We start from the raw sequence: 112,948 nt of genomic DNA on the forward strand, positions 1-112,948 counted from the left end.
GAGTGCACAATAAATGTAATGCACTTGAATCATCTGGAAACCATCTGCCCCTTTCCCCACCCTGGTCCATGGAAAAGTTGTCTTTCACGAAACCAGTCCCTGGTGCCAAAAAGTATGGGGACTGGTGGGTTAAGTTATTCCCTCTCTGTCATAATAGCCAACAATCTCATTCATTCATTCATTCTCTGTGTTTCTATCTATCTTTTCTTCCCTCCTTCCCTGTTGAAACATGTTCTGGTGTCCCACATCTTTAACAAAAAAAGATTCTTTTCTAGTTTCCACCCCATTTCTCTTCGCCCCTTTAACCCACTTCTCAGTAGGGTCATGTACACATGCTGTCTCTCTTTCAGTTGCTGTTAACTCTTGATCAGTCTTAACAGAGGCATGGCTCTATTACTCCCTGACACCTGGTCAATTTTCATAAATATTTCTTACTTGACTTTACCTTACTTGACCTCTTAGTAGCACTCAACGCAGTTAATCACTCCTTCCTACCTGAAACTCACTCTGATCAGCTCCGATAACATCACGTGGTCCTGGGCCTCATCCTGAATCACCAGCTACTCCACTCTCAGGCCCCACTGGTAATTTTCCTCCTCTGTATGGCCTTTGGACATTAGGGTCCCTCTGACTCCGACCTGGGTGGTCCTCTTATACTTATTGCCAGCCTTGACCCCCTCCACTGGTATGTATCGAAGGCTACCTGGACTTCAGCCATCCACACAGCCCTTGATCTGCCAACCTCCCTCACTCTGACCCATTTCAATAAATGGTACCACTCGATCCCTTAATGATCATTGCTTCCTCCCTCACGTCTAGTGCTGCAGCCACTCTTGTCGTCCTAACGCCAGAATTACCTACTCACATAACACCAGGACAGTTGTTTAAAAAAAAACAAAAAACATTCTGTGGCTATTTGTTTGTAATCTCCAGGATTATCTCACGGTGATGTTTTTAGTTGCGGCATGCCTGCAGGATCTAGTTCCCCGACTAGGGATCGAACCTGGGCCCCCTGCATTGGGAGCGTGGAGTCTTAACCCACTGGACCACCAGGAAGTCCCTCACTGTATCTATTTTTTAAGTTCACTTTAGAAGGCCTATTTAAAATAACACCTAACACATCCAACACCAAAAAATGTAATGATAGGACATTAGGAATTTACTAAGTCTGTGTTAAATGTCTCTCCTTCTCTCCAGTTCCATCAGGTGTCCTCTTGTTCAAATCCAGTAATAGTTGAGGTGATTTGTTGTTCAAAATAAAGTTAACTGAGATAAGCTGCTACATTAGAGTCTTTGTAAAGATTCTAGTTTTTAGTAACACTCTTTTCCGAGGGAAAATTGTAGGGGGAAAATGCTAATAGTTGGCTGTGTGAGCAAACATGGGACTTAATAAATGTCTTTTGAACGGATCTGAACTCAACAGTAAAGCATAAGTGGTGTATGATTGGGTCAACATAGCCTAGAATTGGCTCAAAATCCTTGAAACTCAGAATCCTTGCTTATTTCCTTGAAGAGAAGGATGATTTTTTCCATGTATTTAAACATCTGATTAAATCAGTCTGTTATGAGGTTTTGTCCTAGGACTCTTTTATTCTTTCTTTCTTTCTTTCTTTTTTCTTCCTTCCTTCCTTCCTTTTTTCCTTCTTTCCTTTCCCCCTTCCTTCCTTCCTTCCTCCCTCCCTCCCTCCCTCCCTCCCTCCCTTCCTTCCTTCCTTTTTCTTTCACCTTCACTCCAAAGTGTTTACTTGTTTATTGTCCCAGTAAAAGCCCATAAAGTCTATTAGATTAGGTTTGCTCTCTGATCAAACAGACCAGAGTTCTATAATGTGACAGTGGCTCCAAGGAGGATGCTGTGGGAGATAGTTTTCCTCCTTGGCCACACCTCCCAAAGAACACTCCCTTAGATGCCCTGAAGTGGGTCTGCTTCCAGCAGGGCTGAACACATTACCTTGTCCAAGATACCCTGCAGTACCACGGAAACCAGAAACACTGCGCAAGAAATTGTTTCAGCCTCGACTACACAACCCATTGTAGGAACCTGCTGCTCAAAACCTTTGAGGATAATCTGGAGAAGCAAACCATGGAAAGATGAGGGAAATACTTTTACGCCTGCGGCAGCCAGCAAACAACTCACTCCCTCAGTGACTACGAAGAAACTCGGGATCATGGCGAGCTGTGTCTGCTCTGTGGGTTCTGAGTACTCATGGCTACATTTTCACCACAATTCAGTACACCTAGGAGACAAGGCTATAAGATCAAGCCTGTAATTATCTCACGGTAATCAACAATGATGTTATAAATGGAAGTTACGCTTTCGTGTGGAGAAATAAGCAGCAGGAACTGATTAACCCCTCAGACGTTTCCACCTCGTCTATTCATAAAGAAGGAGGGAAGAGCCAGTGCGTGACATGGATACATAATGCATCTGAAGGGAAGCGGAGAATATCCCTGGGAAATCTGCTAGGAAGACTTCCCTGACTGCTGTGCTTCTGGTGGCCTCCTAAAATGAAGACCAGAATCTCCTGAGCAATCCTTAGGTGAAAATAAAATTAAATAAGAAGAAATGAGGTATAAGTCGCTCTTTTGGAAAAGCCACCGTGGTTATTTTTTCTCTACTAAAATAGGTCTTTCTCTCTCAGATACTTACCTTGACACGTGTCGCAGCTGCTCATTTTAGTTCAGTCAGCCAGCAACTAAATTGCAGATTTTAAACACTGTCTCTACAAATAATTGATTATCGTTTGTAAACAGGGGGCCATTTTTGTGCCTATTTTAGGATCGTCCGTGGAGAGACTACACAGGCTAGGAGTAGCAGCTCCCCCTTCATATGCCAATAAATGAGGAAGCTCTTCATTTCCCTTCACAGTTACTGGTTGTCTCCGTTCTTGAAAACAGGAATCAAAATCCACTTGTCTTACCCCTGAACAAGATTCCATAGTGTAGAATACTGGCGTTTAGAATTTTAATGAATCCTGCCCTGCCCTCCGGATATTTTATTGCAGCAATCTGAGAAGAACGGCCCGCCCTCTGGAACAAAGAAGCAGTTAGAAAATAACAATTTCATGTTTCATACACCTGGGCAACTAGCAAACCCTTGACAATCACAAGTAGTTCTCTTTGCTGAGAGCCAGGATCTTGCAACAGCTTGTAATTAGTGCTGTTTAGCATTTAATTTGCCTTTAGTTAGGTAACAAGCATTTATTGATTACCTGATAGGATTGGAGCTCTGTGCTAAGCACAGGATGGGGACAGAGTGATGAATGAGGCACAGTCTCTGCTTATGGTCTACTTGGGGCTGAAAACACACACTTTGGAAAGGAAACTTGAAAACAAGTACAAAATGTTTTCTTAACAAACGTAAACCAATACCCTATTATAGAGAATTATTACTCTTTCGGAATTCAAGGCTCTAACTCCCGGCATACTCCATTCTAGGCAGAAAGGTACTTGCTGTCACATCTTGTATCACAGCGAGAGTGGGGACACCCCAGTCACTCATTCTCTGGGCTAAGGAAGGTTCTGGCCTTCTCCTCCTCTGGAGACCCCCAAGTGTGGTAGGGACCCAGGAGAGAGGTAGCCACCAGCCCCTGAAAATCAGTCTGTCTGCCACAATTGGCAACCCTCCTGACGTCTTTGGTAAAAATGGAAACCTGGGTACCTACAGGACGGCAGCGTCAGTGAGCTAAGTTAATTCACGACGGCCTCCTGGAGACTGTTTTGAGCCCAGCTTGCGGCAGGTGGTGGACGTGAATCGGCCAACACCTAGAAATAGCAGGGAAGGCTTTCCAAGAGGGCAAAATGGTCCAGCCGAGTTGGGGAAAAGCACGTGAGGTGTGTAGGAGTGAGCTGTGTGGCCGGACCAGAGAGGGCCCACGTGGTGAGTCACAGACGATGTGCTTGCCGTTGAGATGACCAGGGAAGGCTGAATTCAACGGATGGTGGGACCATTCAGACCACCAACACGTCACTGACGGTCTCTTCTGAGCTAACTTCTCAGCACCAAGGAAAGTGAAAGAGACACGGCCGTAGCCTCAAGAAGCAGATGGTCGCAGGGCCGGGGTCTGTTATGAGAGACACAGGAGTGGGCATGGGAAGGAGACTTCAGGGGCTTCTTGGAGTAGACCTTGCCCGTGCTGAGCTTCAACCTTAAATCACCGTAATCCGGGCTGAGCTGGGGACAGCAATCCAGGCAGAGGGCAGAGCCTGAGGGCGGCACAGAGGCCCAGCCAGCCAGTGGTTCTTGAGCAGAGTTAGATGGGCTCCAAGCTACCAGCTGTATTTGAGTAAGAAGGACTTTCTGGAAATCACATGCACTATGGATTGTAAAGGGGGGAAATGAGAGACAGCAGAAATAGGTGGGGGAGATTTTAACCAATTCACTTAAGTTTTTCGAGGATGCAAAAGATTGGAGAAGAGAGAGTCTTGTTGGCCTTGGGAGTCTTTCCTTCTGCAGAGATGGCCTTGCTCGTGATATTTTAAGACTTCTCTTCCCAGCTGGTGCCCAACACCACGGATACATGTAAAGATGACAACTTTAAAGAGGGGGGAATGCATTTTCTGGTTGATTTTTTTATATTTTAAACACACTTAGCATTCTCTGGTGTTTAAAGAATGCTTTTAATAGAGCACAGATTCCTTCCATCAGCGGTGAGGGGACAGATTTAAGGACTGCAGCTCAGACATCGGGTGCCAACTGGCTTACAGGGATCCGAGTGTGAGAATCAGATTGTCATTTGATGTGTAGATCTGGCAAAGGCTCAGCATGCCTTGGCGATGGCTGTGTGGGCCCAAGCTGTGTGACAGGTGCTTCTGTAACAAATTCTCTTTGCCCTCGCTGGCAAAGTCCATCACTGGCTAAAAATTCACGGTCTCCCCCATTGGTCAGCTCCTCTCGGGTTGAATTGATAAGACAGTTTGACCACTGAAGAGCCACAGCATGTTTGAGCTGCGTGGGTTTTCAAGACACCTGATACGAGACCTCCTCATTGCGCGATGAAAAGGGACCTCCCCCTTGGTCCCACCACTGGTGGCAGAGCTGGGTTAGAACCGGTTGCCCGACTCATTTTAGTGCATCCTATTTCTTCCCACCGGGCATGCCCGTCTCTGGCCCCTGCCCTACCCACATCCCACCTGCTGCAGACTCAGCTCTCACCCTAGTTTTTACATCTAGCAGTCTTCCTGCTGTCCGTGCAGTCACCTCTCCTTGCTCGGCATCCTCTGTACCATTCCTTTTGTTCCCGATTGGTGAGGGGGCAGGGCACCAGGCTAGTTCTTGCCTGGGAGGTTACGGCCCCCAAGGGCAGGACCAAGAACAGTGCATAGAAGGGACAGGGCAGATGGTTTTCAGAAAAAACAAAACCCACTCCAAGAATGAAAGATTCCACTCACTCGTTAGGCGCTAACTATATGCCAAATTCCGACGCAGGGAAAGGCTGACACAGCACGGTCCTGCTTTCAGTGTGTCACTGTCCACGTGGGGAGACAAGCGCAGGGCAGTGAGGCGGGCAGGATGAGAGGAAGGCAGGGGACGCCTGGGAGCGGGGGGGAGCATTCACCAGGTGAAGGCAGGGCTGGGCGTCTCAGGCGAGGGAGGCCAGAGACGGGGGCAGTCCCGGGCTTGGGTGGGGGTCTGCACAAGTGGCCGGAAAGGACTGCCAGCAGTGGAATGGCTGTCCCAGGAGGTGGTGAGCTTGACGGGGACGGATGTCCAGGAATGTCAGAGGGCATCCCTCAGCTGGGTGAGGCTGGACCATCTGGCCAACGTACCATCCCAGTCTGAAAACACTCATTCTACAGTGAAGGGCGGAAGATGATGCTGCACAGGTAGGGCGGAGGGCCAAATCCTAGGGAAGGACGGCATCCGCGGCCCAGAGTCCTCGGGGACACCCAAGGACTCCCTCCACCCGCTACCAACTGCAGTCACTCTGCTCAGAAAGGTGGTAAAACTGTCCCTCACGTGGGACCTCCCGGGACAGGGACTGTGCACCTCGCCTGTATCCACAGGGCTGAGGGCCACATCCGGAGTGAGGGACCTCACCGTGGACCGAGGAGGTCGGCTGTCACCGGCGACTTGGCCACTAGGGGGTGCTCACCAGCAGTGCCAGGCACAGACCATCAATTCTGCGAATTTTATTCATGCTTTCAAAGCCACTGAGCTCATGTAACGACCATCCTGCGAGGTAAGCAGGATGAAGCTAACCTCCGTTACGTAAATTATGACACCGGATCAGAGAAATTAAGTGGCCTACATGCTTAGGTGGGAGGGCCACCAAATCTGAGCCAGGAAGGCCCTCCTGGGCCTTTCAGACAAAGAAACTGGGTGAGTGGGGGAAGGGTGACATGTCCCGAATGGCACAGTGTCAGGGCCAGGCTGGCACAGTGTCAGGGCCAGGCGGAGGGCACAGGGGTGGTCCCAGCTGGTGAGGGGCTGTGGCTGAATCCGGCTGTTAGTAAAGCCCTGTGCTGGTGCCCCAGATACTTTCTGGGATCTTTTGGGTCTGTGAAGTCAAAAGGCCAGGCCACCAGGGACTCACTGGAGGCCCCTGACGTGCAGGAACCCTGAGGGGTGTCTGTAACATCAGCCCTCTGCCCAGGCCTGTCTCCTCTCCATCTGTCCAGACGTTCCTCACCTCACGGCCCCTCAAATCCCATCCGGATGCTACCCATGGGTCATTCCACTCTCCAAACTGGCGCTACTCGTGGGCTCCACGGCACCTTCTGCCTTGAATCATTTCGCCCCTGACTTTGCTCCGTGTGCACGAGGTAGGAGCCGGTTCCCAGCACACATGGCCCGAGAACGCTTAGAGCCAGCTAAGAGTTGAAAATGCAAACCAGGTAGCATTCCTTCAGTTAAGCCCTCTTGTGCCTTCATTTCTTTGTACAAAATCCAACCCTCACGACCTGCGAGGACTTCCGTGAGCTGACTCCTGGCCTCCCTCCAAACACCGCCCAGTCTCTGGGCACTGCCCAACACACTCCCCCTGCCCTGCCCCTCCCCCAGGCGGCCCCAAGCCTGAGTCTCTCATGTCCTCCTGGTCTCTGCTCAAGCAGCATCTCTGCACTGGGCTTCCCCGGGTCCTTCAGGAGCACACTGGTCCCTTACAGCCTGCTTGAGCCTGTTCTCACCCATGGTTTCGTGACGTCATCTCCCCACGAGAGCATGAACGCCATGCAGGCCGGGGCCCTCTGCCACTTCACTGCATCCCCAGTGCCTCTAGCAGGGCCCCGTGCAGCGCAGGTGCTCAAGTGTGTACTCAGTGAGTCCATAGGATGTGGTGAAACATCAACTAGGCAGGGCCAGAGTGGACATTCACTAAATAGCACCATGACTGTACGGCACTGCCCTGCTTCTTGATCCAAGGGCTCTGCTTTATTTTAGGTGATTTGTAAGTGATCTGGGAGCAGACCCCCTGGGACATAGCAGACTGGAATATTCCTTTAACTAACCTGGGGCCCAGGGGTCTAGGGTCATCCCAGGTACCAAAATAAATTCCGGGATTTCACCTGAGACCTAAAGGAACTCGTCCATTTGAAAATAAACATGACTTTTCAGAAAGCCAAAGCTTTATTCAGTACAATGTTCTGGACTTTCCTTCCACAAGGAATCGGTTAGACGGACTCTGGAATTCACAGGGGCGAAGTGCAATCAGCCGGGTTGGTCTCTATACCACCGTCCACCTTGTTGAAAGTGGGCCCTTCCAAGACAGAGACTGAGACCCCTGGACCCCCAGGTGCACCAAAACCTCTCCCATGCTTTTCTCCTTTCTCCCCCACCCTTCCTTTCACTTCAGCTTTTAAAAGATACCAAAGGCGAAGGGACAAACAGTGAGGGAAATTCAACCCTTGGAACGTTGAGCCTTGAGTGACCCAGCCCAACACGGGCCCAAGCCCCTCTGAGCCCCAGCGACGGAGGTCAGCGGGACTCACTCTCGTTGCCCTGAAGCGCTGAGGGGACCACGCAGGGCCCCCGTCTCCACCTGTCAGCACAAGCTGGACACAAGGCATGGGACGTGTCTTTATTAAAGATGCAAGCAAGCACAGAAGTATCATGTGTGGAGCTCAGTAATATCCATACAGTACTAGAAATAGAAAAATAGAAAAGAAATTTCACAGAAAGCTGCCTCTCTCGCAGATACACAGAAAAGGTGCAGCTAAGCGCACCGCGAGACGCCGAGTACCACCTGCCCTACTGCAGCTGCTCTCCTTAGCCAGTAACAAAGCGCACGTCCACACTTTCCAAAGACACCATGCACAACAGACCCCTCGCGCGCGGTGGCGACCCCTCCGGCCACCACTCCGGGAACTTCCCAGCCAGACAGACAGCCGGGACGGCCCCGTCCCACCGCGGCGGCAGCGTGCGTACAAACTGGCCACTGGCCCTGCTCTCACTGGCTGCCCTTCCATCACTCCTCCGGGCTAACGTGGGCCAGTTAACGAAGCGAGTGGCGGGGCAGTAAAGACCGCACCTCCCCTCCCTCAGACACAGCACCGAAGGCGACATCGCCAGCCCCGTCTGGGTGAGACAGGGCGCTACGCTCGCACATTGGGTCTCTGGGGCGCAGAGTTGCAGGCCCAGATGGAATAAATGGTATGTAAAGACCCAGTAGTTCTAGAATTTACCATCAATCATCTGTTTGCCAACATAAGCAGGTTTCTGCTTTGGGGAACGAAAGTAAGACTGCGGAACGAAAAGTCAGGTTCCGAGTGGACTCAGTGTCTCTGTGGCAGGCTCTCCAGTCACCGCATCGCGCGCCCGTCCCGCTGGGTCCTCTGCATCAGCCTCGGAGCCACTGGCCGGGGGTCGCTGGCAGGAGGGCATCCTCTCTGAAAACGCCCCAGTGAACAGTTCCTGCTGTATCCCGGGGCGACTACTGAGAACTGAATACCACCAGCAGAAACAAGGTCCCCCCAACACCCGACTCACCCTCGGTCCTCACCAGCGTCTCACAACCAGACAAGAACCGAATGGCTGTGCCTTACGGAAGAAAACTACAAAAATAAAGAGTCAACCCTGAGATCTTCCTACCATTCGGGTGTGGCTCGCTCCTGAGTCCCTCGGAAATGAACTTTTATTTGGTTTACTGACATTTATTTAGATTTCCAGTGAAAAGCTCTATAAAATACAATAAATAATGTGGGCTGTAAAAGGTAGACATTCTAGCTGCGTATGTTACAGACAGGATACGTATGGTCCAGGTCATCAGAACCGCAATCTTTGTAATCAGACATGTAGACTTCAAATTCCAAAGGTGAGACAGCTGCTCTGGATCGGAAATAACCCCACTTCCTCCATTTCTCCGCCGTGTCTTACGCTGCTTCCAGAGTTTGTCCAGCGGGTAACAAATGAGTGCAAACGGGACTCTGAGCTATTAGTGTCTGGGTACTGTGAGCATGCAAGTTTGCTGTTGCTGTTATTATAAGTAAAAGTCGAACATGAGGTCACACTTTCCCATCTTCTGTTTATACACCAAATCAAACTTCTCGTTCATGGAGACAGTGAAGATGTCCTTCCACAGCCCGACTCTTCCTAGAACACAAACGAGCAGAATGTGCTGAATTCACTTGCTGTCAGGCCAGCTACCAAACCACAGGAAATGGATCTGGAAGGTTCCAGATCTATTCCCGGACCCCTCTGAACCTGGCCTATTGGGGCAGGATGGGCCATGTGGACTACAGACCAGCTGAACCCTCTTCCCTGAGTGTGGTCATCCCGACGCGCTTTCCGCCCAACACCACAAGTGTGCAGAGCTGCGGGCCTTGCCCATCCACCACTGAATCCCCAGCCAGGCACAAAGCGGGTGGGTCACAACACCCCAGAGGACAGACAGTGTCTGTGGGACAGATCTGCGGCTCCGGGCACCACGTGGATCTGGGTCCTCGTGACACCACTACTCACTCACGGCTCAACAGCTCCACCAAGGCAGGATTTGCTTCTGGAGAATTTTAAAAGGAAAAAAAAAATAATCCAAAAAGGTAGAACATTTTATGGTGAGCAGGAAGCCTCCTGACCAGGTCAAGGGTGAAGATTTCGAGAAGCCTGCTCGTGCATCGTCAGGGAGGAATTTAAAGGGAGAAAAAGTCGGAGCTCCCGACTCAACATCAAAAGGAGCCCCGGGCCCCCGGCCACTCCATCGCAGCCACAGCTCAGCGAGGCTTGGTCAGAAAATGAGACCTCCGGGCTTCCCTGGTGGCGCAGTGGTTGAGAGTCCGCCTGCCGACGCAGGGGACGCGGGTTCGTGCCCCGGTCCGGGAAGATCCCACATGCTGCAGAGCGGCTGGGCCCGTGAGCCATGGCCGCTGAGCCTGCGCGTCCGGAGCCTGTGCTCCGCAACGGGAGAGGTCACAGCAGTGAGAGGCCCACGTACCGCAAAATTAAAAAAAAAAAAAGGAAAATGAGCCCCCCTCCTGGCAGAGGTGAGGGAGCCTGGAGAGTGCAGACTGAGGCGCAGGCCTACCCATCCCTTTATGAAGGGAAGAGAGAGCTCAAAATGATGAAAACTGCTGAACCCACTTTCCTTAACTACAAAATCTTCAGTTGTTCTGGTCACATATGAATGGCGACTGTGAAGATGTCACAAGTGGGGGTCCCGCCCTCCCACCTACAGGAGCTGTGAACGCATCACCCGGAGAGCTGGGGCTGTGCTTTTATATAGCTGCCTCGGGGGACTGAAATGCCCATTTAGAATTCTATTCACCGTCAGCATCTCTGAGATCAGAGCTCTGACCGTCTCCAGCAAACATCCTTCGTTAGCTCTGTTATTAACAGTCGTCCTTGTCCTCACAGGACCTCACATATGAAACTGCAACCCTGCAAATGCTGTGCTAACAGATCCAAAGTGGCAAGGATTTTCTCTTCGGTGATGAAAAATTATATGTCAGTGTTGGAGAGGAAAAAACTGTGCTTGCTACCCTCTAATGATACCTAAGGGACAAAACTAGAAGCTTCTAGACCAGTCACACCATAAATATATTTTTCCATGATTATTTTTCTCAGCTGAGGCAGCTGAGAGCTCATCAAAGGAGTCACCCACCTGGTTTAGGATTTGGAATCAAGACAGTGCAATTTATGCTGTGATATGAATCAAATCTAAGCAATGCAGCTGGCTACTCAAGCCCCTGCATTCTCACCAACGCAAGGAGGTCTTCTGAGCAAAGAGGCAATATGCTAAAAGAAAACAAAATCAAAGAACTGAAATAAAGCAAAACCAAGGTAAACGATGATAAAGCAAACACGTCGGAAGGAGCATATGGGCACGCAGCATGTTCTCGACACTTCTCAACCACACAAATGAACCGAAAGGGGGATTCTGGAGAAGGTCACACCCAAGGATAACAAAACACAGTGAAAGCAAAATAAAAAAGAGCAAATAAATTTTAAATAATAAACATTTGTGACGATGCAGCCAGGAACGAAACGGCAGGGTGAGGCGGCTTGTTAGTGTCTTCTTGGAGAGCGGCCCACCTGCCTTTACAGGAAGGCGCTCGCCCCCTGACCTTCAGAACAGCCCCGGGAGCCAAGCGGGTTGGCAGCCCCGACCCGCCCTCCTCAGAGGAAGGACAAAAGGCCAGAGAAGCTCAAAGGCGTGGCCCGAGCTTGGCCAGGCCAGGCCGCAGCCCAGCTCTTCTCTCCGCTCCAGGCAGCTGCCTGCAGAGTCCGGCGTCGTTTCCGGGCCCTCCTCTCGGCACCGGCACCACCCGAGGGAGCTGGGAACCGGCCTCGGGTCCACAGCACCGAGTCAGGCGCGACTCTTGCTGAAGGGGTGCTCACAGGCCTGGGCCGGCACCCAGCGGTGCCGGGGAGTTTAATGGCCGAGCTCTCCACAGTCGAGCAGGCTCAAATACCACAAGCCCTGAGGGCACGGAGAGCAACCCAAGTGGGTCCGGGGAGGATTCCTGCCTGCAACACCTGCCTCACCTCGAACTGCTTCACGCGCAAGACACAGCTCTCGCACCAGGAGGGAGCGCCAGCCTCTGTTGACGCCGAGGCCTGCACCTCCAGCTCGCGCGCGCACGCGCGCTCTCTCTCTCTCTCTCTCTCTCTCTCACACACACACACACACCAAACACACACCACATACACACGCATGCGCACGCACGCACACCACACACCCCTCCCCCGACGGGGCTGCTCCTCCCAGGCTGCTAGTTCCCCGGGGGATGGAGGGAAACGGCCCTTCCGAACACGGACTCTGCACCCTCTTCCCTCGACTCCCACGGGCCAGCTGGAGCTCAAGGAGGCCACGTGCACGCACTGCGCTTCTAAACGTCACAGCCCCCAACCCATCCCCAGGGTCTGCCCTGTGGGGGCATCTGGGAAGGCGCCCGCCTGAAACACCTCTTGCCCACAGAGCCTGAGACATCCCGGCAGCCACACCCGCAAACTCCGGCACGGCGTGCGGGGTGACAAGGCCAACTCCAGCGGGGACCTCCAGGGAGCCTCAGCAACACTTCGTGGGTTACCTTCCGGCCCCTCGAAGAACACAGGGCTCCGGAGAAATGAGGCTCAGGGCAGCGGAACCCTGACATGGGGGGACTGTGGTCCAGAAAGCGCGAGGACACCGGCAGGAAGGGGAACGAGGCCCCCGGGGCCCCAGGCAGAGGCAGAGAGAAGGAGGGTGGGACAGGCGGGCGCGTACCCCGGCCCACAGGCAGGGCCTCGGCGTTGCAGCACTGGTCCACCAGCTGGTGGCAGTGCTCGATCAGGGACTCCAGCTGGGCCTTGTCACACGACACCCCCAGGAACCGGGCCAGCTGCTCCACCATCGTCACCAGGTCCTGGAAGACAAGAGCAGAGCGCGGGAGCCTGTCGGAGGTGGCGCCTTTACAGAACACGACTTCGGGGACTGTATCCACAGCCTTACTTAGGCCTCGAGACAAGCCTGAAACCGGCCTCGTCTGGAAATAAAATCCGGGTTAAGAAACTGCCCAAGGGCACTCAGCTCTCAAGTGGCAGACCTGGAATTCAAAGCCAGGTCCCAGGGAGGCAGACGTGAGGTCCTGACACAGCTGCGGTCATTCTAAGCAGCAGCAGGAAGGAAAAGCACTTCGGAGCTGCGCCAGGAGCAAGAGCAGCTCGCACTCTCCCGCCCGCCCCGCCCCGCCCCGCCCCGCCCCGCCCCGCCATCGGCTGGGATCTCGACTGGCACTCGGGAGAACTGGGAGACCCCGGGACCCCAGACAGGCCTCAGGGCCGGCCCACCCCACCGGACAGGCGGAGCTGGCTTGGTGTGAAGCAAGATTCAGCTCTACTTGACTCACTGACATAAAGCCACCTCTGGGCCCCATCGCCGCACCATTCCTGAGAGCGGAGCTTTACGGGCGCAGCCCAGCAGCCTCCGGAGGGGCCCCGCCCACCTGCTCGCTCTGGCCCACGTCCCTCTGGGCAGACACCCAGACCCGCACCCCGGCCTGCAGGGCCTGACAGCCGGGACCACGCTGGCTTCCATGCTGTTCCTTCAGCCTGTCAGGCAGGTTCTTTCTGGAACTTTAGTTTGCTGTGTCCTGTCTGGAATGTTCATCTCCAGGTGTCCACATGGGTCACTCCCTCACTTCTTTCAGGTCTCTGTCCCCATCAGTGCCGCTTTTCCTGACCTGCACCTAAACCTGCCACCGCCCCTCCCCAGCACTTCCCTTTTCTGCTTTATTTTTCAGCATTTTTCATCATCCAGTGCATTTCACTGTTTGTGTTTGGGGGGGGGGCGGGAGGAAGAGGCAGGGAGGCTGTGAAAACGCAGGCCACAGTGACACCGACCTGGACCAGGGAAACGGGGGCAGAACTAGGGAGAAACAGTCAGATAAGAGAGACGTTTTGAAGGTAGAGCCAACAGGATTTGGAAAATGAAGGCCAGGTGTGAGAGAGGGAGAAGTCAAGGATGAGTCCAGACTTCTGCGTGAGCAGCGAGGACGGAGCCGCTGCCCTGGATGCAGACGGGTGAAACTGCGGAGGACCCGAGGGGACACCTCCGGAGTTTGGTTTGGAGACGTTAAGTCTGCGATCTGCACCACACACCCTGGCAGAAAGGTGCAGTGGGTGGACGGAGATGAGCCTGGAGAGGGTCCAAATCGGACCTGGGGGCCCGAGGCCCGCCTGAGGCCCAGGGGAGGGAGTGTGGATGGCGGAGACCAGAGCTGAGGTCTGGGGGCAGAGGCAGGGCTGCTGCCATGGAGGAGTCAAGGGGAGCGTCCAGGGATGCGGGGACGCAGGACCAAGCGTGACCGACTGCCTGTTGCCTGCTGCTAGGAGGGCGGGACCGTGGGACCCAGACACATGGGGGTCGTGGTGACCTTGACAGAGTAGCCTGGGGACTACTGCCTGGAGGCAGTGTGGCTGCCTGGAGGGGCTCAGGAGCAGAGACAAGTCTGAGGTCCCTCGGCAAAGAGGAGCTGAGGAAAGGGAAGGACGTTGCGGGGAGGAGGGCTGGGCTGGGGGAGGTTCGCACTGTCGCCCTGAGAAAGGAGGGGCATCAGCACTTCTGCGCGGGCAGCGGCAGGGTTCAGACCCGGCAGGGGGCAGCAGGGTTCCGCACGATGGTGCTGACACCGAGGCGGGACGGGACGTGCCGGCCCCCCTTCCAGACCTCGCTTTCCCGAGGGCACAGGAGAGGTCCTGCCTCGCTGCCCCAGCACCACCGCCCAGCCTGGCACATGCACTCAACCACCACCTAGTGCCCGTCGCCCTCTGTGCCGGGCACTCAAGAACTCGTCACAGGAATGGATTCACAGGTACACCCGCCGGGGTTCTCAGCACTTTGAGAATTGCCACCCTAAGGCAAACAGGCTGGGACGAGAAATTCGGACTCTGCCATCTCAGCCCTTTGCCCCAAGCTGGTCACCTACGGAGAGGGTGCTGGGTGGCAGCAGGGTGAGTCCGGCTATCACTCCACTGCTGTTGAAGCAGAAAAACAATAAATGGGCCTCTCGAAAGCACCGCATGCCACCAGCCCAGAAGCTGTGCTCGGCCAGGGGCCAGGGCAGGGCACAGGCCTGGGGCCAGCACCGGCTAGAGGCGCAGCACTGCTCAGCGGGACCCTGGGCCCTCCTGGAACTCCTGAGTCCAGCTGTCACCCCTGATGCCCGGGGTCTTGGCGCTGCAGGCCCCGCCCACCCGCCCGCACTGGGGGCGGCGGCTGTGAGACTGAGGGCAGGGCCGGCAGCTGCCTCCCGTGGCGCTCACCCCCGTGGCACCACCGCTACGGCACTCACCCGGTGCATGTCTTCGTACTTGAGGAAAAGCACGTTCGAGTCCATACGGTGCTCCCAGAACTCCTGCACGTGCTCAAACCAGGAGCCGTAGCCCACTGTGGAGACAAGGGGACAGGTGACCAGTCACAGGGAGGGAGCGGGCATGTGTGAGGCGGCCTTGCTCCCCGCCTTCCCTGCCAGAAGGCTCCCCTCCTCTGCCCAGTAGCTATGTTTCAGGAAGCCCTGGGCTCCTCCAGCAGCCCCCCAGATGAGCCACGTGCCCTGGCCTCCTGCCCAAGCTCGGCCCCTGCCTCCCGGATGCCTAGAAGCCCCGACCCTTCCGTGGAAGTCTCTGTTCTCCGGGGGTACTGACGGTACCCGGCACCCACGAGTTCCTCTAACAAGGGGTGACCAGGAAGAGAATGACGCCCAGAGGAAGTGGGACACAGGACCCGTGAGTTTTGCTGTCGGGGCTAGGATGGGGTGCGGGAGGCTCCAGACAGAGCTGCGAATGGGGCTCGCCAGGCAAACGCGTCACAGCCAGAATCCTGGAACCAGGCAGAACCAGGAAGGCGCGGGGATGAAGGCGGGCAGCGGGCCCCGTCCTGGCACATGAGGTTGGGCCGGACGGGACGACAGGTCACACCCACACCCCAGCCCTCGCATTTCCCACGCTCCTTAGGGCCTTGGTGTGGGGTTGAGGTCACACAGGCAGAGACAGATCAGTGTGGCCCAGCTGCTTCACAACATTTTTCATAAAAACGATTGATTCTCACTGCCGATTCACACTGGTGTGCCCGTCGCTGTGAGGACATCTCCCGAGGGGGCTTCCACATTAATCAGAGGAAGGTCTCGGCTGAAGAACATGGGGGCCCCTGGGCCTGCTGGGCATCGGGAAGCAGGTCCGGCTACATAAAAGGGGCCAGTCAGGGGTGGTGGCCCTGCTGCCTGTGTCCTCACTCGCCCGAGCGCCCGTCCAGCTCGCAAGCACTGGGCCCTGCAGTGGAGCTCCCGGCCTGGCGGCAAAGCCCCAAGGAGACTGGCACGGCGACATGGAGTGACCGGCACTGGGAGGGAGGCCCCGCGGACACGGGCAGGCCTCGAAGGATCCGTGAGGGCTGGGCAGGCAGCGGAGGGGAAGAGGCAGCAGGGCAAACGGCGCACAGAGGCAAGGCCTGCAAATGGGCCTTAAAGACATAAGAAGTGGCCGCGGGGGCCCGCGGAGCGGGTCAGAAGCAGCTGGCAAGGTCAGAGGGCGGAGGGCAAAGGACAAGGGCTCGGGACAGAAGCAGCCGGCCCCTCATCTCCTCGCTGGCCGTGAGACCCGGCGGGCCCTGAGCCTTTCTGCCGCCCCCCCAGGGCTGCCGCGGCGCGGAGAGCCCTGCGTACGGGAGGGCCTGCAGGGGCAGCGCCTGTGCGTCCTCCTCTCTGGTGGAAGGTTCCACGGGGTGGGACGGGCAAGGCGCCAGCGAGGGTCCTACTTGTAGCGCTGAGGCCCCTGGGTGGCAGGGCCGCTCCCGCCCCCGCACAGGCACACCTCAAGGTGCTGACAACCTCTCACACCTACACGCGTGACCAAGGCTGGGAAAACAGGGGTGACCCAACGCCTGGGTCCCAGGCAGCGCGACCCGACAACGTCAGCCTGCCATCCCGCCAGCAGGTGGCAGCACAGCAGCAGCCTGGGCCCCGCAGCCCCACGAGAGGTCCTGAGGGATGGAGGCGCAGGTCAGGGGTCGCTGAGGGGCGGGCCCTGGGGACCAGATCAGAGCAGAAGGCCCTCTTCGGGCCAACTAGGCGCCCCTCCAATACTTCACGTGGAACGAAGCGGGGGAGCTCTGGAAGGGGAGGGGTAAGGGGACGGAAATGAACCAAGACAGGGCAGGCTTCAGCCAAAGGCCTTGCTGGGCGAATCCTGGCCCTCTCTGGGCCCCGGTGCTCCCACGGCAGAGTTCTAGCTGCGGGGCCCTGGACTCCAGGCCTGGCACATCCCCGCTCCGTGCACGCACAGGGCAGGACATAACAGCCAGGCCGGCCTTCCCGCTTTACAGGACAAGGGCGAGTCCAGAGAAGGAAGGGACCTGCGCAGCTCACGGACAGGCTGATGACCTTGGGGCCCCGAGCGGAGTCTCCCAAGTCTGGGCCCACAGCTGGCACGCAGACCAGGTGAGCCGCGCCCCGGGGCCGAGCAGTCCATTGGGCGTGGACACGGAGGTAAGAAAACGCCACTCCTTCCCAGAGAACACTCACAGATAGACGGCCAGGGCTGCTGGGGACGGGGACGGGGGAGGCTGGACGGGCGGTGACTCGGGGACCGCGAGGACGTGAGGACAGGGTCGCTCGCACGGGGACAGGGGTGACAGGACAGTGGTCACACACAGGGACTCCTCCACCCTGCTCCTGTCCCCCAGGCACATGGCTCCAGGGCCCCCCAGCCCTGCAGTGCGCAGGTCACGACCCCCAACACAGGGCTCGGGCAGCGTGTCCTCGCCCTGTTAGCGAACAGCATCATTTCACTGCCCCTTCCGCACTTCATTCTTCAAGTTCTTCAGAACCTCGGACAGAGAAGGCAAGCCTCCTCGAGAGCCGGAATTGGGTGGGAGCAGAGAGTGAACAGGACTGGGGAGGATCAGTACATGGGCGCAGAGGCCTTGGCGGGACCACAGCCAGCGTGTGCAGCCTTGAACTTCAGTGCCGGGCAGTGCTGTGACCTTCACAGCACGGAGAGGCCTGTACTAGGCAACCTGTAACGGCTCTGGCCCGGGCAGGAGGCTTTCAGCCCTGCACCGCAGGGCAGTCTGCACTTGGGGGACACTGCTATCTACGACAGTGTCCCCATGCAAGTGACTGCTTCTACAAAGGCAGGGATGCAAAGTGGGCCTCAGAAATATGGCTTTGGGAACCACAGGAGTGGCTTGCTCCAAATGCCTGGCAGACCCCGAGGGGCCTGAGCCAGGCGGTGGGTGGGCTGGGGGGAAGGGAGGCTGGACAGAGGCCTTCAGCAGGTGCCAGGGGCCTTAGGGTACGGCCGCTGGGGCCACCGACGCCTGTCCCCTCCCACCCGGCCCCCCCGCCCCGCCCCAGACCCAGCTGAAGCAAAGACTCAAGGGCAGGGAAGAGAGGGCCTCCAGGCGGTGCGGGCGGCGCACCAAGGAGGACCTGGTCTTCAGCCAGGCTCGGGAGGCAGCTCCAGTCGGGCCACCCATTTAAATTTGGGGCGCTGTACTCCTGGACCGCCATTATGCACCCTACCCCACCCCGTCCCATGACCTCACCGCAGAACCCCTGACTGGGTTGGACAACAAATGGACCGCGAGGCTGAGGGTTACTTGAGCGCATCTGTACACTCCTCAGGTGCAGAGGAGTCTGGGTGCCGGTTTAATCAACAGGTACGTAAGACCCCTTTCAAAACCCTCCTGGGCGCAAACTCTAAACAGAAGGTGCCCAGAGAAGCCAGGGTTGGCGATGGGGGAGCCACCTGGGGGGTGCGGGGAACAGAACCGTAGTGAGGAGCTGCCAGCCCCACTGCCAAGGGGACGGCTCCCTCCCTGGCCCACTGCCTGGCCCACTCCGCCCCGGGGAGGGGAGACGTGGAAGGGCCCCGGCTCGCTCGGCCCAGCTCGCCCCTCTCCCCTGGGAACAGGCATCCTGCCCAGAACGCTGCCTTCCCCCTCCCCCAAAGTGCACCCCGCCTGTCACACGGGCCTGGGGCTGGGGGCCAAGCCTGACCCGCAAGTCCAGCTAAAGGCCCACAGGGCTCTCACATGAAGCCACAGCCTCCACTCTGGCCTCAGGCACCGGTAACAGTGGTATCTGGGCCACTGTTTTCACTGCTCGGAATCTAGGCAGGAAGAGGGATGCTTCTAATCGGGAAACTTCTCAGAACCCCAAGGATGTGGCGAGAGAGAAGGGCTTCAGCGGTGGACACCCACTCTGTCTGGCACTAGCTCGACCTCGGACAAGCTTCCTGACAGCCCTCAGCCCCAGCTCCTCTGCCCGCCAGCGGGAAAGCAGGCCAAGCCCGCGGTTACTGTAGAACTGGGGGCACCGCGAAGGACACGCGGGTGCTCGGCGAGCAGTGAGCACCCCCGCCGTAACATCACGCAGACACTTACACTTGTCGTTCATGAACCTCCGGCAGAACTCCTGGAATGTGCCTCGGTAGCTCATGGTCCGCAGGGAGCGGTGGAACTGGTAATAGGACACCACCAGGTCCTTGGGGTTCCGGGCCATGTATATGACCTGCAAGAGGGAGTGGCGGGGGGGACAGAGGGACGGACGAGGTCAGTCTGCGATCCTCCGTCCCAGGCAGGCCGCCCTGTGCAGGTTCCACTGACCTACAACCCACTCTTTTGACCCCGTTTCCAACAGCAAAGTCAGCCCCTCGTGCACCAAGGCCAAACGCTTTTTCTCTATCATTCCGTCTCAGCAGAGATGCACTCGTGTCCACGCAATAGCATCAGCTAGGACAGCTACTTGAGTGTTTTAGTATATTTCTGTTCTCTAGCGCTCCTTTTTTTTTTTAATCGAGGTATAGTTGCTGTACAACATTATATAAGTTACAGGTGCACAATATAGTGATTCACAACTTTTAAAGGTTATATTCATTCCATTTACAGTTATTATAAAATATTGGCTATACTCCCCAAGTTGTACAATATATCCTTGTAGCTTATTTTATACATAATAGTTTGTATTTCTTAATCCCCTACCGCTATCCTGCGCCTCCCCGCTTCCCTCTCCCCACCGGTAACCACTAGTTTGTTCTCTGTATCTGTGAGTCTGCTGCTTTTTTTATTATACTCACTAGTTTGTTGTATTTTTTTTAGATTCCACATAAAAGTGGTGTCAAACAGTATTTGTCTATCCCTGTCTGACTTGGCATAATGCTCTCAAGTCCATCCATGTTGCTGCAGATGGCAACATTTGTTCTTTCTCATGGCTGAGTAATATTCCATTGTCTACATAACCCACACTTCTTTATCCATTCATCCGCTGATGAATACTCAGGCTGCTTCCGTGTCTTGGCTACTGTAAGCAGTGCTGCTGTGAACACTGGGGTGTCTCTAGCGCTACTTTAAAATCAGCGGAAGACAGAAAACTTACAGCCCTGACCCTGGTGATGAGAATTATAGGCCTCATACGTCTAATGCAGTTGAGAAAAAAGGAAAAAAATCAGAGACAGTGAAAGCAGCCATGAGTCCTCAGGCCGTCGATGGGCAGAGGCTGGGCTCTGGCTGGTCAAGTTCAGCTGTGAGGAAAAGCGAAAGTGAGAGGCATGGATCAAGTGCTAGAGACGTGGGGCCCAGGACAGCCTCTCCAGCGCTCTTAGCACACCGAGGTTGTCTGGGAACTTGGGCCTGTGACAGACCACCGTTTGGACTGGCACGTGGGCCTCTGGTTCCGGGAGCAGCGGGGAGCGGCGGGGCGCGGAGTTACCTTGGAGTCGCCGCTGTGGAGGTCTGAGGGCAGGAAGCGGTAAGGGAGGTGGCTTTTGATGAGACGGGGAGACGTCAGCTCCTGCAGCAGGGCAGAGGGGAGGCGCTCAGAGGACACGCGCCCTTTCTCTGGGGCCCAGGCGGACAGGGCCACAGACGAGTCAGGACCGGCACCACCTGCACCCCGAACAACCTTCTCACCTGAGACAGGACCCCCCAGCCCTGCCCAGGCGGGACCCTGGGGGCAGACACGGGCCGACGCGGTCCCCGTCCTCGGCCCCCGTGGCCTGAGTCACAGTGTATCGTCAGGGGTCTGCTCAGAGGACGTGGGCCGCGATGGCAGCCCGGAGCGGTCGCGGAGAGGGGGCCCCACAGTCAGCCTCAGCGCAGAACTCCTGCAGCTCCTGGACCGGACCGGTCCCTCCCTCGGCCAGCGCTCCGCTCCCAGGCCGTGACTCAGATGCGCCCCCCGCTCCCCAAGAGGCCCGGTCCCGTCCCACTTTGCTCCCGTCTGGCGTGGTCACCCTTCAACCACTAGGACTCTCGGTTTTCCTGTCCTGGGGGCTCCCTCACTGGGATCTCAGCTCTGTGAGGGCTGTGACATCACGGTCAGTTCAGTCCTCGGCGGGACCCCAAAGCCAAGAGCAGGGCAGCCCGCGGCAGGGGCCCACGCAGCTCTACTGGAAGGCTCAGCGCTGGGTCAACACGGGCTGCAGCACCGTGGCGGGCACAGGGGCGGGAGGGGCTGGACGCAGGTGGGCCAACGCTGGAGGCTGGGGTGCAGAGACCGGCTTATGCGGGACAATGACCCGGCGGTGGGGGGCATTCTCAGAGCTTATTTCAGGCTGCTCGTCTAATGGGAGAAGGGACAGGTGGGCCACGCAGGAAATGAGGCCTGAACGAAGAGGTGGCAGAGGGGAGGATGGAGAGAAAAAACTCCAGATCTGTCTGAGGAGTAGAAAGGATGGGACTTGGGAATATGTTTTTTTCACTCCTGACACCAAATGTTCGATGCAAACACACCCCACCCAGCCCCCTCAACGGATGGGATGAGCCACAGCGGGAGGCCCCTCACCCCTACACTCCCCCCCATCTCCCCTACTCCTGGCATCTGCCTCCTTTCCCCCTCCAAGCCACCCACGTCACCCACTGGTTCAGTTCCAGGGTCACTGCCACCGGCTCAGGCCCATCAGTCTTCCCCCCTCCCACCAGCTACCTGGGGGTCCCGGGAGCTCACTGCTCTCCCTCCGCCCACGAGGCCCCCAGGAACCCCTCAGGAGCACCCGTCACTCAGGGTGCAACCGTGGAAAGGCCCCAAGTGGGCCGTGTGGGCTGCTGCCACCCGCCCAGAGCCCACCTTGATGATGTCCAGGCCCGGCTGCGGGTACTCCAGGACCGGGAGCTGCTCGTCGATGTTCATCAAGCCGATCTCATCAGGGTCGGCCCCCTGGCTCACCAAATAGACCACCTCCTGCAGCAGGCTGGTGCCTGGAGGGAGAGAAGCCCAGTGAGGGGCGCCCAGAGGAAGCCCAAGGGCCAGCCCCACTCTTGGGTCAGCGCCTGCCACCCAGAAAAAGGGCTGAAGGGCCGCAGAGCTGGGGGGCGTGCAGCGTCCCAGGAGTGCCTCGAGTCTAGTGGAAGAACACCGGCCTAGGCGTGAGACCTTGGCCCGAATGCCACCTCTCGGGGTGACCGCGGGTGAGCCAGGTTTTCTGAGCTCCTGTTTTCTTGGCACTAAACGCAGGCAGGAGATTTCTCAAGGCTGTTGTGAGGAGTGAACAGGACACACAGTACCTGCCTCCCCAGGGCTCGAGGACTGTCATGAACGGACGATTCTCAGTCCTGGGTTTCCAGAAGCTGAATTTTCGTTTACCCAGGAGTGATGAAGGTCCAGGGGAATGACTCGCCAGCCAATAATGATTTACAATGAAAACTATGTCTACTGGTTCCTGCTAAAGTGAAACATAGCTATGCCCTGTGACCGGAGAAATGTACAAGACAACACCGACAGGCACGTACCGGAACGACCCTGCAGCGTTACTCAGAAGAGCAAACCTTGGAAACATCGGTCAGCAGCAGAATGAATGAATAAGCCAGGATACGGGACACTAGGCAGCAGTGGAAGCCAGACAGCAAAGGGCGTCTGCTGTGTGGTTCTGCACGTCCCCTTTCCTGTGGGTTCCGGAATGGGGACGTAAGCTGCAGCGACAGAGGTGAGGACAGCGCTTCTCCGGGGGAAGCTTATCGACTCAAAGAGGACATGAAGGAGTTTCTGGGGTGCCGGGACGGCTCTTTACCTTGGTCTGGTGGCAGTTACATGGAAGTATGCACACACAAGGTATAATTCAATTCAAAGGAAACACCACCTGTCTGCCCAGCGCTGTGGTCAGCAGAACCTGCTCCCCGAGAAAGACGGAGGGGGCCCAGCCAGCATGGAGATGGGACAGCTCAGCCCAGGGATACCCCAGACCCTCAAAGACGGAGAGAGGCCCTCCAGGGAACAGGTGCGCTCGTGTGTGTCGAGGGCGCCTCCCCCACTCGTGGGGCCGCAGCTGCAGCCCTGCCCACCAACTCCTTCCTCTCAGACCACCCCACGGGCTGTCCCAGCAATGCGGCTTGGACAGGTCCCCCATCCAGACTCGAGGATAGCCCTTCTGTGCCTTATGAACAGCGAATTTCAGATTCAGGGTGGATGGCTCCCAGCCTAGACCCTTCTGCAGCTTCCCAGTGTCCATACACTGGAGTCCGGTGGTCCCTTCACCTGTACTCTGCACCAGCCCCCTGGGGTGCGGGTTCCCCTCCCCCGGAGGCTCCCTGCTGGCCCTCACCCTGCAGCCCGTGCACAGCGGCTTCAAGTCGTCTCCTCCAGCAAGCTGGCCTTCCCGGACCCCCACGCCCCCCATTACTCATCCTCGCCCGGTGCGAATTGCTTACGACGCTCCCAATTACCACACCTACTGCAAGGCCTCACTCCAGAGGCGACAGCGCCGTCTCCCCGCCAACACCCCCGGGGCCCAGCACACAGGACACGGCAGGCAAACCCAACATCTCAGCATCTGTGCAGGCAGGAAAAGCAGGGGCCTGGGTCGGGACACGCAGTGGGCCGACCCCACAAGGGCAGAACCCCAGCAGCACCCCGGGGTGGCAGGAAGGGAGCCTGGGGAGAAAGGCAGCTCTCTGTGCTCCCCCAGCCCTTGCGCGGCCCCACTCCGTCCAGGCTTTCAGCTCCACTCCGGGACCGCGGCCAGCCAGGGCCTGCCCGGTCATCACCCCATCTGACCCCCCAGAAGAGACACGCTGGCCAGGTCCTCCTCCCCAACCACCCTGGTCCCTTCGTTTCGGGGGAATCGGTCTCTGCTGCTGATTCCTCATCTCCCCCCGCCCCCTGAAAGTGCTGCCCCCTCGTCTCCCAGCTGCACACACTCCCCCGGGGCCTCGAGCAGCCCCACCCCGAAGGCCAGGTCCACGCTGACCCCCGCACGCACCAACCCACATGGAACCCACCGCCCAGCTCCCCGCCGGACCAGGTGCCCCTGCCTCCTGCCCCCCCAAAGCCCGACTCGCCCACCTACCATCAAGGTGAGCGCGGAGCTGACCCTTCCATCGGGGGCGCTGCTGGAGGCCCCGCAGCCCTCTGCCCTGCTCAGCCTCCTTTCAGTCCAACGAAAGCAGCCAGGACCACCCGACCATCCCAACAGGGACTTCCGAGGGCTCCCCGCCCCTCTCAGGACCCCGCAGCTCCGAGGACCCTCCAAGGAGCAGAGCAAGGTCTTCAACCTGGCCTGCAGGCCTGCTGGCCACACGCCACGCCCCATGCCCGGCACCTCTCTCCCCGCCTCTCTCCCTTTCCCGAGCTCCTACCGGCCTCCTGGCTGGTCTGCCCGGAGCCCTTTCCTCACTCCCTCAGGTCCTTCAGGTGTGAGCGGTCCCCTGACCAGCCACATGACGAGCACCCTTCGCCCTGCACCGGTCCCCACTGCAGCGACAGTCCGGGAACGGCCTGCACGTTCCTCTGCGCGCTCCCACCCCGCCGCCCTCCACAGGGCACGAGCTCGGTCCTCTGCGCGCTCCCACCCCGCCGCCCTCCACAGGGCACGAGCACGGTCCTCTGCGCGCTCCCACCCCGCCGCCCTCCACAGGGCACGAGCGGTTTTGTCTGGCTCTTTGCCGGGACAGCCGGCACATGGCCAGGCTCAGTTCACCTTTTCTGAATGCAAGAACAAACCCTGGGTTTGTTCAACAGGATATGTCGATCAAGGAAGACTCCTCGAGGAGACAGCTTTGCAGCAAAGGCCCTGAAGGAAGAAAGTGTTGTGGCGGCTCTTCAATCAGAAAGAACTTCTGTCCATCAACCACAGGACCCTCACACCAACCTAAGAGGTGGGGACCACCACCCCCATTTACAGATGAGGCTCCTGCGGCCTAACTGTACCCAAGGCTACAGAGCCTGCCCGCTCCTGCTGGTGAGGCCCGTCCACCCGGCAGCTCAGGGCAGCTGCACTGGGCGGGTCCGTGCGCTTAGAAATACGACTGTGCGAAGAGTTTCCACCAAAATAGGCCTCTCCCAGGGAGGTCTTCAGGACACCCGCCCCTGCAGCCCCTGCAGGTAATGACCCAGACACCCTCGTTAGCATGTCTTACATCAATATCGACATGCCAGTTCCGCAAGCTCCATCCACGCCTCCATTAAATATGTGCATCGGAAGACCAGCCTCGTGAGAGCCCACAGGAGGCGCCCTACCTGCGAGGCTGCACACGGCAGAGGGAGGGTTCACCAGCACCCCCGCATGAACAAGGAAGCTCAGAGATCAGGTTCCAGTGCAAGGTCACAGAGCCGGAAAGGGGAGCGCTACCCCGGAAGGGAAGCCCACATCCCCACCTCCCTACGCGGCCTCCCCAGCACCCCCAGGGGAGGGGGGACGGGTGGAGGGTCCTGTGCGAGGCCGTCGCGTTGCTGCAGCAGGACGCTGGGGGGGCCTCCCCTCCCGCAGGTGCGGGCGAAGCGGGGCCTCAGCCCCCACCCCACCATGCCCCTGCGTCCGAAGCCCCCGGGGAGAGGCGCCCGGGAGGCCAGCCCGCCGCCCAGCAAGTCCGAGGTGAGGCGGGGCACAGCCAGGCTTTCCACCCGGGAACACACAGGGCTGCCGGGTGGGTGGGACCGCCTGGCAGGGAGTAACACAGGCCACACGCTTTCCAACAGCTCATTTTCAACTCAACAGACGTGACGCAATCCTTCACGGACCTGCTTCTGCTGACAGCAGTGAAATCACTCCCGGGTGGCACCTCAGCGTCGGCAGTGACTCTGACACCAGCCCTCTGAGGCCAAGACCCGTAGGAAACCACCGGGGTTCCGGGCGGAACTCCCCCGGGATCCAGAGTCCAGTCCGACCTGCCACAAGGCTGGGGTGGAGCCCATCAAAATTCCCACCAGAACTCTGGGGACGGGGGCGCCAGCACTCTAGGGTCAGAACCAATCAGAACTGAGCCCCCGACCACCAGGATCCCGGGGCTGGAAGCCTTTGAAATTCTTTTTATTATTTATTTTCAGCTGTGTTGGGTCTTCGTTGCGGTGCGCGGGCTTCTCATTGCGGCGGCTTCTCTTGTTGCGGAGCACAGGCTCGAGGCGCGCGGGCTCAGTAGTTGTGTTGCACAGGCTTAGTTGCTCCACAGCATGTGGGATCTTCCCGGACCAGGGCTTGAACCCGTGTCCCGTGCATTGGGAGGCGGACTCTTAACCACTGGTCACCAGGAAAGTCCTGGAATTCTTTTATTTTCACTTTTATTATTTACCAAAGTCACACATGTACCTAGTTTAAAAGTCAAAAGACTCAGGACAGAAAATCCAGGTCCCCTCCCCACCCCACTCCCGCATCCAGAGCAAACCCTTGCTGATTCTTCTCTTACCCTCAGGTTTCTGACGGGCTTACATCATTGTTTCACGATCTGTGTGTTTTCATGGGCTACTGATTTCTGACTGAGCAAGACGACGACCCAGCCACGTTCCCTCCTGCAGGCTTCCCTCCCCCGACACGGTCCCGGGACAATTTTCAGCCTAATTCAAAGTACACCGTGTAGTGACTACACTGCCTCTTTGCACAAGATCTTGTGTTTCCTTCGCTTGCTTGCTTAGTGTTCTATGGACCTATTAGGAATTCCTTCTCCAGCTCTGTGGCAAACCCTCTCCGTACGGCCAAACGCAGGAGGTGTGCTCTAATCCCACTTATCTCTTGGGGTGGTGCCCTGCCCCTCAGCGCCCCACGACTGTCTTCCTGCAATCTCCCTCGGGCTGGATGGACTGCGTCCTTGACCCGTGTGCCCCTCGCTGGTGTCCGTGCACACGGTGGCAGAGTCCACCCCGAGCTGCCTCCTGACTGTGACAACTGTGTGGGACGGTATGTGACTACAAGCGCCTGTTTCTACCTCGCCCGGGACCGGCAGTTGGGCTGGGTATGGAATTCCAGGCTGGGGACCACGTCCCTTCAGAACCCTGAACGCACTGTTCCCGTCGTCCAGCTGCCAATGCTGCGTCGAGAACTCTGAGGTCCTCCGTTCCTAGTCCTTTGAACGTGGCCGTTCTTCCGGAAGCTTTGCAATCTTCTCTGTATCTCAGGTTTGAAATTTCACAGCTAAGTGCTGCAGCAGGGTCTCTTACTCACGGTGCCTGGGGGCACATTCAGACACAAGGGGAGTCTTTAACTCCCTCCTGGAGTTCCGGAAATCCTGGCGTCAGTCACTTTCTCTCTCCCATTCTCCCTGTTCTCTCCTTCTGCAACTCAGATCTTCCACTTTTTCTTCTCTTTTTGCTCCCATTTGTCATCAATTTGTAAAAATTTTTGCTCTACTTCCTGGGATATTTCCTCTGCTTGACCACCCAAACCTCACAACTGAGTTCTTAAAATTTCAACTACAATACCTGTCTTCACTCTCTGACGACATTACAGAGTTAGGAGTGCAGGTGGTAGGACTTCCCTGGCGGCGCAGTGGTTAAGAATCCACCTGCCAATGCAGGGGACCCGGGTTCGATCCCTGGTCTGGAAAGATCCCACATGCCATGGAGCAACTAAGCCCATGAGCCACAACTACTGAGCCTGCGCTCTAGAGCCCACAAGCCACAACTACTGAGCCCGTGTGACACAACTACTGAAACTCACACGCCTAGAGCCCATGCTCCACAACAAGAGAAGCCACCGCAATGAGAAGCCCGCGCACCACAATGAAGAGTAGCCCCCGCTCGCCACAACTAGAGAAAGCCCGCGCGCAGCAACGAAGACCCAACGCACCAAATTAATTAATTAATTTTTTAAAAAAATCAATCATAGTCCTACATACTAGGGATTTGCAACTAGAAGCAGAATTTAAAATAAAAAAAAACAAAGGCGTGCGGGTGGCGTTTTGTTTTTCAGGTTTTCTTCTCTGTACATTGTCTTTGATTCCGCCAAGCTCCTTTTGCTTTTTGTTTTGTTCGGTTTTTGCAGGTCTCTGTCCTTCACGTTGGAGACGTTAAGGTCTGAAGACCTTGAGTCCATCCACAGGTTAAGAACGAGCCACTGGACGCAGCCATCTGCGTCCAGGCTTGTCCAGGACAAGGCTTGTTGACTGCAGGGCTTCATGGGTCTGTAAACACAGCCCAGCCTGGGTGCCCTCACAGCTGAGATGGGAGATGCCCACACGCAAGTATTTGTAAGTCTTTTCTTTGGGGTCAGTTTCTCCAGAGAAGATGCCTCCACTCTCTGTCCTGGGGGGCCACAGGCATCCCAGAAGCCAAGGAGGGGAGGGCGCTGGGAACCTCCCTTTCAAGCGTGTAGCTTTCATTCGACCCCCATTTCCAATTCAGCACTGTACCCCAGCCTGTAGCTCTGCATGGCATCCCCAAGCCCCCAGCTTCTCTGGATCAACTTCCCCCAAAGAAACCCGTCTTTGTAACAGCTGCCTGCTCTCAGCCTCCGCGTATCACGGCGGCCACCCTGAGGGGCATGATTCCTGGGGCCCTGCAGCGAAGGGGTTCACGTGCTGGCTGCGCTGCCCTCTGCTGGCATTAGGTTCTCTACCTGCTAAGTCAGCTAACACTGAGCCACCACATCTGAGCTTCCAGTCACCACCTCTCCCTCTCCCTGGGAGGAGGGCCTCAGAGCTTCCTACTCCTCGAGCATCACGTAGTGAGGTTTGAAGAGGAAGCGGCGATGAGCAGGCATGCTCAAGTCTGCCCCACGGGCACTCTGCAGGCACCGGACGTCAAGGTGTCACAGCCGGGGTCAGTCCAGCTCCCTCAGAAACAGCAACAGCTGCGCACCTGAAGCTGCAGCCCACGGAGCTGCCAAACCAGCCGGGCCTGGGGTCCTGCAGGCCCCTCACCAAGGGTGGGATGTGCTAGCCCAGCAGACACTGAGAAGGCCTCCAGGACACGCCCCTTGGAGAGGAAGGAGCAAAGGGAGCTGCTCTCCTTGAGCACCTCCCCGTCCTGGGAACATTCACAGGGGCTGTCTCAGCTCCCGAGACAATCCTGACACTCAGGGGACACGGAGCCCAACAAGGACGGGCACAGCTCCCGTCTCAGGCTGCAGTGGACGGGAACCGGGACAAGAGGCCCAGGCTGGCTCACACGAGGCGCCCTGCAGGCCCCCAGGGACAGCTGAGGACGGTGCTCAGCGTGCCAGGCGCTGTGCCAGGAGCTCACACGGCCCCTCCCCATCTGAGCCACACAGGCCGCTCAGCGGCCTCTGCCGCCACGTCTCACACACGGCAAAGCAGACTTGGAAGCGAACTGCCTGGGGCCACAGACGCGAGTGGGCTGTGAACCCAGGACCCAGAACAGTCTGACTCCAGAACCAGAGTGCTTCGACACACCACACCACACCACATGCACGCACGCGCACACACACACCACGCCCATGTGCCCCGCACACACATACACACAGACACCACACGCACGCAGCACACACACACACACACACACCACACCCATATACCATACACACCCCACACACCCCACACACATATACACACACCCCACCCACGGCTCACAAAGCAAGTGGGCAGCAAAACCAAGGCCACAAGCCACACGTTCTCATTTCCAGGCTGAAGCTCTAACCTCAGACCCCACCACTTCCCAGCTGTGGATGGAGCAAGGGTGAGACAGAGGGAGGCGGGGCTGAACCCTGGAAAGTGAGCCTGGCCTGTGCTCTGTGCCCTGCTGGACACAGAGGGGAAACAGACTTGTCTACTGGGTGTGACTGTCCCTCCTGTGGGGCGATGCCAGATGCTGTGACACAGCTGGACCGACAGCCAGGTGGCGAGGCTGCCCATCCCCAGACAGCCCTGGCTGCCACAGTCCCTGCTGCTAGCGCCTGGCATCTGGGGCCCACATTCCCAGCCGCGCTCTGCAGCGACTGGGGGGGGCCTGACGAAGCCACCAGGCTCCAGCCTTCAGTTTCCTTAGGGTGAAATTCTCCCGGGCCTTGAGCTCTCGGGTTCCTGGGTTCAGAGATGCGGACACACACTCAGGACCCCGCACACAGCCCCCTACCGAGAGGCTGCCGACCCCTCAGGCAGAGCGGGCGGCTCCCCCAGGAGGGAGAGGCCCCACCTCCAGGAGGGTCTGGGAAAGTCTGGGAAGGCTCTTCTTAAACAGCAGCCTTCGACCTGGGACCCAAAGGACAGGAGCACGGACCAGCGAGATGCAGCGCGTCAGGGAGGGGCTGGGGGTACAGCGGTAGGAGCCCCAGTTCTCCACCCTGCCCCACCCACACTGTCTCCCTGAGACTTCACAGCCCCTCCCAGAAGAGGGTCCCCATGATCGCGGGCACGGCAGGGACTGGCTGTAGCCAGGGAGGCGAAGGCACAGAGCTTTGCACGCTTCCACTTGCTCTTCTGTGCTTCTAGCATTGCCAAGGGAAGGACACTCCCAGCCTAGCCTCCTGGTCCAGGGACACCTGATGAGAACCGCCCCAGCCGCGACCAGCCTGCTGCAGGGCCCCCAGGCAGCCCGCAGATGCACGGGCTGGGATCAGGACGGCGGACCCTGGGCTGCAGTAATAACCCCTGTCTTTAGGCGCTGAGTCTGGGCGGTCTCTTACACAGCCACAGGCAGAAAATGCTCCGGGTGGAGCCGGAACGAAAGAGAAGAAATGAAATTAAGGGCTAGCAGCGTATCAGGCTTTCCACGCCCATCATCACGTCCGGTCCTCCCAGCAGCCCAGCGAGACACCACCCCATCTGAAAAGGAGCACACCGAGACTCAGGAAGGCTGAGCGCCTTGCCCCAGATCGGATTCGGGCCTAGGTCATTACAACGCCTCCTCCAGCGGACCCTGTCAGCGCCCACCATCCCACCTCGGCACCCTGGAGCGCGGTGGGCAGACCCCACACGAGGAGCTCCTGCACCCGCTCTCCCTGGGCCCCAAGCACGCTCCACTGCTGGGAAGCGGGAGCTGACGGATGAGGCCCGGCCCCCACCTCTTGAGGGAGACCCCCGTGCTGTGCCCACCCGTCTCCCGAGGGTACCGCTCCTGGCTTCGTCTTTGCCGCACCTCCTGAGACCACCTCCCACCTCACTCCTCCACACCGAGCCTCGCTTCCAGGTCTCCAGGCCCCAGGCTTACCCCCTCCTCGTGCCGGGCCTCGCCCCTCCCATGGGGGAGGCAAGACCACGTGGGCACGAGCTTCAAGAGGCCACATCTGAAATCCCAGCTCGGCCGCTTCCTGAGGCCTGGACCCCAGGAAGACTCAGCCTGTCCCAGCAGGTCTACCCACCACACCCCAGGGGAGGACCGCCCATGGATCAAACGCCAGGACCCACGTGCTGGGGCCCCGGAGCCAGCCCCCGGGGGCTCTGCCCCCAGGACCCGGGCCCGTTTCTCCTCGGGCCTCAGTTCCTCACCTGATAAGGGACATCTCTGGCTGTGAGGCTCTGAGGATGACAGGACACCCCCCCCCCCCGCCCCCGTTCCCGGCACAGAGACGGGCCGCGCTCTCAGCTCCCAGTCTGCCTGAGGCTTGAGAAGGACCAATGCAGACTCGAGCATCTGTGCCATCACCCCGCCCACGGCCTGCCGCTGGTGGGAGTGGGGGCCCAGGAGACCCTGGCTCATCCCAGGCTGAGCTGAGCCTCATGAGAGCCACCTGGAAGCCCAAGCCTCTCTGGCTCTCCAGCCCCTCTGGGAATGACTTGTGTAGCTTCCGGAAACCCCAGGAAGTCTGCAAAGCATGTTTTGGGGGGGCTTCTGCCTCCTGACGGCCCCTGCACTTGCCCTAACGTGCTCCAGAAGCCCCAGCTGGGTCCCCACCCCCTGCTAACAGCAGAGCATCACTCTGTCCAGACCCTGTCCAACCCCCCAGAAGCTGCAGACATGCCCACCGCCTCACCTGACCATTAGGACAGCGGGACGCAGTGCCGCCCCAGCCAGGGTGCAGAGAGCTGGGAGGATCGCGGCCCGACACTAACCGGCAACGGCCAGACAAGCTGCCAGACCCCACCCGACTCAAGTCCATCAGAGAGCTGAAGCTGCGGGGCAACCAAGAGGCTGGAACCCCAGGAGGACGGGCCGGGGGAGGAAAGCCAGGTGCCACGCACGCAGGAAAGAAGAACCCAGCTGGAATTTCCCCAAGGTGCAAAGGCTGACGGCGGGCTTGCAGAGCAAGAGACACGAGGGGAGAGCTGCACCAAGCAGACGCTCTTCTGCAGACCTACTAGGTGCTCGTGAGAAGGACAAGGGGTGGCAGGGTGGAGACAGCGTTCCTCAACATCATGGCTGCAGGAAAAGGAAAGAAACCTGCTGGGACTCTTCTCCTCTATGGGAAGAACACATTAAGCCACTGGGGGAGGGGCAGCAAAACCTGTTACCCCCCAGGGCGCTGGTGAAGACCCAACACGCTGGAGACTGGGTGAAAGAAAAGAACTCTGCCCCTGTGGGAGAGGTAGGAACTTGCCCCTGGGCTCTGAGACCCCCAAATGCTGAAAGAGGAACAGGAAACTCTTTCCTGCACAAGACCCACCATCAAGGCAGAGCTGGCTGCCACTAAGGGCGTCACTGAGAAAGCCCTACCAGGACCCAGGAACCCAGGGCCTGCCCGAGGCTGCAGCTGGACCAGGTGACAGAGGACCTCCCCTCTCAGCCAGCAACAGAGCAACCAGAAACAGCAGTCCACCCCTGAGGTAGGGGACAGGGTGTGGGGAGAAACCCCTCTGAGACTCAGACCAAAAGCTGAGCGTAGGGCAGAAACACTGAGGAAAGACCCTCTGGAAACTCAGCTTCCCACGCGAAGCACAAGGTGATGCTATAGGAATTAAAACCAGTCGTCACTCAAGTGCCCAGAGGGACAACAGAATCCAAACACAGCCCTCCTCCTACCAGACTGACTCACCACCTACACTAATGGCAAGAAAAGCCAGGCCCATTTCCAAGCATAAATACAACTGACTCCAATCTCTAATGTGGGCACACTGTGTCCAGCATTCAATCAAAAAGTACTACACATTAAGAAAAGGAAAAAAAAAATTATATATATATATATATATACACACACACACACACACACACACATATATATCCCAGTCAAGAAACAAAACAATCAACAGAATCAGACTTTAAAATTAATCTGATTAAAATGTTAAAGGATTTCATGGAGAAGATGGACAAAATGCATAAACAGATGAATATTTCAGCAGAGAGATGGAAGCTACCAAAACAATGAGATACTAGAGGAAAAATAAAAACACAATAACAGAAATACAGAATGCTTTCAGTGAGCTCGTCAGTAGACCTGACACAGTGGAAGAATCAGTTAACACATTACTGACTGGGGGATTTTTGCAGAAACTAATGTCTGTGGCCATAATACACCTCTGGTCAAAAATGTGTTGAGCTGAAGATTGGTCAACAGAAATTACCCAAGCTGAAACACAAGGAGAAAAGAAGGGTGAAAACATAGAATATACAAGAGCTATAGGATAGTATCAAACAATCTAACACATATGTAATTGGAATCTCAAAAGAAGAGAAGACAGAAGAAATATTCATAGGGATAATGGCTGAGAATTCATCCGAAAGTAGGAAAGGCATCAAACCATAGATCCAAGAAGCTCAGAGAACCCCAAGCAGAATAAGCATCCCCCTCCCTGAAAAAATACATACCTAGACACATAATATTCAAGTGCTGAAAATCAAAGATAAAGAGAAAATCTTGAAGGCAACCAGGGGATAAAAAGAGCCATTCCAAAAGGAACAAAGAATCACAGCTGACCTTTCAACAGAAGCGATGCAAGCCAGGAGACAATGGAGTGGCAGCTCTAAAGTGCTGAAAGATAGGAGGGAGGCACGGGAGGATGTTCAGTCCCACAATGAACAGATGAGAGGAGCTGGAAAATGGGAAGTCCTCATCAGGTAATCAGAGGGAAGGAAAAGGAGAGGAAGAGAGGGGAGCGGAAGAGCACACCAGACAGAGGGAGAAAGACTGGAGGGAAGAAGGAAGCAGGCGTGTTCAGACAGTCCTATGTGGCTGGTGAGAAAGGGGGCAGAACAGGTGAAATCAGACCACAGGACGATGGGCTACAGAGTGGAGTTTACCGTTGACTGAAGGCAATGGGGGGGGGGCAGTGAAGAGGTGTAACGAGGGACTGCCCGAGGTCAGTTTGTGTTTCTAAGAGGTCACCTCCGCTGCAGAGTGAAAGGTGAACCAAGGGGGGAGGCCATGCAATAGTCCAGGTCAGACAGGAAGGGTCCCATGACTGTCTCGAGGGCTGAGGGCGTAGACGGACCTGAGAGCTTCTACTGGGTGCAGGAGCCACAGAAGCAAGTAACAAAGTGCATGTGGGGGCGGAGGGTGGGGGAGTGCGGAGAAGCCGTCACTGTCTAGGGGCAATGAGAAATGAGAAGCCCGGATGAGACCCTGGAGCTCAGAGTGGGGCCAGGGGTCTCTTCCTGTTCCACTGGTATCAGAAAGATGCTCCTCCCGGAGGTCCTGCTCCTTCCTCCAGAATCCCTATACAGCGATGAGAAGAATGTTCCCCTGGCCAACCCAGGCGCTTGGACTTGCCCCCTCCTTCCCCAATTGCAAGCCCTCTTCATTATGTGCAAACGTGCTGAGTAAGAGCAAAGGGAAGGAAGAGGGAGGAGGGAGGGAGAGGGGAGAGGGGAGAGGAAGTCGGCAGTTGTCCTGCTCAAACCTCCTGGTACCCCTTCAGGCGTCTGCACGCTCTCCCGGGGGGCGGGGAACTGAGTGCTGGGTTGGGGAGCACTCATCACCCTGTGTCGCTGGAAGGGAGGGACGGTCACCCTGATCTTGGCACAAACGTGAGCTCAGGGTGGGTGGCAAGTCCCTCCCTGAAACCTCGCAGGCTGCTTCCTGATCCGCATTTGAGACCAGGCTCCTCCCCAGACTGTGGGAAAATGCAGTGCGGTAACTGCATGTGAAAACCTGGGGAGCGTCTGGCACAGAATGCATGCTGGGTGGGCGCCGGTTCCCATCCCCACTGTCCCTCTGCCAGCTCTTCCCGTGACTGCTTCCTCTCCACCGTCTACAAGTGAAAACTGTACGCTCACATGCCGATACCGCCCTTGCCCCTCACTGGGCCTGTTTCTATCCAAAAAAGGAAACAGTCGCAAGAACACAAGACCGTTCTGAGGCTCAAACAAGGGAGAGGGAGTAGCTGCGATTGGTAATCCCACCTGCCCTCATGGCCGGCTCCCTGCCCACCTCCTCCATGCAGGCCCCCAGTGATCCTCCTCCTGCCCGGGCCCCTGACCTGACCCTGGGAATGACCACCCTGGCCTGTCAGACGGCTTTCGGCATCAGGGGCCTGGCCTCCCAGTATCACTGCAGGCTCCTTGAGGACAGCATCACCTCATTCATGACACTTCCCGAGCCCCCCTCTCCTGGGCATGGTGACACACACAGTCAAAGAAAACGAAGAGCTCTTCCAGCCTGGGGCCTGTGGGCCTCCCCGCCCCAGGGTGTCTTAACACTTAAGACTTACATGAACCCATCAGGCCCAACCCTCTCATATTTCATGAGCAAACTGCAGTCGCACAGTGACAGGGCTAGAGCTGGCGCCAGATGCTCCCCCCTCCCCAGCAGTGATGCGCTGCTTCCCTCCTCATCAGTGGCAGGAGAACGAGGATGCACTTCAAGACAGGTGGGAACCAAAAGGAAAGGGAAGTCAGGAGGTGGGCGCTCTGGCCGAGCCACGGAGCATGTTCCAGAGCCAGTCTCCACGACCTCGGGGACCCCGGGGGCAGACACAAGACGTCTCCCAGACACAACTGGGTTCAACACTCAACATCCTGGGACCAAAGAGGCTATAAGAACGGATGACGACCAACAAGCGACAATGAGAAGGGTCCTCCTCAGAAGGCACAAGGGGCTCCCACTGCTGGCGTCGCGGTGTGAACCAGCGTGAGGATGGACATAGCTGACATCCGTGCTGTGCAACACGAGAGCCACTAGCCACGCGGCTCCTGAGCTCGTGAATGAAATGTGGCGACTGCCACCGGGGAACTGAATCTCTAATTTTATTTCATTTCAATTCATTAAACTTCAATACCCACCTGTGTCTAGAGGCTCCTGTATCAGACAGCACAGTCCTAACCTGTCACCCGAGCTCAAACGTCAGAAACAGAAAAAAGTTCTAGAAGTAGTGGAGTGCTGTGGGAAAAAAGCAGGATCCACTTATTACTACCTTTACCACCAGACGTCCCCTGCCCTGTGAACCCCAGTTCCCCACCAGAGGGGGCAGGGTGGACAAGGGACCCTGGGGCCACCTGCAAGTTCACTAAGACCTCCTAGACTTGGGCACTGGAAACCCAAGGGGCCCCGTGGTCCCCTGCAAGGCAAGGAGGGGCCTCTGCTAGTCCTGACTACTCACCCCAGTCCCAGCACCGACCACCCTACAGCTGCCTGTCCCCCAGCGGACTGAGCGCTCACTGAGGGCAGGCACCAGATGGGACTCTGCTCTGCACCCCCGGCACCTAGGAAAGCGTCTGGGCACCGCGGGCGCTCAGGGAGTGAAAGCTGGCATCGACAGCACGAGCCTTTCCTGTGCTTACGGTGCATCCGGGACGGGAAGAAGCCCTCGCCCATCATCTCACTCATCCGCACAGCCACCCGGCAAGGCGCTGAGGTGGTCTCTCCTATCCCCGAGGAAAGCCCAGCTCAGAGGGGTGATGTCATCTGTCCGGGGCCATCCAGCAGGTAAGTAGCACAGCTGTGTTCAAACCCGGGCCTTCCAGCTCCAAAGCCAGGCTCTGAATCTCTAAGCACCAGCGCCTCCTACAAGTCCACTCCTGGTGGGGAGGAGAAGTGGGGGAGGGAAGGGGCGGGAAGGGAAAGGAAGCGGGAACTGGGCCGCCTGAAGTTCACGTGACTCAGACCAGTGACAAAACCCTAAAATCCCAAAGTGCCCTGCGGCTTCCATCCCAAAGCGCACAAGAGAAGGTGGGAGCCTCCCTCCGCCTTGAGGCCCGAGTCTGGCTGTCCTCCTCCGGAGGGGAAGGGGCAAGGCTGGCTGCGGACCAGGGGACCTGACTAGACTGACTGTCCTTCAGCAGCTGTGTGACTCTGAGCAAGTTCCTGCCTTCTCTGAGCCTCTGGATTAACATGGCAGAGCACCTGGCACACGGGACTCGCCAAGGGGCCGCTTCATTGTTCCTAGGGCATCCCAGGTCCCATCGCAAAGCGTGAATGGCCTGTGTTCAAAGTAACAGTCCCTCCGAGGATCCCAGAGCCAGAGTCGCCTCTGCAACTATGCAATTTATGATGTGGGTTTCACAGCAGGGGAAACAGGGGCTCAGAATCACCCAAGGGCGACGACGTGGGAGAACCCAGATGCTGCCCCCCCAGACCGCCCCTCCTGCTGCATCAGCTGCCGCTGGAGATGACTTCCAGGGCCCTCGTCCTCTGGTTGAGAGAAAACCTTTCGGGCAGATCTTTGGGACCAATTCTTCAGTCCCCTTCGTGATCATTTCGTGTAATGAACTTTACAGGCAGCGTGGGTTGGGGGAACGGGGGCTCTTCAGAAGCACTGGTTTCAGCTAGTGCAGGTCATCCTTCCTGAGAAAACTTCTCACCTATCCTGTCACCATCCCACAAACTGGATGAGAAGGATGGACTGGGCCAAGGTCGAGAACCAGGAAGAAAGCAAAGAAGGAACAGAAGATACTGGCCTACACAAAACCCAGGACTCTGCTTCTCCGTTACTCCTGGGCTCGTGGTCAGCTCAAACAAGCCTCATACCGGGCACGTGAGCTTGAGCACGTCACTTCACCTCCCAGAGGCTCCGTGCCCGACCTGTGAAAGGGGAGACCACCTCTGATCAGAGAGCTCTGAAGCGAGTTTGCTGTGATGACAAACACACACAGAGCGACAAAGCACGGCAGCTAGTCAGCTGTGCAGTTACTACTGTCATTTGCTCCTGGCTTACATAGTTCTAACAAGGGAGTCTTCAGGTTGCCCAGCCCTCAGGTAGAAGGTAAAAGATAAAAGGAGCAGGCAGGGGGCAGACGGACAAACAACGAGGGCCTGGAAAGGCTATGAGGTCTGTGGAAAACATTTTTTAAGTTTTAAAAAGGAGGCTCCCTGGGGCTCTGTGCAAAGGGACCCCACACAAGGATCTCTGGCCACCGTTGGATTCTCCGTCACCAAAAGAAAGAGCCACATGTTTACTCTCCTTGTGAAAAACTCTAGGATATGTTTTTGTTTGTCTCTGAAAGATGCAAGTTACAAACGAGATGTGAGTTTTGGTTACCTAGAAAACTTCCTTAAACCTACACCTCATTCCCCATCGAGGTGCCCAGAAAGAACCCCAGCAGGCCCCCAGTGCAGGGCCCCTCTAAAGGATCCCCCAGAAGCCCCAAGTACATGCTTTTCAGCTAAGCTCTAAGCCTGGTCCCCCCCCAACCTGCCAGCTACTTAACTTCTCACCCTCCATCTCCTTGCCATGAAATGGAGGGAGGACACAGAACCACAACCGCTCATCGGCAATTCCGAAATCCTCAAGAACACCCCACACCAAGTTTCTCACAATTCATGTGGAGGCAAACCCTGCCCTAAACTAACATGAGACAATTTTTAGTCTTTATTGATCCCACTTAACGTGAGGGTTCAAAGTACAGCCCCACCACACCCAGCTGGGGGGGGGTGGTCTTACACGTAGGAATGGTATCTGTGGCTCTAAAATCTGACCAATTCTGAATCCCCATACCTCCTTCCTGTCCTTCTTCCCAAGGATGGCTCCGCAGCACCTCCGGACTTTTCCCCACCCTCCACTGACAGCCCCTTCTCCAAGCTTCCTCGGAGGACCGGGCGTACTCCTCGGGTGTCTGGGACCCTGCACAGCTGGGACAGCCAAGTGTACAGCTCTTCCCGCAACCTACCACCCTGCTCCTCCAACACGACCTCCAGGCTGCCCCCCTCCACACCAGGCGTCAGACGCACTGCACTGTCTGGATTCAGGCGTCTCCCTGCCTCTCCAATGCAGCGGCAGCAATCGAAACCCGCAGGAACGATCAAACAGGAAAGCTGCTTCTTTTCCCTACGAACCTCAGAGGGCAGTACACGATAATGTCTTATATCAGGTCCCGGGCACAGACCAGCCTGGCTTTAAATCTCTGTTCTGCCACTCATCAGCTGTGTGACCTTGGGCAAGCAACTTCCCCTCTCTGAGCCTCAGTTCCTAGACTGTAAAGTGGGGATGATCACCTCTACCTTACACGGCTGTCATGAAAATGACATCAGTTAATGCTGGGAAATGTGAATGCCCTGGGTTCTGCCCGACACCAGGGTGATGGAGGCGGCCCTGAAACAAGGGAACACACCAGGCACGCATTCCGGGCACGGCCAGTCCCATCCCCCACCCGGTGCCCACGCAGGAAATGAGGGACGCACACAGCCCTGCTGCCCCTTTTATCCCCTTCCCCAGATCACCACCAGGACTCTGCACTCATCAAAGGCTGAACCGGGCCCAGGAACAGAGAGGTTAAGTGACTGTCCAAGGTCACACAGCCAGCTGGACAACGGGAGAGGAAGCAGGGAAGGGTGGTGGGCCTGGGCCTATCCTCCTGGCAGCTCCTGCCAAACCGGCTCCATCCCCACGGGACGCTAGCTGGCCATGGGCACCGGGGCCCACCTCCAAAGACTGGTTTCCCCAAACGCTGGCCGACCACCCCCCACCCCGCCCGGTCGGGTTCTGGGCACCGCGCCCTCGCCCTCCGCCCCCGACGGGAAGCCCCCGGCGCTGGCGCATCGTCTACGCGGGCGCGCCGCAGAGCCGGGCGGGGTCTGCCCGGGGCTCACCGGACTTGGGGTAGGTGACGATCCACACGTCGCTGGGCCGCACCGGGAAGTTGGCGATCTCCTCCATCTTCCCGCGGCAGAAGGGCGGTAGCCGCACGCCATGGAACTCGAAGTACTTGCTCTCGAACTCGCCCGGCGTGCTGGGGGTCTCGGCCTCGCTCTCCGCCATGCCGCCGCCGCCGCCGCCACAGCCCGGCCCCGCAGCCGCGCCGCCCGCTCCCGGCCCGCGCCCCTCACCCGCGCCCTCACCCGCGCCCGCCACCCCCAGCCGCCGCGCGGCGCTCTGCAGGCGTGACGTCACGGCGCCGCCCGGCCCGCGCCCCGCCTCAACCGGCGCTGGCGAAGGCACTCCGTGGCCGTGACGTCACGACGCCGCGGCGCCCAAGCCGGCGTGGAAGCTGCGCTCCGCGGGTATGACGTCATGGCCCCGCCCGACGCGCGCCGGCTGCCCTCCGCAGACTTGCGGTAGTGGGGCCTCCGGGCCCGACCCGCCCCACACCCGGCAGCAGCCACCCACCCGCCCCGAGGGCCGACCAAGACCTCAGTCCGCCGTCCTCCTCCCAGCCCTCCGTCCACATCACCTCCATCACATCACCTCCATCACGCGTACATTCACTAACCTAGTGACTCCGTCATTCAGCAAGCGTTCAACACAGAAATACTCCAGCTAGAAGTGACCTTGAAGATTAATTCATTTATTCAACAAATATTTCGGGAACATCCGATCTGTACCAGACTCTGGTCGAGGTTCCCGACCAGTGAGACTGGCTCCTCTTGGAGCTTACATTTGTGAACAACCGAGATAATTTCAGATCGTAATGGGAGCTGTGAATGAGATGCTTCCCAATATCCTGAGGGCGGAAAGGGGGCTGTTAATTGCAGATTCCCGGGGGCAAGCCGCAGACCTCGGGATATCCAAGGCTCTTGGGATCGTGCCCCGCAAATCTGCATTTCAAAAGTACTTCTTATGCAGACCACATTGGGAGAACAACAGGATTCTATAGAAGCTTTAGTACAACCCCTCAACCATTCTCTCAAGAAACAGATGCAGGCATACCTCATTTTATTGTGTTTTGCAGATGTTCTGTTTTTTTACAAATTGAACGTTTGTGACAACCCTGCATTGTCAAATGATGGTTAGCAATTTTTAGCAATAAAGTACTTGTTAATTAAGTCATGTACATTCTTTTTTTATAAGAAATTATGCTATTGCACATTTAATAGACTACAGTACAGTGTAAACATAACTCGTGTGACTAGCTTTATGGCAGTATTCACCTCATTGCAGTGGTCTGGAACCATTCCTGCAATATCTCTGAGGTATGCCTGTATTAAGCACCTACTGTATGCCTAGGGGAACACAAAGATGAAAATGATAATGTCCTGGTCTAATTCTCTGAGGTTCAGTGTCCCTGGCTTTGAAAAGGGAACAATAATCTCTACCCCTAGGTACTGTAGTTGAGAGGACAGAGAAAACTACACCAGCAAGGATCCAGAGCAGAGCAGGTGGACAGGACCTACTTGCTCTCTCTCCTTCCCCTGGACTGAGACACTTGCAGTCTGGCAAGGGAGCCACACACGTGGGCTGAGAGGCGTGGGCCACATGTACACGGTGGATGGAGAGAACAAGGAGAGCATTAACTCACCCGTGCCCCCTGCAGTGGAAGCGCAGAGCCCTAACCACTGGACCGCCAGGGAAGTCCCAAGGATGTCTTTACAAAAATGAAAGAGAAGATTCCAAGCACCAAGACACTGTTAAGAACAATTAGGTAATGGCACAAAGACAGGTAGCCAAAGGCTAGAGGAATTGAGTGAATGAATAAGCTGATGTTTCAGGTGAGGTTCTCACTATGGAAGAGCAAGGGAGAACGCTTGCTCTTTTTAGATTGGGGTCTAAGGTATTGACATGAATTTATTATTTGAAAAACTATCTATTTCTTATCTTTGCTGAAAAGGCCTTTAGGTTCTGTATTCCAGCAATACTAGGCACAGTCAGTGTCCAAATCTTGGTTTCTAAATACTTCCCACCAAAAGGAACCAGGGTTTCTTGGAGAAAAGACTAATTCCACAGCTGGGCAAAGAAAGTGCAAGATGAGCCTAAAATATCTTTTGGGGCAAAAAAAAAATAAGAAGAAACTGTTAAAAATGATGGGAATAGGTCAAAAGAACACAGGAGCTAGTTTGAAAGATCAAATGAGGAGCACTTTGCACATGTTAGAAAAGAATTGGAGACAATTCAAATGTCCATCAACATTAGGCTGGATAAATTGTGATGTATTCATACAATGGAATTCTTACTACATAGTGATTTAAAAAAAGAATTACTGGTATATGCAACAACACAGGTGAATTTCACAGTCAAAATGATGAGCAAAAGAAGCCAAACACAAAAGGCAATATGTTCTATGATTCCATCCATATACAATTCAAGGACAACCAAAACTAATCTACGGTCAGAGGTCAGAAAAGTGTTTAATTTGGGGCAGCGGGAGGGGGTTGACTGGGAATAGACACAAGAGTACCCTCCAGAGTATTGGAAACATCATATCTCGCTCTCAGTGATGGCCACAAGGTGATATACGCATAAGTATAGATGAATATAGATGTGGATATAGATACAGATGCAGACACAGGGTCTGCTTCATGGTCATGCAACCAGGGGAGTCAGAAGGGCCCTGCACTTGGGGTTTAATGCTCTGTGTGTGGTCAGCATCTTAAAATTCTTAATAATTTTATCTTGGAACTTGTGCTTTATAAATGAAGTCTGATGATCAATGAGGCATGTGCCGAGGGCTTGGAGCCTTGGCTCATGGGAGGTCCCACCTCCTGCCACCTTCCAAGGTCTTGACTGTCCACTCCTCTGTTCTCTAGTGTCCCAACCCCATGGCCATGGGGACTTGGGGCCAGCGCCAAGAGGGTCAGGTCTGTTGTTGACACCCCATGGCGTCTCAGAGTGGGGCATGATGGAAACCATCCCTGTCTTTCTCTGTCCTAAACTGGCGGCACCCTGGTACATTTGGTGGATGAATCAACAAAGGTGAACCTCTCTCCCACCATCAGTTCAGGTATCCATTCCTCTGGTGGGGATGTTGCAATTCCCTTGGGACATCAGGCCAGTGGGAAGGGGTGATGCCTGGCTTGAGGTCTTCGCTCCCAGCCAGGGCAAGACGCCTCAGCCCCACAGCTGACAGGAGGACATGGACAGCCAATGGGCTGCTCTGGAAGTCATGGGCTGGGTCCCCCAGGCTCCTGTGAAGGTCTGCAGGTACCCCATGAGTACCCCGGTTTTGGAGAGAGTGGCATTAAATAGAAATTAAAAACACCATGATAGGCTGAGAGATCGTGGAAGAAAGCAAAAAGTTTTATATTTTAGTAATTTTAATGGCATGTTTTAATGCCATTACATTAATGGCTCTACATTTTAATCTTGCACTGGGACCTGCAAATTATGTCCTATAAAGTTGTACATGTCAAAAAATTATTGAGGCGTACACAAGATTTGTGTATGTACTCTGTACCTAAATAACAATTTACTTTGTGTATGCATATCTGTATTTAAGCTAAACAAAAATATTTTTAATGGGTATACGTTAAAATGAATTAGGAAAGGAACAGTGGGAAAAAAGAACTTCCATACTGAAACTAAGAAAAACAAATGAATGAATGAGGAAAAAAGAAAAAGGTCTTTTCAGTAAAATGGCAACTAAGAAATATAGAAGGAATGATGGAGTTATAAAATCACCATTTTGCAGTCATAATAATAATAACGAATCAGATAAGTATATCATGTGAAGCGAAAACCATCAATGGGTGAAGGATCGTCGGGGAAAATGTATCTTTCCAATCTCAGCGCATCTACCCACATATTACTTATCAATAACAAAGGAAAAAGGATAACTTTATAGAGAAGAAATCTGGCAGACACCATCTTAACCAAATGATCAAAATTAACATCACCAGTTTGCATGGCAAACTGACACCTGTGCCTCCTGATATGATGTACTGAGAAGGACACAGAATCACTTATGTGGTTTTCCCACCCAAAATTCATATCCTGAATCTAATAATGAGGACAAAATACAAGACCTAAGCCAAGGGACAGTCTGTAAAACAACTGACCAGTACTCTTCAAAAATGTCGACGTCATGAAAGACGAAGAAAAGTTGAAAGAACTGTTCTAGATAAAAGGAGACTAAAAATAATTGACAAGGACGTTCCTGGGACAATTTGCAACATATGAATATTGACTCTATATTAGCTGGTAATATTATATTAATTTTAAATTTCATGAGTTTTGAAACTGTACTGTGGGTATGTAAAAGAATGTTCTTTTTCTTGGGGGTTACGTGCTGAAGTATTTGGGAGTGTATAATTATGTCTGCAAATTATTTTCAAATGGTTCTGCCAAAAAAAAAAAAAGTAACAATTATGACACTCTGAGTGCATGTGTATATATACATTGAGAGAGAAGGAAAATGTGGCAGATGCCACAGTTGGTGAAGGTAGGTGATGGTATAATTTCATTGTTGTATTAGTTTTCTATTACTGCTGTAATGAATTACCACAAACTGAGTGGCTTAAAACAACACGAATTTATTATCTTACAGTTCTCTGTAGGTCATATGTCTAATGCACGTGTCACTATGCTAAAATCAAGGTGTCGGCAAAGCGCCATTCCTTTCTGGAGGCTCTAGGGATGAAGCCAGTTTCTTACCTTTTCCAGCCGCTAGAGGCCGCCCACTTCCTTGGCTCTTGGTCAGTCCCTTCCTCCATCTTCAAGGCCATAAATGCCGGGTTTAGTCTTTCTCACATCATATTACTCTGATACTGACTCTCCTTCTATCTACCTCTTCCACTTTTAAGGTCCCTTATAATTATATTAGGTCTACCCAATAAATAATCCAGAATAATCTATTTTCAGGTCAGCTGATTAGCAACCTTAATTCCATCTGCAACCTTAATTCCCTTTGACATATAGCATATTCATAGGTTCTGGGCATTGGAACATGGACATATTTTGATGGGGGGAGGTTTTATTCTGCCTACCATGGTTGTATTACTTCTTGTACCTTTTCTTTGGGTTTAATTGTTTCAGAATAGAAATCTAAAGAATTTAACATAGAAAACCCTGTTTTCTGTTAATGTAGAAAACCCTGAGAATTCTACCAAAAAAGCTACTAGAGTGAATAAATGAGTTTAGCAAGCTCATAAGACACAAGGCCAACAAACAAAAATCAATTCTATTTCTACATACTAGCAACAAACAATTGAAAATCGAAATTTTCAAAATACCATTTGCAATAGCATCAAAAAACATTAAGTGCTTGGGAATAAATCTAAGAAAACGTGCAAGATTTGTATAACAAAAGCTGCAAAACATTGAGGAGATAAATTAAAGAAAACCTAAAGAAATGGAGACATATACCCTGTGCATCAATTGGAAGGCTCAACATTGTTAAGATGCCTGTTCCTCTCAAAATTCATGTACAGAGTCTATGCACCCCCAAGCAAAGTCCCAATGGGCTTTTTTGTAGAAATTAACAAGCTGGTTCTAAAATCTATATGGAAAAGCAAAATAATTAGAATAGTCAAAACTATTTTGAAAAAGAATAGCAAAGTTGGAAGGCTCACACTACCACACTACCTGATTTCAAGACTTACTATAAAGCTATGTACCTTAAAACTATAAATCAAGACAGTGTGGGATTGGCATAAGCATAGACATAAATAAATGGAAGGACGGAGAGCCCGGAAATAGACACACATATATATGATTGATTCATTTTTGACAAAGGTATCCTTAAAGAGCAGGAAATAGAAGCTTCTTATGAGCCAAAACCGTCCACCAAGGCCTGGTCTTCCCCATGGGTAGTGAACGTCCCTTATCAGGGGGTATTTAAGAGGCTGGATAGTCTTTTGTCCTGCAGAGACTCTTCCTAAGTAATATGGGTCTGGAAGTTCCCTGCCCTCTGAGATCCCTAAGGCTGCGGCTGCAAAGAGGCAGGGAAGCCGGCGCCGGCCGCTGTCCGCGGTGCTGAAAGCGCCCAGCTCACCAGATCCTAACGCCCTCCCAATCTGGCACTCTGGGTAGCCACAACACCCAGGGGCCCTGGTTGTGCTTTGTTTTATGTTCTATGTTGATGCATATTTTCCTATTTGTATGTACTATCAAATCTTTAAGGTTACGTTCTCTTTTATTAAGGAAATGTCAAACAAATACAAAATTAAAGAGTATATTACGATGAACTTCTATATCAATGTGTACCCATCACCCACTGTCAACTGTTACCAACTCAGGTTTCATCAGCTCTCACCCACCCCTCTCCACTCAGATTATTTTGAAGCAACTCATGTATTATATCACTTCTTTCACAAACATTTTGACACAGATCTCTAAAAGATAAGAACTCTTTGAAAACACATTCCCAATACATTAACACAACTAAAAAGCAATGATTATTTCTTAACATCACCAAATATCCAGCTAGTGTACATTCTCAGATTTATGGGTGGGATGCTAATCTCAGAGGGTTTGAGGTATCTGTGGATGCCTAACGTGGCCAGGATTTAGTGCTGGGGCAGAGGTCACCCATGAGCATCACGTGACCCCAGACACAGACTGGCACATACCAGCCTGCTTGCCACAGGTGACATTAAGGAAGTCTGAGTCACAGGGTGACTGGCTCAGGCAGGTGGTCATAACCCACAGGATGGCCCCTGAGGACACCAGTGCCCAGGGACTACAAGCTCCAACCACATTCCTGCCCAGACAGGTCTAGTTCAAGATCAGAATTTCTGCAGAAGAATCTTGAGCATCAATATTTCTACCCAGCATTCTAGTGTGAAGACAGGATGGGACCACAGCCTGGCCTGGGCTAGAACTCTAGCTCTACCACTGACTTGCTGTGGGACCTGGGACAAGGCACGTCACAACTCTGAGCCTCAGATTCCTTGTCTGTTTAACTTGCTACCCACAACCTGCCTCTGCATCTGCAGTCCCCACTCCTGGAGTGGCTCTCTGCCAATCTAAATTCTAGGCTTCCGTACAGACTCAGTTCAGAAACCTATTTCTCTGTGGCTAATCCCCTCCTGGAATCATCTCTCTTCCCTCTGACCACAGTGGTATTAACTGTCTATGTTATGGGCTCAGAGCAGAGCTGGAAGCCCCTTAGAAGCCAACTAGTGATTTTAAAGACAAAGAAATGAGGAATTGATCGAGGAAAGAACTCGCCCAGCATCGTAGAGCAGGTGCACAAGGAAGCTGTGTTGCTCCAGGGATCTTTCTGCTGTCTGGAGCGCCCTTGGACATTTCCAGCTCTACCACTTACCAATGCACATAACCTCTCTGTGCCTCGGTTTCCTCACCCATAAAATGGGGGAGAATAATGCTTACCTCCCAGAGTTGCTGTGAGAATTAACTGAGATGATTGGCTTGAAAACTGTAAGTGGTGTGCACATGTGAGGGTTCGATTCCCTATTACCTCCACAGATATAGCAATAGAGGCATGTGAGCTCCTCGGGGCAGAGATCTGCCTCAGGCAACAGGACACACACAGCAGACAACTGGCATTCAGAAAGCCAGGGCGGGGGGCTTGCAGCCAGCCCAGAAACGCGGCTCAAGAATGGAGCCACACGGCTCTACCAGGCCCCAGGGCCCTGAGAGGTCCTTGGCTGGGACCCCAGGAGAAAGAGGAGGGTGGCGGCCCCATGACTTTAGCGCCCATGATGGGACACCATGGTGCAGGGTCCAGGAGGGCTCTGACATCATAAAGGTCCTGGCCCCCATCTCAGCTCCCCTGACTTTTGTCTGGACTCTCCCCCACCCAGGGTCAGTATGAGGCACCAAGGGGGCCCAGAGGTCCTCCAATCGGATGCCTAACACAAAGCAGAAGTGTAGCTAACGCACTGTCACTCCCTGCTCTCCCTTTCTGAGCAGCAATCCCTCCCATATGATGTAGTCCGCAAGGAGCGTTTAATTTTCTCAAGTAAATATTCCACGAGGTATGTGCTGTTGTGTCCATTTTATACAGGGGGAAACTGAGGCTCTGACAGGTAAGGGGATTTCCCTAGGTCACTTCAATGCTAAGCTGCAGAGATGGGACTCAAACCTGAGTCGACGTGAATTCAGAACCCAGGATCCCTCCTCTGCTCTGTAACACCTCAGGGCTGTGTCAGGAGGCCGTAAAGGTAACGAATCAGGGAGCTCTGACCTGGATCAGCTCCTGGGCTGTCTGCTTTGTCCGCTGAACCATCTTTAGGCTAAAGGAAGAGCAAAGCACTGTTGGTGGATGGTGGCCCGGTGAAGTCCACAGGGGCTGCTCAAACCAAGCTCATTCATTCTGAGGCCACATCAATAGGGTGCAGTGACCAGGAGGTGGGAGGTGAAAGGCGATTCAGGCCCGGCGCTGGTCATATCATACTGAGGGCAGCGCTGGACCCCATGTGCCTAGAGGGACTTGGACAAGCAAGGGGCTGGAGCTTACTGAGCAGACTGCCTGGGTTGGGGATGTCCCTGAGGAGTGGTTGTAGGACATGGGCTGTTCTCCATGGGGAAGAGCAGCCTCAGAGGGACCAGGTCACCACCTTTCCATCCCTGCCAGGCTGCCCCCAGGCAGAGGGTGCAGGCAGGGTCCATGGGCTCAAGAGTGCAGAGCTGGGATCCATGGGGGAAAGCCACAGGAGACAACGTCTAGAGCTAAATAAAAGAGAAAGCAGGAAAGTCCTTATGAACTGTGAAGTACCATGAGCGATGCTTGGGAAAAGTCTCTGCAATTTTCAAGCTGAGAATAGATGACCTTGACACGTGAGCCACAAATAATAGAGACCAAAGAGAAGTCCTCAGAGTATCATAAGCAGCTGAGATATTCAGCCGCGTAAGCCAGGAACATTTAACAACATGCAGCTGAGTGAAGGAGGATGATGGAGAGGAAGGTGGGATTCTCTCTCCCCATCTAAGACACAAAAGAAAGCAACGGGGACAAAGGTGGCCCAGGGCAAGCCCCAAAGAACTGACGAGAGAGGGGGTAATGAGGGGAGGCCTGATGCCCATGGGAATAGAGGCCTGTGTCCTTGATGGGGACAAAGGACAAGGGAGCAAGGATATACTCAGAGGCCTCCTGAGGCTCTAAATCCTTAATCTGGAGACCCACGTGGCCAGGCCTCCCTCTCCATTGGCAGAGGAAATCCCAAGCCCAGAACGTGGGAGTGGGGACAAAGCACACCAGCTCTGGTCAGAGAGGACCACCAGGGCCCAGAGATTACCTGACTCGAGGGAGGACAGCCCCCTTCCTGCTGCAGGGGTTAGTACCTGTGCCTGCCCCCATGCAGCTGACAGCAGGAGGGGGAAAAGGCCAGCTCAGGCCCCTCGGCTCGTGGAGACGGGTTGGGAGCTGGAGACCCTCCTGCAGGTCCTCACTCTCCGTCCCTCTCCTCTCTCCCTCTCACCTCCACCCCCATCCCCAGGCCCTCCTGGATGCCACTCACTCTTCACTCACCTTCTTGTTTCTCTGCTCTCGACCCTCCAATGACTGCCCAATCCAAACCCCTTATCACGGCGACGGTGCCCTCCATGCCCCACCCACAGTGCACCCCGTCACTCTCATGGTCCAGCCACACTGGCTGCTCGGTTTCTTGAACAGACCAACTTCATTCTCAACCCAGGGCCTTGGCCCTCGCTGTTCCCTCTGCTCGTAAAGCTTTTCCCCAGCTCTCACTTCTCATCTCAGGTCTCACCTCAAATACCACCTCCTCCAAGAAGCCTTCCCAGACCACCTGGTCCCATGTTGCTCCTCCTGAAAACCTCCCCACCGTCATTCTCAGCCTCCTGTCTCCTCACAGCACTGCCACTCCTCGGGATGATCTTATTTTCCCATTTTCCCATTTGCTGTTTAGCATCTGCTCTTGCACCCAAACCAGAATGTAAGTTTTGTTTACAGCTGTGTCCCCAGAGCCTATAACTCATTGAGTGTAAGTCAAGTGCATGGATGAATATGTCTTTTGCTCACATATTTACCCCTTTGCTCCTTTTTCTCTCACACCCGCCTGCCTTTCTCCGCCCTCCCCACCCCTCCTCGGGCTGAATGTCTCTACAGAGCCTGGCCAGGGGCGCAGTGTGGGCTCTGCTCTGAGGACAGGAACAGCAGCCACTCCTAGGAGAGGCCGGAGGCGTGTGGGCCCCAGCATCCTCTGTGCCCGAGAGGGGGCGGGGCGGGGCGGGGCCGGAGGCACTGCTGCCCCCTAACCCTCCCTGAGGAACAAGGGGCGGGGAGCGCTGTGTGGTGGCATCCCAGGGCCTTTGGAACCCCAGCAGAAGCACACGCAGCTGGGATTCTGAGAAGATTTTAATCCCTCTCTCCTCCCGCCCTCTCGTCTCCAGTCAGGGGTTCCCTGCCGATGGACCCAGAGGAAGTCAGAGGTCAAGGTTTCTAGAGTGACGTAGACCATGGGTCACCCCCGAGGGCTGGTGCAGGACAGAGAAAGGATGTGAAGGGAGGCACACCCCACCCCATCATTGCAACTTGCTCCCCAATCTGATAGGAGCACGTGGGATTTTTCCATCTTCTGTGAAGTACCTTGCAAGCAGCTCTACAACGGCCCCAAAGCCCTCCTCTCAGGAGGTTCTGCCCCCAGCGCCCCCATATGGAAATTCCAGAACCAAGATGTGTGTCTCACCTCCCACCTTCCTTTCTCCCACTGATGACACAGACGCAGGGTGACCTGGGCACATGGCGACCCGGGGTGGACTGAGGCTGCACCTTGCCCAGAAAAGAAGTACCCGGGGCCCCAGGAGCGGGGGCTACAGAAGGACTCGGGGGTCCTCTTCCAGCCCTTGGAGGCCACCTGCCCACAAGGCCTGGGACAAGAGTCTCTGTCCTCTCGGTCCTCCATGTGGCTGACAATTGCAGTGCCCACCCTGGGCTAGGGGCCGGGCTCTGAGCTCAGGAGATGGGTCAGGACTCACGGACTCGGGGCAGATATAGGCACAGGACCAGGGGCACGATGGAATTCAGGAGAGGCCAGTCACTGGGCTGGTCCAGCTTGGTCTCCTCAGGCCTGATGGGCGGGTCTGGGCTCCTTGACCAGGTCCTTGGGAGGAGCAACCTCAGGCTGGAGGGGGCTGGTGACCAGTAGCTGCAGAGGAAGAGGAAGTCGGTGAATGTGGTTTTCAGAGCTTGGGGTTGGGTGAAGCCTGGATCTCTCTTCTCCCAGACCTTGCAATAAGCCCTTTTTCTGGCTGAGCGGGGACTGCAGAAAGGTTCCAGGGCGCCACTCCCTGGGAGCGCTGCACTGATTTCCACTGGGTGTGGGAGGACTGCCGGGGTCTCCAGCCAGAAGGGAGGGCAGGTCGGGGAGAGGTGGGCAGCCCCAACCCAGACCCACACAGGGCCCGTGGAGATATCTGGAAGGATGGCAGAAGGACCGGTGGGGACCTGGCAGAGCAGGGAGATGCACTCGTCCTCCGTGAGCTCAGGCCGTCTCTGTGAAGCAGGCAGAGTGACTCCCCCCGGACTGACCGATGCGATGGGTCAGCTGCTGCATCTAGCCCATCACAGGTCTGGCCCAGAGCAGGGACCAAACACATGGCTGGGGGCTGCGCGGATGGAGGCACAGGGAAACGGATGGTGTGACTGCCTGTCCAGGGTCCGGGGAAACAGCTGGCGCCTTCCCTTCCCAGCTCAGCCACTCCCGTTCTGCCCCGGTCTGCCCGTCTCACCTGCCCGGCCCGAGGAGCTGGTCCTTCATCCTGGAATAGACTTTGAGGACCAAGTTCCTCAGCAAGCCCCGCATCCACCGTAGGTCGGCCGGCATGTCGTGCAGCCACGCCACCACTCTGGAGGGAGAGGCGGCCACAGCTTCGCCACCCGGCCAAGCCCAAGCGAGCAGCGCCCCCAAGCCCACCGTCCCCACGGGTCCAGAGCAGAGCCGGGGGCCCTGCAACGAGGCGCCAGGGCTAAAGGAAAGGGAAGGGGGTGTTGGCTCCACCGCAGAGCAGGCTGGACACACAGGCACCTGCAGAGGCCTGAGGGGGCGGGGACTGATCCCCGATGGACTCTGAACTTGGTGGAGGCCGCTGGGCCCTTTGGGTCATCAGCTCCACAGGGCACAAGTGGGAAGCCCAGGGGTGGAAAGGGCAGGGCTTTGGGGTCAGGCTGGCTTGGGATGCAGCCCGCTCCCCTGTTCATCAGCTGTGTGACCTGGGTGGGTCAGGGAACCTCTCTGGGCCTCAGTTTCTCACAGCCAAGTGAGGATCATTACCTCACCTCCTCCCTGTTTCTGTCCCTTCCTCTCTCTCCTCCCCAGACCAGCCCCTGCCCTCCATCCTCCACGCCCCTTCATCCACTACCCTCTCGGCAGCCAGCAACTTTCTAGACACACATCTGACCTGGGTCCTCTCTTGCTCAGCGCCCTCCCATGGCTGCCGTGGCCACTCATGACCAGCAGAGGGCAGCATCATCCAGCTGTGGCTGAGGGGATACCTGGCCAGGCACCGTCTCAGACTTACTGGACACTGCAGGGCCTCCCCTCCCAATAGTACTGCCCTTCAAGGGACCTCTAAACCAGGGCCTCAAACTGGGCAGACAGTCAGTCCACAGGGTGTAGCGTCACAGTGGACTGTCCCCTCATTTGTTCTGGACCTTCTGCCTCTATTATTGCAGCCTACACGTTGAGATTGTAGGTTACAGAAAATACCAAATATGAATTTCCCTGCGGTCTGTGCGGGCCTCCCCATCAATGCTCGTAAGTGGATTTTTTTTAAACTGCAAAGGCTAGCACTTGCATTTATCCTTTTTGATTTCAACCTGTGGTTTCAGTCTAGAAGCTCTCAGCATAAGAGAAATTCATGTCAGCAGAAAGCTGTCTGCCAGCTTTGGGTCACCAGCAATTTAGACAGCAGGGATGAGCTAGTCATTAACTCAGCATGGAGCAGGACAGAGACCTGTGGCTCACTGTCGTAGACCTTCTTGTAGGGAATAGAGAAGTTTTACAAATACAGATCTCTCCATGACACTTTCCTGCCCAAACCCTTCACTGCCTTCATGCAACCATCAGGATAAAGACCACACCCCTCACCTGGCTACAGACTCCTGCCTGTCCAGCCCTTGCCAGCCTCCTCAGCCCCACCTTGTACACACTCCACATTTTGGCCCCAGCCACGGCAGCCCCCCTTTCTGTTCCTCAGATGAGCCTTACTCCCTTCTGTCTTCTGCCCCAGGACCTTTGCACATGCTCTTTCATCCATCTGGAACACTTTTCCCTTCCTTCTTTGCCTAGAGGACTCTTACTCATCCTTCAGATGATAGCTCAAAAGATATCTCCCCTAGGTAACCTTTCCTGACCAGATAGACCCTCTTGTGAACTGTCCCAGTTCACAGCCAGTGTAGACCTCTCCTAGGAATCTACAGACAGGGTAGACCTCTCTAGGTATCCCTAGGCACAGCTGGAGCGCACAGGGGAATGTGTGATGATCGGTGGGCTGTGAGCTCCACAAGGCAAGGGACTGGGTCTGAGTCAGTGCTGCCTCCCAGCTCCCAGCCCAGACTTGGCCCTTGGTAGACCCTCAATAGCTATTGATGGAATGAACGAACAGACAATGCAGAGTGATCCATTAACCAGCAGAGTTAGAACCGTTAGCGAGGGCCTAACTACAGCCAATCTGCCCTGGAAAGGCCTCGTTTTGTAGAAAAGGAATCTGAGGCCCAGAGAGGTCATGATACCTGGCCCGGGCCACACAGTTCATCTGAGGCAGACCAGCCCCTAGAGTTATCCTCAGAAACATCACATTTTCTCTGAGGCTCTGACAGGTGCAACAGTGGGCCAAAGATCCTAGAGGCAGGAGGGGCCAGGCACTGACCGGGCGGCCCTGTTTCCAACGGATTGATGGGTCACAGCTGCTACCCCGCCTTCCCATCAGTCCTGTCTTGCAGAGGAGACCCCCAGACTCCTCGGGGTCATGCAGCCAACAGCAGGCGGCGTCGGGACACCAGCCGGGCTCTGCCCCCCGCAGTGTTCTGGCCGCCCTTCCTGCCACGGGCACCGGTCTCAACGAGCCAGGCCCTTCCCAGTACCCCTGGCCGGGCCTCACCTTCTGCTCTGGAAGTAGACATACTCAAAGGGCCGTGTGCAAGGTACGTTAGCGCCCACCCAGGGCCCGCCTGGCAGAAGGAAGCCCTGGTGTGGGGGTCCCTCAGACAGGCTTTCTTCAGTGCTACAAGAGAGGCCATGGTGGCCCACCCCTTCCCCCAGCCACCCCCTCAAGGTCACCCTCAGGGAAGATAGCCCGAGCCCCTCTCTACCTCACACAGGCCACGAAGGACACCCCACCCTCAGCCGGTCTGCAGAGGAAGCAGCTGCATTTACGGAACCCCTACCAGGCTCCCTTGTTATTCTTGAAATGACAGAGTGCACCCCTTTCGCAGATGAGCAGACTGAGGCTCAGAGTGAAGTGACTCGCCCAAGCCCATTGCCGGGAAGCGGCAGGGCCAGGATGGACCCAAGGCCTGTCAGCCTCCCCACGCTGCTTCCATCTCTCCCGCCCCTCTGGAAAGTCTGCTGTGGCCCCCAGGGTGGGACAAGTGTCCCCCCATACGTCCCTGGCTAACAGCAACACATCAGCGGTATTAATAACAGCAGCCGTGACCACGTGACCACTTCCCGAGCCCCCAGCCCCTTAACGGACCAGAGTGGAAGGGCCCGGCATCCTGGCCGGGGCAGAGCCGGAGCCCGAATCCCGGTCTCCAGACCACGGCTCGGCCACGCACACACCACCAGCCTCGACTCGGGGTTCACGAACAACAGTCCCAGGACCCGGCACCCCGTTATCTGCCATGTGGCCTAGGACGAGTCCCTTCCTGTTCCTGAGCTTAGGTCACCTCCTCTGAAAAATGGGAACACGGGCAGGACCTACCTCCCTGGGGAAGGTGAGGATCAAGGGATGTGCGTAAGGGCGGGGCCTGAGGGGGCGGTCTCTGCCCCATCTGAGAGGCTCTCTGGTGCCCCCATGTGGCTGCAGAGACACTGCCAGAGTCCCAGAGCCCCAAGCCTGGGCCTCAGGGGCTCAGCGCAGATCCAGGCCCCCTTCTGCGTGCCCTGTGTGGTGTCCTGCGCAGAAAGAGGTGCCCTCCTTATCCCTTTGCCCACCCCCTTGTCCCTGCTCTGGCCTCGACCACCATCATCTCTCCACCCAGCCTCCCACCGTGTCAGCCTGTCCCCTCCTGGCTAAGTACAGCAAACACTAGACCCAGAGTTCAGAGCAGTAGCGAACTCTGAAAAGGAGGGGTCGCCCCCCACCCCGGGGGCTCTCCATCTCTCCTCCTGCAGCTTTCAAGGCCGCCTGCCCCACCCTCCCAGCCTCCCCAGGCTCATCTCTGCTACCCCACCCCTCCCTCAGCCACAGGGGCCTCCAACTCTCCCCCACCAAACCCAGGACATTTGCACCTGCTGTGCCCGCTACCTGGATGCTCACCTTCCCCCTCTTTTGCTTGGCCAACTCCTCCTTTCAAGTCTCACTGAGATGCCACTCAAACTCCCACTCCCACCACTATTACATGTGCCTATCCTTTCCTGTTGAGGCAATTGTGACCTTTAGGTCACGGAGCAAGAGAGCTGACTAAATGGTTTGTTAGCTGTGTGGCCTTGGGCAAGTCACTTAAGCTCTCTGTGCTATGGTTTCCTCAACTGTCCAATGGGGACAATTCAGTACCATCCTCAGAGAATTACTGGGGGGGGGGATGAAATGAGTCCATCTCCATCTGGAGAGTCCAGAACCTTCTGTGTGTGCCTCTCCTCTGTCCCTCAGCACCTCTTGCCCTTCCCTGGGCAGTGGGCAAAGACCTGGCTTTCTCAGACACAGGCATGTGCTCGAATCCCCCAATTGCAGGCTCTGAGACCTTGGTGAGCCCCTTCCCCTCTCTGAGCTTCAGTTTCCTCATCAGTGAAATGGGCTAAGGAAAACGGGCCCCCAGTTGTGGTGAGGAGTGAAGGGGGCAGCATGAAAGCAGCCCCAGCACCACGCCTAGCACTTAGATTGTCGATAAATGAGTCCTCTTTCAGACCACGAGAACCTTCCGGGCAGGGTCCCTGGCCCTGGGCTCCTGCGTGCAGGGCACCTGGTAGGTGAGCAGGTATAGGACGGGAGGGGCAGTAGCAGTCTCCAGCTCCGGGGAGAGCTGCTCAAAGTCGAGCACATCCCTGACCAGCACATTGGGCACTGGCCTCTGTCACAGTCAGCATCCCGGGTCCCATCCGTTGGGGCTGGGGGCTCCTTAGACACCAACGTCCACAGCACTGGTGAGTCCTGGGTTGGGGAGAGGAGGGATGCAACAGGTCAGCACATCTGGAGCCCCCCGGTGACAGTGGCCTTCCCAGCTCTGGGGACCCGGTTGCCACAGGAAGGATGGACCCGTGGCTTGCCCTGAATGACTCCGTCCTGTGCTCCCCGGCCCTGCCCCGCCCCCCGATTCCTACGCACCTGCTAGTGGTTAACAGACCCCGGGCCCTGAAGACTCAGCCCAAGGTTCAGATCCTGTGGTCACCACCTGCTATAGCTCTGTGACCTAACAGCTCCATGCTTGGTTTCCCTCCCTGGGAGAGGGGGAAATTAAGACCTACTGCATGCGGCTGTTCCGAGAATTAGATGTGATAAATACAGAAAGCTCAAGCCCAGGTCTGGGCACAATATGTGCTCAGCAAATGCTTCTAGCTGCCGTGTGTTTGGGGCTGTAGAGCAGGGGTCAGGGCAAGGGCTCTGGAGCCAGACGGCCTGAGTTCAAATCTCAGTTCTACCACTTTGAAGAGCATTGCCCTGTGGCATGACATCCAAGCTCTCCAGCTAAGAAACCTCTCTGGCCCACCCAGTGCTCTGTCACTCACACACACACACACACACACACACGCTCTCCTGCAACCCCACTGAGGTATGTGCCCTCAAGGTACCAAGCTCTGTTCCTTTGCGCTTGCCCTTCTTCCCTCTGCCTAGAGTGCCCTCTTCCTTTCCATCCTCAATCTCTCTATAGTCTTCATCACTAGTTAAAACCCAGCTTATATGTCACCACCTCCAGGAAGCCCTCCTTGCCCACCTAACCCATTGGGCTGGGTTAGGTGCCCCCGCTGGGCTCCCACGGCCCTGAGCATCCCTCCATCACCCTGAGGAGATGCTCTTTCTGGATCTGTCTCCCTCGCACCAGGTGGTGGGCAGCTTGAGAGCAGGACACATGTGTGATTCCTCTCTGTGTCCCCAGCTCAGGCCAAACATAGAGCAGACGCTGAGGAAGAGAATGAGTGAGCCGAGGTCGCTAAAAACTCAGACAGCTGAAAAGCGGGGTTCACCTGGCACTCACGTGGGGGGGATCCCCAGCTACTGTGGAGGCTGCCACCTACCGCATCTCTCCAGGAACCTCAGGGCGTCCAGGTAGCCTTGTCTGCAGTTGTCGGCCACTCCCTGCCAACACACAGGTCAGGGTGGGATGGGGAAGGCCTGGACCTGCCCCTCGAGTTGGTGGTCACAGGCCAGAGACTCATATTCAACTGCAAGTGATCCCAGGGCAGCCTATGCTTCCCAAGAGACGCCTCAGCAGGGCTCAAGGACCCTGAGGGTCCCTGCCCAGCACTGGGCAGAGAGGGTCCCAGGACCTCAGGTGGAGCAGATCTGCTTGAATGGCCTTCTTCCCCGCAGCCTCGTTCACTTTCTGGCTCTGAGACTCCCTGGCTGCGGGCTCTTGCTCCAGACGCTACTCTCTGGCCTCAGTTCCATCCCCTGAGAAACAGGTCTGGCCAGAGATTCCTGGTTCCCTGAAGATCAGTACATGGTGGTTCCCTTTGCCCTTTGATGCTCACTGCCAGAACTGCCAGGACCAGCCTGAGATGGCAGAGGAGAGCCGGGGCCCAGCTCTGTCTGTCTCGAACAGAGCCCCACTCGTGGGGGAAAAGTACCCGCAGGTCCAGGAAGGAGCTCTGCCTTCCCTTTCTGTGTGACCTCCAGACATCCACACTGTCTTTCTGAGAGGCTTGCCTTCCTTGTCTATAAAATAGGGCTGAGATTTTCTGTCCACCCCATGGGTGTAGGGAGGATCAGCTTAAATGAACAGGACCTTGTTTCATAAATTACAAAATACTGCAGGACCATAAGAGGTGTGAAGGAATAGGGGAGGGCCAGAATGTGATTGGGGTGGAGGAACGTGTGATGACGGTAAACTGTTGGCAAGAAATACTTCCAGAAATACCAAGGGGCAAAAAGCAGGAAATGCGGGTCTACTGTCCATCGTTTTCTATGCTTGCGCCTTGCCACCATACAGAGAGTCAATTTGGCCACTGTCTAGGGCAGCATTTAAGAGCGTGGGTCTGGGCTAGCTGAGGATTTGAAGCCTGGCTCTGCTGCTTCCAGGCTGTGTGACTTTGAAGAAGTTGCTTAACCTCTCTGAGCCTTGGTATCCTCCCCCAAGAAACTGAGGTGATAACAGTGCCTTGTCACAGAGCCTGACCCAGAAGAGCATCGGCAGAGGCCTGGCTTAAACCGAAGTTCAGCAGAGTTGGCCTTGGTGCACTGCTTTGAAGTGGGGGACGAGTAAGGGTACAACTGGAGCCCAGGCTGAGTTCAAGGGCTTGGCTGTGAGACTCAGGACATGTGTCCTGACTGCCCTGAGGCTGTGGGGAGGGCTCAGGAGCACAGAGTCTGACTCAAGGGGGCACTAGATCACAGCCAAACCTCTAACACCTTCAAGGCCGTTCACGGGGTCCCGACCTACCTCGGGGCTGGAGGTGACCCCCGGGAAGAAGTTCTTGGTGCAGATCTGGAAGGTGGCATTGAAGGCGTTCAGCTCATGCATGCTGGCCAAGCTGCTCTGGGGGCAGATGTCCACTGTCCTGTGGAAGGGAGACACGGTGATGGTGGAGGGGGAGTCCACAAAGGGCAAGTTATTGCTCAGAGCGCCGTCGATGTAGTGCTGCAGTTCAGGCGGCCGTGCTGCTCTCAGGGTGCCCTCTGCCCACACAGCCCCGAAGCCACCCCAGGAAACACGCTGTAGCCAGTCACCTCTAGCTGCCCCAAACCACTAGGTGGACCCCAGTCCAGGATGCTCTGAGCACCGCGGGAGCAGTGGGGGGAGGGGCCCAGGAGCACTGTTTTCTCCACCCACACACCTCTCAGCAGTAGGGACCTGGGCGGCCCAGAGCACAAGGCAGGGCCCGGTCATTGAGCCCCCAAAGCGCATTTACCTCCCCTCTGAACTCGGGGGAAATCATCCCACAGTAGAAAGGGAAGGATAAGGTGCAGACCAAGGCCTGGGGAAAAAAGTCAGTGGCAACACGATTGTTCAGAACCTGCTCTGGGCATGGTGTCTAACCCGAGAGCAGTCTGCACCGGTGGGTGTCAGGAGTGCTGTGTCCAGGGAGGGGGGCTGAGGGCCAGGGAGGCGTCGCCACATCCCAGCCAAGTTCTCAAAGTTAAGAAGGGATCTGAGGGAATTCCCTGGCGGTCCAGTAGTTAGAGCTCCACACGTCCACTGCTGGGGGCACAAGTTCGATCCCTGGTGGGGGAAGTAAGATCTCGGAAGCCGTGAGGCACAGCAAAAAAAAAAAAAAAAGGGGGGGGATTTGAACACAGGTTCATCTTGACACCCGCCCTCCTCTTCCTACTGACAGGACCCTTGCTGACTCAGGACTGCTGCAGAAACCTTTCCCCCAAGGACAGACAGGCATCAAGTACCATTTCTCCTTCATCCAACATCCAGGAATTCCCCACTGAGAATCTAGTTATGTCTCCCAAAGTGCGTTCCCTGGACACTGGTCCTACCACGGGTACCTCAAACAAGAAATCCTGATTCTCTCCCTACTTGGAAAACATGGTCTACTCTTCCCAGTAGAGGCTCTGACAAGTCCTGCAGTGAAAAAATGCTTAACAGAGACCCTGACGCTAGTGACTAGTGACGTTTGGGGCTGGAGAATTCTCTGATGGGGGAAGGGCCGCTGTCCTGTGCACTGCAGGACGTTTAGCAACCGTCCCTGGTCTGTATCCTCGAGATGCCAGTACTTAGTGCCCATGTGCACATCCTGGGGATGGGCCAGGATCTTCCAGGAGCATTTCACCCAGGACCCGAGACCCAGATTTGACAAGTGGATGCCAGCCTACTTGGGTTCTGGAGTGGACTCTGCCACTGAGGCTTGGGACAAGTCACTGCCTCTCTCTGGGCCTCAGTTTCCCCACCTGTAAGTCGGGGAAATTGAGCTACATCACAGACCTCAACCTTTTCAAGAATGAGGGTCTCACTTCACGCACACACCTGGGGAGTCGCCTGGCAATTGTCGTTTTAGCATCCACTGACGGAGAAAATACCGAACGACCAAGAGCTGCTGTGAATTCAGCGACACTGGGGTAAAGGTGAGCAGTGTATTGGTCACAACAAATACTGGAAAATGCTTGTCCCTGTGTGTCCAAAGCGATCCGTTTACCTCCATCACAGGCTTGCATGGTGTGGACCCAGGTCTGGGGCCTCCACCAGTTCCCTTCCACGTGCCCAATGCCCAGCATGGAGCCTGGGCACAGCAGGTCCTGACTCTGTCTAGAGGCAACAGGGCCGTGGGCCTGGGGGGCAGGCATAGGGACCAGAGCGTCCACCCAAGTCCCACTTTAAGAGTCCAGGAGCATGATTTGCACAGAGTATTTATAAAAAGACTTCAGACGACCAGCTCTGAGGCTTTGCCTGTAAGACATTGGAGTCCGAGCTACTCCGGACAAATGGGACTTGAGGGGCTGGAAGCGCCGTCCAAAGGCCCCCGCTGCTCGGTGTGTGCAGGGCGGAGGGACAGACAGAGACCAGCAGAGGCCCACGGAGAAGCGGGCAGGGGCTGGGATGGCTCCCCAGGCCTCCTTCAGGACGCAGGGTCCAACCTCCTTATTTGTCCTCAGGAGACCAAGGGTGGAAGGTCCCCCCTCAAGTGCCTTTCCAGGGCCAGGCACTGAGCAAGGTCTTTTCCCATGCAGCCCCCCAATCCTATGAAGCAGGACTAGTATCCCTTTTCACAGATGAAGGGACTGGAGGCCAGAGATGCCAGGGGGCTCGCCCAAGTAACACAGCCAGTTAGGGCCAAGCTGGGCCAGGGGGCTGGGCCTCCAGGCCTGGGCTGCCCCCAAAATGCTGCCCTAATCCTGCAAGGGAAGAGGGGACCAACTCTTCACAGCATCACCAAGACTCGGCCCCCAGAAGGGGGGAAACCAGCCCTGGGGGTGACCCTGCTAACAGGTCAGCCTCAGGGGGCCCGGGACTGTCCGGTGAGCAGGGCAGGTCCCCACATGACAGCCCTGGGACGGGGAGGACTTCTGAGTGCGGTGACCCAGAGCTTCAGCCTGCACTCCCACCCCCAACGAAGCCCACTCTTAGGGTGCCAGGTGCCACTGCTTCCCGTCACATAGCTGGGGCTCTGGCCACACTTCCATACCCCAGCCCCAGCCTTGAGGAGGGGCCAGGAACAGCTACCTGACCCTGCCCCCCACCCAAGATGGAACAAAGGGGACTCCTGGCCCGGGGAACTCCCCTGAGACGAGAGCTGGGGCTCTGAGTGGACAGTAACACCCATTTGATAGATCTAAGCACCAAAGCCAACCTTCCTTCCTTCCTTTATCTCTTGTGCCCCACCTCCATCCAAAAAGACCGTATGGGGGAATTCCCTGGTGGGCCAGTGGTTAAGACTCTGAGCTCTCACTGCCAAGGTCCCGGATTCAATCCCTGGTCCAGGAACTAAGATCCCACAAGCCACACAGCGTGGCCGGGAAAAAAAAAAAAAAAACCGACTTATGAGGACTTGTAAAATATATCCACGATGTGATTTTATTATTATTTTTTTTTTGATGAAAGAAATGGGGACAAGGGCAAGTACCGGAGGTGAAATCGAGGTTGACGATGAGACACAGCAGCAGACGGGGTGTCTGAGCTTCATCCTGAGAGAGCAGGAGGGTGTTTTAGATGGAATCTCGAAGGCAAGACCCAGAAATGTGAACACTGAGCGGCTGCAGCCTCAGGGCCTCTTGGGGAAGCCTAGGCTGGCCCAGACCCAACACCCTTTTCCCCGCACCCTGCCCTTCCCTCACTGTGTTCACCCCCGAAAGGGAATCAGTCAGGGAAGGCTGCCTTGAAGGGAGGGAGGATGGTGGGAGGCAGAGATTCAAGAGGGACTTTCTAGAGCAAAGGCACAGAGGTGGGAAAGCATAAGGTGTGTCCGGGACTCAGTGAGGGGCCTGTGGGATGGACCAGAGGGCGTGGAGGGCAGTGATTCCAGATGAGGCTGCTGAGGCAGGTGGGGCTTTAGTGGGGAGGATAAGAGCGGACAGGGGTCTGGGCAGAGGGCATGGGTGTCAGCAGCGGGGCCCAGGCTGTGTCAGAACAGATGACAGTCGGTTTGCCCTCTGTGGCCCAAGGCCCAAGGCTCCAGGAAGGTGTCCACGGCAGCTGACGGCCAGGCTCAGCTTCCTGGGCTTCCCCTCTGCCTCCAGCCTCCCTCACCCTGAGCGGAATGCGGGCGGGTCGGGGTGGAAGGCCGGGCTCAGCAGGGCTGCGCGTGTCCTGCCCCCCTGGGAGCTTGTTTCTGCATCTGTGGAAAGGGAATAGCAATGCTGCCTCCAACTGGCCAGTGCCTGTTTATGAAAGATGGTGAGGTCACCGTCACCACCACCCGCTCCCTGTGGTGGGACGCACCACGGGGAGCTTGACTTAGGAGGCCTCAGGGATGCGGGAGGAAGAAGGGCCGGGACAGAGCCCTTCAGTCTCACCAGCCGTCAAGGCCAATGGCAACCTGCTTGTAAGGAGAGGCGTGGCTGAAGCAGGGCCACCTTTGTGTGCCTGCGGGACGGCAGGGGTGGGGCGGGCAGAGCCCGTTGGTGGGCAGCACAGACCACTGGGAAAGTGCCCCTAGAGCGGGCGACTGAGAGCCCGTGTCTCTGTGCCCTGCCAGGTGCCGGGTCCCATGCAGAAGGGCGCCCACAAGCCCCCGCTGAATAGACTCCAGGATGGGCCAGCCGGGGGCAAGCGCCTGTTTCCAGCACAGGACCAGGCAAAGTGAGACCCCTACTGAGAGGCGTGTCCTTCTCCTGGCCCCAGGTCAGCACCCAGTCCTCTCCCCACATCTCTCCCTGGAGGAGACAGCCCTCGCCCAGCCCAGCCCCAGCTCCTGACACACCCACCCCGTCCCTCTTGGAGCTGCACCTCCAGCCTGGAATTTTCCATCACCTACAGCAACCTCCGCCCGCCACCTCTCCACTCCCTCCCATCCTCTCCCAGTGCCAGAGGTGGAGCATCACTGAGCCTCCCGCACTGTCTCGCTGCCATCTCCTCAATCATCTCACCTCTTCCCTCCTTCCCTGGGACCCAGCAGGCAGGGGCCTCATCACCTCTCACCCCATCACCCGTAGCCTCCCACGCCCGTGGCAAGGCGGCTCACAAACCTCCCCCGAGCGCCTTGCCGTCCCCCTCCTGCAGGTGTGAACCCAGCTCCTCCGAGACAGAACGCCCCCATGTGCTTCCAGATCCCTTCAGCCTGGCTGAACCCAGCCCCCCACCCCGCCCCTGCCACCGGGTCCTGCTGCTGTCTCGGTAGAGGGCTTGTAGATGTGGAGCTGATTGGAGCCCGGGGCGGCACACCTGAGCTGTTTCCCGACTCAGACCTCCCAGGCTGGGCCCCCACAGGCAAGTCACTTCCCCTCTCTGAGCCTGTTTCCTCACCAGACTGGGGCTGATAATGTCTACCTGTATCACTGCCAGCAGACCATGGGCCTTCCAAATCATCAGAAGGGTCACACACATACGCAGCAAAGAACAACTCAGACCATAGAAGGAAAGATTTAAAAAGACGCAACACAAACGAAAACTAAGCACAAGAAAGAACCAAACTCATCAGACGCAGACGCAGCATCAAAGACTCTCTGGCTGCTGCAAGAGGAGCAGATGTACATGGACCAGCAAGGGCCATGCCTTCGAGGAAGAAGCGTGGTACTGTGGTGTGCATAGGATTGCACCTCTTGGGTGATTTTTTTTATAAAGGAGGATAATAGGGGATATAAACACATGAGACTATAAGGATCGAACCTCTCTGGGAAGATCCACAAGGAACTAGAACGCTGGTGCCCCTGGGGAGCAGAGCTGGAGGGATTTACCAGGGGAGGCAGGAAAGGGGTAGGGGCTTAAGAGGTACAAAGTACCATATATAAAATAAATAAGCTACAAGGATATATTGTACAACACAGAGAATATAGCCAATGTTTTATAATAACTCTAAATGGAGGATAACCTTGAAAATTGTGAATCACTATATTGCACAGCTATCATTTATATAATATTGTAAATAAACTGTACCTCAGTAAAAAAAGGAAAACATAAAAGGCTGTATCCTTGGAGCAGCTTCTGGGAGCGGGGAGGGCAAGCAGAAGGCATATTCTAAGAACAGGAAAGGGGGTGGGAGCCTCCAATCGCCCGGGTCCAGCTCGCAGGTCAGCTAGCGGTCACGTCTTTTTTTTTTTTTTTTAATGTTTATTTATTTATTTATTTCTGGCCGTGTTGGGTCTTTGTTGCTGCCCGCGGGCTTTCTCTAGTTATGATGAGCAGGGGCTACTCTGCGTTGTGGTGTGCAGGTTTCTCATTGCAATGGCTTCTCTTGTTGCAGAGCATGGGCTCTAGGCATGCCGGCTTCAGTAGTTGTGGCACGTGGGCTTAGTAGTTGTGGCTCACAGGGTCTAGAGTGCAGGCTCAGTAGCTGTGGTGCATGGGCTTAGTTGCTCCGCGGCATGTGGGATCTTCCCGGACCAGGGCTCAAACCCGTGTACCCTGCACTGGCAGGTGGATTCTTAACCACTGCGCCAGCAGGGAAGTCCCAGTACCATACTGTTTTGATGACAGAAGCTTTGTAGTATAGTTTGAAGTCAGGGAGTATGATACCTCCAGCTCTGTTCTTCTTTCTCAAGATTGTTTTGGCTATTTGGTGTCTTTTGTGTTTCCATACAAATTTTAAAATTATTTGTTCTGTGAAACGCACATATTTATACAGTTCTGTGAAAATGCCATTGGTATTTTGATAGGGATTGCATTGAAATGAATCCGTAGATTACCTTGGGCTCCAAGGAATCGGCCTTGAATTAGAAATGTGTTGATGGTGCTGAGCTATCTGGACTGGGTTCGTGACTAAACCCAGTTGAGGCCTCTATATAAACTTTAAGATTCTGGTGAGTGCCTGTGGAAACCTACTTATCTTGCAGCTGCCCAAGGCAAGCCTTGTAAGTAAGTGCCCTTGCTTATTAAACCTGCCACGTATCAATCTGGAGTGGCCTACCTCTTTCTTTGGTCTCTCCCTGCCCCCCAAGTTGGGGTCCAGTCTCAGATTATACCTGTGGAGGCTGGGAAGCAACAGCAATGTGGACGCCTCACTCGGCCATCCACAGCAGCTGATACCCTTAACCTAAGGAGACCAGCAGGCACAGGTGTCATGATCACACCTGTCCCTCCACAAGGTTGTTGTGGGGACTGACTCTGAGGGGTATAAGTACCCACAGAGGATCTCAGAAATATTTGGGGAAATGAACTGTCCTCTAACTCAAGCAGATAGAGGTTTGGGCATCAAAATCCAGATCTTAATGTAAGTGTGATCCCCCCCGGACGTGGTTTCTGGGTAGGAGAATAAAAGGGGTGCAACTGGAGGCTAGGACTAGTGTAGTAGGCAACAGGGACGATGATGGTAGTGGGGCTGGGATTAAGATGGCCAGAGTGGAAGACATTCAGGAGGGAGAACAGGCAGGACCCATGACTGAAGAGACTGGGGGTGGGGGGGAGCAATCTGGATGACACCCAGGTTTCTGCTCTGTGTGACTGGGTGGACAACAGTGTCATGGGCTGAGATGGGAATCTGGGAGACAGAGCAGACTTGGGACAGGTGATGAATTCAGCTCCGGGCATGTCTCTGGTGTCTGGGAAACGTCTAGGTCAGGGCCCCCATTTCTAGCTGAGGCAGGTGAGATCCAAGAGAGTGACGTGCCCCACCCCACACAGCAAGGTGCTGACCCCACTGAGCGGGGGGACTTTCCTGCCCCACTTCCTCACTATTGTTTAAAAGGTCTCGTGAGCAGAACAGAGCGTGGCTTCTATCAACGGAAACTGGCTCCCCTAACCTGCTCCCAGATGCAGCCCCATCAGGACACGTGCATGGCTCGTGGCTGCAGCCAGGTGACGGTGCATGAAGTCCATGGTACTGACCTCTCCGCTCGGGTCTATACTTGAAAATTTCCATAAGACGAAGTTCCATCCAGACATGCCTTGTGCGTGAGCGAATATCCTATTATTCACCCACTGAACCTCTCTGTCGGCACTGCTCCGGGGTTGGACTCCACTTTTCTTGGGCTCTTTGTCTGCCCTTCTGTCCCGCTCAGGAGCTGAGCGGCCTTGGGAAGGCTGAGTCAGCAGCATCCTCGCCTCAGAGACTGTGGGCCTCGGGGCTCACCCTGCCCTGAACCGACTCACCAGCCTGCTGGCAAGTAACCCCAGGCTGTCTCTACAATGGACCCCAGCTGGGGGCAATCAGAGGTCCCGGCTGACTCTGGCCCCTGGCGAGAAATCGAACCACAGCAGACAAAGCCCAGGACCACCTTACCCCACAGGCATAGCCATGCTGGGCCCCGGAGAGGCTCTGCCTGGAACCCCAAGGGACTCTGAGATCCAGGGACCCAGCTCACGCTCCAGTCCCCTTAACATTATCCCAGTTGGTCATCCAGCCTTGTGAGCGCCCCTGTGGATGGGGAACTTCCTTCTTATAAAGGAGCCCTCTTTCCCATGAGAGAAATCTAGTAGAGTCTAACTCCCCGCACCTGCCGCTGCTGGTTCCAGCTCAGCCCTCGGAGGCCTCAGAACAGATTCACTCCTGCCCAGGGACAGCCTTGCAGAGACAGGTACCCAGGACCTCAAACAGGTCCTTCTACCACTGCGTCTCAGTCCATGTCTGGGTGGGTCTCCTGAGCGTGTTCCAGGTGGTCGATGCCCCCCTAAGATGCAGGACCCAGCACAGAAACTCCTGCTCCTGGGATAGCCGTAGTGCTGACTTACCTCCTTCATTATGGACACTCTGCTTCTGTTAATGTGGCCCAGGGTCTCATCAGCCTTTGGTAAACCTTATCATACTGATGTCTGACAGGCAGTTTCCAGCCATTTAAATGCCACTTTGTTATAAAGCAGAAACTAACACACCGTTGTAAAGCAATTATACTCCAATAAAGATGTTAAAAAAAAAAAGTAAAAAGAGAGAGGTAAGATTACTTTTAATAATGTATTTTATTTAACTCAATATATCTAAAATATTATCGCTTCAACTTGCAATAAATATAAACAAGAATTAATAAGAGATTTTATTCTTTTTTTCCCCTAAGCCTTCTAAACCTTTTGCTTTGAAAACACATCTCAATGAGGATATTAAACTTTCAGCAAGCCGTGTTTCAAGTGCTCAGTAGCACAAGTGTCTGGCGGTGATCACATCGGACAGTGCAGGTCTAGAACCCAAGAAAGAAAGAAACTGACATCTCCTGGCACGTACTGCTTCCTAGACCCCTGGTGTCTCTGAGAGGAGTAAGTGGGTGGCTGCCCCCAGGGAGCCCGCCATACATGGAGGAAGACACACAAGCAGGGATGACGGGCTGGGACGGGCTGGGATGGCCAGTGTGGGTTCAGAAGGGTGGAGTTCAGGGGCCAGCCGTTCCATGGAGACATGTCCAGGGATTCCAGAGGAAGAGCAATGTTTGAGCTGGGCTTGGAGATTGAACAAGGATTCATCAGGTAGGGAAAAGAGGACAGGCACAGAGGGAAGAGCATGAGCAAAGGCACCGGGGCAGGGAGGAGGGAAGGATGAGAATCCAGTGTCACCCGTGTGGGCAGGAGGGGGGGCGGGGCGGCAGGAGGCCTGGGTGTCAGGCTGAGTTTCTGTGTATTTTGTGCTTCAGGAACTGGATTTTGCAAACCTTGGGGTGGCTGTCCAAGGTCTCCCGGAGATAGTCACCAGGAGGCCAGTCTTGTACAGAAGCGCATCCACAGAGCTCCGGAGGCTGGTCACCACGTCCCACCAACCCTCCCTTCTCAATCGTGGTCCCGCCTCTTTGCTCCCCAGTCCAGCCATCCTCTCTCCAGTGTCTACTGCTGTCAGAGCTCCACCAGCCGGCCTGCCCCGCCCTCTCCCATCTCCCCAGTGAATTATTTGGGGAATGACCTTTATCTCTTGTGGTCTTCCTTGGCAGAGGTCAAGAATCCTTCGATGGGCTTCCCTGGTGGTGCAATGGTTAAGAATCCGCCTGCCAATGCAGGGGACATGGGATCGAGCCCTGGTCCGGGAAGATCCCACATGCCGCACAGCAGCTAAGCCCGTGCACCACAACTACTGAGCCTGTGCTCTAGAGCCGGTGAGCCGCAACTACTGAGCCCATGTGCCACAACTACTGAGCCTGCACTCTAGAGCCCGTGCTCCACAACAAGAGAAGCCACCGCAATGAGAAGCCCGCGCACCGCAACGAAGAGTAGCCCCCGCTCTCCGCAACTAGAGAAAGCCCGCACGCAGCAACGAAGACCCAAGGCAGCCAAAGATACATAAATAAAATAAAATAAATAAATAAATAAGAATCCTCTGAGTTGGTTTCCTACGGTCCCTGGCTTTTGCTCCTGCTTTTAAGAAGTAAACTAATCTGGTGAATTCTTGTGTGATGACCGCTGATCCCTGAGGACGCCCGGATGCTGGCGCCAATCCCAGCCTGGTCCCGCCTTCCCCGAGGGACCCAGGGAGCCACATGCCCTGCTCCGTCCTCCTGAGTGCTTATGAATCTCAGGCACAGAGGAGGTGGCCGTGCCTGCAGCTCCTCTCCCTCCGGCCTCTGTGGGTGACAGGGCAGCCCGCCCCATCTCAGGGCTGTTTCTGGAGACAGATTCTTGCCAGAAACTCCAGCCCAGGGGGTCTCGTGCTCCCTGAGGCTCTATATGCTCCCTGGGGCAGCTACTCATGTGCTGGTGTCTCAGATGACCTCATCCTTCACATCTGTGCCCTGCCAGCCGGGTCAGCCCAGGGCTTCTGGTGCGAGTCAGCTGCCTTCTCTTGCAGAAAGCAGGCCAGCTGTTCCCGCTCAGCGTGCCCCTCCTGAAGGCTGGTCTGTGAAGGCTTTCCTTCTTCCAAGACCCGTCATCACAGCGACCACCATTCAGAGTTACTCCGAGCTTTGCCGTTGGCGGGGATTCCTCTCCGATGTTTTCAAAGCGGGGAGCGTGTTCTCAAGGCTGGCTTTGCCTCCTCTTTCCTCTGTAGCTCTCCTCCAAGTTTCTTCAAGGGGAACCTGTTGCTGTCATTGAAAATGCCTCCAGGTCACTTTAAATAGATACGAGGGGTTTTTGAAAGTAAAATTCTGTGTCTGTGTGCCAACGCACAGTGTGGAAACACACATTCCAGTCTTTTCAGTGTACCGTACACGGTTCCAATTTTTTAAATTGGATTTCAAGCTGGGGCGGGCGGGGACCGCATCAGAAGCCCTTTCCCCAAACCCCGTGGTCCCTGCGCACCCTCCAGCCCAACACACACGTGGGTTCTGACATCTCCGCACCACCCCCACCTGGGCCCAGCCCCACCCCCCACCCCGTCACCTGGCGGGCTGATGGCCGGCACCAAGGTGAGCCCTGCAGGCACACTGAGGACGAGGGCTGGGGGCCACCACGTACAGACACTCACGGTGAGAGGAAGGGGCCAGTGATAATGGTGGCCAGGGGGCCGAGGGAGTGACGGGGCAGGGCTGATCTGACAGTCTGTGGAAGGTGGGTTTGACCAAGATGGTGGAGGCAGCTGGGGTGGGAGCTGCATGTGGACCCCACCCTGTTGTAAACGCGCATTTCCTTTTTTTTTGCTTTGCGATGTTGTGTTAGTTTCTGCTGTACAATGAAGTGAATCAGTTCTCTGTATACACGTATCCCTTCCCTCTTGGACCTCCCTCCCCCCGACCCTCATCCCACCCATGTAGGTCATCACAGAGCACGGAGCTGAGCTCCCTGCGCTGTACCGCAGGTTCCCACTAGCTCTCTGTCGTACACAGGGTAGTTAAACACGCATTTCTGGCTTCTTCCTGTCAGGCCCCAGGGAAGCCGTCCAGCAGAGAGATCACCCCCTCCCAGCGCAGTCCTGTCCTCACAGCACACTGCTGGTGGGGCTGCCCTCTCCTGGTCCCTGGGGGGCCGGCCCTGCCTTGGGGCTGGGACCCGATTCTCCTGCTGCGAGGCTGGCTGTCCTGGTGAGCAAGACAGTCTGGCAACGAGGCCCGAGGTGAGGCTGAGGACCCTCACGCATTCCTTCAACAGAGTCACTGAGTCCCCTTGGCCTGCCCCAGGGCCTGCGCCGGGCACTGGGGACAGAGATGTGGACCAGCCCACCTGTGTACCTGCCTCCAGGGGGGAGGTGGGGTAACTAAGATGTGCATGTGTAAATCCAAGAAAATGTCACCTCCTCTGAGAAGCCCTCCCTGACCTCCTTTCCTCCTCCCCAACTGAGGTGGCCTTTCCCTTGGTGAAGAAGGAATCTGACTGCCTGGGTTCAAGCTCTGGCTCTACCTCTTGCTGGCTGTGGGCCCTGGGTCAGTCATTCCACCTCTGAGCCTCTGTTTCCTCATCTGTAAAAGGGGGTAGCAATATTACTTACCTCATAGAGTTATCGCAAGCATTAAGCAAAATCCAGGTACATCTCCTAGCATAGGGACCATTACATAGCATGCTCTCAATGGCATTAATACTAGCGACTATTATTGTTGTTGTTGTTGTTATTAAAATCACTATCGCCCTGTTATAGGACTTCCTATCCTTGATTATACATGTATGTGTCTTGGCCACTAGCCCATAAGCTTCCAGAGAGCAGGAACCACGAAGCATTCATTTCTGCATCTCCAGCAAATTTCCTGGCAAACAACAATATTAATAGTAATAACAATGGGATTGACCTATATACACTACTATGTATAAAACAGATAACTAATGAGAACCTACTGTATAGCCCAGAGGACTCTACCGAATGCTCTGTGGTGACCTAACTGGGAAGGAAATCCAAAAAAGACGGGATATATGTATACGTGTAACTGGTTCACTTTGCTCTACAGCAGAAACTAACAGCGTTGTAAAGCAACTATACTCCAAAAAAAATTAATTAAAAAATGTTAAAAGGATAATAAAAAATAAACAAAATGATTCTGTACAATGCTGAAAAAGAAATAGCAACAGTAACAATAACCGTCACACCATCAGTTACCATTTCTTGAGCATCTACTCCCTGCCGGACACTGGTCCAGGCACTCCAGGTGGACTTTCATTCATCTCAGCGACCCTCCCAGGAAGGGGGCCTCACCCCCATTTCTCGGCCCTGCCCCAGGTCACAGAGCTGGTACTTATGACCCCTATGCCATCCGCAAACCACAGTAGGTCTGGGGCGAGGTGGGGGGCCTCTGTGAGGAGGCCTGGGTCCTGATCAGCCCCCATGCACCCCCGAGGGCTGACTGGACCCTGCCCCTGAGGACATCACCCTGTCTGGGTGTCAGGGTGCTTGCTGGCCCAGAGGGCACAGGGGTGGAGCGGGGGTCTGTCCTCCCTCCTTCACAATTTCCGGCTCCGGGCCCTCCACCCCGAATGACATTTGGGGCCTGTGGACGTTCCCTCTACAGCCGATCCTGGGCACTGCCACTCCCAAGCGGGATGCAGTGAGGCCCCTCCCATGCCCAGCTGCAAATGTCCTGATGGGGTGGGGCTATGGCCCTGAGCCGGCAAGGGGCTGGCCCGGAGTCACATGGCAAAACCCAAGCTGCCTCTGATTCTGCCTGAGGGGGGGCATCGGAGGGGCTTCCAGAAGCCCCTGGAGGAGGTGCTGGGATGAGGTTGGGCCTACCTGGGCCTCTCTCTGCTCCCGCCCGTTGCAGAGCTTTGCTTCATGTCAGCCTCGAGGCACAGACCTGGACAGTGGGTGGGTCTTCACCCTCTTGGGGTCACAGACACTTTAAGAGTTTAAAGAAAGCCCCTGAGACTTCCCCGGCGGTCCGGTGGTTAGGACTCCACACTTCCATTGCAGGGGGCACAGGTTCGATCCCTGGCCAGGGGACTAAGATCCCACATGCCATTCGGTGCAGCCAAAAGATAATAAGTAAAAATAGGGAAAACGAGCCAACAAGCCCCGGGCCTTCCACACAGACTCACCACTGGGGCCACAGCATCAGGGACCCCGAGGCCTGTCCCCAGCCAGCTCAGAACCCGTCTGCGGCGAGTCCTCAGGGCCTCACCCCCAAAACACACTCACGTGCGTGGGAACAAAACTACCTGTGCCTCCTCTGCGTACGTGTAAAGAAGGCTGGTGAAGGCCTCCTGGTTTCTGGACATCTCTCTGCATAGCAGGTGTGTGGATGGAGCGCTCTTTGGAAGAGAAAATGTCCAGAAGGGTTGAATTGAGGGTGTTCCCCTTTCCCACCTGAACGTCCTGCACTAGTTCCTGAGAGGAACAAGCAGGGGTTCACTCGTCAGGGGATTGGGGTGCGGCGATGGGGTCGTGTCTCTCCTCTAACACAAATCTTAGATACCTAATAAGATGCAGAGTGTTCAGACACCACCATTTCCCCACCAAATTCCACATTCGGGGAGACTTGGGTCTCTGCACTTTGTGCTGAGTTGGCCACTGAGCCCCCAGGTGCCGTGTGCTGAGCACACACCCATTTTACAGAGGCAGAAACTGAGGCTCAGCAAGGGTGTGTGACCTGCCCAGGTCACAGTAATCAGCAGACCAACTGGGCTCTGCCTGGCCCCCTGGCTTGGTGAGGGGAGTGGAGGAGGGCTGGGGAAAAGACCCCTGAGAGAGAACAAAGAGTGGCTGCAGCTCAGCCCGGAAAGCACAGGTAGGGGGTGAAGATGCAGCGAGACCAGCCCACAGCCCGGGGCGGTGTTTGAAGCGCTCCAACTTCCCTCCACCGTGTACAGGCTGGACCTCGGCAGCCTTCCTGCATCCTGAGGCCAGCCCTACCTGGTCTGGACCTTCGGGTCTCCCTCATCTCCCCTCACTCATCTCGGAAGCCCCTCTGCCAGGATAAGGCCTCAGAGGTTACTTGGAGGGAGGTCCACAGGCATGACAGGATCCAGTGGAGCCAGGGTCACGGCCACACCCGCTCCAATGTGTGGAAAGAGTTAGAGCTGTCGCAACCCTAGGTTTGCACTTGATTGCCAAAGAGGGGCTGATTCCGTGGCTCAGGCATTGGCTTCTAAATGCTGAAGAGGACGGTAAGTGATGGGGGAGGGACGGGAGGCTGGCCGGTGCCTTCACGTGCCCCTCCCCTCACTGCTCCAAACCTACACCTCTCCGCAAGGTGACAGTCACGCCCTCCCCAAAGCCCCCGACACATGAAACAGCAATCGGTTCCTCCGCCTTGGGAAAAAGATGGGGACGCTGCCAGCTGACTCACTGTGCCCCATCCTGCAGGCGCCTCTCGGAAGGACAGCTGTCACACTTTTGCTGTCGGTTAAACATGTAACACGTACAGATTTTCGGTGAGAAGTCCTTGTCTCAAAACCGTGCCAGCCTGTGCTTGGCTGGATCTTCTAAGGACGAGTGGCCTCACTGTGCACAGTCAGTAGTGCCCGGTGTGGGCCATCCCCCAGTGGCCGTTTCGTGCCACACCACCCCTGCCCCCACCAGAAGAGCTGGGGGTGCCCCAGAGGGCCAGATGTGCTTTAAAAAGTAGAGCACAGGACTTCCCTGGTGGCGCAGTGGTTAAGAACCTGCCTGCCAATGCAGGGGACACGGGTTCGAGCCCTGGTCTGGGAAGATCCCACATGCCGCGGAGCAACTAAGCCCGTGCACCACAACTACTGAGCCTGCGCTCTAGAGTCCGCGAGCCACAACTACTGAGTCCACGTGCCACAATTACTGAAGCCTGTGCGCCTAGAGGCCATGCTCCACAACAAGAGAAGCCACTGCAGTGAGAAGCCCGCGCACCGCAACGAAGAGTAGCCCCCGCTCGCCGCAACTAGAGAAAGCCCGCGCGCAGCAACAAAGACCCAGCACAGCCACAAATAAATAAATAAATAAATTTATATCTATAAAAGCAGAGTGCTAGGCAACGCTGTGCGGAGAGCACTGAGGTGTGGGGAGAACCAGGGGCAGGTCAGTCATCCTTTGAAGGGCCCCCGGGCTCTGAGCCTCTGAAACACGGCCTCTGTTAAAAGAAGGAGAATTAGGTAATTAGGTCTCTGGAACGCACTCCTGATTTTGACAAACCCTCACCCACCTGCCTCAGCCCTGCCACTTAGCAGGTGACCTGGGTTCCTCCCTCAGAAACCAAGCTCTGAGTCAGGGTCTCCCTCCACTTCGCTCTCTTTGACAGCTAGAAAACTGCAGCCAATCCTTGCCCCTCTCCCGGCAGGTCCTTCATCCCTGCTGAGCCCCTTCCCACCCTGGCGCCCTCCCCATGGTCCTTAGCAATGCACCCCCGCCCCATCCGCAGCTTCCGCTCTGCTGTTGTGCCCTGGAGATGCTGCATCCCACCCAGAGGCAGCCTCCTTGTTCCTCCGTCTGCTTCCAGGCTGTCTCTCCTCCCTCCGTCCAACCTCCTATTGCTTTGGCTCCCAGGCCTACTTCCCCATCCTGACCTGTCCCTGTCACTGTCAACACCCGCTGCTGGCCTCATGTCCTGGCTCGCTGCTTCCTCTCCACCCCGCTCCGGTCTCCATTCCCGGACACTGTACATCCACATTCCACTGTCGCAGTCCCCGTGGGCTCCTCTGATGCCCTTGCCCTCCACCCCATGCCCGTGCCACACCCTCACCGCATCACCACCATGAACTGCTCCACGCCAGGACCCCATTCCAATCCTCTCATTCCAGGACCCTCACCCTTTCCTCTGCAAGCTGCTCCCTAGCTCCAGCGATGCTCCAGCCCCATGGACCGCCCAGACACTCACCTTACAGCTTTGCCACGAACCCACAGCTCCTTTCAGTCCCTCACTGCCCTGCTTCCTCAGCTTACATTCTTCTGGTCCGCTCGTTCAAAGACAAACTGAAGCATATTAAAACTGTTCAGTTTGGGGGACTTCCCTGGCAGTCCAGTGGTTAAGACTCCACACTTCCCACGCAGGGGGCACGGGTTCAATCCCTGGTCAGGGAACTAAGACCCCGCATGCCATGCGGCACGTCCAAAAATAAAGCAATAAAAATAAAAATGTTGAGTTTTTTGAGCAAAAACCAATTCCACTGGAGGAGTGCCAAAGGGGGAGTGGCTAGGAGCACCCCACCCACAGGAACTGGGGCGGGACCTCGTAGAGAAGACTTGGGATGCAAAGCCAAGCCAACGAGGACAGTGCTCAGTGGGCTGTACCCTGAGCCGTGGCCTTCCAGGGGAAGCCCCGTGGGCTGCGTGTGATTGGCTGTCCTCAGGCTTCCATCTCTTCCCCTCGAGGCGTTTATAGGCTTAGGTCTGGGTTTAGATTTGGCTGCTAATCTAATCTAGGCGAACCTGCGGGCTCCCATTCAATGAAGGAGCGCGGTCTCAGTCGCTCAGCATCTCCAGACAGCTCTGCACCTTCTCCATTTCTCTTCACCTCTAGGCACCGTCCTTATAACCCGCACCCTCCTCCCCACTCTCATCAGTGACCTGGTTCTTTCCAGAAAGCAGGCAATCCCTTCCCTGCTGACAACACTCACGCCCGTTCCCACGGCGCCTGTCCCCATCACAGTGGCTGATGGCTCCCCAGCGCGTCCAGAGGCAGTTGCTCCCTCGGCACCCTCCTCCTCCCACCGGGTCCTCTTCTCTAAGCACTGGCTCCATCGACCTCCGCTTCATCTTCCATACCATCCGCACCTCTCTCCTCGACCCACACCTGCTGCACGCAAACACACGTTAAAACCAGCCTCTTCTAAAAGGCCCTCCCTCGACTGACCCCCACCTCTCCCTCCACCTTCTTCAGAGAGCTGACGCCCCTGGCAGACCCCATGCTTTCCCCCACCCAAACCCCCTGAGATTTTTGTCCCTCCCCGACACCCCGAGTCCCACGGCCACCTTCGAGATGGTCTTGTCTGCGTTGCCAAAGCCTGTGGGCAGTTACCTGCTCTCACTGTTCGTCTCAAGGTGTCTAGGACACCTGCTCTCTCCTTCCTCCCAGACCTACATGTGGGACCACTGCAGGCTCTGTCTTCCCTGTTTCTCCGTTTACCCGTCCTGGATGTTCTCCTCTAGTCTCGTGACTTTAAATGTCACCTCTACCCCAGCAACCCTCAAATCGTGTGCTCTGGCTTCTGCCCTGGCCTCCAGACCCGCACATCCAACTGTCGACTTGACATCTCACCTGCTGGTCCAGCAGCCTCTCCAGCTCAACGTGGCCAAGGCAGGATCCCCAGCTGTCTCTCCAAATCCTTCCCTGTCCCCTCTTTCCCTTCACACTCATCTCCAATCCACCAGTAAGTCCACTTTTCTCTACCACCAGGGTACTCCTCAACTGCGTCCGCTTCTCTCCGTTGCCATCTCTACCCCACTAGTCCGAGCTGCCCCCCTCTCCTGGGTGCCTGCAGGGCCCCTAAGCGACCTGCCCACCCCCAGTTCCTCCTCCCCTCAGAGCCCCTTCTCTGCAAGCCGCCCCCAACCTGCTTCTCCTGGAGCCAATGGCCCCTTCTTAGAAGAATGTTTTTAAACATGTGAAATAAACTTCATAGACTCACAAAGGACACCACTTACTTTCAGCTCCAATTATAAAAGTACATTTTAATTGTGATAGCATGATCGATGTGCTCCTTTGTTCATACATTAAATAAGATCTAGGGAATTCCCTGGCAGTCCAGTAGTTAGGACTCCGTACTTCCATTGTATGGGACACAGGTTCAGTCCCTGGTAGGGGAACTAAGATCTGGCAAGCGGTGTGGTGTGGCCAAAAATAAATAAATAAATAATAAATTAATTAATAAATACTTATTTTAAAAAAAAGATCTAGCAGGGGGTCTTTTCAGACACCATAATTTCAAAGTAATAAGCGTAAATATTATCTTGAAATTCACAACCATCATATGATGTAGAAAGATCTGTGATTTCTATTGGGAGCAAAGTCACAGGTCCTCGTAAGAGCATTACTGTCGTTTGTTTCCCATATCTGTGTCTGAAGGAAATCCCACATTTCAGGTGGAGGTTCTGCAAATGAAGATGTATTAATACCTCTTTCCCACCCAAGTTTACAAGCCTAATGAATCCTATCCACTGAGGTTTGGACTCCAGGCAGATCTTCCCAATTTGTAAATAAGACTGTGTCCCTCCCCTGCCTGAGCCCTTGAGGGCTTCCTACTGCCACAAGAATCAGGTCTAGACTCCATACTGGGCCCTCCCAGGCCCCTGGTCGCCCAACACAGCCCCACTGCCAGCAACTCCCTCCCCTGTCCCCTTCTCCATCTTCCAGCCTCGAGGAGCTTTGCCCAGACTTGAAATTTGTGGATCTTATTAATCCAGCTCAGCTGTGTCTCCTTCCGGCTCCTCCCTCCCTGTCATTTTCATAAGGCTCATCCCTCGTACTCCACATGTTTTTGGGGCACTGACATTCCGAGAAGTTTTCTCTGGTCACCCCAGTAAATGACTTCCCCCGACACTGTGTAGTTTATTTATTGTGATCACTGCTTCTTTTCTTTTTTAAAAAAAGTTATTTTATTGACATAGTTGATTTACAATGTTGTGTTAATTTCTGCTGTAAAGCCAAGTGATTTAGTTATACATATGTATATATTCTTTTTCATATTCTTTTCCATTATGGTTTATCACAGGATATTGAATATAGTTCCCTGTGCTCTACAGTAGGACCTTGTTGCTTACCTGTTTTATATATAGTAGTTTGTATCTGCTAATCCCAAACTCGGAGTTGATCATCCCCCCGCCCCCTTTCCCCTTTGGTAACCATGAGTTTGTTTTCCATGTCTGTGAGTCTGTTTGTATTTCGTAGATAAGTTCATTTGTGTCATATTTTAGAGTCCACATATAAGTGATACCATATGACATTTGTCTTTCTCTGATTTACTTCACTTATAGTGTGATCATCTCTAGGTCCATCCATGTTGCTGCCAATGGCATTATTTCATTCTTTTTTATGGCTCAGTAATATTCCATCGCATATATCTACCACATCTTCTTTATCCATTCATCTGAATTTAGGTTGTTTCCACGTCTTGCGTATGCACAGTTTCTGTCTGCTTCCATATAGAAATGGACAATAGCCAGGTCATATATAAAAAGAGAAATCTGACCCACAACCTGCAACAACCAGCCCAGGACACCAATCTATCATGTACAGTAGCCAGCCCGGGACACCTGCTGGGTAAGTTAGACTTGTAGGAAGTCAGACCACTATCTCCAGGAACCAGCCCAGAAAGTCAAACAATAGCCCCATGACCATCGACCTCAAAGGACCAGGATCTGATTAATCATGGACAGCTTCCCTCATTTTTGTCCCTGCTTCCAACTTAGTACTGAAGAAAGCCAAATACACTCAAAAACGGTTAAAATGGTAAATTTTATGTTCTGTATATTTTATCACGACTGAAAAAAAAAAGTGACTTAGAGCCAGAGCTGGGAAGCTGGGTGAGGGGCGGGGCTGAGGGGTGAAGTGAGGGGCACACGGGGCTGGTAGTGTGGTTAGGAAATGGCAGGCCAGGTGTATGGGGGTGGAAGGGCCACGGAGGGCAGGATGGTGGCAGGGTCAAGGCATCCGGCCTCCCACAGGCTCATCCTCAGGCACTGGGGGTTGGTAACCGGGTGAAGGAGGCCTTTCGCCATCCTGCCCTGCACTGTAGGAAGGGGTGACTGGAGCCAGCACAGCCAGGGCAGAGGTGGGGGGGTGGGGAGGCTCTCTGGATGTCCAGTCCCATGGAGGAAACAAACCCCAGAGTTCCCGGCACCTCCCACTCCCTTCCTTCTTCACAGCCGTTATGTTCTAGAAATTCACCAGTTCATCAGTGAATTCCAAATCGCTGCTCCTAGGGGAAATACAAGGTGGGGTTCCTGTGAGCTTCCGGTCACAACATTTTCATCAAGCGATCAACGTACAACCTTGTGTGATGGGTGTTTCTGTTTAAAGAAACCTTGTGATGTACACTGATAATTCATTAACACTGAACTCACGGCCACCAGCACTATTACTCGTGCCGGAACGAAGCTCACCTGACACACGCATTTTCTCCGTAAGGCTGTCACGGCCTCTTGAGCTTGGCAACACCGGATGCTTCTTAGCCCTAGGCTTGGGGCCCTTTTTTTTTTTTTTTTTTTGACTGCGTTGGGTCTTCGTTGCTGCACGCGGGCTCTCTCTAGCCGCGGTGAGCGGGGGCCACTCTTCGTGGCGGTGCGCAGGCTTCTCACAGCAGTGGCCTCTCCTGCCGCTCAGCACAGGCCCTAGGTACACGGGCCTCAGCAGTTGTGGCACGTGGGCTCAGTCGTTGTGGCACACTGGCTCAGCTGCTCCGCGGCACATGGGATCTTCCTGGACCAGGGCTCGAACCCACGTCCTCTGCATTGGCAGGCGGATTCCCAACCACTGCACCACCAGGGAAGCCCCCTTTATTTTCGGGGGGGGCCAATTTTAAACAGCAAAGTCACCACGTAAAAGCACCAAAATGTGAAATAAACAAATAAACCAGCCACGAGAAGGACCCTTGTTTATAGCAGGGACCGAAACAAGTGGCCTCGTTTGACAACGGCTGGGAATGTGCGTATTGGGCAACTCCGATTTTTTGGCTGCTCTGCAGACGTCCATGAATGGCCGAAAAGGAGCTGTGAGTATTAATCTGGAGTTACAAATATGCTTCAGCGAGTAGGCGAGTTTGCAAATAGACAAACCCATAAACAATGAGACGCTCTGAGCATTTGTTTATATTCCGAGCTGGTCTCTCATGCTCGGCACCTTCTCATTGGTCTCCCGGCCAGGGGTCTGGCCATTTCCTATTCAATAAGATGAATAATCCTAGGACCATCCTCTTGAAGACTTACAGGCCAGGCAGACCCACCCCTGATATTTCCAAGTGTCGTGGGGTTGACCCGTGGTCCCAGTTTGTCTGGGACCAAAAGTTTTCCCAGGATGTAGGACTTTCAATGCCCAAACCAGAAGAGTCCCTGGCAAACTGAGCCGACTTGGACACTATCTGTATGTGAAAATGATCTAAAAGTTTGAAATCTCAATTATTTAATATGGCTGAAAGTTGAAACCTTATTAAATATTTTTATCAAGATAAAATCAGTTGCAATTCTCCTGTCCCATACCCACCTAGCTGCCAAAGTAAAAATGTATCAAGTTTCATGCGTTACGGCCAGGCCTGTGAATATACCAGCTTAATAGCAACATGAACTGCTTAATACTGCAAAGTATTCCTCAGTCTTCGGGTACAGCTATGGCCAAAACATCCCTTGTTATATCACAAGTACCATGAAATAGAACATGAAGGGCAGCAAGAAAATGGACACTTGCTATTTCTGGGTAACGCCACCCTGTGTCCTGCGACCTAATTGCCTCCAGGCTATCAGATGGAAATTTGATCCTTCATTCCTAAATGCTTGGGCTGCCAGTAAAGTTCTGAGTCCTGTGAGCTGTTCTAGCAAATCATAAGGGGGAGTCGTGGGGTCCCCCGACGTTGGCATCGACTCAGACAGAAGTGTGGGTACCCCGGGGACCCGATTTGCCCCTGGCGTCTGAAGCGGGGCCAGTCTTGAGGGACCAAGGCCTTCACCCGTGGGGTCTGTGCTAACTCTGGGTAGCAAGTGTCAGAACTGAACAGAACGTTGGACACCCAGCTGGTGTTTCTGAGAGTCGTAGAAGTGGTGTTGGAAAAGTTATTGACATAATGGGTGTCAGAAGCATGGTGGGTAAAAACAGCTTACCCTGGGCTTCCCTGGTGGTGTAGTGGTTGAGAGTCCGCCTGCCATTGCGGGGGACACGGGTTCGTGCCCCGGTCCGGGAAGATCCCACATGCCGCGGAGCGGCTGGGCCCGTGAGCCATGGCCGCCGAGCCTGCGCGTCCGGAGCCTGTGCTCCGCAATGGGAGAGGCCCCAACAGTGAGAGGCCCGCGTACCGCAAAAAAAAAAAAAACAAAAAAACAAAAAACTGCTTACCCTGGGGACTTCCCTGGCGGTCCAGCGGTTAAGACTCCGCGCTCCCACTGCAGGAGGTGCGGGTTCGATCCCTGGTCGGGGAACTAATATCCTGCATGCCGTACAGCATGGCCTCCGCAAAAAAACAGCTTACCCTCACACGGTTACTTTCTCCCAATGGACCAGATAAGGAAACTAAGCTACGAGGTAAATGATGCCTGCAAGGCCTAACTCACTCTGCTAGTGAGTGGAGAAGCCAGCATTTGTGTTCAGCCGTCTAATGTCAAAGCTCACAGACCCAGCCACAGCCTGCCCCGAGGGAGCACTGGGACATGGAACCCCTGCCCAGTCCTTTCTTCTCTTTGTTTGGGCAAAGGGCGAGTCCACTTGCTGTCAACATGCAGCCACGAAGAGGAGGTCACTCCTCAGCCCTGATCCTTTCTCACCTACATCTGGGTCACGCCAGGGAAGACAGATTTCCCAGGCGGCCTGCCATGAATGTGTGTCTGTGGATAGGAAGAGAATACAAATGCCAGTGGCTGGCGGCAGGATGACTCATCCGGGGCCTGCGAGCACAGCCTCTAATTCCCGTCCCGAGCCTGGCCTTCCTGTCATTAGTCCTAAGGGTAGTCATGCAACGCAGGAGGGCTGGCAGGTGCAGGATGAAGGGGTCCCAGGTAAGGGGAGGAGGTGCGAGATTGTGGCCCCAGCTGACCCTGACAACAGGCTCAGTTTTCCCACCCAGAAATCTCATTTCTGTCCCAGCCCTGAGTGTAGGGTGGGTGTGGAGGGCAGTCAGCTGAGACAGGCCTGTGAGTGCTGCCCCCCCGCTGCCCAGCAAAGCCAGCATGGTCAGGGACAGACAGAGGGACCAGCCCTTTCCTTGCTCTGGGCCTCAATCTATGAAGTGTCTGTGTGATGTCGCTGTTGGCTCAGGTGGTCACTAGGGCCTGCAGCATCCACGCCCTGGGATTCCGGTCCATAGATGGGAGACAGAATGACCTACCCTGGGGGTCTGCAGTCCCTGAGGCAGCCCAGCCTCAGCCTCTGCCCTGATCCTGGGCCCCCTGACACCTCCAGGCACAGGTTCAGCCCAAGCAGGGGATGCTTCAGACTTGGGAAGCTGTGTGGGTGGGAGGGTCATGCATAACCCCTGTGTCACACAGGGGCCTCACAGGTGACATTTTGAATCCTGGCAGCATCTCCACCCGTCGTTTTACAGAGGACACGGGGTGGGGGGGGGGGCCTGATCCCAAAGCCCACACTCTGCGCTCCATGTGGGCCTTGGTGGAGAGGGGAGGGGGCTTCTCTGTCCACAAAACAGGGGGTAGGATGGCCCAGTAACCTGGGTTGCTGGCTGTACAACTCTGGGCAAAGGCCTAAGCTCCCTGTGTGGGCTGCTCTGGAAATGCTCTGTGCAGTGTGGACACAGTGGTCAAGGGGACCCTAGACACTTCCTAAGGGCACCAGGAATCACCCAGGCCTGAGCCTCCTGAACTCCCATGGTCCTGCACTGCCCACCCCACCTGCCAGCACCAAGCACCTGTTATTCACAGATTTTTCTTAGAAGTGAAACTTTGAAAGGGAAGCTTCGTGTCCTTATCATTAAACGAAAAATCTCTTCCGCTTGCCGTGAACTGAAGACATCATACAAAACCCTGCAGGAAATCAGACATGAAATTCTATTTAGATGCTGGTGTCTGCTGAAGGCTTGCTGACTCGTAAAAAGGAAAATGATAAAGCGTCAAAAAGATATTAACAACCTAAGTGGGCCGCTGTTAGTTTCTCCCTGGTTTAAGGGATGAAAAGGATCGGAAAGGGAGGTGTTTCTCTCCACGACACCCACTGTTATTGGAGCGTCGGAAACCTCTCTCCACCCTCACGCGGGCACGGGTCCTCCCCTCTCCTCTGCCCGGGTCCAGGCCCTCCCAGCCCTCCGCCGCCCGCGTGCTGCCCCAGCATTGGGCGGCCCACCGGCTACCTCGCCTGGTCCGAGCGGGGGCGGGGCCGGCCGGGTGACGTCACGCCGGGAATGCCTGGGGTGAGTGCACCCGGGCCGGCTGAGAGCCAGAGTGGGCGCCGGGCGGAGACGCGGCGCTCTCGGACCCCGGACGCCCGACCCGCCGCCGCTATGTACGACCCCGAGCGCGGCTGGAGCCTGTCCTTCGCCGGCTGCGGCTTCCTGGGCATCTACCACATCGGGGTGACCAGCTGCCTGAGCGAGCGCGCCCCGCACCTCCTGCGCGACGCGCGCACGTTCTTCGGGGCCTCGGCCGGGGCGCTGCACTGCGCCTTCCTCCTCTCTGGGATCCCCATGGGTAGGTCCGGGCCGCCGCGGGGCTCCGCGCGGGGAGGGGGCGCGCGGTGGAGCCGTGATTGGAAATGGAAACTGCGGGGTACACCCGGGGTCTCCCCAGACAGATGCCTCCTCCAGTGCATCTTTTTGCCCCGCACCGGGGAGCTCTATTGCCGGGCCTGGGAGGGGGGCGCGCCGGGTGAGCGGCTCTTCTGGGTGTGGGAACCCGGAGCGCCTCCTCGCCTCGACACCCTTTTGGGGCTTGAAGAAAGCGCCCCCAGACCCAGCCTGGGACTGAGAGCCAGGTTGTCTCAGAGCGAGGGGGAGGAGGGAGCGCGACGCCTGGGGTGGGGGGGCGGGGGGCGGGGAGGGGGGGGTCGGAGGCCCGATTTGCCCTGCTTCCGGCCAGGCCAGGAAGGAGGTTTTGGCCTGTGGCCCAGGGTGGCTTCCTTCTTCTCTCTGGGGACCAGAGGGACTGGAGACCCCCGGCCCCGGGCACCTTTGATCTCTGCCCAGCTCTCGTGGGAGCTCTGGGGGCGGCTGGGTGCCTCTCAGGTAGAGGGCAACTTGCTGGTTTGGATTGAAAGAGGGTTGGGTAGAGGTGTTTTGTGGAGGCGGGGAGACGGGGGTGAGGGGAGGTAGGAAAGTTGTCTCTTCCTTTTCCAGTGTTTGAGACCCTTCTTGGGGGCTGGACATCCCACATCCCCTCCTCTTCTCGCCACCACACCCCTGCTCAGTGCCCTGGAAACGAGGTCCTGTGCATTTAAATCTTGTTCTAGTGAAGCATCTCTGTAATCGTGGGTACCAGTGGGAGGGGCGGACTGGGGCTTGTGGCCAGCTGGCCTAAATTACTAGGGTATGACATCCTTGGCCTGGGATCCTAGCCAGGGAGCAGGGCCTGGAGCAAGTGGCAGCATGGAGCTGTTGGCATCCAGAGGCCCCCAGACAGGAAGATAATGCACCTTTTCATTAGCCCCTGTTTGTCTGGGCTTCCTTAATGGTTTACTCTTTACTCTACCCAGGGACTGCTGTGTCGGACACTGGCAGCAGGAATCCCTTTAGTAAGCACAGCCCTGCCATTGGATAGGATCAGGGAGCAGACCCTGGGCTGATGGAGAGGTGGAGATTAGGAGAGGCCACCGTGGCCGCCTTCCCCATCGAGGGGGAGAGGAGCAAAGGGCAGGAAATGTGACCTCAAGGAGGACCAGACTGGCCACCTTGGGCTTGAGCCAGCCCTTGTGTCCCAGAGTTGTGACCTGGAGACAGCCACATGGTCAAATGTTTAATTGGGACCAGATTCAAATGCACAGACGCCAGCACGTGAAGTGCCCTGACTCCAGCGTAGAGGGCGTTCCTGACAGGCAGAGGACAGGTGCAGCCTGGGGTTGTGTCCTGCAGGGGCTGGCTCGGGACCACCAAGTCCCTGGAAGGTGGATCTAGAGGTCCTGGCAAGAACTGCTCCGGAGGTTCTGGGAGCCCCAGCTTCCTGCTTTAACTGCCTGTCTCACTTGGGGACCGCCGGGGAGCATTTCCCAGGGCCTGTGACTTGGGCATGGCTCCTGAGAGCGCCTCCAAACCCAGGCTGACTTGGCAGGAGAGACTGGCAGAACCAGCCAGCTGTGTGCAATTTTGTGCCTTCTGTCGGGGCTCAGTGGGGCCACATGTGCAGGGAGAGCTGAGTGGAGGTCGGAAGCGGGTCAGGACCTGCTGAGGTGTGTCTGGCCTTCTGCATCCTAGGATCTCTGGATGACTAGGGCTCGGGCTGGGACAGGTACTCTGTCCAGGGCAGTGCAGACCAGCCAGAGGGGGCCAGGCCAGTGAGTGAGGTCAGTTGGAGCATGCACGTGCCCTGTGCCCACTGGATGGTCTGGTAATTGTGACATTAGAGGTTAAGAGTGAAGTCTAGTTGTTTATTAGGTGCTTCATCTGGGCTGAGCACCTATAGATTGTAGTGTATCTAATCTTCTCTATTTCCAAAAGGTAGTTGAGTGTGGTCCCACGTTAAAAACATGCAGTCTGAGACTCAGAGAGGCAGTGAAGTGGCTTAGTTTAGCGGCTCAGCTAGTAAGAGGTGGAGGCAGGATTCAAACTCAGGTCCAAGGCTGCGCTTGCTGTCTGCTCCCTTCAGTGTTAGGCCCATTCGTGCTCAAGGTCTGACGCTGTGAGTGCCTAGCTTCTGGCCTTGATGGAGGGATGGAGGTGAGGAGAGGGTTCACGGGGCCTCTGGAGGCTCGTTCCTGTGGCCAGGGAGGGCCTAGAGCACTAACTAACAGAAATAGGCCTATCTTACCTTTCCTAGTAGCCGCATGGAAAAAGTAAAAGACATAAGTGAAATTAATTTTATTTATCCCAGTCCAGCCAGAATCTTATCATTTTCACATCTAATCAATATAAAACATTATTCATGAGATATTTTACATTTTGTTGTTGTTCTTGTTGCTCTAAGCCTTTGAGATCCAGTGTGTCTTTTACCCAGCTCAGTTTGGGCTAGCCACATCTCAGGCCCGGGAGCCACACGTGGCTGCCGGATCGGACAGCCCAGGCCTAGAGAAAGGGAAAGGTCAGCAGCAGCTTCCCTGCTGCCAGGTTTCTGGTCCTGCCACAAAGCATTCCCATCTCCAGGGTGGTACATTCCTTTGTATACTTGTCTCTCTCCGTCCAGAGCAGACATTGCAGGCCCTCGTGGACCTTGTCCGGAGCGCCAGGAGCCGGAACATTGGCGTCCTCCACCCGACCTTCAGTTTGAACAAGGAGGTCCGAGATGGTCTCCAGAAACACCTCCCAGACAACGTCCACCAGCTCGTCTCGGGCAAAATTGTCATCTCGCTCACCAGAGTGGCCGATGGAGAAAATGTGCTGGTATCTGATTTTCGGTCCAAAGACGAAGTCGTGGACGTAAGCAGTTTGCTTATCTGGGTGTTGTCGAGTCATAAAGACCGTTTCATTTCAGAAGCAACAAAGAGAGGGCTGTCGTAAGCCACCTGACCCGTTCTTTTCTTAAGATGCAAAAGAACCTGGTTGCCCGCGATGCTGGCTATAGCTTCCTGTACCAGGGTGATGTGAACTCTGAGGGCATCCAGCGGTCTGGTCCAGAGCATATGCAAAACTGGAGTGTTCCAGGACACTTTCAGTTTCAAATAACCCCTCCCCATCCTTCAAGGCTTGGCTTATGACCTTTTGCTCCCGGGACCTCATCCCACATGTGTCCCTCCTCCCAGCGATGCCTGTTCCTTCATGAGGACCCCTCCAGTGAAGTCCCACAAGGGTGGGAGTGTGTCTTGTTTGCCTCTAGCAGAGAAGCTCACTGGCAATAGGAAACTACCACTTAGTTTGGCCGAGGCCTTTTACGAGAATTGCTTGGATATCATTTCACTTAACACAGGTCCCTACGAGCATGCAGCCTGGCACATAGAACAGCAGCTTCTCAGCAGCCAGTGTCATCTTCCACTTAACCTCGTTTGTGGAGGCTTCCTCTAGGCAGCCAGCACCTGTGCGTTCCCACGTGAGCCCTTTCTCTCACTGCGTCAGTGTTACATCCTGCCTGATGCTCGCTAGCGTGGCGCGACTCAAAGCGTGGGCCCCGGACCGGCAGTCGCAGCAGCGGCATCGCCTGGGAGCTTGTTAGAATTGCAGGCTCTCGGGCCCCGCCTCCAAGCTGCAGCATCAGAACCTTAGGGGTGGGGCACCGAGTCTGTGGTTCGCCACGCTCTCCAGGCGATTCTGATGAACCTCAGCGTTTGCAAAGCCCTGATCTAGCCCCTTCCCTGTCAATCAGCTAGTCACCAACTCTTGGTTCTGTCTCTGATGGCCCAGTGTGACCCTCGTGGGGAGCAGGGGCAAGAAGCTACAGTCTGCAGATGGTGTCGTTAGAGAATTGGTCCTTGGGCCTGAAATAATAAGTGTGTAGGTTGGTTCATGTTCGTTCAACCATTTATTAAAGCACCTCCTCTGTGCCAGGAGTGTTTTCAGGCTTGTTGCTCTCCTAGCTTGGAGGAGAATTATAAAGACCCAGGGGGACAAAAGGCAGCCCGCTCTGGGCTGTGGTTTCACTCCCTTTTGTCTCCACAGGCCTTGTCTTGTTCCTCCTTCGTGCCTTTCTTCAGTGGCTTGATCCCCCCCTCCTTCAGAGGCGTGGTAAGTCCGCTTTTAAACTGTGTTTGAGGGAATTCCCTGGTGGTCCAGTGGTTAGGACACCTCACTTTCACTGCCAAGGGCCCGGGTTCGATCCCTGGTCGGGGAACTAAGATCCAGGAAGCCAAGTGTCCAAAAAGAAAAAAAGAGGCACTGGGCTCAGGTACCCTGGGCCCCTGAGACCTGTCCCCAGACGCGGAGGCTTTTTGCCTCTCAGCCTTCAGACAGAGATTCCATAGCTGGCCCCCTTCCGGGCTCTGTGGGCAGCAAAACCAACTTCGTGTAGAATAATTAGCTGGTTATCTGTAAGGTAAGCTCTTCAGTTAATCTTTTTTTTCTTTATATTTTGGGAATTTTTTTTTAACATCTTTATTGGAGTAAAATTGCTTTACAGTGTTGTGTTAGTTTCTGCTGTATAACAAAGTGAATCGGCTGTATGTATACATATATCCCATATCCCCTCCTTCCTGCGTCTCCCTCCCACCCTCCCTATCCCACCCCTCTAGGTGGTCACAAAGCACGGAGCTGATCTCCCTGTGCTTTGCGGCTGCTTCCCACTAGCTATCTATTTTACATTTGGTAGCGTATATATGTCAGTACTACTCTCTCACTTTGTCCCAGCTTACCCTTCCCCCGCCCCATGTCCGCAAGTCCATTCTCTATGTCTGCATCTTTATTCCTGTCTCGCCCCTAGGTTCATCATAAGCATTTTTTTTGATTCCATATATATGTGTTAGCATGCAGTATTTTTCTCTTTCTGACTTACTTCACTCTGTACGACAGACTCCAGGTCCATCCACCTCACTACGAATAACTCAATTTCATTTCTTTTTATGGCTGAGTAACATTCCATTGTATATATGTGCCACATCTTCTTTATCCATTCATCTGTCAGTGGACACTTAGGTTGCTTCCATGTCCCGGTTGTTGTAAATAGAGCTGCAATGAACTTTTTGGTACATGACGCTTTTTGAATTATGGTTTGCTCAGGGTATATGCCCAGTAGTAGGATTGCTGGGTCATATGGTAGTTCTATTTTTAGTTTTTTAAGGAACCTCCATACTGTTCTCCATGATGGCTATATCAATTTACATTCCCACCAACAGTGCAAGAGGGTTCCCTTTTCTCCACATCCTCTCCAGCATTTATTGTTTGTAGATTTTTTGATGATGGCCTTTCTGACCGGTGTGAGGTGACACCTCATTGCGGTTTTGATCTGCATTTCTCTAATGATTAGTGATGTTGAGCATCCTTTCATGTGTTTGTTGGCAGTCTGTATACCTTCTTTGGAGAAATGTCTATTTAGGTCTTCTGCCCATTTTTGGATTGAGTTGTTTGTTTTTTTGTTATTAATCTGCATGAGCTGCTTATAAATTTTGCAGATTAATCCTTTGTCAGTTGCTTCGTTTGCAAATATTTTCTCCCATCTGAGGGTTACCTTTTTGTCTTGTTTATGGTTTCCTTTGCTGTGCAAAAGCTTTGAAGTTTCATTAGGTCCCATTTGTTTATTTTTGTTTTTATTTCCATTTCTCTAGGAGGTGGATCAAAAAGGATCTTGCTGTGATTTATGTCATAGAGTGTTCTGCCTATGTTTTCCTCTAAGAGTTTTAAGTGTCTGGCCTTACATTTAGGTCTTTAATCCATTTTGAGTTTATTTCTGTGTATGGTGTTAGGGAGTGTTCTAATTTCATTCTTTTACATGTAGCTGTCCAGTTTTCCCAGCACCACTTATTGAAGAGGCTGTCTTTTCTCCATTGTATATTCTTGTCTCCTTTATCAAAAATAAGGTGACCATACGTGCGTGGGTTTATCTTTGGGCCTTCTATCCTGTTCCATTGATCTGTAGTTCTGTTTTTGTGCCAGTACCATATTTTGTAGCTTTGTAGTATAGTCTTAAGTCCGGGAGCCTGATTCCTCCAGCTCCATTTTTCTTTCTCAAGATTGCTTTGGCTATTCGGGGTCTTTTGTGTTTCCATAACAATTGTGAAATTTTTGTTCTAGTTCTGTGAAAAATGCCATTGGTAGTTTTATAGGGATTGCTTTGAATCTGTAGATTGCTTTGGGTAGTATAGTCATTTTCACAATTCACTTAATCTTCACATGAGCACTGAAACAGGTGCCCAGTGGCCTGTTAAGGTATAAGATGCTTAAGAGTCAGTTACTCACTTAAGGTAATAAGTTTTTTTTTTTTTTTTCTTGGCTGCATTGGGTCCTCGTTTGGGCATGCGGGCTTTCTTTAATTGCCGCAAGTGGGGGCTACTCTTCGTTGCCGTGCGCGGGCTTCTCATTGCGGTGGCTTCTTTTGTTTTGGAGCACGGGCTTCAGTAGTTGTGGCACGCAGGCTCAGTAGTTGTGGCTCGTGGGCTCTAGAAAGCAGGCTCAGTAGTTGTGGTGCACGGGCTTAGTTGCTCTGCGGCATGTGGGATCTTCCCAGACCAGGGCTTGAACCTGTGTCCCTTGCATCAGCAGGAGGATTCTTAACCGCTACACCACCAGGGAAAACCGGTAATAAGGCTTTATTCTTAGGGGTTGAGGGTTATAATCCTCTCTGGGTCTGACTCTATCCTTTTCAGCCCGTGGCTTCGGGCAGAAGCTGCCAACAGGGCTGCAATTTGGTTCCATTCAACAAATATGTAAACACACATGGCTAGTCCCGAGCCCTGCCTCTGGTGGAAAAACAGAAGTTGAGGTGTTCGTCCTGCAGGCTCTGGACTGGATGCTGGGCTGTGCTGGACCACCTGGCAGCCTCCTTCTAGGGCAGCAGTTATCAGATGATTCTGTCCTCCCACCCGGGAACATCTGGCGATGTCTGGAGACAGTTTAGGTTGTTACAGCTGTGGGAGAGAAGACACAACATCCCAGTGTGTCAGCAGGAAGGCACTTTAGAAACCCTCCTGGTTCATGCTTTAACAGCAGCATGGTCCTCAATTGGCAAAGCAAGTTGCAAAGGCAGGTTACACGTAGCCTCGCTCATGCCCCAGAGCATCGCCGGGACAGACACATAGTTGCCCCTATTTACAGATGAGAAAACTGAGGCCCGGAGCCGTGAAGGGATCGCCTGCAATTCTAACAGCGCCAGCCTGGCAGACAAGCCTAGAATCACATGTCTGCTCTAGCCCACGTTAGCTGGACTACTTTGGACACATTTCTTAACCTCTCTGAGATTGAATTGGCAAAGGAGGGTTGATAATGATGAGGGTTAACAGTAGCGCTCAGTTGTAGCATTGTTGTGGGAATTACATGCGGTAATGCAGTGAAGATGCGGCATAGAGCCTGGCACAGGTAAGTATTCGGTAAATATGGGTGGTTTTGTCATTGCTGTTATCTTTTCATTTCCCCCAGGCTGCTCCAGCTGTGGTGCACACACAGTCACCCCCGCTCAGTGTACTCAGATGAAACCTGCCGATAATTAGAGCAAAACGTTGAGCTTCCACTGAGCGAACTCAGAATGTTCCTGTAGAAAAGTTCAGGGTGGAGGGAAAATTATACAGGACAGAGGAGTCATTGGACTTTATCCCTTGAGTGAAAAAAGAGTGGATATATGTATATGTGTAACTGATTGACTTTGCTGTACCGTAGAAACTAACACAACATTGTAAATCGACTAGACTCCAATAAAAGCTAATTTTAAAAAATAAATAATAATTAAAAAATAGTCAGCTCCTTCCTCCCTCCTCAGTCTTAACCAAAGATTCCCGACATTTGGTCCTGCGTCCCTTTCTGCCAGTGAGGGTTTTGATGCCTTCCTGTATCTTCCGTAGAAATCACGTGGCAACAGTCTAGAAACTACTGCTGCATGTACACATCTCATCATTTCTGGACTCAAGGCAAGAATCTCTTGATAGCTAAGCCATGGCTGAACGTGCCTGGTTCTTTTTTGGACTTCTTTTAGGCCAAGGTGTGCCCTGAGATTTCTCCCTTTGGAAGGACTGGCTGGGGAAATTCTCCCAGTTGTGATATTTGAAGGCCCCCCGCCGTCTGTGGGCACCAACAGCTGGGCTATGATGGTCGTGGGTTTGGGAATCATTCTAGACATTGGTTTCATAGGTGTAGACTCAGTCCAAATTGTACCAAAACCTGCCTGCCCCAGCCTGGCCGTGGGCACTAAGGTTGTTCAAGGATGTGGCTACAGGAAAACTGATTCTCACAGTACTTACCCCAAATGCACCTTTGTTGTGGGATAAGATGCCCTTTTCAGAGAGCTCGAGTCCCAGGTTCATTGCGTCATTTAAGTCTCCAGTGCAGCTTCTCATTTCCCAGGTGTGGACGGGCTCACAGGTTAAGTGTCTTGTCCAAGATACCTAAAGCAGCAAGGGCCTCTGGAATTGAACCCATGACCGTCTGTCTCCCTTAGGGCCAGGTCTATGTCACACTCTGTCCCCAGTGCACACAGCGCCCCTGGTCTAAGCAAATTACATGGGTATGCCTAGGGACGCCCACCTGGGCTGGGGACTTGGCCGTCGCAACGTGGGCCAGACGCCAGCCTCCGTCTGCCTCTTGGCCAGGCACTTTTTTGTGCAGTGTGCAAACTACGCAGCAGCATGTGGCAACCCTGAGCGCCAGCCTACAGCCTGGCCTGGCACAGAAATGCTCAGTAGGGATTTGCTGAAAGAGTGATCCCAGAGCCCCTCACCGTATCTGCCTGCGGCTCTGAGAAGCCTCAGGCCATGATCTGAAACACACAGAAAACCCCAGCCCAGAGCTTCTGACAGTATGTACTTTTTTTTTTCTCCCTTAAAAGCGATACGTAGATGGAGCAGTGAGTAACATCATACCCTTCTTTGATACCAAAACGACCATCACTGTTTCCCCCTTCTATGGGGAGAGTGACATCTGCCCCAAAGTCAAGTCCACGAACTTTCTTCACGTGAACGTCACCAAGCTCAGTGTACGCCTCTGCTCCGAGAACCTCTACCTATTAACCCGGGTGCTATTCCCTTCGGATCTCAAGGTGAGGGGGCCTGGGGGCATTTAAACAGTGCTGCTGTTCAGATCCCACCTCCAGGGGCTATAGCTTAAGTATGGGCAGCCTGGATAGTAGGATTTTTTTTTTTTTAATTACCCCAATGATTCTTATTTGCATCCATGGTCAAGAACTACACTGCAGGACTTCCCTGGTGGCACAGTGGTTAAGAATCTGCCTGCTGAGCAACTAAGCCCATGCACCACAACTACTGAGCCTGCACTCTAGAGCCCATGAGCCACAACTACTGAGCCCATGTGCTGCAACTACTGGAGCCGGTGTGCCTAGAGCCCGTGCTCCGCAACAAGAGAAGCCACTGCAATGAGAAGGCTGTGCAATGAAGAGTAGTCCCCGCTCGCCACAACTAGAGAAAGCCTGCGCGTAGCAATGAAGACTCAGTGCAGCCAAAAAAAAAAAAGAACTACACTGCACTTGGTGGTTTAATTTTTTTTTTTTTTTTTTTTTTTTTTTGGCTTGTGGGATCTTCAGAGATTGAACCTGGGCCCTTGGCAGTGAAAGCTCGGAGTCCTAACCACTGGACCGCTGGGGAATTCCCAGTTGAATCTTTTTTTGACTGTCGTTGTAGCGTGGTGGACCTTATCACCCTAACGTAGTAAGAAAGTGGGTAGAATCTGCACGGTGCCAGTTCTCTGGGGAGAAGGAAGGCCGTGCCATGCAACGTATACGTCAGCGTGTGCTCGCGGGGAGAGGGAAGGCTGGACAGCGGGATTGGTCTGCCCGTGCGGTTTGTACACCGAGGAGCAAAGGAGGCAGCTCTTACTGTCCCACGACAAGTAGATCAGGCCCTGGTGTTTGTTAGGGTGGAGGCTCGTCCAGGGACCCAGGGAGACCAGAGAAACCAGCACCCGTCATGCTGGGGTACCAGCTGCATGGAGGAGGTGTCATTCGAGCTGAGTCCTGCCGGAAAGCAGAGCCCTGTCCCACCCTGCGGCGGCTGCGCTGGGCACGCGGCAGCGGCTTGGAGCTTGGGGGATTCTCGGCTTCGGGTCTGCCGTCTTCGGGTGCTGTTGAAAGGAATGGTGCCTAGCGACTGCCCCCTGCAGTTAATTTAATTGATTTGTCCACAGGTGCTTGGAGAGCTGTGCTGTCAAGGATATTTAGACACGGTCAGGTTCTTGGAAGAGAATGGTATGTATGGTAGGGCAACTGAAGTGCCCCTTTAACAAGCTTTCTGTTCACAGTCTTGGTCCACAGTCCTGACTCCATCACTCAGCACTCAGCACCTTCACCCACCGTCTCGCTCGGCCCTCTCATGAGTCCCGCGAGATAGGAAATATTTGCCCCATTTTACAGATGGGGAAACAGAGGCTTGGAGAGGCAGCCCAGGTCTGCACTCCACTCACTGGGGAGCAGAGCTGGGACCTACCTGAACCCGGATGTCACAGCCCTAGGGCTATTAGCTCTCCCTCTGCAGTGTCACCTGTCTGTGTGCTGAAGGCAGCTCCTTTGTTTTTCTTTTCTGCTTTTGGACAATTGTGAACCTTTAGTTTGATAAAGAAGGAAGATAAACAGTTTCTGGGCCGCAGGTGACAGAATAGCTCCCGCTCCCTCGAGGCAGGTGTGGGCCACGCCCACTAGCCCAGCTGTGTTCTGGGGAAGGTTCCTGCCTTTGACTCATCCTGGCTCGTCCAGGCTGGGGGACTTGGGTTCTGGAAATGTTAGAGTGGAACCAAATACGTTTGGGGCTATTTTTCTTCGATACTAAAGGTTGGTTCATGCATTAATCCTCTGAATTAGCCTTTGGCCAAGACCAAGGAGATGGTGTGGTTCACGGGACATACATGTATTTATCTACTCAGAAAATGTTTACTGCGTACCGTCTAGGTGCCAAGCAATTGACGACTCCACAGCGAACAGACGGATGTGGCCCCTGCCCTCCTGGAGCTTAGTCCCGGGGTTGTTGCCGAAATATCGGCTTCCCGGTGCACCAATGCCGAACAGAAATACGGAGACAGAGATTTTGGAGGAAGACAGAGATTGCTTTATTTTTCTGCCAGGCAGAAGGGAAGACACGGCAGCCTAGGGCCTCAAGAACTGTGTCCCCCTCCTTCGGGAATCGGAGAAGGTTTTATATGTGGGGCTCGCAGTCTGGGGTATATGATAAGGATCAAAGTAGCGAAGGTCTTACATTCTTCTTCCTGCATTATTTCAAAATAGTCACAGCTGGCGTCATGTCAGGCAGCCGGGTAATTGGGTCCGTTTGTCTCTGGGTTATCGGCCTGTGACCTTTTTTCTGAAATGCAGATGCTGCAAGGGGTGATCTGCTACAAGGGAGTGCAGGATGTAATTCACGTAATGTTAAAGAGTAGTAGGTTAGCTTTGTGAAGTACAGATCTAGTTACAGAAACTACAGGTTAGTAACAGTTAAGAAACACGACTAGGAGTGATGAACTCTTTCAGGCCACGTTATGATTCTTCTCTTTCTCTAGTCTGTTTCACTGTTCCCTTTATTTTCCTTGTTCTCAGGAGAGGGAAAACTTCATTTCTATTTTTGCTGCAACATGGTCGGGGACAGATATGTCAAGAGAAGGCTGACGGTGTGCTCGGTTGCCCTGGCAGGAAGATACAGGATGCTGTAGGATCACACAGGGAGCGAGGGGATCTGCAAGGCAGGGGAAAGCAGGGCTTCAGGAGGGTGTGAATCCGTGTTGACACTCTGAGGGCGAACAGGAGCATTCTAGGCGTGGGGGACATGAACACGAGGTGCAAAGAAGGCGTGTGTAACTGGAGTGGCGGGAGTGGGGCACCCAGAGAGATGGACAGAAAGGAGAGGGGCGGGAATGGCAGTAAGTGAAAAGTTGAGGGACAAGGTTGGGCCTCACGGATGGGGTGAAAGGGTCTGCATCCCACGGCAATAGGGAGCCGCGGAGGGCTGCCGGAGCGGGAGTGAGGGTGGTCAGAGGGAGCTTTGGAAGCCCCGCCCCCGGCCGCAGTGCAGAGAGTGTGACGGCAGCATCCAGGAGGTCAAGGAGGCCGCCGTGGGCTTGGCCGGGGTCACGGCAGCAAGGGTGGTGGAAGGGGCCCAAGGGGACAGGACTTGGAGGCAACCAACCAGAGATTCGGGAGGAGGAAGACTTAGGGATGAAGACCTGGCCTCTGGCTTCTGCAGCCGGCACTGGGGGAGAGGGGCTCTGCTCGGGGTTCGGGCCCTCAGGAGGGCGAGGGTTCTGCAGGGAAGCTCAGGCCGCGCGTGCCGTGCCCCGGGGGCACTGGGGGAGAGGGGCTCTGCTCGGGGTTCGGGCCCTCAGGAGGGCGAGGGTTCTGCAGGGAAGCTCAGGCCGCGCGTGCCGTGCCCCGGGGGCACTGGGGGAGAGGGGCTCTGCTCGGGGCTCGGGCCCTCGAGGGCGAGGGTTCTGCAGGGAAGCTCAGGCCGCGCGTGCCGTGCCCCGGGGGCACTGGGGGAGAGGGGCTCTGCTCGGGGTTCGGGCCCTCGAGGGCGAGGGTTCTGCAGGGACGCTCAGGCCGCGCGGGCCGTGCCCCGGGGGCACTGGGGGAGAGGGGCTCTGCTCGGGGTTCGGGCCCTCAGGAGGGCGAGGGTTCTGCAGGGACGCTCAGGCCGCGCGTGCCGCGCCCCGGGGGCACTGGGGGAGAGGGGCTCTGCTCGGGGTTCGGGCCCTCGAGGGCGAGGGTTCTGCAGGGACGCTCAGGCCCCGCGTGCCGTGCCCCGGGGGCACATTTGGGTGGTTGTGCAGGGAGCACAGTGAGGTCAGAGTCCGAGGTTCTGGAAAGCAGTCTGGACTGGGGATGAAATTTGGAAGCAACATGGGAATAATGCACAGTGATGGACCCTGTGGAAGTTACTAGGTGACTTTGGGCAAGCCACCTCCCCTCTCTGGGCCTCCGTTTCCACATCTCCAGCAAAAGACATTTGGATTAAATGACGCCAGGTGCTTCTTAGTAATTCTAAAGACTGGCATGCGGCTGGGTGTTTGTGGCATCGGTGCTGGGTTTGGGTTTAATGATCTAAGAGAGGTCCTCCCTCTGCCAGGCTGGCCGCCTCGGGGTCCTGCAGAGGGCGCGTGGGGCTGGGCCAGGTGTCCTCTGGGAACAGATTCTCTGAAACATGCCTAAGGGAAAGTAAGTCCCAGGGTGTGAGCTGTGTGTCTAAAAGAGGCCGGAAAGATCCAGGGGAGCGTAACTGGGAGCTGTAACTTGGGAGCAAGGTGTGGGCATCCAAGGGCAGCCCCTGGTCTTTTTTTGTGTGAATTCTTCTTCTTGCATCCTCTTTTATTTTTTTTTAATTAATCAATTAATTTTTGGCTGCGTTGGGTCTTTGTTGCTGCACATGGGCTTTCTCTACTTGCGGCGAGCGGGGGCTACTCCTCGTTGCGGTGCGCGGGCTTCTCCACGGGCTCTAGGAGCGTGGGCTTCAGTAGTTGCAGCACGCTTGCTCAGTAGTTGTGGCTCACGGGCTCCAGAGCTCAGGCTCAGTAGTTGTGGCGCACAGGCTTCGTGGCTCCGCGGCACGTGGGATCTTCCCAGACCAGGGCTCGAACCCGCGTCCCCTGCCTTGGCAGGCGGATTCTTAACCACTGCGCCACCAGGGAGGTCCAGCCCCAGGTCTTTTAATCTGAGGTTGGAAGCAAGAGGTGAGCCGAGGCAGGCGTGGGCATCCGAAACTACCTGTCCCACTGCCCCCACCCAGTGTGCGAGCAGGAACCACCCACTGGCATTGGCTCCTGAGCCCCGGCACCTAGGGCAGGGCCTGCACAAACCCCCGACCTAATGCTTCCTTCGAGGCCGTGTGACGGAAGGGTGCCGTCTCTGACATCACATCTCGGTTCGATTCTGGCTGTGCCACGCATTGGCTGTGTGGCTTTGGACAAATCTCTTAACCTCTCTGTGCTTCTGATTCCTCAGCTGAAAAGCGGAGATGATGGTCATGGTAGCAGTTGAATGGCTGCTGCGGGGCCTGGACCGCTGGCTTAACCAGTGGTTCCGTTACTATAAATTAGTTATAACCCTTAGCTTTGAACATCAAGAATCCACACGTGGCTCCAGGGCCCACACAGCTGGTGAGTGATGGAGCCAGGCGCCCTCGTCACATCCACCCGGCGTCAAAGCCCCGCACTCCTTTCTCCCAGCTGGGACTGCCTGCCCCAATGCAGGGGGTTAGGGTTCAATCCCTGGTCGGGGACTGATCTCCGCCTTGTACTAATAACAGGCCTGCAGCTTCCCTCTAATTTGGTGGGCAGGTGTGTGTGAGTGAGTCATGACCCTGCCGCCCGAAATTACCTGACGGGTTTGTTCCTGTGCCCTTCGCAGGCATCTGTGACAGGCCCCCTCTGTGCCTGAGTGCATCCCCAGCAGAGTCGGAAGTCCTTGAGGCCCCCCGGGAGCACGGGAGCCTGCAGTCTTCCCCGAGCATGGCCGCCGGGGAGGCGAAGCCTGAGGAAGCCACGCTGCTGGATCACCCACACCTCAGCATCCTACCCTGGGAAGACAGCACCCTGGAGACCCTGTCGCCCAGGCTCACCATAGGTGCCGGCTCTGGGGGCGGGACGGCAGAGGCTCTCTGTGACCCTTTATGAGGCAGAAAGGGTGGCTTCCCTGTGTGTTGTGGAGGAAGGTCATGCCGCTGCGTGGGAAGAGATGGGGCGGAGCGACCAGGGCAGGCCCGTTGGGACCCGCACCGCCCAGCACGGGCCTCCCATCCCCCTGGGTCCTTGCCCAGTCTCCCTTCCCATGGGGCCTGGCCAGAGGAAAACAACCTCCAGCTGAGTTTTGTGTTAACTGGCTGTGCTCTCTGCTCCTAAAGTCCAGGCACGCTGGATATTGTGGGGGGGACCCCTGGAGGTGGCCTGTTCTTTGAGAACGCCGTTCTCAAAGGTTCTTTGAACCTTCACTGAATCCGGTTATTTTATCATGTCATCGATTATATAATGGATAGACGAATGCACCGTCCAGCTTCCAGCTGGGCATTTGGGGAAATTCAAAGATGAACGGCACAGGGATTTCCCTGGAGGTCCAGTGGTTAAGACTCCGAGCTTCCAATGCAGGGGGTTCGGGTTCAATCCCTGGTCGGGGAACTGAGATCCCACACACCGCAGGATGTGGCCAGATAGAATAGAATAAATCAAAGACGAATGGGATGCCCGGTTCTTGCCCCTGAGGCACGGACACCCCAGGAGTTGCACTAACCAGCAGCTGCTCAGATTCCTGAGATTTGAGGCATCGGGAGGTCATTACAAAGGGGAAATAGAAGGCTAGGGGGTTCCAGGCAGAAGAGATGGAATCCAGCTGAAGGTGCAAAGAAGAGCTCATAAAACTGGGGCCAGGGGCACTTTGAGAAGTTTGTGTTCGCCTCCAAAAGTAGCCAGTTTAAAAGAGAGTCTTTAAAAGGGACCCTGTACCCTGTAGAGGATCCAAGGGCTCCTTGGGCACGTTCCCCACCTGATCTCATCTGTGGAGCTTCTGATTCTTGGGCTGCCAGGACTTGTATATTTCACAGACATTCCAAGCACCCCCCGGGGAAGCTGGTTTGGTTTTTACACTGGTGAGAGACAGACCTCCCAATTGTATTTTTCAGCCCTGAGGGAAGCAATTGGAAACCAAGATGGGTACATAAACAAGATGTGCAACTTCTTACCAATTAAGGTCATGTCCTACCTGGTGCTGCCCTGCACGCTGCCCGTGGAGTCCGCGATTGCTGTGGTCCAGAGGTGAGCGCTTCACGTGGCTTTGTGGCATCCTCATGGAAGTGGGGCGAGGATTCAGTGAGAGAAGCAGTGGAAGGACCTCGGCCTGGGGCCTGGCTCCTTATACATTGGGGTGGAGTTCACTGTCAGCGTGGAACACCTTGGAAAGGTGCCTCGTTGGCAAGCCCCTGCCCACCCCTCCTCCTTTCCCACTGCTGTTACATGTCTGTCACTTCTTGTAGGTCTGCACTTCTATTTTGGGATTTTTTTTTTTTTTTTTGCGGTACGCGGGCCTCTCACTGCTGTGGGCTCTCCTGTTGGGAGCACAGGCTCCGGACGCGCAGGCCCAGCGGCCATGGCTCGTGGGCGCAGCCGCTCTGCGGCATGTGGGATCCTCCCGGACCGGGGCACGAACCCGTGTCCCCTGCATCGGGAGGCGGACTCCCAACCACTGCGCCACCAGGGAAGCCCCTATTTGGGGATTTTATTCCTGGTATGTTGGAGGGATCTGAGGCCAACGCTGGGATGCCTACTGGATTCCTGAGCGTTTGTTTCCCCTCAGTTTTCTTCTGATGTACTTTGGTGTTTACTTTCTTTTTAGCGAGTTAGTCAACATGTCCCTCAGTCCATCTTTCAAAGTCCCGACCGTCCTTCAAACTCCAGCTCAGTCCTCCAGCTTTGGCCGTCCTCCCCGGAGCCCCTCTCCACGCGCCGACTCAGCCACCCGTTCCCGCACAGCCTTGCCCTGGGTTAGGGCTGCTCTGGCATTTCCCAAGGCCCGAGATGTGGGGTCCTTTTCATGTCCTGGGTGCTGGGAGTCTGGAGGGCAGCGGTCAGGCCTCCTTGGGGGCTCCCTCTGCTGCGCTCGCACGTGGCCAAGCCCAGGAGACCTGGGCGCAGGGGGTGGTTCTCGACCACAAGATGCTCTGCGTCGGTGGCCATGTTGCCACAGAGGAGTAGGATCCTGGAAAACCAAGGTCTTTTCCTTTTATTTCCACGTCAGTCCCTTGAGCGTTCCCAAATCAAAAAATGGGCTCATTTTCCTTTGGGCTTTTAGGTTGGCTTGTCTTTGGGAATTTATCACATCGGGGTTAGAAGTGACCCCGGCAGTTTCCCTGGACCATGATGTCGTTGTAAGATGTCTGCCTTTGGTTAGGCCTTGGTTTTGTTCTTTTTGGTTGGTTTCTCTTCCTGCTCATACGACGTGGGCGTCTCTCTGTTTTATTCCTGCAGACTGGTGATGTGGCTTCCGGACATGCCCAGCGACATCCAGTGGCTGTGGTGGACGACCTCCCGGATTTGTTCTCGAGTGATGACGCGTTTGCTCCCTGTGGAGCCCTGCATCAAGGACGCAGGACAAAAACTCCTGAATTAACCAAGCCCGCATAGCAACGGTTGCCATGGGCGCTCCTAATCTAACCGCACAGCCCCAGGACGCCACAGTAGGTAAAGTATTCGCCACGTAGCAGCCTCGAAGCACCCTGACCAACCGCCTGATGCCATCCTGCCAGCAGGAATTTTCTTTGTCTTCAGGCTATGAAAGTTGGCCGCTAGCCCAGGGAGGGGGCGGCTCTCCGTGGTCTGTCAGGCAGTGGTTCTGCTGTATCTGCAGCGCCCCTCACTAACTCTGCGCTTCGTTCTCAGTAAACTCACTCTTTCCTAAGGTACTTCGTGTCTGGAAATTCTTCTTCCAACCCGCGTGCGGACCACGACATTTTGGTGGCCTGTACGGGGATATCTCCTGGGGGGATCTCCTCCCCCACCTCCTCTCCTCATTCCTTGGGACTCTCTGTGAACAGGCAAGCTGCCGTGGAAGCAACAGAGGACTCTGGCCAGGGCCACACCCTGGCGTGTTCCGAAGGCTCCACGGCTCGCTTTGCCCCAGTAACTGCCGTCCAGACGGCTGAGGATCCCTCTGTCTTCCTCCCAACTGCGGATTAGGCCGATTGGCATCGTGCGGGCACGGGTCAGGCATTTAAAAGCCGTTAGGGCGCCTGCCGCTTGAAGACTCCCGTGAAAGGATAAGGGGGTCACGGAACAGACCAGGCTGTTAGAGCGTCTGCCCCCAGCAAGACAACTTCCGTGCGATGCGAGGCGTGTATTGATTCAAGCAGAACACTGAGCCCCCTCCCCCTGGCCGCCGCCTTCCCGGCAGGACTACAAGGCCGATTCCTCAGCCTGTCTTCTCTGTTACTTTCACCTTTTTCTCAGTCCGGATTGACTTACAGGAGCCTAGGCATTGCCTCGGAGCCATCCCCGGAGTGCCTTTCACGTTTCAGGGAATCGCCAAACGGTGAGTCACCCGGTGGGTCCCGGGAATCTCCTCTCTTTCCTTTCCTTCTCTGCTTGAGTCGCATGGTGCCTCAGTCGCACGCTCAGGGGTCACCTCTCACGGTCGGACGCGATTGTTGGGACGGTCGGCCCATTTTGTGCCTTAGTCGCATGGAGAGATCACTGGGACAAAGGGGACGCCTCTCTGTCAGCCGGTGACTCTCAGTACCCCCGTTCTACGGCGTACAGGCTAAGAATGGGTTCTGCGATGTCTCGGGAGCCTCCCTCGGACTCACCCCTCGGCTGTATCCTCAGGAACTGGGAAAATTTGACCCTGAAAATCTCAAAAAGAAGAGGCTCATTTTCTTTCATAACACGGCTTGGACCCAGTATAAACTGGGGGACCGAGAACAATGGCTTCTTAATGGGACACTAAATTATAACACGATCCTCCAACTTAATCTCTTTTGCCGGAAACAAGGAAAGGACTCAGAGGTTCCTTACGTCCAGACCTTTATGGCCCTTAGTCAGAATCCGGAGCTGAGGGACTCATGCCGCACGTGTCTTTCCGTTGCCACCTCATCTCCCCGACCCCCTCTGCCTCCCTCTCCAGCAGATCTCCTAGGCGGCCCTCCACTCGACCTTTCCTGTCCCCCGCTTCATGAACCCTCATTGCTTCAGCCCCTGCACCCACCTCAGCACAGCTCACCAGTAGGTACCCCCTTATCAGGGCGAAAGCCCCCCTCCCCTCCCCACACAAGATCCAGGACTGCCCAACGCCAGGAAACAGATTCTAATATGCTTCCCTTAAGGGAAGTGGCAAATGGAGGCATGGGCACTATTAGAGTCCATGTTCCCTTTCCCGGGTCTGACATTTCCCAAATTCAAAAACGAGTTAGGTTCCTTCAGTCAGGATGGCCACAATATTCTAGAGTCCAGAGAAAATTGGTTAAGATAAAAATTTTTTGAAATTGCAAAACCAGTTCTTTATGCATATGCAATTAGGGAAAGCTAGCTTGTTGAAATATCTTTTTCAGAATTCTGACCCTGAGAGAACAAAAAATATGCCTAGGAGAAAGCTTGAAGTTAACTCTTATCATGTCCTTGAACTACAAGCAAAGCCCACTTTGCCTGAGACTTCAGCCTTGGGTTAATTAGTAGAACTTCAAGCCAAGAAAAAAAAAAAAAAAAAAAAAGAAAGAGGCAGGGGCTTCCCTGGTGGTGCAGTGGTTGAGAGTCCGCCTGCCGATGCAGGGAACACGGGTTCGTGCCCCAGTCGGGGAAGATCCCACATGCCGCGCAGCGGCTGTGCCCGTGAGCCATGGCCGCTGAGCCTGCATGTCCAGAGCCTGTTGCTCCGCAACGGGAGAGGCTACAACAGTGAGAGGCCTGCGTACCAAAAAAAAACAAAAACAACAAATCAAACAATTCTAAATACAAGAAAAATTAAGCTAAATAAATTTCAGATTCACGTGAACTGGGGAATATTCAATATTAAATTAATACCTGGTATTAATGTTTAAGTTTATTGATCTAATTAATATAGACATGTCTTTAGAGTGATCAAGATTAAGTATAATACTTTTATTGTGCCTAGGTTTAATATAAACTAAATAAGATGTTACTATAACTGTCACAAATTTGTCAGCAATGAAAACAACTCAATGTGAAGAAACTTTTTTTTTTTCGGTAAAAGTCTTTTTTGTCATTATAGACACTAACAGTTTCACTCTAATGCCTTTGCAAAATGCTTCCTCTTCAAGAAGATTTATAAAAAGGACTTTTGGATAAATACAAATTTCTGACTTTCAGACTATAATGATAACTAGGTAAGAAATTGAAGAATTCTAATGAAAAACCTGATGGCTTCATAAAAATGTTAACAGAAAGGATTAATTACAAATGACTGAATGAACCGGTGAATATGGCTATAATTTTATGGGTTCTATCTGAAACATTACTGGTTTGAATCTGTGTTTTCCAGGTGTAAGGAAAACCTTCCCCTCAAACTAATTCTGACTTACAGTAATTTGGTAAATTACACCTTTGTAAGCAAAATTGAAACATTTACATTTTTCGTCTGTCTGCTCACTCCAGAGATGGGAAACTCTTAGGTTCCCAGCAGCTTTATCAGGTAAATTAGGAAGGCTACCTCACTAACAGGTACAGAAATCTCAAGGTATTTTGGGAACCTTGAAAAGGGAGGAATTCACCTAGATCTGGTAAGCGAAATCTGTGACAAGCCCTTGGTGTGACTTTCCTAGCCCTGAGAGGGCGTTTAAAAGTTCAGTCTGAGACTCCTTATGAAAATTTCCCCAAGCAAAAAGCCTATATGATAATAAACTTAAAAATAAAAAAGTTTATTGAGACCAGGCTGAAATTTGGTTCTCTCTCTATTGAGAACGAAGTTTTCTTGGAATGCTGCTTTTAATAACAAACTATGTAAGTTCCTTTGCCTTTAAGTGATATGTAGTTACTTTTTTTTTTTTTTTTTGTGCCGTACGCAGGCCTCTCACTGTTGTGGCCTCTCCCATTGCGGAGCACAGGCTCCGGACGCGCAGGCCCGGTGGCCCGTGCGCGGCACGTGGGATCTTCCCAGACCGGGGCACGAACCCGCGTCCCCCGCATCGGCAGGCGGACTCTCAACCACTGCGCCACCAGGGAAGCCCTGTATTTACTTTTAAAATCTTCCGTTACTTTAGTAAAGTAAATAAATATTATTTCACAATCATCTATGAAGATCGCGGCATGCATAGATAAAGTTCATTCTGCTTCTACAAAAATTAACCCCTCATTGCCAGACTTTTGCCATCCTGATGTCCTTAAAACATGACAACAGTCTACTCCTAAGTCAGGGAATTTAAACTGGGTAAACGATAGCTGTCAGTCAAACAGTCGGGGCTGTGGAAAATCCAAGAGGGCTGCTTGGCTTTTTGCAGCTCCCTGACAAAGCTCAAGTTTTTATTTGATGGGATAAAGCCTTCCCTGGCTGCAGGGTTAATTCCCTCACAATGGAAAAAAAAAAATTACATTTCACTGAATATTAAATTCTAGTTTTGTTAATTAAGGTCTGTGTTACCAAGACTCACTTCCCAGTTAGTTCCTTGCTGTCATGTTATATTGCTAGAAAGTTTAATTGAATTATTAAAGGACACTCTTAAGTTTGTTTCTAAAGCTTATCTCAGTAATCTATTTTCAGATGAAGACCAGGGGCCCCACGACCTACAATCAGGGGATTATGCATACTGGAAAAGACATAATTTAAAGGACTGTCTGCGAGCTGGATGGATAGGGACCCATTGGGGGCTGGCTAAATGACTCTCTTTGTAACTACACCCTCAGTTTTAATCAGACTAGCCTGGAGTGGGGTCCCTGGTCAGAGGAGGATGAATATGATGTATTACGTGAAGGTAATTTCACTTTATTTTGGGGAAATTCAAGGAAAAATGCGACTAAGAAATATATTAATGAAGACCATATCCCCATAAACAGCTCGGTCCGGGGAACTAAATATGTGGGGATCGGTGTGACCACCAGACGCTTACTTAGTTTAACCTCCCGGCAAGATTCTCCTCCAAAATATAACATAATTCAGCTAATATTCAGAAATTTGTTATGCCGATGCCGCTGTCACACTCATAATCAGTCAGAGCCTGGATTCTCCCCTTTATGTATAGATGATTACTTCCTCGGAGTTTGGCCTTCCCGATATAATCCTAGGCCATGGGACCCCAGTCTGTTTCCAGAGGAAAACTCCCGAAAGGTCAGGGCCTGGCTCTGGGGACCCACAATGGGGGTATCCTTGAGGGGCACCGGATTTTCATTTCTGTGCGGTAACGGGGCCAATCTGGATCTTCCCACACTTTGGAGGAGCTCCTGCACGATAATTGCTGTGGTCCCAAGGCGACCATTATGACTGCAAAGGATTTAGCTTCCTTGGGAGACATTCCCAACCTTGGGTCCTTCCTCCAGGAGGCCTTAAGACCTGTCCTGGAGAGAAAAAAAACGATCCGCTGATTGGGGGGGGACATGCTTACGATAACCCAATTTTTGATTGCCCCGAAATAATGCATAGTGTCTTCAGAGGGCGCTCCTGGTTTGCAGGCATACCCCTCAGAGAGGAGCGCTCTCCCTCTCACCATCAAGGTCCAGGAACCTTGGAAGGCTACGGTAGCAGCCACCGAGGAACAGCAGTCAGCCGTAGGCTCTCTGGCCAAGGTGGTTTTACAAAATAGGAGGGCCCTTAATGTTATAACAGCTGAGGCGGGGGTGTCTGTGCCCAGCTAAATGAGACAGGCTGCTTCTATATTAATACCTCCGGCTAGACTGAAGAAGACCTCCAGATTCTAAAGAAAAACATCAAATTAATAGAAGATTTAAAAGAGAGAGCAGGACAGGGCCCCAGCTGGCTTTCCAGCCTCCTCTCCTCTCTGAGGATCCAGATATGGACGTGGCTATTGCCCTTGCTGGGACCATTAATCCTGATGGCCCTTGTTTCATTGTTTGGCCCCTGCACTATTAACGCATTATCTAAGTTCATTTCCTGACAGGTTCAAAAGATTCAATTCCAGATGGTGCAACAAGGGTACCAGCCAGTTGGCACATGGACTACGTCGGAACAAGCTGCCTTATCGTTCCACGGGCCCTCATCTCCCTCCATAAACACACCCTGACAGAGAGCGGGCATTGGGACCCAGGGCGCCACGACGCCCCTGTCCAGCAGGAAGAAGCTAGGAACGGTCATCGCCCCTTTCCCCAGTGACCTGGGTTCCTATGGCCCGAGATGGGGATAGGCAGATAGTCAGTCATGAGCAGGGTGTTAAGGGGCCAAAGATTTGGCCCATATATAAAAAGAGGGGGGAATGTGGAGCCCTACGTCAAGGACAAGGGGCACTCTGCGCTTCGTTCTCAGTAAACTCACTCTTTCCTAAGGTACTTCGTGTCTGGAAATTCTTCTTCCAACCCGCGCGCGCGGACCGCGACACTCCCCGCTTCCACGCAGGTGATTTGGCTGTGGGGCTGTGAGTCCGACAGGCACCCTCTCACCTGCTCAGGCCGCATGTGCCATTCTAGAAACGTCGTCGGGCCCGGATAGGTGGCAAGGAGCTTACCCTCTGGTGCAGGAGGTCCTGTCTTAGGGGAGGCGGCTGAGCAAATCAGAGGTCTCAGAGCACCTGCTGAAAGCTAATAACCAAGACTTAGCTGCACAGGATGTGGTGAAGCCCAGGGAGGGGGCGGGGAAGCGCGTCCACTGGGCCTAACTGACGGCAGAGGGGGAGAGAGCCAGCTGATGGAGCTGGGGCAGGGCAGAGGGACAGGTGCAGGTCAGGGAGGGTCAGGTAGCATTGGTTTGCCTAAAGGAAGTAGCTCTGGGTGCTGGGAGCACAGGGAGGGGTGGAGTACGGAAAGACAGGCAGGGCCTCTCAGAGTGTGTGTGTGTTGGGGGGCGGAGGGTGGGATGAGGTGCTGTTAATGCAGATTCCCGTCTGAATCACGCTCTCTCCACATGGAACCCGGCAATCCGTGTCGTTAACGTGGCCCGGATGCTGCTCCTGCTTTCTGAATTCTGAAAACTAATTCGGAGGAAGAAGGGCCTGGTGTCAGTTTCCAGGGTGGGATCTTATCGTGGGCCTCGGCTTCCTCACCTAATGAGAGGGGTGACCCTCCTCTCATTAGGTTTCTGCGAGGCTTCCGGGAGCCCCTAGCACAGTCCCGGCCACGTGGTGGGCACTCGGGAGAGGAGCCCACGGTTGTTTTCGCTATTAGCAGACACGGAAGTGTTTGAAGCAGGGAGCGGAGGGATCCGGTTTGCTCTGGGAAGTGACGGTAGTGGCCACGTGGAGGAGGCCGACCACCCGCAAGTGGACTCGCCGCCCACTCAGCTGTCCTGGTGGAAGGTCCTAGAATGACTGGTGTTTGGAGGGGGTGTGGGGTGGGTAGAGGGAACCCTGTGGCTGGGGGCTGGGCTGCCCTTTGTGCAGTCTTGGGGGTTCGAAGGAAGAAAGGAGTAGGGTCCCATCTTTCCGTACAGGAAGCAGTCATTGTGGCGCGAGGGGGATGCCATCCTCCAAGGACACCCCGGTTAGGGGGGCATTAAAAGATGGTAACTTATTTACATTCTGGTACATCTTTTTGACCTACTCTAAATATTTGAAAGTTTTATATTAATTATAAGGGTATCTTCGTATTTCCTGTTGAATTATATATTATGGGAATCAGTGAGATATTAATAGAAGAAGCCTTAAAAAAAAAATCCAGTTCAGGGACTTCCCTGGCGGTCCAGTGGTTAAGACTCCGCGCTTCCACCGCAGGGGGCGCAGGTTCGATCCCTGGTCGGGGAACTAAGGTCCTGCATGCTGTGCGGCGTGGCCAGAAAAAAAAACTCCAGCGCACGAGACGTTCACCCTGGCAGCCCCAGGCCCTCACCTGCCCTCTCCACGTGCAGAGCCCTAATGGAGATGAGCGAGGGGCAGGTGCCCACCTTCTCTCCAGGGCGGTAATTTGTGGGCAAGCACAGTGCAATATGACCCAAGGTGAAATGTGTGTGTCTGTTTTTCTTATTTATGCATTTGAGTATAACAAAAAGAAAAGAGACCATGGTAAGCTCAAAATCGTAAATGTTGGCCCAAAAACTTGCAACTCTCACCCACACTGTGTATGTGTCCTGGAGTTGCAGAACCAGCAAGGTCAAACCCAGCACTCCACTGCAAGGACGTACACTTTAGAGAAGAGTGTGGTTCTGGGGGCAAAGCCTGCTCGAGACTTGATATGGTCATGAGCACCGAGAAGGCAGCGGCTGGCTGCTCGTGAAAATACGGGGTCGTCACGCGGTGCCGAGCTGAGCTCCTCGAGTTTGCAGGGGCTCCCGTGCTGGTAGCGCTCCCTCCCTGAGTGAGGCAAGGCTGTGAGTGGTGGGCTTCCCCGGCCACCTGGGCCCCAGAACAAAGCACTATCCCCTATGCTGAGCTGGCCTGGAGTGAGGGAGGTGTCGCCTGCCTGACACCCACCTGGACTCCTGGTGACACACCCTCATACCTTCCCCGAGCCCGACTGTCAGGGTTCCCAGTGGCCTTTTCCATCAGAACCACAGCATAGGTCTAAGCAGATACAACCGCTCTTCAGCAGTGTTTTATAGTAGCCAGGATACTTCCATGTAGATAGTATTCTATACACCAGTGCTGTGATCATTATAAGGCAAGAAATATGTTAAGATAGGATTACATGGGACTTATTTCTTGCTACTTTTTGTAATTATTCAACCTTCTTATGATGAGCATATGTTTTATAATTTTTAAAAAATGGACAGTGAGACAAGGAAGTGTATTACTTTCTTAGAAACAGCCAAGGCTGCCCTCCCACCTGTGCCTTAAATGCTACCCCATCTCCTCGTCTTTGTGCTCCCAGAAGTCACTCACCCCACATCCTCACCAATCCCCCGACCAAGGCCCTCACCTCTCCAGCACGGCTGGTTTCTCATCGGCATGCAAAACACGCTCACGTTCCTGTCACCTTGTTAAATAAAAGCCTCCCTCTATTTATGGTCCATTTACGCCCTGGGGAATCATCAGTGCAGTCTGTTTAATGCCAGGGAGCAACAGTCTATCTGGTAAACAGCAGAACTTGGTGCAAAGCATGAGCCCAGTCCTGTTAAAAATGAAGACGTGTGTGGGCGTGTATGTGTCGAACAGAGACTGAAAGGATGTATGCCAGGACGCCGACGGTGGTTAGCAATACGCCATTATCTGTAATTGCATTGTATATTAAATTTCCAAGTATTCCTTTCATCGGAAAATCATTTATAATAAACGTGATCGTGAAAGTGCTTTCCCTCGTCTCTGCGTCTTCCGTGAGGAGCCACAGCGCTGCTGTCCTTGCCTCACAGCCAGGCTCCTTTAAAGTCCCCTGCGACCTCCCCACCCCAAGGTTTATGGTCCTGCTGCCCCAGACGGCCCTGCCGGGCCAGGTGGCCTCCACATGCTCTGTCCTGGACACGGAGGGCCAGACCCTCCTTCCCAGATGCCTCTCCTTCCTCTGGGACTGCAGACTCCCCGATGCCATCCTGGCTACCGGGCTCTTCCCCAGGGCTGGGGCGTGCACACAAGCACGCCTGGGGAGGCCTCGCTCACTCCGAGGAACCCCCTCCCCCCTCCGGTCTCTGGCTCAGGTGAGGGCCCACCTACCCCCCCTACCTACCCCCCCATCGGCTCCCCAACATCCTCCCTCCAGTGCAGAGCCCCTCAGCTCCCTCATCAGCTGCCCTGTTTCTATCAACAGCCGAGTCACCTGAGCCAGGAACTGGGGACGCACTGAGTCCCCCCACCCTCTCCTCCAGCCCGCCCCTGCCTTGGGCTGCTGCAACGACTTCCTGGTGGGCTCCCGTGGCCTGCACCCCGCCTCAAACCCGGACCCCCACCTCCCCACACGGAGAAGCCGCCTTCCTCCTGGGCATCCCTCCCTCGGTGCCCCCAGGCAGCTCAGAGCCTGGTCCTCTGGCACCTGCCTGCTCACCCCGGGCCTCTGCCTCATGCCGGTGCCCGTGCCCTTTCCTCTCACCGGCTCACCTTCACTCCTCAGGCAACAGGCGCTGGGGACATGGGGGATGGAGGCGAGCCCCTCACTCAGGGTGCCCGCCCTCTGGGAAAGGAATAAGGAGACCCAGGCTGCAGCCCCAGGGAGTCCATACCACAGGGTGCCCCAAACTAAGAGTAGGGGTGACCTCTGCAGCGATCTGTGAAGACCCAGCGTCCCTTCCTCGTGGCCTCTGAGATTTGGGGTTTGACTTTATCCAGGGGACCAGTGTAGTCACTAATCTTCATTCCTCTGAGTGACGGGACCAGATCAGCACTTCATAAACCAAATCATCTGGAATGTTGTGTCCTTGCAGATGGCGCTAGGGATTTTATCAGTCAGGATAGACGGGGTTATGCTGTGTTTAACAAAGACTCCCAGACTCCCAAAAGGTTCACTCCTCAGCCTACACGCCCATCGGACTTGGCTGACCCAGGCTGAGCCTGTCCCAGGCCCTCGAGGGTCGGGGTGGACAGTGGGGGAGGAACATGGTGCTTAAAGGTCTCCATCCAGAGTGACACCTCTCCCTTCTGCCTATAGCTTGTGGACCAAAGCAAGTCACATGGACGGGGGAAATGCAAGTAAGTCTACCTTTTGCCCAAAAGAGGAACAGCAGAGATTCTGGTGAACAGTGCCACTGACAGCCACAGGAAACCTCAAAACCCAAAAAGTCTTTAAGACAGAATAAATAACCCAGGAAATACCGAGTTAAAGAAAGCGAAATGCAGGATTTCTGAGAGCCTTTAAAATGTTAATGGACAAGGAATTCCCTGGCAGTCCAATGGTTAGGACTCCGAGCTTCCACTGCAGGGGCCACAGCACGGGGTGGTTCCTGGTTGTTGGAACTAAGACCCTGCACGCTGTGCAGCGAGGCCAAAAAAAAAGTGAATGTACGTTGTGACTGTCAGAGAGGGTAGAGCTGTGTCGCTGCGCTCCTACCGTGTCCTCTGCCACCCTGGCCCTTGTACACAATAGGGCTCTCAAATGCTATGTTTGGCTCAGGGCTCTTGCTGTAATATGCAGGTCAAAGTCATGGCTTCTCCTTGAGAGGAGGCTTATTTAAGAGAATAACAAGGAAATGCTGGAAGAAAAGTCTAGTTTATTCGGTGTTTACAGTGTGCCAGGCCCCATGCTTTAGTTCATTAAATCCTCACTATACCATTATGCTTTAAGAACTACTATCCCCATTTTACAGATGAGAAAACTGAGCTTCAGGGAACCAGGAGCATGAATTTTTGAATAAGGGTCCAGCCTCTGTGACTTGTGCTTAAAATTTGTTTGGTCTCCTAGATTATCTTTGGAGATCTCTGTCCAAGTTTTCACACCTAAAACAGCCTTTTGAGTTTGAGCTGGGGGTCAGTGAGACCCGTGAAGCCCCACTTTGGTGGGCCCTGAGCCCTGGGCACTCGGAGACTTACTGGGTAACAACTGGGCAGTGTTTTGAGCTTCTCCCGCTCAGACACCTGGTGGCTGCAGCCTGTTATGTATGCCCCACCCACCACCCCCCCTTTAAAAATTGCCAGAAGAGGGGAATCCAGGGTCGGGAGGCTTCTGAGCCACCATCTACTCCAGCCCACGCCCCCCGCCCCCTCGAGACCCTGGGACACGTGGGCATCATTCAGAGGTGGCTAAGAGCCAGAGGTGAGACCATGTCACACTCTCTTTTGTTTGGGTCCCACCTGGATTTAGGGTAAGTCACTTAGTCTCTCTGGCCCTAAGTTTCATCTTCTACAAAAGCCTACCTTACTGTGATGGTTAGATAAGACCATTTACGAAAAGCACTTGGCACCTGGCCTGGCACGTGGGTATAGGGACAGCTAATCCTTGTGGGGGGGGCACTCTCCCTGGGCCACGCACAGCTTTACATCTGTTAACTCACTGAATCCTCAAAGCGATCCTGTGAGGTGGATGCCATTACTACCCTCACTTTACAAAAGAGGAAACTGACCCAGAGAGGTAGGGGCCCTGCTTACAGCCACACAGCTTAGCAGTGGTAGAATGACTGCTGAACCCCAGCCAGCGGGTCTGTCCATAAAGCCAGCATCATAACCACTAAACGGGAGCTAATCTGGTTGTGATTCCCTGGCAAGTGGTGATCCAAAATGGCTTAAAAGCCTGCAAAAGCCCAGGACCTATTACTTCCTAGTGTGAAATGCAAGACAATTAAAAAAAAAAATCTTTTGTACAACTGGCAGGGTCCTTAGCAATCTCATTATTTTATAGTGGAGAAAAGTGACCCTTAAAACTGGTGTGACTTGCCTGGGGTCAACAGCTAACTTATAGCCCAGTTCTTTCATCAGCTTGCAGCCTCCTGAACACATGCCCAGGCCCAGACGTCTCTCGCCGCGGGCCTGGCCCTGCACACCTTTCCCCTTCTCGTGCAAGGCCGTCTTGCCTGCCTGTATCACGGCCCTGCATCCTTGTCCCCCATCTCCCGCGGATGCCCTGCTGCCGCCTCTGCCTCACCTCCTGCTGAGCTCCTCTTCCACCCATTTCTGGCCAAGTTCCTTATAAGCAGGTTCGCGGCCCCATGTCTTCAAAGACGTTAGAAACTAGTAAAGAAGTCAGACATGGACACAGAGGTTGTTTTTTTTTTGCGGTACGCGGGCCTCTCACTGTCGTGGCCTCTCCCGTTGCGGAGCACAGGCTCCGGACGCGCAGGCTCAGCGGCCATGGCTCACGGGCTCAGCCGCTCCGCAGCATGTGGGATCTTCCCGGACCGGGGCACGAACCCGTGTCCCCTGCATCGGCAGGCGGACTCTCAACCACTGCGCCACCAGGGAAGCCCTAAAGAGTTTTTTAAAATGAGGGGTTCTTAAACCTAGTTGTCAAAAGAATTACCTGGCACGCTTTAAAAATATTCAGATCTCCAGGTTCTGCTTTCCAGAAGTTGGTTCAGCAGGTCAGGGCTGAGGCCCAGGAATGTGCACTTTCAATAAGCAGGGTGTGTCGGTTTGCCCTAGCCTACGGCAGGGGAGCAGTAATTCAGCAAATATTCCCCAGGTCCCTGCATCACGCCAAGCACTCTGCTAGCCTCTGGGCTCGTGGAGGGAACCAGACAGACTGGTCC

At 54.6% G+C, this 112,948-nt stretch overlaps 3 protein-coding genes across 3 annotated transcripts; 1 reads left to right on the forward strand and 2 right to left on the reverse strand.

The window, feature by feature from the left end:
* Nucleotides 1-7,557: 7,557 nt before the first annotated feature.
* SULT4A1 (sulfotransferase family 4A member 1) lies at nucleotides 7,558-40,134 on the reverse strand. The gene is made up of 7 exons (XM_060023993.1): nucleotides 39,899-40,134; nucleotides 21,973-22,103; nucleotides 20,617-20,697; nucleotides 19,293-19,419; nucleotides 15,202-15,296; nucleotides 12,636-12,774; nucleotides 7,558-9,526 (listed from the first exon to the last, which is right to left on the reverse strand). Exons 1-7 carry the CDS (start codon nucleotides 40,065-40,067, stop codon nucleotides 9,414-9,416), a joined length of 855 nt encoding a protein of 284 aa, XP_059879976.1. The 5' UTR covers nucleotides 40,068-40,134; the 3' UTR covers nucleotides 7,558-9,413.
* Nucleotides 40,135-50,847: 10,713 nt separating this feature from the next.
* On the reverse strand, nucleotides 50,848-60,346 carry PNPLA5 (patatin like phospholipase domain containing 5). Its single transcript, XM_060026002.1, is given in 11 exon segments — nucleotides 50,848-51,028; nucleotides 51,612-51,728; nucleotides 53,982-54,027; nucleotides 54,030-54,108; nucleotides 56,047-56,111; nucleotides 56,114-56,192; nucleotides 57,109-57,119; nucleotides 57,275-57,331; nucleotides 58,635-58,836; nucleotides 59,108-59,173; nucleotides 60,341-60,346. Coding segments are annotated over 11 exon segments (909 nt in total).
* Nucleotides 60,347-83,106: 22,760 nt separating this feature from the next.
* On the forward strand, nucleotides 83,107-100,693 carry PNPLA3 (patatin like phospholipase domain containing 3). The gene is made up of 8 exons (XM_060023995.1): nucleotides 83,107-83,308; nucleotides 85,949-86,181; nucleotides 87,355-87,420; nucleotides 92,159-92,368; nucleotides 93,469-93,529; nucleotides 97,667-97,882; nucleotides 98,931-99,063; nucleotides 100,273-100,693. The coding sequence occupies exons 1-8, from the start codon at nucleotides 83,122-83,124 to the stop codon at nucleotides 100,412-100,414; spliced, it is 1,248 nt and encodes a 415-aa protein (XP_059879978.1). The 5' UTR covers nucleotides 83,107-83,121; the 3' UTR covers nucleotides 100,415-100,693.
* The last annotated feature ends 12,255 nt before the right edge of the window (nucleotides 100,694-112,948 follow it).

This window comes from Delphinus delphis, chromosome 11 (genome assembly GCF_949987515.2).
Source record: "Delphinus delphis chromosome 11, mDelDel1.2, whole genome shotgun sequence".
Taxonomy (NCBI): Eukaryota; Metazoa; Chordata; class Mammalia; order Artiodactyla; family Delphinidae; genus Delphinus; species Delphinus delphis.

Coding starts and splice junctions, on each gene's coding strand:
- PNPLA3 (XM_060023995.1), top strand. CDS start 83,122: ATGTACGACCCCGAGCGCGGCTGGAGCCTGTCCTTCGCCGGCTGCGGC. Junction 86,182..87,354: donor CCAAAGACGAAGTCGTGGAC/GTAAGCAGTTTG, acceptor TTGTCTCCACAG/GCCTTGTCTTGTTCCTCCTT. Junction 99,064..100,272: donor GCGATTGCTGTGGTCCAGAG/GTGAGCGCTTCA, acceptor TTATTCCTGCAG/ACTGGTGATGTGGCTTCCGG.
- SULT4A1 (XM_060023993.1), bottom strand. CDS start 40,067: ATGGCGGAGAGCGAGGCCGAGACCCCCAGCACGCCGGGCGAGTTCGAG. Junction 22,104..39,898: donor CGTCACCTACCCCAAGTCCG/GTGAGCCCCGGG, acceptor CTCTCCCTCCAG/GCACCAGCCTGCTGCAGGAG. Junction 19,420..20,616: donor TCCACAGCGGCGACTCCAAG/GTAACTCCGCGC, acceptor TCCCTCTTGCAG/GTCATATACATGGCCCGGAA.